The sequence below is a fragment of the Mytilus galloprovincialis genome, chromosome 7, assembly GCF_965363235.1.
Source record: "Mytilus galloprovincialis chromosome 7, xbMytGall1.hap1.1, whole genome shotgun sequence".
Taxonomy (NCBI): domain Eukaryota; kingdom Metazoa; phylum Mollusca; class Bivalvia; order Mytilida; family Mytilidae; genus Mytilus; species Mytilus galloprovincialis.
Genome location: NC_134844.1, coordinates 20,210,438 through 20,344,848, shown reverse-complemented (window position 1 = coordinate 20,344,848; position 134,411 = coordinate 20,210,438). Strand labels below are relative to the sequence as shown.

Sequence of the window (134,411 nt, the reverse complement as noted above, 5' to 3'; positions counted from 1 at the left end):
TAGAATAGAATGATGCAATTGCTGTTTGTGTTGATAAATGTTTTTTTTCTAAATCAAAGGTTGATAGAAAACTGTTTAAACGATCCGAAAATATAAGACAAGATAACTTTTCAGCAGTATATCAAATGTTATTTCATATGGAAATTCAAGAATAATCCTTTCTGTCTTTTTATGAAGTTTTTCTATTCTACTCGCGTTTTGATCACGGGTATTGCCAAAAATTGTACAAAAAAAATTTAAAACACAATTTCCCTGCTTCAAGTGAGATGATTTTTGATTTTAGACAGAAGATACAACGCAACCACATGTATACTGCTGCATCTAATTAAGCGATTTAAGCTGTCATTCCATACTAACCCGTTACTGTCAATTGCTGTGTAGCAAAACAGATGACTTCCTATTTGATCCTCCGTGGGTATCCATGTCACTATAACGTACCATTCCCTTCCAGTGTCACCATATACCCTTAAATCGGATTTTACAACCCCAATAGGAGAAACAGTTGTGATTTCAATAATCCTAAAACAAAAGACGAAAGTGTAAACTTGCTGGAAATAGCATTATCAAAGTCTTTAAAGTACAATGCATGTAGCTGAATTGTAACGAATTTTTCAGTTAGTTAGTTGCAGTCAAACAAACTTAAATAACATATTCTACCATGCCGTCCTTTAAAAATGCTTTGAGTACACACCGTGGTAGGAAACGAATACTGTGGATTCATTTATTTTCGTGTGTATCAATTTTCGTGGATTAAGGAAACCTTACATGTTACATGCCTATAGTAAATCTGTCATTCGTTGACCATATAATTTCGTTGTTCACCTTTTCCTATGAAATCACCGAACATTGGTATTCCACGAATTTTAATGAATCCACAGTATATTGTATTTTAGCTGATCGGCAACTTCATGATTTGTTTGAGCTGATATTAATCGTACATTGTACTCCCACGTCAATGGTTTTCATGAATGTATAATCCGAGGTGAATCGGTGTAAATGACGTCACTGAACAATAACAAAAGAACGTAAGCATTCTACGGGGAAAAACACGAATGACAGAAAATTGACAAAACTTGAATATTAAACAAACGATGATAATATTTTGTTGAATGCCCATGTTCGTAAATAAAAAAGTACAATTAGCATTTAACCTCATCCAATTATGCTTAATTGTGTTATGGTCAAACTTTTAATCATGTGACTCATCAAACTGTCTATCTCCATATAGATAGTGTGTTTAATTACCGGAACAGCACATATATGCTTTTACTTAACGTGTTTCGATCCGAAAGAATCGCTGTTGATCTGATACAGAATTAACCTCAGGTAAACTCTTTATGACAAAATTTTACCCATAGCTTTTGCTCGAGGTAATGTATTTAGCACAAAGAGTCAATCTGTGGAAATTCAAGCCCGTATGAATAATGTCTATAAGTGTAGATAGTAATTGTTTAAATTGTGTATGACAGTGTTACACCGATATTTCTATTGAGTTTATGTATTGGTTGTGCCCCAATTAGATATTTTCTTAGCTATTTGTATGTCTTTCGTATAGGGTTCTATATTCTACTGCATTTATGGCTAAGATAAAAGAGCTAAAATTGGTATTGCGCAGGATAATTCTGCCAAAAAATAATTCAATGCAACAAGAAAATGCGTGTAGCATTGATAAAATCATCAACCTATTTAGCATGTAAAAGTAAGTGTATACATTTTTCTCCCAAAACTAAAAATTGATAAAAATCGTTATGACAATAATTCTAATGACGTCTTTCGATATGTTGAGTAATTTAAAAGATTGTTATCTTTGATGAGTTTCTTTTGAACTAATAGGTCGATCACAGTGCCTTTGAATGTTTCATCCAACATGGTAACTATAACCAGCAATGTAGTTGGATCTTTTATGTTTTCGCATGAAATATCATTGCTTCATTCGTTTTCTGTAAATTTCATGATGAGAAAATCATTATTAACTGTTAGCTCGACTAACACTACGCATTGTTGGCTTTTACCATGCTTGGCATTACTTTTCTATTAGCCGTGTGCACATAATCACAACACCTATAATTCTATGACTATAAAACGGGAATGGATATTCACTTAAGCAAGAAAACATTTCTGAATCGTTATGTTATTTTATCTAAAATTACGTACACAGATGTATTTGATAAACTCCTTGCTATGATTGTTTCGTTTAAAGTTGAATACAAGCTGATATAAAATTCTGAACCATCAATAAAATTTGATACTACAAGTACCGGTCTGTCTTTACAATAACCACTTGACGTAAATACTTGGACAAGAAACTGTAAAGACACACTGCTTAACGGCACCGTATCGTTGGATACAGCAAAGTCTTCTATTTGCACTGCTATTCCAAACCATCCCGTGTTTAAGGTAGCGTTGTAATGTAAAATACAGGATACCTAAAATATGTCAAACATGAATTCTTCAATTGGACTATTAAACTAAACAATTTAAAGATCTAACCAACGAAGTTGAGGGGAGTAAGGATTGGCAGTACACTCAAGAATATTTAATTTCTGTACCCCCCCCCCCCCCCCCCCAAAAAAAAAAGAATAAGTAAAAAGAAACGAAAAGACAGATTTCAAGCAGATAATTCACAATGAGATCAAGAGAATGATTTTTTATGAAAAAAGAATGTGACATACCTACATGCTAACAATATTGGTTTGTTTAAAATCAAATTATTTGTTTAAATAACTGCTTTATCCCCAATATTAAGTCACAGGCTCTTCAACTTTTTATATATTATTTCGGACTTGTTTTGAGCACCAATACACTTTACATATTTGTATATATAGTATCTATATTTCAATTTTGTATATTTATTGATTGTTGTTTCTCTAAAACATCCTTTATTTTAGATTCATTATGATGACTATTCTTTCACCATATATTTTTTAGACCTACCTCATCTAGCACAGAACCTGGAAATGTTTGACAGACACCTCCACATTCATCGTTCCCAATGTTGGTAGACCATCTACATTTTACAATGTCGCCGTCATCGTCTTGTACTGTTAAATTGTTCAATTTAGAATTATCGCATATTTTCTTACTATAAAGTAACATTGCTATGAAATGGGTGAAATATGACTGAGAATTACCCATTTATACGTATTCATTTATCTATTTAATTTTTATATCAGTCAGTTAGTCAAGTTCAATGAATATAAGCAAGATTTGAAAAACCCATAGGGTTTCAAAAATGAGACAACTCGTTTATTTTAGAAAACAACACAAGTAAAAGACAACGAATGCTGAACAATATCTTTTACTAAATACAAGATACTTCATTCAAAATGTTAAGACGGGAATTTTCGCATTACATTTTACAAACTAAACAATTACTTTTCTCTTGGAAAATAACCAAAACTCCGCTATGCAATATATGTTATGTCATCGAAGATCATGAACATTATTTTTTGACATGCAAATGTCTGAAATCAAATTGTGATCAAATAAAATACTATTAGTTGATAAACTTAAAATAGGACATCATATACCATGAATTATTTCACTTTTGTATCGATACAAAATATACGATAAAAGTTTAAATGATTTATTAACAATTACACTTTTTACTGTATACAAAGGATAGTATATATACGTGCAAAAAACAAAACAAGTTAATGTTTTCGATATTTTTAAAAAGGCATTTCCTCAATATCATGAAATATTGATAAATAAACAATGCAAATATGAAAACTTCTATAATCTGGCTGCAGAGAAAATTGAATTGTCTTCTTAAACTAGAATTTACAATATATTATGTTATCTTATTTTTACTCAGTTGCATAAATGTCATTAGCTAAAATATCATAACATAAATTGTGAACTAACAAGTATTAACCTTACCGCTGATGTGCTATACACTAACGTTAACGAAGCCGGATTAAGGTACCGGTACTTTATGTATCTCTAACAAATTGAAAACTCAAATAAAATAATATAATATGGAAAAAAATTGAGATACTGTATTGTTTTCATTCATAACCTTTTGTACTCTTATAAACATATTATTCACATCTAGGATTTCAATTTTGCTCGAAAACATAGAATAATTTGTTCATACAAAAACATAAAACTGCCGAAAAATAGTTCAAACCATAATACCTCTGATCTGATATTTTGTATCCAAATAGTATATATTTTGCTGATCTCTGGTTTTGAAAATAATTTTTGCGAGGAGAAAATATATTTTCTAAAAAATTAACATGAAATAAAGAAATGCAAGTAATCTTCTTCTTCTGTTTCCCAAAAAAGACATTTATCATTCTCGGATAGTTTCCATTTTAATAGTAACTGCTTTGTATGAATATTATACTGAAGCAGTTTCAATCTAAAAATTTCTTTAGGGGTGATAGGCTTTTATCATCTTGAACTCAAATAAAACTTGCGGATAATTTTTTCTCACAATCCAATATGTCATTTTTTATTGTTGCGATATGTACTATATTTATTTCCCAAAATGATCTGCTTTCTAATATCCGAAAAGATTTTTTTTCTAAATTGATGTTCTGTTTTAAAGATAAAATGCTAGCTTAGATGCATATAACCATTCAAATTGTGTCATTTGTGAAGCTCGGCTACTGAACAGTTGCATTCATACTCTATTATATTAGAATGCCCAGAATATGCAGATTTGCCAATGATATTTTTTAACAGTGTGTGTAATATATAAAGTAGTTTAGCAATTTGAGTAATGAGAAAAGTTTTTATTTATGTTTCAGAGTTTGTTATTTCAAAGCCAGAATCTGCCATGAAGTACTTTATAAGTATTTTATTCTCGTAATAAGTGTATATAATTTTGTTTATTTTTTTTGTATAGTTGTTTTAATATTATGGTAATAGTATGGTGTTTTATGCTAAAAAGTAAAATCACAAAAATACTGAACTTAGGGGAAAATCAGTTCGGGAAGTCCATAATCACATGGCAAAATCAGGTAACAAAACGCATCAAAAACGAATGGACAAGAACTGTCATATTCCTGACTTGGTTCAGGCATTTTCAAATATAGATATATTGACATATATGTTGTAGATGTAATATAAAAGTATTTTCATGTGTGGTTAAAAGTCTCTCATAACTCTTTTTAGAGTGGCTCTTTTATAAATTGATCTGTTAATATCATATTGTGTTTTATATCAAATGTTTTAAAGAGATGATAATCTAATAAATTATTTGTTTGTCTGTTTGTTTGTTTATTTGTCAGAACTTATTAAATATTGTTTTGTATTAAATTTTAGAAATTAAATATATCAAAATGAAAAATGATAGTTGAATAAATAAAAAAAAATCAAATGACATTTATTCTAATGTTTAGTTTCATGATTTTACTTGATAAATTGTAAAAATAATAAACATTTTGTCTCTCTAACTTATATTTATTTCATTTTCTTGTTAGAAAATATTAAACGTAAAATATTTTTGCACATTTGTCTTGATAAAATAGCAGAATATAGTATACTTTATCAAATTTTACAGGTAAAAGAGGGACGAAAGATACCAAAGGGACAGTCAAACTCATAAATCTAAAACAAACTGATAACGCCATGGCTAAAAATGAAAAATACAAACAAACAACAGCACACATGACACAATATAAAAAACTAAAGAATAAACAACACGAACCCCACCAAAAAACTAGGGGTGATATCAGGTGCTCCGGAATGGTAAGCAGATTCTGCTCCACATGTGGCACCCGTCGTGTTGCTTATGTGATAACAAATCCGGTAAATAGTCTAATTCGGTAGATCACATTCATGAAAGGTAAAATAGAATGTAAAAAATATCCCTATAATTCAGAAACAAATCATTTGTTAAAACAACAATTCACCCTATTTTTACATATGCATGTAATTAAAAGTGGGCAAACCAAGGTAACACCATATAAATAGTAAAATAGTCAGCTAAGATCTCAAAGTTATTGAAAAGTAAAAAAGTCATAAATTAAATCTTACTTTCTTTATAGAAAGAGTCGCTCAATGAGGAGAGGCGTTACTCGACTATCGAAAGCTAAATTATTTTTTATATAGCTTAGTTGACCAAGTTGTCTAGTACTAAACTTTAATTAATTGTTATTGCATTAAGATTGTGTCATTGATCAAACTTATTCGGTCAGTGTATTTTTAGATCGAGTTAAGCAATTGCAATTTATATTAATGATGTGTCATCTAATGCTGTGATGTTACACTAATGTTTCATGTTAGTATTAAGTATAGAAAAGAAGATGTGGTATGATTTCCAATGAGACAACTCTCCACAAACGACAAAAGGACTAGTGCCTGGTAAAATATCTTAAACCCGCTATATTTGTTTGCAGCAAGCCTAATTCAGGAGCCTGTTGTTGTCGTTTGTTGTTGTGATTGGTATGTGTTTCTCGTTTTTGTTTTTTTTAATAAAAATTAGACCCTTAATTTTCCTGTGAATTCTTTTCACTTGTCATGTTTACCCTTAGCTTGCCGTTCGGTGAAACAAAAGGTTCCAACGTGTCGAAGGCCGTACATATAATTGTTTTTTTTTCTATACACTGTGATTTGGATCGATAATTGTCTCATCTAATCTCAAGCCTGGTCTTCTTATCTATTTGACATATTTTCATTGAAGCAGAGTTCAAAATACCCACCATTGTTGAGCTTGATTTTTGACAAAGAGAAAAAAAAGAATATGTATTTGCAGAAAAAAAAACGTTTACCAGTGTGTGTTCGTGTGTGTGTGTGTGTGTGTGTGTGTGTGTGTGTGTGTGTGTGTGTGCGTTTACTGTAAAAAAAAAAATAGGATGATGTCAAAGTTAGTTTTCAATTAAAATGAAAAATATTAAACAGTACCCGGTATCTGTAATGAATACTGACAGCCATATTTCATTCGTACAATAGGCTTCATTGCAGATATTGGAGATGAATTAATCTGTCCTGTATCACTTCGAACTGTTAGGTTTGCTGTTGTTCTCATAATCCAACTGCCACCGCCAACCACCAACGTTATCCAACAACAACTTTGATACCTTAAATACGAGGTAAAGAGCAAAGTATAAACATATTGATTTTGCCGTTTGATTAGGGACTTTTCCTCGGAGATCAGTATTTGTGTGATTTTACTTTTTGATAACAGCTCCACATCTTTTTACAAACAATTTCGATGCAGCGAAAAACATCTTATCTTGTGTAAAACATATATTCAGTACACTTTTTATCGGTAATAATATTTACCAAAGTAATATTAGGATTGGACCAAAGTATCTTAATACTTGTAGTTGCAGGAAATTATCCCTTCATTCATTACAGAAATTTTCAAAACATATATCTTTGGTGCTAAGCACATTTCTTTTGATATTTGAGGTTTAAATAAAAAAAACAAAAACTTAAGGTTACCTTGTGTTTATAGCTTATAAACAGGGGAAAATACATAAAATTTGGTTTATCTACTTTCGGTGAAGGTCATTTTCTTGGATTCAATAAAATGTTGTATGAAATTTTCACTGTTTTACAGGACAGAATGAAATTTTATTCGCGCCAATTATTTTTTTATTTGAAACAAAGATCTTTTGAGCACATTTGTTTTAAATTGGCCAATCTTAAAGACTGGCCTCGTTGATTTTCACATCAGATTTTGATTCAGAAGACTTTTAATGTCAATATAAACTTATTACTGAACTTTTACTATTTTGTATTATGTATCCTGGCCTGTATTGAATCATTGCATTGAAAGGTATAATACAGCTGTTATGATAGAAGATAGACTGTTTCTTGTTCCCGCTTTGTACACACGTGTGGTGCCATTTTGCAATCTATAAAATTCGGACTTCAGAATGTGTGCCAATGAATGATAAAAAACCAAAATTACTGAAAATATTAAATAGAAATTACCCAAATTGGTATATATTGGAAGTTGAAACAGGAAACGTGTAGACAACCGTACGTTCGCCAGTTGTCCAATCCTCATCCACGCTGTAGTCTGTACAATAATAAGACATCGAAGAAATACTACCGGAACATCCAGACAAGCATGATAACGACCCTTCTCCTGCAAGCAAGGATCGGTCAGATATGGTTGCTGCATTACAATAATGGCTTCCACTATATGATCTCCGGAAGGCTACTCGATAAGTTATTTCAACCTATAATTATGGATGTGTAAAAGGTAGTTTCCAAGATTTATATAAGTACTTAAAACTAAATAAGAATTTTTGTATTTTAGAATTTAAGGTATTAATATAATATTTATATTACGTTGAGGAGACAAACAAATATTGCATGATACGGGTTATGTTCTTTTCATTTAATTTAATTATGGTATAATACTAAACCCATAACAGGAGGGATTGCGCTTGAAATCATATGATGAAGATATAATCTTCCAATCAGTTTGTTTGATGTCTGTAGCTGGAGTAACTGCTAGTAGTCCTTTGTTAATTTATGTATCATTGTCATTTTGTTTAGTTACTTTTGTTGCCTAGTCTGACTTTGGATTCGGACTTCTTTTGAACTGAGTTTTACTGTGCGTATTGTTGTGTTTTTTTTCTACATTAGCTAGATGTATAGGTAAAGGGTTGAGATCTCACAAAACATGTGTAACTCCGACGCAATGTCAAGTCAGGAGCCTCTGGACTTTGTTAGTCTTGCATTTGTTTTATATTGCAGTTCATTTATATGTTTTTGAGTTTAGAGTGACGCCCATTGTCGCTGTACTAGTACACAATTTTATTTAGGGACCAGCTGAAAACCGCCTCCGGGTACAGGATTTTCATTCTGCGTTGACGACCCATTGGTGAGCTTCTGTTGTTGCCTGTTCTTTGGTCGGGTTGTTGTCCCTTTGACATATTCCCCAAATTGTTCTCAATCTTAGTCATTACAACAGAATATTACTGTTAAAGTTTATATTTTTTTTTTAACAAATTTCAAATGTTCAGTTTATGTTTCCACCACAAAAGACTTGTCATTAATGATACATAATCACTGCGACCAATCTTTTATATGATATTTATCTATGCTATGTTCATAATGGACAGTATTAGTTTTTAAATATCTTCATATTTTAAAAAGTTCAGCACTAAAAATCAAGAACAAAAGTCATATAACCTTTCAAGAAATAACTTAAAAAAAGAAAAGAAGTAACTGAAAAATATGTCTACCCTACCAATAGGATATATGTCGAAAACTGGATTAAAAGAACAGATATTTAGTTTGAGTAATGCGATTAATTCATTAAAAATTAGAACCAATCATTTGAAATAGTTTTGGCTACTCGGTGAAGTGAACACTCAGCTAAGTATTAATAAGACTTGAACAATTATCGTTAATGTATATCGTTTTACATATCACAAAATTCAGAGCAAATAAGTTGCAGGGGTGTTAGAGATCACGAATATATTTAACTTTTTATCATTGGCCTAGCAAAAACACTGCAACCAGGTACAAAACGAGACTCGTTCTGGTTTGCAGTGTATATGAATAGGATAAACAACATCACGTGAAAATAGAATAACTAAAAATTTCTGGAAATTATTTTTCCCAAATGTTTCAAAGAAACAATATCCCCCTAAGTTTTGAGCATTTTACATGTGTAATAGGACGCGAGACAAGTACAAAAGAAACATTATGATAACCACCATAAGATGTAGTTATGTGTTGCATCAAATGAAAATAACATTTAATAAATTGCTTACGTTCTGGATGTATCTTTACCAGAAACGCTCCAACCCAAACGTTTGAAAGCCAACGAAGTTAACATACTTGAATACGTTTAGAGCAATATGACTCTAAGGAACAAGTAAAAATTAGCAAATTTTTTTGAAAGTCTATTTTGCCTGAGGGATATGGTTTCCTTAGTCATGAATAATTTATAAAATGTATCAATAAATACTTCCGGTTTTGGGGTCGATGTGCCAATTGAGATAACTCCGGAATTACAGCAAAATCAATGGGTTTATATCTTAGCATTATAAGATAATAATTGATAGATATTGTCTAACATCATAAAAAACAGTTGGATCGGACTAAATCTTACAAATATCGTCCCATTGAGAGAATAAATTAAATGAATTAGATCATCCGCAATTAGCAAATCCTGTAATAAAACATTGAAACCGTCCTTCTGAAGTACCAATGATTACCTTTTATTTTTTACAAAACTTGGCTGGTTGCTCAATCTTAAGATTTCTATGTAGTTTTTTGTGTAATGTTTTTTGAATATTCGATTTTTTAAATTTTTTGGTGTGTTTCTAATCGACTATCATGTTACTTAAGTTTCTTGGTATTATTTGCATCTTTTTCACTTTGTGTAGATTTAATGTCACCAATGACGCGGAAGTTTACCATTTTTCTATATCGAATGAACTGAAATAGTTTGGTACATCAATCTAACTATGCTTTCTTTAAAGTAGAATGAGAATATACATCTAAATAAACTTTCTTGTTTATTGCTTGCTTTAGACTTAAATACTTTTTAAATGTATGTTTACTTTTCCTATGATTGTACTTTAAAAGCGACACAAAATACAAATCTAGCATGCAGCAGACAATTTGAATGTAATGTCGTATGAGGCTGTTACTATTAATATACTGAAACATTCAGCAAGATAGGTGTCTTTTGTGTTTAAATAGGAATTTAATGTATATACGTACGATAGTATTACATATATGAATTAATGATGAGGGTATAATGTCAACTTATATGTGTTTCGCTAAACAAAAATTCCCGTCTAAACTTTGTTGTAAACAAACACATAATATTTGCACTTGTTTGAACAAATACATATATGGTTTTGAAAAATTAATTCTGTTTTGTCTTTATGTTTGTGTATGTGTTGCTTTGTTTGAATATAATATATTGTACCTTGTTTTGTGTCAAGGCTGTGGATTTTCTATAAAAATCTTGATTTATTTGCCACAAAGTCCTCTTTTTCTATCAAATGCAATGAAACAGTAAAAAATAATGCTTTGCATCAAGTTTCCCCTTGGCACATGTACTAAATGGCCTATCTCTATTATTTATTATATCTTTAGTTTTGATTCAATTGAGGTTTGAAAAATTCGTACAAAAATGGCTACAGAAGGGTACATAAACCTTAAAACTATCGGTTGTCAGGTGGAATTTGTGAAAATTTATAAACATTTAAAAACAATTCTAATTAAATATTTCGTGGAAGGGCAGACTAAAAAAATCAGTGTTTGAAGACTATAAACCCTAATTATCACACACAAAAATGCATTTTTAAGATCCAACTTAAACGACTGTCGTCAAGTACTTTCAGTAAAAATTTGCTATTCGAACACACCTTCTCTGTTTTTGTGATTCATTAAAAAGATATTTCAATTGACCCATATATTTCATCTTTGAGTACTATGACATTTTTGATGTTATAAAGTCAATCTGTAGCCTTGATATATAAAAATGATAGAATCTGAAGCGAGATGATGTATCAAATACTCTTGCTTTATACGTTTTCAAGACAAAATATTCGACTAAAACACGCCCTAAAAGGTGCACTCGATGTTCTCTTTTAAATACAATTGGTACCCATTTTGGGGAATTTTTCCTAGAGTCACATACTGGAAGGGCAGAAACGAACATAACTGAACTAAGTGATATGTTCTCCGTCCATGGTAAAAAAATAAATAAATCGGAGGTTATGCATTTTCTTCATCCAACTTGATAGATACCCATGTCGTCGACTTGATATCTAATTGTTCTGCTTAACTATCTCATAGATAAATTGAACTTATGCAAATGGTGTTTTTAAAATATAATACTTCGTTATAGAGCAGAAAATTGTCATTTTATTTGTTTCTATTAACTTTTAAAAATTGTATTACTATAGTAAACATTACAGAAAACATTTATCGCCTCTAACAAAGAGCTTCAATTCTTTTGTTCTATTTCAACCGGGTTTCCGCCTGATAACTAACCGGCTTCTAACTTTCCATTCATCATCACACTCTAATGATAATAAAGTTACCTGGTTGCCTAATTGATATTTTGATAAATATTTCTCTTAAACTCAAAACTAAAAAAAAATAAAGAGGAGACAACGAATAATTTGTAACATGTCTACAAATTAAATGAACATTTTCTATGTTATGATGATACATTTTTGTTTCAGGTTAGGGTGAATGTTATTGGCTGTTGAAACGTGTAAACCTGCTGCAATTGTTTGCATCCGTCTTATTCCAGGAAACTAAGGTTCAGTGGTTGTCGTTTGTAAATGCAGTTCATAAGCGTTTCTCGTTTTTATATACATTAAACCGCTACTTTTCCTGTTTGAATGGTTTAACACTAATAATTTTTGGGGACCTTTATTGCATGCTTTCTTTGTAAGCCAAGGCTCTGTTCTGAAGGCCGTTCTTTGACCTATGCCGGTTCACATTTACCAAGTGTGCCTTGGAAAATGTATCATTGACACTCATGCCAAATCTTCTTTAATCAATATAAAGTGACGCGGCAACTAATGACAAAATATTTACAGACGTTTGACTTGATAGAATACTCAATGTGTCCACCCTCCATGAACTCATAATTTGGGCCTTATATGTGTAAAAATAAAATCACTGTAATAAAGTAGTGAAAATTTGTTTAAAACATACCAATTATTTCAGATAAAAGATGATTTTATCAAATTGCGTCTTTTAGTGAAGTATTTGTGACATCACCAATTAGTAGAACCCGATTATATGAATGGATGAATATAGTTATCAAAGGTACCAGTATTATAATTTAATACGTAAGACGCGCGTTTCGTCTACAAAAGACTCATCATTGACGCTCAAAGTACGAAGGCGAACAGCATTGAGGACCCAAAATTCCAAAAAGTTGTGCCAAATACGGCTAACGAAATCTATTCCTGGGATAAGAAATTCCTTAGTTTTTCGAAAAATTCAAAGTTTTGTAAACAGTACATTTATAAAAATGACCATATAATTGAAACAAGGACGCAGTTAAAGATCCGTCAAACCGCAATAAACATTTTCACCAACAAAACAGTATAAAATCACAATTCATTCAATAAGTTCTTTCAACCCCTGAATCACAATCAAGATACAGTTAAGTCGGCCTCATATCTTGACTTACATCTAGAAATTGACAATGAGGGTCGGTTGAAAACAAAACTTTACGACAAAAGAGATGATTTCAGCTTTCCAATTGTGAACTTTCCATTTCTAAGTAGGAACATTCCAGCAGCACCTACATACGGAGTATATATCTCCCAATTGATACGATATTCCCGTGCTTGCATTTCATATCATGATTGTTTTGATAGAGGAATGCTATACACAAGGAAGTTATTAAACCAAAAGCTCCAAATTTTGAAGTTGGAATCATCCCTTCGTAAATTTTACGGACGCCATCGCGAGTTGGTTGACTGTTATGGAATAACCGTGTCACAAATGATATCGGATATGTTCCTTACGTCGTAACTACAACCCTTCTCTTTCATGAATGTGTCCTTCCGAAGTAGACTATTTATCGGATTCATATAACATAAGCAACACGACGGGTGCTACATGTGGAGCAGGATTTGCTTACCATTCCGGATTGTGTCATGCGTTCTATTGTTTGTCTGTTTGTTTTTTTATTTTTAGCTATGACGTTGTCCATTTATTTTCGATTTATGAGTTTTACTCTGTTCCTCTGGTATCTTTTTTCCCTCTTTAACAATAAGCAAATCCTATACCGAATATCCAGCTGTAAAAGTCTCGAAAATAACAAATGTAAAACATTCAAATCGAAAAAACGAAAAGCTTAATCTATGTTCAATATAATGAATCAAAACAAAATTTGTAACACAGCAACAAACAATAAGCACTGAATAAAAGGCTCCTGATGTATTTCAAAATTTTGAACTATTTGACATTTGGTACGTTTTATATAAATAATTAAAAAGACTTCACAGGTTTTCATGTAGTAAACAATATTTAAGTGATATTGATATGAGTTCAAACGGTTATTCAATACGACAAAAGTCTATTTGTTCTTCCGGGTTACAGTAAATGTCATTATTTATACTTTTTAAAAAGTAGCTTGAACTGCAGAAATAAATAACTGCAGTTTTTTACAATAAAAATTGTGGACAGCAGTTCAGTGTTTCTGTTGTTCCGTTGTTTTCCTCTTGTAGCTGTAGTGTTTCCTTCGGGGTTTGTTTAATTTTTTCTCGCTCGGTTTTGATTACACACTATACTTGTGTTACTAGGGAAATTTTATTTACCTCTGTCTGATTCTTAGACATGTTGCATTAATATTTGAGGTTAACATTGTAATGCCGAAGAGCGTGTCGATTATTCTAAAATAACATAAAATCCACTTGGGTAACATTTTTGTACTACATTGTGATCAATTATATGTGATACGTATCGTTTAAATTGATAAAAGATAGATTACAGGTTTTCATGCTCCAAAAAATAATGTACAATTTAAATTAAATTTGCAAATCATTAACTCATATCAAAATATGTTCAATATGTCATTCAATACTACAACTATCTATATCACATGTATTATGTATCTGTTCTTCCTGATTATAAAAAGAAGTTTAAACTGCTAATCTTAGTGGCATGTTTCCTCTAAAATAATTTATAAAAAGTGCGATGGATACAAGATTCATAGGATCGAAAACAACATGGCTTAAGAAGAAAAAGACAAATGATTGTACACAAGACACCATATAGAAAAATAAAGACTAAGCAACATAAAGGGGGGCCCACTGACTGCCTAAGAGGGGGGCCTCTCCAGTCATGCTTTAGTGATTCCCTATAGAATCAACCAGAAAAGGGGGTCGGACCCCTTGGCCCCCTCTAAATCCACCTCTGTCATTACAATGTTCCCACCAAACACTAAGTTATACTTTACTTATCATGCTTTGTCGTTATGAAGTTGTGTTTTTTTTTTTGGCATTCCCTCATTTGTGCATCAACTACTCATTCTTCCTAGTCCTGTTTTTAATTTGATTATTTACAAGTTAACATTTTCTATAAATATGATGCCTGAGTAATAATATTTTTTAAATTTTTTTCTTACATTGACTGATTGGCGTTGAACACAACTTTAAAAAATCTTGTGATTTCCTGCAGTTGTCATGTTTTTTTGTGAGAGTTATAAAAGAGAGGACCACGGACCTTCAGTAGGAAAACTGCCAATGTCAGTCAATTCTAAAAGAAGTCGCGTGTAAACGGCACAGCTCTAAGTGTTCACAAGCTATGTATAGAGTAAATCGTATTCTTAGACCACTCGGCTAACGAAGATTCTTTTTTCCTTTGGTTATTTAGATATATAATTCCTTTCTATGATTTTCTGACTTTGGTATCATTATGATGGCAATTGAGTTATTAATTGATTCGAATTGTTATCAAAGGTCCAGGATTACGATTTAGTACGCCAGACGCGAGTTTCGTCTACATAAGACTCATCAGTGACGCTCATATCAAAATATTTATAAAGCCAAACAAGTATAAAGTTGAAGAGCATTGAGGATCCAAAATTCCAAAATGTTGTGCCAAATACGGCTAAGGTAATCTATGCCTGGGATAAGAAAATCCTTAGTTTTTCGAAAAATTCAAAGTTTTGTAAACAGGAAATTTATAAAAATGACCACATTATTGATAATCATGTCAACACTGCTGACTACTGGGCTGGTGATACCCTCGGGGACGAAACGATTATAGGCACCCGATATCACCTCCTGTTTTTTGTGGGGTTCTTGTTGAGATCGATTTGGAACGAATTTTCAATGTGCTGGTAAGCTGTTTCCTATAGACTCTTAAAAACATATATTGGTTTTAAATTTGAATTTAAGATCATCTGTAAAAGTCAATGAACGTAATCTTTATGAATCATAATGATGACACTGTTTGTCTTATTTGATTAAAGATATTATCAAATTAAAAAATTGATATGTGGAAAATTTGAAAAAACCAATGACTTAGAATACCTTAAATTGCCCAATTAATACAATCCCATGCTTCTTGGAATTGGTCGTCAATACAGTTCAAATACAAATAAAATAATTTTACTCGCAGTCTTGGTACAAGATAAACTACTGGGTTATTGTTCAAAAAGGTGTTAGAAAATGGATGATGTGCATTACGCGAAATATCATATTTCAACAAGTTTGATGTTAGAGTTATTGCTACTTTTCATATGTTATACTATCTTTTTCTTTGGGAACATACAATTATGAACTGTAGGCATGTGAATGTTAAGAATTGTAACCCATAAAATATTATATCTCTGAGTGTTCATTCCATAATACATATTGAAGTATTTATTGCACATTTTTAACTATAGTAATAATTAATATGCCTTACACATACATCAAATGAAGACTCTTTATATATAATATCGGTGGTCATGAAAAGTGCCGTTTGTGAAAGCAATGATCCTCAACACTAGTTCACGGACTTTTAATCTAGCCTTTGCTATTTTGTTTACATACGTTGGCGAAGTAATTTCGATGTGAGATCAAATGACTATTTACCGATGAATTAAAAGGTAATTCATTGCATATTATCAATCTTGGGGATATTTGACTTTCATTTTATAAAAAGGGTAATTGATCCATGTTTTTTGTACGCATCAAACACCTCGAGCCAATACAGTTAATGACCGCCAACGTATGAACTCAATACAAGATTAAAATGACCAATACTATTAAAGTAATAATACCAAAAAGCCGTTTGTATTTGATCTACTTCTCTTTTTTCTCGTATATACTGTATTGACTTTGGGTAACAGATTATTCTTTTTTTTTTCAAATTTTGACAAATAAAATCTGAATATGTAACCAAATGGTCAGTTGAATATTAGATATTAAATAACAAATAACGAGCTGGCGGCTAATTTCACATCATCATCATATCAACTATATTTGTAATAAGATTACCTGAGTGTCAAGAGGTTTCCAAGTTATAATGCCACCCCTAAAATGTGAACAATCTACAGTTTTGATAGCACACAAAGCTAGTGTAATCAGTGAAAATTTATAAACCTCCATTAGATACATATAGGTGTTGCACTAATATGCCAGTTTTAAACTGTTATGGTATGGTTCGAGTTGAGATCATTTCAAAGATCAAATGGGTAACAATTTTTCGCAATTATTTATATCATTGTTTTTGATTGGTGTCGTTTAAATAAATAAAATATACAGCCTGTTTGATAATTATGTATCATTGTAAAATCATTGCATAATATCTATTAAAGGTCAACCACATTTAATAAGACAAAGACTAATTAATCTTCCTGATTGCAGTGACCCTCACCATTTGAAGCTTTTTAACAGGTTTTTAACTCCCAATCCCTTTGCAGCCTTTCTGACACCAATAGCATTCTGCTATGTTTCTTTACCTCTGATATAAATCTCACAGTAAGCCCCAAATAAGCAATGTACTCGTATCTTATCTAAAATACTCTATAACTAATAAAAAAAACATATTTCCGAGATTTTTGAAGTTGGGGTCTATATTTGCCGACTCTACGGTTCAGGTTTTCCTCATTGTTCTCATAATAAATGACACCCACGTCCACTTCATTTGCATTTTGGTTGAAAGTTATTTATCAATTATAACGCATCTCCTTATTTTTATCTTATCTAGATTCGATATTTGTTTGGTATTAATGATGTCATCAACAACTTCTTTCCTGTTTCGACTGTATAGTTTCTTTTATTAACTCAGGAGAAAAGTAGACTGAATGTAGACTTACTTGTATGAGTTACAATCTTTATTTAACTTCAAGTTCCGTTAAAAACTATTTTTAACAAATTACTTTTTCCAGAGTTCGTCATAAATTGTGTTTTAATAATCCGCATAGTTTTTGTTAACACTTTACTGCTATTGATTTTTTGTCTTCCGACTGTGGTTCTCTAGTTCAAAGAAATCTGTTTCTTATGTTATGAACTTAACCACAATAAGACGATTTTAACGGTCAAAGAATTGCAGTTTATAGTAAGCAACATTTCTACAGCATCCGCAAAGACATGTATGAGATGATGGAGTGTAATCCTCATGTGTAAACCGTGCTTTGTCTGATAAAATTTACTAATCATACAGACGTTTTCTACATTTCAAAACTCTACAGTTCCATTTTTGTCGTATCGTTTGTTGTCCAAATAATTATAAAATTGCCGGTCAATACTATCATTGTCAATCACCCGAATATGACTGTTATCCTGTTTGGGAATTTGCATTGCTGTTCGGCGTGTCTCGATGCTTGTACATTCAGCATTCGTGTATTTATTTTTGATGTTTCTGTTATTGTTTCGTTTGGATACTCTGTTATGTCTTATCGTTTGTGTCTAAATAATTATAAAATTGCCTTTCCATAACATTATTGTCACGAAAATTGTTTCATACATGTCCAAGACCAAACAAGATGTCGACAAACGAATACACCGTGACAAAACACACTGTCGATATCGACAATTTCTGTACGATAAACGATATCGACGAATGAAGATAGCATGAAAATACCTATTGACAATAACATCACGATATCGAATCGATATCAAAAATTTTGAATTAAAAAATGTATGAACAAACAAGACGTCAATATCGTAGATATCGACAACAGCGATACGATATCGATTCGATATCGACATAGAAAATTTTAAACCTCTCCCCGATGATACATGGTATATGGATATACATTAAAGGAGAAAAAAACACAATCTTAAAAGAAGTGTTGACAACCCAGGACTATCTAAAAAGAAGGGCACACAGAGGACAAAAGTTTGTTGATATCGATTCGATATCGTCGATATCGACAACCAAGACGGAGGTTTAAGGCCGTTGATCCAGTTATGGAATGTTTGTCGATGTCGACAACCAAGACAGAGGTTTCGGGCCGTTGTTTAAGTTGTGGGATGTTTGTCGATATCGATTCAATATCGTCGATATAGACAACCAAGACACATGTTTCAGGCTGTTGTTCAAGTTATGGGATGTTTGTCGATATCGATTCGGTCGATATCAACAAAAAAGACAGAGATTTAGAAATATGGAATGCTTGTCGATATCGATTTGATATCAACATTCAAGACAGGGGATTCAGACTATGTGGACATAACAACATACATACGAAAAGTGGTGTATTGATATAGAATCGATATTATCGATATCATCGATTTGGACAAACCTCAATAATATTCAGGACGAATATTGGAAAAAAATAATTGTATAAAATTCGAGAATGCATGTTAGTTACATAAACGCGTCACTGCTGTTGATATCCTGTGAATTTGTCCTTGATGGAATATGTTCGTTGTTGATCTGTGGTTTGCATGTTTTGTCGACTTTTTTTTTTTTCGAATTGACTTAATTTTTTTCAAAAAACTTAATGCATAATCATGATAATATACAAAGGTATATAAATTATTCTTTACAGTGCAGATAATACAATTTCAGATAATTATAATTAAGTTAATTTTAACAGTATGTGAGTTTCTTTCTTACGAATATCCTTGCGTGAGTTTGCGTTGTACTTCTGACACGTAGTGTTTTAGCAATATTTTTTGTTTAACATTTTCATAAAGAAGTAGGTTTGGCTAGCCATTAAACCAGATTCTACCCACCATTTATTCTTAAAAAGTCCTTTACCAAGTCAGGAATATGGCAGTTGTTATTAAAAGTTGATATGTGTGTTGACGGTTTATGTTTTTTGGTTGTACTTCGGTGTTCCTGTTGTCCCTTTGTTTTCCTCTTATAGTTGATTAGTTTTTTTTCGGTTTTGGTTTGTAACTCGGATTTGTTTTCTCTCAATTGATTTACTGAACAATAGAATACTATTCTTGCCTTTATTTGCCCCTCATGGAAAGTTTCGATACAAAACCAAAAGGCGACATTTAGTTCATTTTTATTTAGAAACAATAGACAGTTGTGTTCTGCCGATATGATTATACTGGAGTCAATCATCGTTCAGTTCTGGATATCAACTCATCTGAAAATGAATAAGATTTTTTTAAGTCTGAGAATAAATAAACAAGCATACAATATTGCAATCCACTTAAATGTACATAAACTTTAATTCAACTAAATACAAAACAAAAGCGTGAACAATAAACATGATAATAACTGACCGACTAATGTCTGATGAACATTTGAAGGACACTTTCCTGTACCAAGTCAGGAATTTAACAGTTGTTATCCATTCGTTTAATGTGTTTGAGATTTTGATTTTGACATTTGATAAAGAACTTTCCGTTTTAAATTTTCTTTAGAGATCGATACTTTTGTTATTCTACTTTTTAAAAGATTAATATTTTTCGAGCTCAAATAAAATGAATCTGTTACACTTTCTCTTTGACAAGAAAAATATAAAAATAATCATAAAATTAGGTTTAACCCACCATTTTTTCTTTCTTAAAATGTCCTGTACCAAGTCAGGAATAATGCATTTTATCAAATACATCGTTTCTATTGTGTTGGGGTTTGTTTTTGTTGCACTTCAGTGTTCCTGATTCCTCTTATATATTATTTATAACCCGGATTTGTTTTCTTAATAGATTTAAAATGACTTTTGAACACCAGTTTACTACTGCTGCCTTTATTTATCTACCACGTATTGACTTACATTACGTATGAGTGGGACAGTTATGTGATGTGACTTCTACATGTTGTTGTAAGTCTTTGAAGAGATGGAACTCACAAGTGATGGCCTGAAATTGTCATATAGTTTTTAAAATCAAATACAAATGTATTGCCTTTGGTGAAATGTTTTGTCTTTAGCGTTTAATAAATGCTTATTACAAAGAGATCAAATGTTATGTTTGTAGCGACCAATCATAAAATAAACTACATTGAATAACCAATATAGGTTTTTTAGTAGCTTTGTAGTGTTTACACATAACAGGTATATTACTACCTCAATATTGTTAGCTAACACTATGATATTATGATTAACTCGTTTGTCGTAGATCCTGTTAAATGAAATCTTAAGATGAAAAACGACAACAGAAAGACGTTATGCTTGCATCGTATTTTATCTAGGTTTCCAGTATTTTTAACCATGTTCTAATATGGAATTACTTATATATACGGTGCATAAAAAGTTTCACTTACAAACAGTAAACTGGCGAAGTGTTAAAAAATTCAACGTTGTCTTTTAGCTGATCCATAGCTTCGTTCACAGCTGTATCATCAGTCATACTAATAATTCTTTAAAAAAAACATCACTTCTAAATCAAAAGTTAGGTTTCTGTATTATTTTTTTGCAGTTTCTTAAAGATTGAATACAAAAACAATCTTACCTTGTGATTAACCTGTTCTACTGTTGCATTAAATCTGTAATTGTACCCTGCAACAACCTGGAAGAAAAATACTTCTTAAATATTTTAATTATTATATACATTACTACTATAGCAAAGTCCAAAGTGAAAAGAAATGTGCTTGAATCCATGCAATTATGATAATACTTTTAAATTTTATCTATAGGACATGTCCCTCATTTCACTTTATCTTAGACTTTTCTTCTAGCCAGATGTTGTGCAAAATTTCAGGTTTCGTATAGATTATACACATGTAAATACTAACTTTGTGTGATAGAAGGAAAACTAAACGATAGAATATAAATATCAAGTATGGGAAGATAGCTCTTTATATTCTTATTTCAGAATGTAAAACGATGGGGGTCACATGACTTGTTTACTTGCTACAAACAAATTTATTTACATAACTTCCGTTTATGAAAGTTAGGTCTTTTGAGTTATTTCTCTTAGTTAAGCTTTATTGAGTTTAGATTTAAAATTTACCACACTCCTCTCTCCAAGTTTTACCTGATTTACCTTAAGCTCCGACGCGTTTAATGTTTCTGTCGTTCAAAAATTTGTCGTCACACGTATCTGATCATGAAGAAGACTACTAGTATTCAAGTAACACGCGTCAACAAAAATGTAAATGTAGCAAACGCTTGTGGTCATGTACATAATTTTGACTTCGTACTTTATTTGACCTTTTTAACGTTATTTCATTTGAACGTCACTGGTGAGTCTTCTGTAGACGAAACGCCAGTCTGACGCAAATACAAAATTTCAATCCTTGTATCTATGATGAGTTTATTTGAATTTTTTGAAACAACGTATAGAAAATATGACATATAAAATCAAATGAATAAAAGACTATATGTTTTATTATTGACATCTTGTATTGAAAGGCGTATTCACAAATATGACAAAGAACCAAAGGGAAGTAATTAAAATGTTGTATTTAGAAAGAAAAAAAATATAAATATACTGTACCTGTTCGAGAATGGGGTCCATTGGTATAACATTATGCACTGCAAAATTTTCAGATTCTAGTTTACTTTTGCATGCTAGGAGGATATCAACCCCTAAATGACCTCGAAATGTGTGCCATCCGCCCGGCAGTGAGGGTTGGCAAACGACCATTCCTAAAACACCCAATAAGATAATTTTGAACATCTTAAATTCAACAGTAGTGAACGTTCTAATGAATTTTCAAAACTTTAATAGTATGCTAAACTAGTGATTTGTCGCGATTTATATATATAAAGATAAGGACTATCAATGACGTTAAGCCCTTTGTCTTAAATCTCTGTACAAGTATGAATAAACAAATAATGTCTTATCTCAAATCATCGTTCAATGTCGTTAGAAGTAGTGTCATTGTGCAATATCTATGGAAGTACAAACATCATGTTTGTTTAATAACAAAATTGAATTCCTATTCTAAATGCCACTAGTGCTCAATTGCCGTGTCAATACAGTTGACTGCTTAATTACTTACACTAAATTTCTACACTACGTGTATGAATTCACAGCTGTCTTTTATCCTGGTATCTTTGATTAGTGTATTTAAGCCATGGTTATTTCTAAATTTCTGATTGCAAAATATGTAAAGAATGGAAATATTTTTTTCTATAACGAAAAAGATAAATATAAAAGATGAATAAAGGCAACAGTAGTATATCGCTGTTTATAGTCATAGGTCGATTAATGTGACGTTCACACAGTGCCGATTATTGGCTCCCCTGTAAGATCAGACAGCGCTAAAACACGAAAAGAGGAAAATATCGGATGACTATCCTCAATGATCTGGAATGTTCGATCATTGCCTGAACGCTGTAGAATACTTTCGTAACAGATTCTTACGGATCGGAGAGGTCGGCCAACCATCCCTGACAGTGAGTCCCGTAACATTCGGGGAAACTCAGCCGATGTTGTCTAGTAGTGCTATATCTGATCAAAATCGTAACTGTTCTGTGTTTTCTGGACGGTGTCCTGTGAAACGGACATGATCTGGATACATTTGCAAGTGCTTTTTTGCCGATTGAGTTCAGATTGCTTCCTGAATGCAAACCGTTTTTGCAGAAAACGTTCCGGAACATTTCCGTAAGTGATATGAAATTCGGTAATAATACTCACTTCACAGTCCCGATAATTACAGAACTTTTGAATTTCCTGCCAAGATTCACAGAATCTTGATCTGAATTTTAACAAATTTTAATCGGGAATGGTACTATGAAGGATGGAATGGAAACTCGTAAATGTGTGACCCAAGCGTATTCAAAAACAAATCCTGATATCTCTTAAACCGAGGGAAACGCATTAACTATACCAGGAAAACAACGAAACAACCGAAACACAGATGTACAACAGAATCAAACGCCAACATACATAAAAACAGACTGCAGACAACAACTGTCATATTCCTGACTTGTTACAAGTCATTTTAAGAAAAATTAGTAGGTCGAGAAGAACAATCTCTTAAAATTAATTTTGTCATACATGTAGCAAATAACAACTCTGATGTTACTTAGATGGTTGTTCCCTTCAGTAACAACTATGATGTTACTTAGATGGTTGTTCCCTTCAGTAACAACTCTGATGTTACTTAGATGGTTGTTCCCTTCAGTAACAACTCTGATGTTACTTAGATGGTTGTTCCCTTCAGTAACAACTCTGATGTTACTTAGATGGTTGTTCCCTTCAGTAACAACTCTGATGTTACTTAGATGGTTGTTCCCTTCAATAACAACTCTGATGTTACTTAGATGGTTGTTCCCTTCAATAACAACTCTGATGTTACTTAGATGGTTGTTCCCTTCAAACAATGTTTTCTCTCCGTAAAAGAGTGACAAAGATGCAAAAGGGATGTTCAAACTTAAAAAGTCGAAGACAAATTGACTTGGATGGACCTCATTGGCACTCATACCACATCTTCGTATTTATATAATAGATTAATGTGACAATAATTAGGATCGAGCAGTTAAAACTTTGTAAAATATGGACGAAAGATACCAGAGGGACAGTCAAACTCATAAATCGAAAACAAACTGACAACGCCATGGCTAAAAAAGAAGAAGACAAACAGACAAACAATATTACACATGACACAACATAGAAAACTAAAGAATAAGAATCACGAACTATGTATCACAGACATACAACACTCCTGACTCATAAATTCAAACAAACATAAAATTAAATATAACGTAGACGCCAACTAAAAAAGTGTTGTAGTTGATAATAAATTGGCAAAGACGTCAACAAATTAAGTGAAATATAAATACAAGGGTAAACACCTCGAATATATAACTCAAGACGATCTTGTACTATTTCTGAAGTAGACACTGATTATTTGTCTACTAGTCCTTGGTACTATTTGTCTACTAGGCCTTGGTACTATTTGTCTACTAGGCCTTGGTACTATTTGTCTACCAGGCCTTGGTACTTAAGAAAGTAAGTATTATGACGATGAATTTTCACATCTGTTTTCATACTATAACCAACAAATTTATTTACGTTTTATATAATATTTTTGTATTCAAGAAAAACAAAATTAGTATATTGTTAATTGTCTTTTTGACATTGTTTTACATCTCCATTTTATTAATCAATACTGTATTTTATTTTTATTGTGTGATATATCAACATTTATTGGTGCAGTGTATGTTTACTATAGTCCTTATTTTTGCTTATGTGTCTTTTTGTTTGAGTTAAGCCATTACAATTGATATTGTTTTTAAAGTGTGTCTATCTATGTTGTATTGTTTCAGATTAGGGTGAAGGTTGGCGCCTGTTAAAACGTTTATACCCGCTGTATGTATTTGTAACTGTCCGAAGTCATAAACCTATTGTTCAGTGGTTGTCGTTTGTTGATGTGGTTCATAACCGTTTCTCGATTCTAGTTTTTTTTTATATAGATTAGACCGTTGGATTTCCGGTTTTAATTGTTTTACACTAGTCATTTTGGAACCCTCTAAAGCTTGCTGTTATGTGTGATCAAAGCGTCTGTGTTGAAGGATGTACTTTGACCAATAACTGTTTACGTTTTACACATTTTAACTTGGATGGAGAGTTGTCTCATTGGCAAGTATAACATATCTTTTTATTTCTAATTAGTAGTGGCTGCAAGCTTTTGAATATCGTATGAATTAAGAGATGTATACTTCATATACGGGTGAAGTTGGTATTTTGCTACTAAGGAGCGAATGTTATAAATTCAAAACTTAAATCGTAATGTTTGTCATAGATTTGATTCTGAGATTACCGCTATTGTCAAATTTGTTGTAAATGCATAGCTGTGGTTTCTTTATTTTCTAGTTCAGAAATTTTCAGCGCCAATTGCCGACGAAACGCCCGTCTGGCGAACCATATTATGAAACTAGTACCCCGGTATTATTGGTGATATTTTATCACCACTGTGTCGATGGTGAGATTTTACCACCACTGTGTCGATGCACTACCAAATTATAAGCCTGGTTTCTTTTTGATAAGCTGTTTTCGTTAATTGTATTTTGAACGAAACTGGAGATCAAATTTGACATTTTGTTGGTGTTTGCCCAGACGTTGGTCGCTAGGAAATTCTATAGAATAATTTTCAAAGTAAGTCCTCATATATTTGTACACTTTTTTAATTGTGAAATGTTTGGGTTTCAAGAACGGTTGAACTTCATTGAATTCTTGATGCTGTCTTTCTATGTAAACATGTCTAACAGCGACGCATTGAAAGATAAAAAGTTATAAATATCTATATCAAAATCGACATAGTGCTTTCATGCCATGCTCTATGGTCATTTCAACTTTAGGTAGGCGTCATATTTGTCGATGTCGACAATATAATGTGTAATCATGGTAACATATGCATAGAGCTGGTCACGAAATAATTATTTCTTGAATGTATTTTACTCTTAGTAAGTCCTTATTGTCATTTATCATCATGAAAGTTGTGATTGTGCTAGTAACGATATAACTAGATCCAATTTCAATTTATAGTTGGTTTTCTTCTACAGTGGTGTTACACTTAGGTCTTTTGGTTCCTTTACATCAAGCTCGTGCAAGTTAGATGAACCAGAATGTCGGCAAAAAGTTCATTAATTCGATATATGATCAAAACGTTCGAAGATAATTTGGTCAATATTTAAACTAATCGTTCAAAATTATCAATACTCAGTGATTTATATCGTTACTATCCCACCTGTTTTGACTTGCGCGCCAGTTTTCTTATCCTTGTGTTGCCAAAACTCCCGTACTCGTTGATAACTTTTTTTTTAACCGCTAGGTCGATGTCACTGCTGTATGACGTTTCGGAACCGAGTGTACCGCCAGCTTAGTAGTCAGCCTTTTTGTATTGAAATTAAATACTTTTGTTTATTCATGTTCATTTCTATAAATTTGTAGTTTACAGGCAGTTGAATTATTGAAACACTTAGGTTTCTGTTCCCATGCATAGATATTTATGGTAAGATGAACTCGTTATTTTGAAACTTTTAATATTTTTAAAGGTAAAAAAGAATAAAGTATGAAGTAAAGATATGACTTAAATGGTATATAAAAGTACTCTATCCTTTCCAACATTTCATGTGATTCGATTGATTGGCTAATTAGTCATATTTAAAACCGCCAGCAAGTATTGCATCTATATTCAAAAAGATAACATTTGAATTTTACATAGCTACACGTTTACTAAGAGTTTTAATATGGTATAACTCACAACAGCGAGGTGTCAACAGTCTGGAGGAAGAGCAGTTAACATCCTTAGACACATTATATTGACTGTATCGGCAAGTCTTTGTTCCGGCCGTTTAAGGGAAAGTAAAATATCAAAAATGCCGAACTCCAATGAAAGTTCAATACGATAAGTCCGTTGTCAAATGGTAAATTCAAAATCTCAAACACATCAAAAATGCCATATTCCTGATTAGGTACAGGCATTTCCTTTTGTATTATCTACAAATTGCGAAATTGCTTAGATAGAGCTCGATGCGGAAGATACAAAAGGGATCTTCAAACTTATAAGTTGCATACAATTGGACAAAACAATTGCACAAAAACAGCGAATAGACCAACAACAGTCTACAAAACACAGCATAGAAAGCTAAGACTACGTCCGAAAATCACTTAACAAATACTATAAAAATCACAGGAAAGGACTTCATCAAAACGATACAAAGCACAAAAACACTTAAGACACATACAGCGCTAAGGGTACTCGCAGTTAATGAAATCTAGTGCAAAACCAATAACATCTAATAGAAAATCATGTGCAAAAGATGGAGAAAACAACTTGGTTCGTTTTTGTAAGTTTTGTTGATGTTTTCTATTTTCAACCTGCGATGGTATGCACGTTATTGTGTTCGGTATTTGCTAGTCCCTTTGTGGTCATATTGGGCTAAAACAAACAAGTAACTTAAAGCACATGCACATTATGTAGAAATTTTAAAAAAACAAAAATATCGAACTCCCAGGAAAATTTAAAACGGTAAGTCCTTAATCAAATGGCAATATAAAAAGTTCAGACACATCAAACGAATGGATAACAACTGGCCTATTTCTGACTTGGTACATGAATTTTGTTGTATAGAAAATGTTGGATTAAACCTGGCTGTATAGCTAGATAAACCTCTCACTTGTATGAAAGTCGCATAAAATTCCATTATGTTGACAACGATGTGTAAACAAAACAAACAGACTTAATAGATAAAAATGTCAAAAAAAGGGGAATTTTCCCAATCTATGTCAAGTATGGATTCTGACACAGATTTTCCGATTCGCTGATAATAGAAATACGATAGTTTGGGTATGATGATTTCCTATGAATAAATATGCTTGTTTTTTATGTGTGTGTGTTATTGATAAAGCAAAAGCAAAGAATAATCTAAAAAAAGACCTTTCACTCCTAAATTGAGATGAGACCAATGTACATGTATATACTACGAAAACTTAGTGTCGCAAATACCAGTGGTTAGTTGGGATAGGCCCAGTGTCGCTTCTTGTGCATTTTCATACGATATCTTGTTGAGATCAAACCTTGGGTTTATCAAATTATAGTGTGCCACGGTAATATTCATCATATTAACTTGTTTTGTCGTGAACAACGGCTGGTGACGACGACACTACTTCAATATGAACGTATCAAATTATTGTTTAAGCATTTTATTTCTGTTTAACCAATACTTGATTTTGACAAATATAGTCACCAATCCTTAACCTATAGCGGTTACCATGTAATATTCAAACACATTGCTGTCTACGTTGTATATAAATTACTCAAAATAGTAATAAAAACTGTTAATGTATTTGGTGTAGATATGGTTAAGACGATTAATTATATTTATACTGCACTCGTTCTATTTGAGCAGTCAAAATGCGTTGACTGTATATTTCTATGTCATATACAGTCACTGACCTGATATCACTTTTTCTCATGAATATTTAAATAGAAATTGCCGAAATTATAATTAATTATTCATACGACCTATTCAACCTATTCTTGTTTCCAATGTATTCAACGACATAAACTTATTTCTTTTTCAATTTTTAGAAGAAAAAAAACATATTTCACTTGTTAATATTTTTGGTTTGCAAACTATATATCATTATGTTTTATTTTAGTTTAAACATATTTTATTTACTCAAAGTAAAATGGATTGGACACAAGTAAGCCATACTTATGAAGTCCGCTCCGAATGACAATAATTTACAATACAATATTAATATGAGCATGCAATATCAAAATAAAAATAAACAATATTTTACGAGTCTATCATTGAGAAAAACAAATGAAACAGAAGTAGATGTAAACATTGAAAACGATGATGATGATGATGATGATGATGATGATGATGATGATGATGATGATGATGATGATGATGATGATGATGATGATGATGATGATGATGATGATGATGATGATGATGATGATGATGATGATGATGATGATGATGATGATGATGATGATGATGATGATGATGATGATGATGATGACGTGAATTTACCGTAAATACATTTTCTACATAACAAGAAATCTCTCAGACCTTTTGATAAATTCGAATACGTGTTTGAATATATTCACATTTTGTTCATACGAGAGATTCGGATTACCAGATGTAAGTAGCTTAACATTTAAAATAAGGTCATCAGGAAGCCATCTTAGATTATTCATCAGAATTTCTCTCTGGTGTATATATAAAGAGCAGTCGAAAAGGAAATGGTGTACAGTCTCAATGTTACATCCACAAAAGCAAGATGGATCAGCAATTATATTGACTCTAAACAAGTCATAGTTCAAGAAAGATGAGTAGCATCTAAATTGTGTTAAAATCATATTTAGTTTCCTCGGTCCATATAGAAAGTGCTTTGGTACATCTTTATTTGGGGTTTTAACCTTTTTAATTGGATTTTAAACTTTGCTATAGAGTCTGATTTTCGAAGGGACAAATCGGTATGATTCCATAGGTTAATAGTTGATGGTATAAAAGATTCTTTAGTAAGAGATAATCTACAAAAAGGAACAATGATGTCATTGCCATTTCTCAAGGGATATGTAGTTGTGCTCTGTACACTAGGTGGAACAAGTTTGCATAGATAATCCGGAGCTTGGTTATGTTGAATGCTATAAAACATTTGTAATTTTCGTCTTTTTCTCCTGTCAGCTAAAGTTTCCCACCCAATTTCCTCATACAGAATTTCAGATTTTGTAAATATAGGCAAACCAGTAACTATTCTAGCAGCTTCTAGCTGCAAACTTTCAAGTTTATTAACATATCCTATCCCGCAATTATCCCAAACTTCAGCTGCATATTCAAAAATTGGTCTTATAAATACTAAATAGAGTTTTTCTAAATTTTTCCTACAAAGCTGATACTTGAGTTTTCTCAGGATATTTAAATGTTTCGTAACACTGATAATCAGATTGTCTATATGACTGTTCCACCGAGCATCAGAGCAAAACGTTACCCCAAGGTGTTTGTGAAATTTTGTTATAGGGATTTCTTTATCATTTAAGCAGAATTTTAAAACGGGTGCATCTTTATTTGAAAAAATCATTATTTCTGTTTTGTCTGGATTAAAAGACATTAGCCACCTCCGTGACCACTCGTTTAGCTCTTCGAGGTCACGATCAATAACAGTTTTTATTTGCTCTTGGTCGTTCCCCGAGTAATTAAACGAAGTGTCATCCGCATAGAGTCTAGTTAGAGATGTGAGTTTCTCTGCAATGTCATTTATATATATTATGAATAATAAGGGACCAAGTACTGAGCCTTGGGGTACTCCAGCTGAAAGACTGCAAAATGGGGATGATGATGTATTAATCACGACTTTTTGTTGCCTATCACAAAGATAACTCTCAAACCAGTTAAGTAGATTACCATGTATTCCGTAAGCTTTCATTTTATGCAAGAGTCCTCTATGCCAAACCTTGTCAAAAGCTCTCGAAAAATCACAAAAGACAAAACAATTTATTTCCTTCTTTTCTAGTGAGTTAAGAATACAATTATACATTTCTAATAGCTGATGTACAGTTGAATTTTTTGGCAAAAATCCAGACTGATATTCATAAATTAATTTATTCATATGTAAATGATTATATACATGTTTAAAGACAATTCGTTCCATGATTTTACCTACACAGCTTATTAACGAAATTGGTCTATAGTTTGAAGGTAATGACGAATCACCTTTTTTAAAAATAGCAATAACATTTGCAATCTTCCAGCTAGAAGGATACTTACATTGTTGGAGGGATTTATTTAATATTATTTGTAAAGGAACCGCCACTTTCTTAGGGCAAATTTTCAGCATTCTGTGACTAATCAAATCTGGTCCTGATGCCTTATTCGGATCAATAGTTTTGATAATATCAATTATTTCATTTTGATTTATGTATATATTTTGAATATAAGTATTAGTTTTTTCTTTAAACTCTGGAATAGGAACATTTTCTTCCTCGAGTTTAGATATCAAACCAAAGTATTTGTTCAATAAGTCACACTTCTCGCTATCCTCATAAACTATGTCACTGAACTCCTCATCTTTTATTATGTTTTGTAGAGGAGGAATATTATTTGAACTCTTATTCGACTTTATCAGCATTTTCATTATTTTCCAATAGTTTTTTGAATTTGGGGCATTACTCAATATAAGGTTATCTAAATTAGTTTCAAATCTTTCCTTAGCAAGTTTTTTTAAATTGTTAACTCTGTTTCTCTGTTTCTTGTACTTCGCAATATCCGATTCTCTTTTAAATTTCAGGGCATATTTTGTAAAACGGTCTCGTTTTCGAATTTCTCGTTTTAATTCACCATTAAACCATGGTTTATCAGAACTACGTATAGTAACTAATTTAGTGGGAATGCACTCCCTCGCGATATTTAAGAATGTTTCAGTAAATATTCCAGATAGTTCGTCCACGTCTTTATTATCAGGAAGCAGTGCATTCCAGTCTACGTCGTCCATTTTTTCTGAGAATTTAACTTTGTCAACTTTTTCATATATCCAAATTTCTCTTTTATACGAACGTGTAATAGTTGTCGGACACTCGAGAAAAATTATTGGCGCATCGTGGTCACTTATATTAGAAGGCGTTGGTAAAACATCTGAGATAAAGTACGACAAAGTGTCACTTAAAATAATTGGATCAAGTAGTGTGCTACTGTGATTTGTCACTCGAGTTGGTTTATCAATAACATTTCGCAAATTAAATATATTTAAGATTTCAATTAATTTGTTGTTTTGCGCCTTGAATAAATCACTGTTCAAATCACCCGTAATTACAATATTTTCATTGAATTGATAAGCCAATCCTATTGCATGATTTAAGCGTGTCCAATAATGACCGTCGTTCGATTCGGGAGGTCGATAGGTATTGCAGAGTAAGAATGTTTGACCTTTCGCACGGATTTCAACCCAGATAGTTTCATCTGATTGATTTTCAAGATCATTTCTACGGAGAATACCAATATCGTCTTTAACATAAATGAGAAGGCCGCCGCCAAAATTGTTACGATCTTTTCTGATGATTTTGTTTGAAAATGAATTAAGTTTTTTTTTTTTTATTTTTTTTTTATTTTTTTTTTTTTTTTTTTTTTTTTTTTTTTTTTTTTTTTTTTTTTTTTTTTAGTATTAGTAGGACTGGTGATTTATTCAAAAGCGATTTTTATATTTAACATGGAAAATCATAAACTTTATGCTTTATAGAAGTTTTTGAGAAATAAACCATGATTGGTTATAGATATATAAAATTAAAGAAAAAAGCTGTCCTGGAGAGATACTGACACTGACTGTTTAAAACATTTTTGAACGCTTTAACATTAATTGTTTTATAATCAAATAGCATTATGCCGATTGGTTATACAAACAATTGGATGATATTGATTTGTTTTGCAATATTTAGCACATATATTGAGTTACTGTATTAAGACTGAAACCACAGATTCACAAACAAATAGGACATAAAAAGTTGTAGCAAATCTGCACATAGTCTCGACATTGTCAGAGAAAGTAAATATGAACTTATGGTCTTTGACCAGGTATAGGTTCACTAGCTTGTGCCTCAGTTTGATCATCATGGTCTCTCATTGGACGACGAAGAGCATGAATGTCCTCCCATTATGTTTTATGCTTATTGTTGATATTTTTAGTTCATTCTCAAACAAACTCAAACAAACTTGTTCATCATCGATTGGAGGTAGATGTACATTTCATTGTGCTGTTCATTTCTCCGCCTGCATGATATGAGGCCTTTTTATAAAAGGGGGAAGTTTTCCCAATATTTAAATCAAATAGTAACATACACACTAAACACCAATTGAAAATGTACTATTTCAGATTGCAGTATAAAGACAATAATAGTGCATTGACTTGACATATCAACGATGTAAGGATTCGGCCCGAGCCTCGCATTTCCCCATTTCTAAGCCTCATCCTTATATCGTTGATATGGCAAGTCAATGCACTAGTATTGTCTATGTATGTTTCATTATTTATAGATTATCGTTGATCATCTCAACGAGATTGATTTTCTCGCTTGAGCTGGTACAGCGAAAGTGAGAAAAGCAATCGAGTTGAGATGACCAATGATAATCTGTTTATCGTTATTTTACCTATGACGACCTTGTCAATTTCATGTCAATTTCGTTAGCAACGCCACGTGTCCTTAGTTTCTAGCGATAATTTTTCCATCTCAAGCGAAAAGCATGATATGAAAATTATCACAAAAAAATATCAAAAGAAAAATGCACAAAATAGCGATAAAATACGTTATTCGTATTGGCTACACTGCAATCTCGTGTTATTCCTTAATCAACTTCATTACACAATAAAATGTATCATTCATGTTGACACGAGGTCCTACAATAAAGTGCACAGGTAAATTAAATAAAAACTTGATAAAAATCGTGTTTTCATTATCCTAGCTAAAATATGTACCTTTAAGTATTTAAGGCTTCTTTTTGTAACTTCATAGGGTTGTAAAAGCGTTGACCGTACACACGTTTTTTAAATCAAGCGCGGAATATACTTCGGTCAACGCTTTTACATCCCAATGAAGTTACAAAAAGAAGCATTCAATTAAGATTTCTTAATTGAATGCTTCTTTTTGTAACTTAATTGAAAGCTTCTTTTTGTAACTTCATTGGGGTGTAAAAGCGTTGACCGAAGTACATTTTGTTTCCGCGCTTCATACTAAAAATGTGCGCACGGTCAACGCTTTTACAACCCTATGAAGTTACAAAAAGAAGCATTCAATACTTATAATTACATTTTTTTAGCAATTATCATGAAAACACGAATTTTATTATTGTTTTATTTAACTCACCTGTGCACTTTATTGTGGGACCACGTGTTATCATGAATGAAAAGTTTTATTGAGCAATACAATTGCTTACGGAATAACACGTGATGTGCAGTTAGCCAATCGGAATAAAGTATCATAATGAAACATACAAACATACTAATGTAATTATTTCTTGAATAAAAATTGGGAACAATTTAGAGAAATGAGAAAAATTCCTTTCAAGAACAATAACAAATTAGAGTGTGCCACGGTAATATTCAGTTAAACTTGTTTTGTCGTGATCAACGGCTGGTGACGACGACACTACTTCAATATGAACGTATCAAATTATTGTTTAAGCGTTTTATTTCTGTTTAACCAATACTTGGTAGTTATCCACCCCATGAAGTCTTCACCTTCTATACATGTATTTTATACTGCAATATATCTTTCTACTTGATTTTGACAAATATAGTCATCAATCCTTAACCTCTAGCGGTTACCATGTAATATGCAAACATTGCTGTCTACGTTGTTTATAAATTACTCAGTATAGTAATAAAAACTGTTAATGTATTTGGTGTAGATATGGTTAAGAAGACGCTTAATTATATGGAGTTTCATCATAATACGTTATTCGTATTGGCTACACTGCAATCTCGCGTTATTCCTTAATCGACTTCATTACACAATAAAATGTATCATTCATGTTGACACGAGGTCCTACAATAAAGTGCACAGAAAAATTAAATAAAAACTTGATAAAAATCGTGTTTTCATTATCCTATCTAAAATATGTAATTATAAGTATTGAATGCTTCTTTTTGTAACTTCATAGGGTTGTAAAAGCGTTGACCGTGCGCACAATTTTTGAATGAAGCGCGGAATCTACTTTGGTCAACGCTTTTACATCCCAATGAAGTTACAAAAAGAAGCATTCAATTCTTGAATAAAAATTGGGAACAATTTAGAGAAACGAGAAAAAATCCTTTCAAGAACAATAACATAAATTTATTTATTTGTTTTTTCTTTCACATATTAAGACTGGTGTACTTAATAATGTATAATACTTGATCGTAAAGTCAGAATATAAAACAATGGTAAATGTTTATTCCATGAATTGGAGTCTTCTTCCATTTGTTCTCTGAAACGAAAAGGATAACTCGAGATAAATTATTGTTACAATATTAGTTTACAGAATTTTTAATTTAGTCCAGCTTACTTAAACGGAAAATCATTATTATTTAACTTTCCAGTACAGCATGTTTCTCATTTCAATGAACATTAAAAATGCCATCAAATTATGAGTAGTCAAATTTACTCTTCCACTTCAAATCATTTAAAGAAAGTATATCGTAAAGATATAAACAATACAATCAATCTGTTGATATACAAGAAGATTACAATTCCCCGGACAAACTCTATTCTGTAGCCGTTAAGCAGTAAACATGTATATTCAAAACTCCTTAGTCGAGACGCTTCCTTGTCATCAATTTCACAGTTTCAAAATTGATCGATTGCTTGTTTGGTGTTTGAAGCAACCTTCGACACTATTGTGCTATTTCGTGGCGGACAATTTTTATTGACTGACTGACGGCGAAGAAACCTGAGACACTTCGTCAATTTAGATTGGAGTCGAGTGCACCTGCCACGTACGAGATTCGAACTCAGAACAACATTAGTCGAACCACAAGATATGTACTGTGTTGTATTTATTTTAATTTCAGTGTTTGCGTAGAATATTATCTTTTAAAACATTGTTGTAATTATTATAAATTCTTGAACGATGTACCTTCTAAATTAAAACGTACGTATGAAAGTTCACATTTCAGTTATACCTATGTACTTAGTTATCTCATGGATGTACTTACTTATTTCATGGTACATGTTGTGGTATATCTGGGTGTTTCCCAGGCAACATCGACAACTGAACAATGGAAATGCATCTGCAAAAGGAAACAAATGTAATTTGTATAAAAGAGGTTAGATCTTATTTTCTGAGTTTGAATATCTGGTCCAATCTCGATGGAAATAAATAAAAACGATGTTTTGAATATCTACAATGAGGTCGAATTTCGATGATGATAGAGGCGATTCGCGTTCATGTATACATACATCTTTATCATTCTTATCGCCATTTTAAATATTATCAATTTTAACGAATACCATTATTTAATTTCTATTATTTTATTAACATGGTTATATATCTTTATTTGTAAGAGTTTTGTAGATTATTTGCTGCTAATTTATCATGCTGAAAATTAACTGTAATAAATGTAAATACGTAGTAGTTTGAAAGTTTCTAAGGAAATATCAGTATACATCAGCTTGTCTGAAAAACAGCTGATATATCGTATAAACTGTATATATTTCACTTGCTAAGTTGGTTCTTTTTTCTTCCTAAAACCGAATTAAAAAGGTGCTTACTTTTAATAAATAAAAGTTGAAAGATTTACAAATTGTCAATGGTGGTTAAAGAACATGAATTCACGGATAGTACTCACTGTTTGTGCACCGTCAGCTACTGGGCATTCTGTTAGTGTTGCGTGATAATGCTCTTTTGTGTTTTTACATGTGCTTGCTTCTTTGAATGAGACATCGAATGTATATCTCAATCCTCTAATAACCTATAAAAGGATCAACTTCACACTATATTGATATTGAGTTAAGATCACAACAAAATAACGATGAGAAAATGTTGAATTTATTATAAAAGAAAATACAGTCCGTAGCTGTGTTCACGTATTTGTATAAAAAATGATATTTGGTATGACTGTCAATAAAACTAATATCAATCCGAGGCCAGAGTGACGTGGATGTAAGCAACTATTGTTCATCGTACGGCCTTCAATAATGAGCATAACCCACACCGTATACTGTCAAATATTTTAAGACCTCTACCTGACGATGCATTGTTGCCATGTAGAGATTTGTCTTTCGTTTTTTGACTAGTAAACCGATCGTATAACTACGCGGACATTATCGAGTGCATATCAACATTCCTTATTGCTTGATATAGATTCATTTCTTCAATGAATACTCATTAAAATATATTTTTAGAACATAAATTAATTATTTGAAAATGTTTTGTTGTTAGAAATATTTATAAGTAAAACATCATTAATATATATGCACACGTACAGAAAAATTGTGTAAACCATGCGGAAGAATATCTCAAGAACATTTTGCGGGAAAATATGAATGCCTACTCAGTCTACTCAAATCCAATCTATTAGAAAAATCGAATTATTACAGAGGAGTGTCAACCATACACTTGCACTTCACTATTAGTAGAATAGTAGGATAGAATGATATACAAATGGATGAAAATTATATACTAGTATAAATGTAAGTGTTATATACAAATATATATATTATATATAACAGAAAACCAAAGTATACTGATTTGTATCACTTCAATATAATAGTGATTACGGTGAGATTGAATTTCCTGTTATTTATTCATCATCCACGCACGAACTTGTTTCAGAAAAAAATATATCTCTGTACAATAGCCTCACTTTATATAGAGATATGATTAATTTTTTTCTGAGACAAGTGTTTGTGACAATCCAAAAGAACTTGCGGTCATCCGATGACCAGTACTTCAGTACTTTGATTTAACCTTGACTTTTAATTAGAATAAGCTGATAGAATTTGTCTAATACTTAAAGTTTTACCTGTTTAGTTGCATGAGTGACCTGGAATGTGGTCAGATGCATCATATTGTTTGACATCATATTAACACTTTTACTGGCGTCCTGGACAGCTGCCATGAGTCCTGCATCGTTGGAATCAACATGCCCTAAACCTCCTGGGAGGATACTTCCCACATTAAATCCATAAATGGACCCAACTAGAGCTAAAACTATGATCACCTGCATCCTTAGTATCTTAAATTCCTTCTGTAGTAAATGGCCTGTACATAAGTCCTTTCTATGTTATATAGCCACTAAATTAAAGCGCCGCCTATGTGATTTAATGATAAAATTCCAGCTGTGACAAGAACGATGTCACAGGAAAACCACTTCTTATCAGAGTTTCGAAATACATTTAGTCAGATTTGTCCGAAATCTATTACAAACTACTGGTCAATGACATTAATTTAGGACACGCTTTCATCTCCCTCTCAATAAAAGCTCCTATAATAATTTATCAAAATGTCTTATCAAGCTGACTTTAATTGACATGTGATCACATGTTTTGGCAAAGCTGGACACATTATATTTGCAGAATCCGCGTATGTCCAGTTCATTAAGGAAGTTCGCTGCTCAGTTTCAAAATAAATAGCTTTCCATAACACTAGTATATATTGATAGGGAATTAATTGAGAAATCGAAAAAGCAAAAAAAATATAGGAGTCAATGTGCTTGTTTTCGAGATATTACCCATTGGAATTTTGGCGGGAAAATGTTCTCTCTTGATTTTTCATAGCTTTATCATTGACCAGTTAAAGTACTCAAAAACTATTAAAAAACAAATAAGATTTTATAAGACTTTTACAAATGGCTTATAATTATACATGTTAAAGATTTATATAAAGAAAAAAGGGGGTCCATGGGTAAAAAAATTTTTAGGCATTCAAACAGATAAAACGAGAGGATTTCGAAAATCTGACAAAAATTCCAAAACATGACAAGCAAACATCCTTAATTAATTGTTATTACAACATGTCACCATAATATGGCCTATATGTAAACATGTTCTTGTAGTTACAAGTAAATTAATTAACTGTAAATTAAAACAACCTTTCTCAGGGTTATTTGTATAATTTTCTTGATATATATTTCCCTGTTATATTTTATTATTTTCAAATTGGTCTGAACCAGTGACAACTCTACGACAGATTTTATCCATGGGATCACCAGTGATGCAAGGCTTTGCCACGATATCCCAGTAGCACGAGTTCGAATCCCGACCAGGGTAGAAAAAAATTTTGCTATCACAAATTTACAGATTGTTGACGTTGTTGGGCTGTTCTTTAGACGAATGATATAAATATATATGTAAACAATAAAGTTAAGCCGATCATATTGTCACAACCCCCAATTCAGTGATCAGTGACACCGAACAATGTTATGACTTGCGAACAACGGTATACTAATGTTGCCTTTATTTAAATAGCTGAGAAAAAAATCAAAATGTAAATATAAAAAAAATGAAAAAAATGTGTGAAAATTCACTCAAAAGACAAAACAAGCTCCTTATTACTACTTAATCTGTTTGTTATTATTAATTCCTTCTCATTTTTATCATACCATGCAGATTTCCAGAAGGAAATTTAAATTGAATCTAAATTTACCACCAAAGAAAGCTTCTTAAGATAATAAATGAGTTGAATAATGCATACTTTATCACTTAAGAAGCAATATGATAATATAAGTTTGCATCTCACTCTAGTATCTTTCGTCCCTCTTTTAATCCCTAATTGCAATTTGCAATTTTTAAATGCAGATACCACGCCTTTTTGGGGAGGATATATATTATCATAGATATTTTGTTGTGTTTACCTGCCGGTGTTATATACCCATTCCCCTTGCCATGTTTACCCCGGGGCGAATTAACGTTTAAACTCTTAGAAGTTCGAGGCATAAAAATGTTGAAAATATGCAGCATGCTCCAATAGTTTGACCTTTGAAAAAATAAAAGTACATATGAACTTTCCATTCAAGGATATATAACGCCTGAGACTTCATAGTAAAAGTGGCACAATTTTATCCGTAAAAGGAGCTCTTATGGGAAATTGCATTGTCTTTATTTACAGAAGTGCAAGCTTTAATATCCCAGCAATCTGGGAAGCCATATAAATAACGTTTCTACTTCTACCTGTTTAATAGGTTTCTAAAAGTGTGGTGACCACTTATAGGACAAATCACAAATGTTTGTGAGATCCCTCTTTCCAAATCAGCTATATATGACAACAATTTGTAAGGCATACAATTAGCAACAAAAAAGGACACAATTGTGAGCAAGGAACGGTTCGACAACGCAACACATCATCTCTATATCCCCCATCCTTGATTTTTATTCTGTGGTAGACCCTGCCATTTTCTATTCTTAAAAATATAATATAAAGGGATTACATCGAGTTGAATACCTTCGAAAGTTGAAATAACACACACTAGGAGTTAGACATGCGAAAACAGACGTCCCTACAAACACAATTGGATAGTTCGGCTAGTGGTTTTAGTGAGACGTTCTTCTGAGTAATCAAAATCTAATAAGGAGTGTATCTATCTGTGGAGAACGGGATATAAATTTTTACTAGCTGTAGTGTCCCCAACCCCCAACCCCCCAACCCCCGCATCTTCAAAAAAAGAAAATAAGACAGGAAGACGGATTAATATAAGGGAAACCTTGTTTCCGAATCCCTTAGTATTATTGTATCACTGTACTGATATGTGTATGTCATGAACATGATTTTTTTGAAGTGAAATATGTTTTAAGTAAAAAACGAAAATAAAAATAGATAGACAAAGAATATATCAATGACAAAGTATATGCTTTGGTAAGAAGGAAAATTCATAAAAATGATTCAGACAATAACAGTGAAAAAACAAAATATAAAGAGATTTCAAGGAAAATGTAAAATGTCAACTTTTGTCTCTTTTGTAGATTTTAAGAAGGCAAATTGACAGGTCACTATTGTTTAACAAATTAACAGATTTAGATATAAAAACAAAGTTAATGTGTGCTTTGCAAGCCATTTATTCAAATATAGAATGCTGTGTTCGTGTGCACGGAAATACTACTGATTGGTTCAGTGTAAATACTGGTTTGAAACAAGTATGTGTTTTATCCACAGTCATGTTTAATATTTTCATTAATAACTTAATTGATGATATAAACGCATTAAATATTTGTATATAGACATTGACGGCGAAAGACTATTTTATTATATGCAGATGATCTTGTTTTATTGTCTGAAAATACAGAAGATATGCAGAAATTGATTTATGTATTAGGTGTATGGTGTAATGATAATTGTTTAAAAGTTAATTTAAATAAATCAAAAATTATGCATTTTAGAAATCCCTCTGTGATAAGATCAGATTTTGTTTTTAAAGAAATGATGAAGTCATTGATTATGTTTCTAGCTATCAATATTTAAGATAAGTATTAAATGAATTTTTAGTTTATAAAGTTATGGCAAAGTCAGTTGCAAAGTCAGCAAGTAGGGCATTAGGCCTTCTTATAGTAAAATGTAAAGCACATGGTGGCTTCCAACACAATATTTTCACCAAATTGTTTGACACTTTAGTTTGGTCAGTCATCAATTACGGCTCAGCTATTTGGGGAACAAGTGAATTCTCCTATATCTCAGCAGTCCAGAACCGAGCCATGAGATTTTATATCGGAGTGGGAAAGTATACCCCCAATGATGCTGTTTCAGGTGATATGGGTTGGAAGCCTCCATATGTTAAATAGTGGTATAAATTTTTAGACACTGGGCAAGATGTACTAAAATGGATAAAGACAGGATAAATTATAAAGTATTTATATGGTCAATTAGAAAAAAGTAGTTATAAAATAAAAAATTGGAGTTATAAAGTGATAGACATGTTGAAACTTTACAATATGGACAGATTTTGTAATGTAGATGATTATATACTGGATAAAAATATAATTCATCAGTTAGAAGTTAATATTTTTGATAATTATAAAACTGAATAGAGTGCAAGGCTTGATTCTAATGGTCAAGGAAATAAGTTAAGAACTTATAAATTGTTTAAATTTTCATACTCTACTGAACAATATGTGTTGCAAAATATACCTTTCGATGTCGCAGTGCATATGCAAAATTTAGATGTGGAGTAGCACCTTTAAAAATTGAAACGGGTCGTTACGAAAGATTATATAGATTTAGATAAAAGATTATGTTTCAATTGTGATGATATAGAAGATGAAAAACATGTATTGTTAACATGTCTATTATATGAAGATTTAAGGCAGTCTTTATTTATTGATATAATTCAACAAAATGGTATGTTTTTAACTTTGTCAGATGATGAAAAATTTATATTTTTGTTCAAAAATGAAAACGTTTGTAGTTCTGTTGCCAAAACCTGCCATAATATTTTATTACGACGAAATAGTATCTTATACTGTTAAAAATCAGTTATTTTTATTATGTACACGTATCAGGTTTTATCATTGATCGATGTGCATGGTGATACTGCAGTTTTATGTTTTGTGTAAACAATAAAACTATGTTTTAATTCTGTTGTTTTATAATTGTATATAACAGTCTCTCATAGTTCTTTTAAGAATGGCACATGCTACGGGGCGCCGAATGGGACTCTTGTGATTTTGTACTCGAAATTCAATTTTTTGACGGACAAAAGTGAGTTTTGTTCAACAAAAATGAGTTCAGTTTAACAAAATTTGTAGCATACTACAAATTTATAATTTTGTAATAATTACAAAATTATCTTTCAGTGGACAAAGCTTTTGTCATGACAAAATTCATTTTTGTAACACAGACTTTACTTTTGTTACCTAATTTGAAAATTGGTCGACAAAAGTTAATTTTGTATGGAAATTAGTTTAGTTTGGATTCTGTGAACTAATTTGCATACAAATTCGACTTTTGTGAGACAAAATTGACTTTTGTGAGTCAAAATTGACTTTTGTGAGAAAAAATTGTCAAAATTGAATTTTGTCTCTCAAAAGTCAATTTTGTGTTCACATGTGAGACAAAATTGACAAAATCGAATTTTGTCTCACTTAAGTTAATTTTGTCTCACAAAATTGAATCTTGTCTCACACAATTGACTTTTGTGTTTTAATTTCCATATCAGGTAACAAAAGTAAATTTTGTATGCAAATAAGTTTATATTTGCATACCTTTTTGACAAAATTGACTTTTGTCATGACAAAAATGGATTTTGTCTATAAATTTGAATTTTGTCATACAATATTGAAGTTCTCATAAAACAAGTCTGTATCACATAGTTTTGTAAGACAAAAATGATTTTGTAATGACAGAATTGAATTTTGTACAAAACCACAAGAGTCCCATTCGGCGCCCCGTACATGCATTCTAAATTTTATATTGTGTACTTGATATATTGTGTTTATACTTGTGTGTATGTGGTGAGACTTTAATAAATGGTTTTCATATGACGATGAAATAATCTTTTAAATCAATTTAATTGAGGTCTGGAGCTGGCATGTCAGTAACTGCTAATATAGTCCTTTGTTAATTTATGCATCTTTTTTATTTTGTATAGTTTATTCTGTTAACTATTCTGAAATCGGACTCAGACCTCTTTTTAACTGAGTTTAAATTTTTACTGTTCGCATATTGCTGTGTGTTTGTTTATTCTGCATTGGTTCGAGATATAGGGGAAGGTTGAGATCTCACTAATCATGTTTGACCCCGCTACATGTTTGTGCCTGTCCCCGAAGTCAGGAGCATATAGCCTTTGTTTGTCTTTATGACTCTTGTGCTTTTTTGAATTCTAAAATTAGTAAAGGAAATGGGAAATGTGTCAAAGCGACAACAACCCGACCATAGAGCAGACAACAGCCGAAGGCCACCAATGTGTATTCAATGTAGTGAGAAACTCTAGTTCATTTATATGTTTCGGAGTTTAGTGTGAAGTCCATTTTCATTGAACTAGTACATATTTGTGTTAGCGGCCAACTGAAGTCCGCCTTCGGATGCGTTTTTTTCCGATCTGTTGAAGGCCTTACGCAAGCTGTTTTCTGTTAGTTTGGTCTCATTGACACGCTCCATATTTCCATTATCAATTGTATTGTACTGAAAAAGTGTTGTACTGTTATTCAACTTGCCGACTTGAAATAAAAGTTATTTGAATTTGATTTGAAGTAACAATATTCTATTCCAAGGTATAATGAAATGAAGTGTTACATACTCTGTACAACTCATTTCAACATCTTACTATTAAAAATCTCTGAAATAGGTGATGAGTAGATGGGTATATATTGATTAAATATAGAATGATAAATGGATGTATACCAGCGGTGGATGGATGATTAATCCCTTTTCTTTGGTTCCTTGTCATGACTAATTACTACTACCTTTCTTCTTTTTCAAATAATAAAATTATTAAACTAGAGGGTCCAAGGACCCTGTGTCGCTCACCTGATATTTTTATTTACAATTGATGCATGATAAATGCAACTGTTGTACTGTCGTTTAGTTTCAGAGATATAGTACTAAAAAGTGCATTTGAAACCTGTTTTATTTCAGCCATGTGGGCAGGCAGGGTCATCATACACAGTGGTCCCTGGATATCCTAGTGGTGATTTAAACCAAGTTTGTTTAAATTTGACAGATGTTTCAAGGGAGAATTTTGTAAAATTTATCTAACGAGAAATGCAAAGTAATGAGAAATTTATGAAGTTGTTTTGTTGTTGCGCAACCCCCTGCTCCCCCTTTGCCAAAAAAACAAAACAAAAAGGTAATAAAAAATTATCATATAAGGGCAATCTATCCTGTTAATGATTTCTTCAAAATTCAGTTGATTGTGCAAGGGTTGTATAGCCAGCTGAGGTCGTTAAAAACTCTCTTTTGTTGTTGCAGATAGATCTTGACCTGATAAACAATTTTACCCCCATGTCAGATTTGCTCTAAATGCTTTGGTTTTTGAGTGATAAGCCAAAAACTGCATTTTACCCCTATGTTCTATTTTTAGCCATGGCAGCCATCTTGGTTGGTTGTGCGGGTCATCGGACACAATTTTTAAACTAGATACCCGAATGATGATTGTGGCCAAGTTTGGTTTAATTTGGCCCATTAGTTTCAGAGGAGAAGATTTTTGTAAAAGATAACTAAGATTTACAACAAATGGTTAAAAATTGACTATAAAGGGCAATAACTCCTAAAGGGGTCAACAGACCATTTTGGTCATCTGACTTATTTGTAGATCTTACTTTGCTGAACATTTTTGCTGTTTACAATTTATCTCTATCTATATCAATATTCAAGATAATAACCAAAAACAGCAAAATTTCCTTAAAATTACCAATTCAGGGGCAGCAACCTATCAACGGGTTGTCCGATTCATCTCAAAATTTCAGGGCAGATAGATCTTGACCTGATAAACAATTTTACCCCCATGTCAGATTTGCTCTAAATGCTTTGGTTTTTGAGTGATAAGCCAAAAACTGCATTTTACCCCTATGTTCTATTTTTAGCCATGGCAGCCATCTTGGTTAGTTGGCCAGGTCATCGGACACAATTTTTAAACTAGATACCCGAATGATGATTGTGGCCAAGTTTGGTTTAATTTGGTCCAGTGGTTTCAGAGGAGAAGATTTTTGTAAAAGATAACTAAGATTTACGAAAAATGGTTAAATATTGACTATAAAGGGCAATAACTCCTAAAGGGGTCAACAGACCATTTTGGTCATCTTGACTACTTATTTGTAGATCTTACTTTGCTGAACATTTTTGCTGTTACAGTTTATCTCTATCTATAATAATATTCAAGATAATAACCAAAAACAGCAAAATTTCCTTAAAATTACCAATTCAGGGGCAGCAACCTATCAACGGGTTGTCCGATTCATCTCAAAATTTCAGGGCAGATAGATCTTGACCTGATTATCAATTTTGCTCGTGTCAGATTTGCTCTAAATGCTTTGGTTTTTGAGTTATAAGCCAAAAACTGCATTTTACCCCTATGTTCTATTTTTAGCCATGGCGGCCATCTTGGTTGGTTGGCCGGGTCACCGACACAATTTTTAAACTAGATACCCGAATGATGATTGTGGCCAAGTTTGGTTTAATTTGGTCCAGTGGTTTCAGAGAAGAAGATTTTTGTAAAAGATAACTAAGATTTACGAAAAATGGTTAAATATTGACTATAAAGGGCAATAACTCCTAAAGGGGTCAACAGACCATTTTGGTCATTTGACTTATTTGTAGATTTTACTTTGCTGAACATTTTTGCTGTTACAGTTTATCTCTATCTATAATAATATTCAAGATAATAACCAAAAACAGCAAAATTTCCTTAAAATTACCAATTCAGGGGCAGCAACCTATCAACGGGTTGTCCGATTCATCTCAAAATTTCAGGGCAGATAGATCTTGACCTGATTAACAATTTTACATCGTGTCAGATTTGCTCTAAATGCTTTGGTTTTTGAGTTATAAGCCAAAAACTGCATTTTACCCCTATGTTTTATTTTTAGCCATGGCGGCCATCTTGGTTGGTTGGCCGGGTCAGCGGACACAATTTTTAAACTAGATACCCCAATGATGATTGTGGCCAAGTTTGGTAAAAATTGGCCCAGTAGTTTCAGAGGAGAAGATTTTTGTAAAAGCTAACGACGGACGACGACGACGACGGACGACGGACGACGGACGACGGACGACGGACGCCAAGTGATGAGAAAAGCTCACTTGGCCCTTCGGGCTAGGTGAGCTAAAAAATATTGCAAAATTTGGCGACCTACGTTTGTACGGGGTGCCGAATGGGACTCTTGTGGTTTTGTACAAAATTCAATTCTGTCATAACAAAATCATTTTTGTCTTACAAAACTATGTGCTACAGACTTGTTTTGTGAGAACTTAAATTTTGTGATGACAAAATTCATTCGTGTAGACAAAATTCATTTTTGTCATGACAAAATTCATTTTTGTAGACAAAATTCATATTTGTCATGACAAAAGTCAATTTTGTCTAAAAGGTATGCAAATATTAATATATTTGCATACAAAATTGACTTTTGTTACCTGATATGGAAATTAAATCACAAAAGTCAATTGTGTGAGGTAAGATTCAATTTTGTGAGACAAAATTGACTTTTGTGAGACAAAATTAACTTTTGTGAGACAAAATTGACTTTTGTGAGACAAAATTCAATTTTGTCAATTTTGTTGAGACAAAAGTCAATTTTGTTAATTTTGTTGAGACAAAAGTCAATTCTGTCAATTTTGTTGAGACAAAAATCAATTTTGTTGAGACAAAAGTCAATTTTGTTAATTTTGTTGAGACAAAAGTCAATTTTGTCAATTTTGTTGAGACAAAAGTCAATTTTATGACGACAAAATTCATTTTTGTGACGACAAAATTCAATTTTGTAACAACAAAATTGACTTTTATGAGACAAAATTGACTTTCGTGAGACAAAATTGACTTTCGTGAGACAAAATTGACTTTCGTGAGACAAAAATCAATTTTGTTGAGACAAAATTCAATTTTGTCAATTTTGTTGAGACAAAATTCGTTTTTGTTGAGACAAAATTCAATTTTGTCAATTTTGTTGAGACAAAATTCAATTTTGTCAATTTTGTTGAGACAAAAGTCAATTTTGTTGAGACAAAAGTCAATTTTGTTGAGACAAAAGTCAATTTTGTCTCACTAAAGTCAATTTTGTCAATTTTGTTGAGACAAAAGTCAATTTTGTCAATTTTGTTGAGACAAAATTCAATTTTGTCAATTTTGTTGAGACAAAAGTCAATTTTGTCAATTTTGTTTAGACAAAATTCATTTTTGTCAATTTTGTGTAACAAAAGTCGATTTTGTATGCAAATTAGTTCACAGAAACCAAACTAAACTAATTTGAATACAAAATTGACTTTTGTCGCCCAATTTTCAAATTAGGTAACAAAATTCAAGTCTGTGTAACAAAAATGAATTTTGTCATGACAAAAGTGACTTTTGTCCGCTGATAGATAATTTTGTATGACAAAATTTTAAATTTGTAGTATGATACAAATTTTGTTAAACTGAACTTATTTTTGTTGAACAAAAGTCACTTTTGTCCATACAAAATTGAATTTTGAGTACAAAACCACAAGAGTCCCATTCGGCGCCCCGTAGTTTGCGCTGATTTAGATTTGACTGGTATTATGTATGCGCAAACGCAACGCACCGTCGGAATTATCCTTTAGACAGTATACAACAATCATTTGGAAAGTTTTAGAATGCTTTTTTTTTTAGAGTGTCATTATCAGCAATTTAAATTATGAATAAATATACCATAACAACCGTATGTTTTGTTTGTTTTTATTTTTTAAACTAATCTATACCCATCCAGAGACATAATTATAGTGTCTCTGTTCTATCTAAAAATAATGCATGCTTAGACAATGTTGGTTTTTGAAAGAATCTTTTATCAATAACTTTACTTTTATAAAATTGATAAATGTTAATTACATGATATAAGCAGGCTCTACTATTTCAATGTTTATTACTTAATAAATTATTTAAACAAAAAATATTACAAAAAAATAAATTTATTGAACAAACAATTTTCTACTTAGATGCATGGATTAAAAGGTACTTATCAAAGGATTTTACAACGAACTACACTTTAAATTTTAATAATCTTTTCTTTTAAAATTTTCCAACATTTTATTTTTTATTTTTCGAAACGAAAAGGGGGTGTACTATACATAACTGCATACTATACACGACCAGTTCATGGTAGTCACAGATTGAGACAAATAAAACGATGATTGCATTATTTTTAGTTTATAAGTTGAGGCAAGGATTTGTATAGTCTGACTATACAAATCGTGGTTTAGGTTTAAAAAAATAAGAATGAACAATAAAAAAGGAGGGTAACTTTTTTCGACTTTAACGGTCATTTGGTTCTCTAATCGGAACTGTGTACAGGGTTATAGATATCTATTTCTGTCCACTATTCTAAATATGGCGGGAAATGTAAATGGTACAAATTGAAAATGAATCAGAATGAGAATCAAGAAACGGAAGAAAATGCAAATTTAAACGTATTTGTAGAATACAAAGGTACCATATCTACATAAGTGTGATTTGTCCCATCGATTGAACACCCACAAAAGATCGAGTTGTATTGTGTATAGTTTGATTTGTCTTTTTCATCAGGGAACACTCTCATGTCATTATTACAATACAATACAATATAATACAATATTTTATTGGCACAAACGCATTTACAATAAATGGTAATGACGGAATGGATAAACAATTTGCTATACATGGTAGTAAAATACAAACAATTATATATATATGTAAATAAACGATTAAAGGTATAATGAAAATCTATTACAATAGATTACTTCTTGCATTAAAACAATTTGTTACGAAAGAGGAAGATAATTTTAGTGCCTTATAAGATGTATTATTAAGTATAAGATTTATTATATTTTTATCACACAATGTGGTTACACTTTTTCCTGTAATATTAAACATTTTTAATGTCCGACTTTGCTCTGACTTCTACTACTTCCTCCATCAATAAATTAATTATTTTGCCATGTATTTTGGATGCGCATGCAAATGTTTTAGATAAAATATGTAAAATTTTTTGTGCTATAAATAATTTCTATACTATTTCTATCTAGGAGTATTACAGGGCTGTCAAGTTTTCATGATATTTCTCCACTCCAGACAGTTACATTTTTATATTTAAAGCACAAGGCTTGCCGAGCTCTTTAAATAATTAAAATTTAACTGTTGAGAGTGGAGAAATATCTTAATACACGAGTTACAGGGATGGAATCTGTTTCTCTTATGGTTTTTATCCTTCCTTTTCAAAGATTTGAGGAAAGTTGTGTACTTTTGATGTGATGTCATCAGGCATTGTCGCCTTTTTTCATGACATCACAATGAGAAAATTCAGAAGAAAACAAGAAAATTTAACATCACACTTAAAATTCAACCAATTATTAGCCGAAAACAGATTTTTCACTAGTGAGGAGAAATATTTTTCTCACAACGGTCAGGAAATGTGAAAATAGCACAAAAAATAGAGAAACGTAAGTTCCTTTTGTTGTAAAGTCATATTTAATGGTGATAGTTTGGATTTACCTATTTTTATTTTCACTTTTTAAACCAGGAAATCGGGATGAAACTTGCTCTCTAAAAACGAGATACTGTGAAAGTACTTTTATTCGTGGGAAACCAATTTTCGTGGTATTCGGGGATGACTTTATCCACGAATTTAAGTGTCCAGCGAAATAAAACAACCGTTATCCAAATCAAGCCATGGAAAGATCAGCATGTAGTTTGACCTACTGATATGATCTACAGAATATATTGAATATCGCCAAATCTGAGAATACTATAATAGAAGTCACAGGGCAAAAGCACTATGAACAACAACTGCATGCAGGATTATACCCATTTAAAATCTTTGATAACCTTAAATGTACAACTTTTCATGTTTTAATTCTCATGACAAAACCCTATTTTGTTTAGGTGACATGTTTAAGAGCTCAGACATGAATAAGTCTGAATCTGCTTTTGACTCATAGAGGTCTAAATTTGTTAGTTTTAGGATTTGTCTCCCTTTAATATGCAAGACAAAATACGACTTTAATAAGTCAAATATTGTTAAGCAAGAAATAATTGACCAGAATAAAAAAGTTGCAAATACCGACTCTTACAAGTCGATAAGTGATCAAAATTGGTTAACTTCAAGACCCACGCATATTTATAAAGAGGTCATGCATCTAAATCAAATAATGACAACATTGAAAGACAATGCTTTGTCTTCTAAAGAAAAATATGAATGAGAGTCTAAAAAATTGGAGATAATGTTAATTAACCTTACAATGCAACCACCTGGAACCACACTTAATGAGGTAAAACATTTGTGTTTAGTAAGGATGTTCAATTAGATCATTAAATATAGATGCTCAAGTCCTTGTGAACTCTCAGACAGGTTTTTACTGTCATAGGTGGTGTACTTTGGCCACCAAGTAAAATTAAGTTTATTCATCAACATAAATAGACCTAAACAAGTCTGTCATTTTTTGACTTAGATAAGTCTAAAATTGAAAACACATTTTTATAATAAATACATGTTTTGACTTCTTTAAGTCGAAAACAAAAATCGACTTGTTTATGTCTGAGCTCTGACTGAATTAACACCTTAAATGGTCTTTAATCTGTTGAACACTCTATCTCGGGTTAATTAGCGTAGTCACTACGTTTTACACAGGTCAATGTTTACTTTGCAATTTCCTTCAATCCAGACAATTTGTAACCTTCTAATGGCTTTGATTTTTCAATTTTTTTTTAGAAAACTAAAATCCACTAATTTAAAAACCCACGAACATGTAAATGTTGCCCAAACCACAAAAATTGATAACCACAGATTAAAGTACTTTCACAGTATATAAACTGCACATTCATCATTGTTCTAAAGTTGGAACTTTGATAAGTTAATATTCAAAGTACAACCTAAAAGGAATGTTCCTGTCAAAATGTAATATCTTCTGTTTAAAATATTTTATTTACAAGTGAAATTTGTACCTTTTTTCAGCCATCCTACAGAGATATGTATTAGAACATCATACATCACACTTGGTGGATATTTTACTGAATGAGGATAATGAAGATCACTTCTCCGTTACTGTCAAGTAAATATGTAAAACTAGAACTATTTATTGCTGTATTTATGTAAAACTAGAATTAGTTATCACTGTAGTTATGTATATCATAACATGGTGGTTTGCTTAATTGCAAAAGAAATTATTAAGTGGTCCCAAAGACTGGGCATACAAATCAGTAGACTTTTAAAATCATTATTGCTTAAAAGAGGGGGGAAAGATACCAGAGTGACATTCAAACTCATAAATTGAAATTAACTGACAATGCCATTGCAAAAAAGAAAAAGACAAACAGACAAATAATAGTACACAAGACACAACATAGAAAAACTAAAGACTAAGTAACACAAGCCCCACCAAAAACTGGGGGGATCTCAGATGAGAGCAGATCCTGCTCCACATGTGGCACCTGTTGTGTTGCTTTTAAGTTGAACGAAATATTGTTTGTTCAATACAAAGCCATATTGTATATATAGTAAATTAATCCACTCTGCCACTTGTCACAACTATGAATTGTCAATCTGTGAAGTGTTATTTTCAGTGCCCTGTCATTATTTGAACACAACATGTCAATTTGTGAAGTGCTGTTATCCAATCCTGATAAGTTGTTTCCTGTGTTTGATGCAGCAATGGTGGAAAGTCAGAGTGTCTTGATGGTAAATCATCGACAGAAAAATGTAATGGTAAGCTAATTTAAAGACGTGAAGACCGGTTTTACATTTTATGTTGTTTTTTGTGGACAACCCTGCATACACTAGGTATCCACTTTATATAATATGATGGAGATTAAGCAAGCATTTGCCCACAGTCATATGTAAATTGAGATTTGGTTGATAATTTTGTTTTTATAGATAATCAATTTTACTATGTTGAAGGTACAAATGATTATGTTTCTATCATATGAAAAACAATAGTAAAAGAACTAATTTGAATCAGCTAAGTATTTAAGACATCAAATAGTTCAAGAAAAAGGAACTTTTTTGCTACTTCCAATTCTTAAGTCAGCAATCATACTTAAAATTCAGTATTGGTATATGGAGGTAAAACTTATGGAAAAAATTGAGTTTAAATAGTTGAATCAGTGTAGATGTACCAATGATTAGAATCACAGCTATTTACAGTAAAATATTCCTTTGATCTATGGGGAAAATTTGAGATCATTTGGTTCCATTTACAACATTTACAACTTGGTTCAAAGTCAGTAGTGAAGGGAAAATCCTAATTTTGGTTTTATTTATATAACTTTTTAAAGTACAAATTCTTCTTCCATTAACTGCTCCACCATTGAAATGGTATTATAATTGTTTTTATATACAAGCAATGATATTATTACTTTTTGTCCTTCCCTATCCAAATATCATCCTGCTCAGTTGCTCCTCCGTAATTCTCTTATCAAGGCTTTGAGATGACAGCAGGAATTTATCAGCAACGTCACAAAAAGTAATCAGTGATTCTTATGAATATATATTTTTTTCAGAATGTAAAGAAACATATCCATGCTAGAATTATGTCTTTGCCTGTTTGTCCTGAGCTGACCAGAACTACACTACCTAGAACTGCTGATGTAGACAGCTTCTTGTCAATAACAGGTAGACATCACTTGTTATTTGACTGAAAGTTGGCAATCCTACCACACCTTCATATTTCTATGCAAAAACAGTTTCTTATCTAAAACAGGTATAAAGCAGTGCCACTTGATAGCTTTTTTTGGGTCTAAAACAGGTATTAAAGCCTTTCTATGGCATATTTTTGTCAAAAACTGTTTCTCTTGACAAAGTTTTGCCTTAAAAAGGTGTTTAACTGTTCCACTAAACTGTTTTCTCTAATTGTTTTTCCTGCTGCTAAAAATGTTGATATTGCCTGTTGACTGTAAATAGTAGAAACACACTAAGTAATGCATGTATATAATTTGTTCAGTAACCATACAGCTTGCATTGGACCAGGATGTATATAGGGAAGCTTTTCCCAACTACCCTAATGAGTTTCCTTAATATTGCATTTTTGGTGATATTTCTTTGCATTAAATATAGTTTTTGAAAACATTCATCATCATTGTTATATATATATTTTATAGGAACCGTGATAAGAACCACTGTTATGAAGATGTTAGAGTATGAAAAAGATTATATCTGTGCTAAATGTAGAAGTATATTTACAGTAGAGGTACTGACATTTAATTAGCATAAAACTAAGGAATTCTCTTTGCATTGATTTATATTATGTGAATTTGCATTAAAAAAAAAAAAAATGATATTTTTATAATGTGTTTTTATCTTCTTGGAAATTAGATTACAGTGACTTGACTGTTAGTGTTGCTTTTCACCAATTGCAACTCATTCAAAATTTTGACCCAATTGCAATTTGTTTTATTAAACCAAATTGTTCAACTGGTCAAAAATTTGAACAAACTGTTCAGCCAAAATGTGAAAGTGCAAAGTGATAAAATAAATCATACTTACTGTACGAATCACATAAAGTTTAACTTAGGGCGAAGAGATGAGTATGCGAGTTAACCATGTATCTATCTTTTATTCTTTTATAAAAATCATATGGTCGCTAACAATCGATTCTTTTGATCTGTCTAATAAAATAATGTGCATCCGTATGTTATCAAATAAAGTCTAGACGACGAAGCGCACGTCAAAGGCGTAACGTCATAAAACAGAAACGGGAAAATGTGTTGTTCAAAAGAGCGCAACGTTACATTAGCGCTTTCATAAATAAATAGTAAAAACTGTGTTTCTTATTCTTACAAGAATAAATGAATATGTTAGTTAAACATTTAATAAATAATAAACTTATATTTAAAATTTGAATATTTCAAATCTTACACTCCCCACAATGAAATTACCAAATAATTTCTTAATACAGTTAGAAAAATATAATACAATTTTGTCACCAATAAAAAACCAGTTCTATTTAGAACACTCGAGTACGCATAGTTTATTTATAGGTCTTAAAATTTGTGACTGACTAGTTTTGACCACGCAGCTACGGATATGACCATGACGGCTCCTTGTGATCTCGACTATATTCTACCCGTTATCCTCTCTGTATATCATCAGCAACTAAAACAATATCGTCTATTTCAATATCTTGTTGTTCCCTCTGCCATTTGCTTCTTTGCTGCGGCTTTCTTTCCCCTGGACCTCCTTTTGTTTCCTCCTTTCTTGCTTTTTTGGATGGAGACCTTGCCCTTTTCTTTCCCCTTCTTGGGTTCTTGGAACGAGCACGTTTTGCTGCCTTTCCCGGGGAGGCGAATGCTGACCTGCTCCTGCTCCTTCTGTTGCTGTTGGACATGGACTTGGATGAACGATGAGTTGGGCTTGGCATCCGTCTTGCTGGGTGATACAAGACTGACTCCTTCATTTTCATAGCCTCTGTATCATCTGTAGACAAGCAATTCTTGTCTTCTCGTGCTCTATCATCATTTATAACATTTGACGCATGCATATCTTCAATAGGACCACGAATAGCCCATCCGAGGCGTGAGCGAATTGCATATGGTTGGTTTTCGTTACCGGACCTTACTTCTAGCGGAATGTGAGCGTTAGGTGAATCTGTACCTATTAACAACATGACCTCGGTTAAATCAGTAGAGGGTATCTGTATATCGGCTAAATACGGCAATTTTCTTATATCTACATTTTCTGCGGCAGATCGAGCTGAAATTGGAAGCTTCTTTACTGACCAGACCTTTTTTAACGACACCTTATCATTTCCGTCAATAGCTTTTACTTGTAAGTCAACTTCTTGACCGTGAATTGTACAACCAGAAGAGTTAACAGTAGACATCTCGAAAGTGACCGGCTTGCTGACTATATTTAATTTCTGAAGTAATCGTTCATCACATAAAGTTTTATCTGCTCCGTCATCTAGCAAGGCAAATGTTTTGCAAGAGTTACCGTTCTGACCCTTAACGAGGACAGGAACAATTCCTAAACAGTTCTTAATCATAGAACCTTTAGTAGCTGCGCAATTTACTGACGGCTGAGTAGCTGCATGATCAAAACCGGGCTGAGACCAACTATGCAATAAAATATTATGCTTAACATTACAGTCAGATACAGTGCATGCTTTTGATTTTCTACAATTGTTAGCAAAATGCTTCCCTTTTAAACAATTATAACACAATTTTAACATGCGTACTAATTTATACCTATCATCTAAACTCATTGACTTGAATTTGCTACAAGATGTCAAATCTACACATGTACCTGTACAACATTTACATGTTTGCTCATAATTAGCTGTGTTATCTAAACTTTGAGTACTTAACGTAGTAATCTTACTATTAACTGTATCATTATTATGATGTTTACTTGTAAAAACCCTATTATCAGTCTTGTTCTGATTGTTTTCTCTACAAAGATCGTACCCATACATAGAACTAGCAATGCGTGATTTTTCGTCTACAAATTTAGCTAAGTCAGAAAAACGGGGTTCTCTACCAGACTCACTAATTGAATGAGCAATGTCGACCCATCTTGTTCTCATATGCATTGGAAAGCGTTTAACAATACACCTTAAATTTTCAGAATTATCAATATCTGAATTAAAACCTAACTGAGACAATGTGATTTCACATTTTTGCATTTCTAATGCCAATTTAGATAAACCTTCAATATCTGACGCTTTAATCTGAGCGCCGTACACTAATTTTTCAATAAATGATCTAGCAATTACATGTGGCCTACCGTATCGGGAGTACAATATTGCCCTAGCACGTTTGTAACCCTCATCAGAATCTAATAATACACAATCTTCTATACAACACTTGGCTTCACCTCTACAGTACTGAATTAAATAACTCAGTCTCAAACTATTATCACTTATTCTACCTTCAATGTTTGTCTCAAAGTTCCTTATAAACTTACTATAGTCTAACGGAGTTCCATTAAAAGTTAATAATTCTGGTTTTGGCAAATTAAACCCTTCGTGAAGTGTAGATGCTAGGCGTTGAAAAGCTGAATCTATGCTGGAAACACTTACATCCGAAAATCCAGACTGAGCACTGATTCCCTGTGTACTGTTATTAATGTTCATCTTTGGTTTATCAGTTGCTGCAGTTTGTCCGGAAAGAGAGTTCATATTAATACACTTTTCACTCGCAGGAACAGAGCTCTGTAATGTTTGCGAGACTGTTTGCGAAATGTTCCGAATGTTCACGATTCCACTGGTATTATCTGTGTCTTCTTCCACTGCTTCTTGCCACACTGATTCTTCGATATTGGCCTCTTCCATCTCGGATAGTTGATTAAATACCTGTTGTCTAAATTTAATTTCTATTTGTGCACGCTCTAGTTCATGCTGTTCTGATAATTTCCTGAGTTTAAGTTCTGCGATTAGCCGCTTAGCTTTGGCACTGCGAAATCTAGATTGTGATGAAACTGAAGATCGTGAACTCAAACTGCTATCAATTGAAACTGTATCACTTTCTTCGGGTATTTCCTCTTCATGCGATTTTTCACTCGCGATATACTGAGAAAATCTATCCCGGAATTCTACAAAGTTCTCATGACAACGTTCATAGTTCACTTCCAAATTTTCTATAACTTCTGATTGTGTACACAAATCTAAACACTGTAAGTGTGCTAACTTAAATTGTTCAAACCTTTCACATAACTTTGAATATAATTGTTTTGCATGTTCCACGTTCTCATATGAAATTAAATTCTTCTCCAATTCTTTGTACAATTTAGTAAGCTGCGCTAAATTCGTACTACGAGTCCGTTTTACATCACTGAAGTCCAGACAGTCTTCTTTCCGTCTATCGGTAGCCATTTTCTTTTTAACAAATAGTCAAAATTCGGCACAATTTTAGAATTTCCTCCTCTCCAAAGTTGAGAATTGTACGAATCACATAAAGTTTAACTTAGGGCGAAGAGATGAGTATGCGAGTTAACCATGTATCTATCTTTTATTCTTTTATAAAAATCATATGGTCGCTAACAATCGATTCTTTTGATCTGTCTAATAAAATAATGTGCATCCGTATGTTATCAAATAAAGTCTAGACGACGAAGCGCACGTCAAAGGCGTAACGTCATAAAACAGAAACGGGAAAATGTGTTGTTCAAAAGAGCGCAACGTTACATTAGCGCTTTCATAAATAAATAGTAAAAACTGTGTTTCTTATTCTTACAAGAATAAATGAATATGTTAGTTAAACATTTAATAAATAATAAACTTATATTTAAAATTTGAATATTTCAAATCTTACACTTACAATCCTATATGTCTGTCACTCCACTGTATTGATGTAATTCCTAAATCAGTCTATCAATCTGTATAGTTATATTACAGCCATTACCATACTAAAGGTGAACTGTTTTATTTTGAATTGCTATAAAAATGTCAAAACTAAGCTTTTATAGAGTTTTTCTTTCGAAAAGTATTCTATATTTATAAGAATCACACATTATGTGAATAAAAACATTTCATATTCAGTAAAATATTTGAAATTGCAATATGTTTGTAGGAAGGGGAGATAATCGCTTTTTGGTTTCAAAAAGTCTTTATTCAAAAGAATAGTATTTTAGGTTATCTCCCCAAGGAAGCATATTGTTATTTCATACATATTTTACTGAATATGAAATGTTTTTATTCACATAATGTGTGATTCGTATAAATATAGAATACTTTTCGAAAGAAAAACTCCCCTTCCCCTTTATTTCTATCATGAAATTAACACATTGTAACATGATTGAATTATAAAAGTGTAATGTATATGTTCACCAAAAAATGAAATTCTGTATTTCAGGCAGACATAGAACAGTTTTATTCAGTAGGGAAACCAAGCAAGTGTACTAATGAAGCATGTAACTCCACAAACTTTACACTTGTCAATGACACAGGTAAGACTACAGACTTCACACTAATCAATGATACAGGTAAGTCTAGACTTTACACTTGTCAATGACACAGGTAAGACTACAGACTTCACACTAATCAATGATACAGGTAAGTCTAGACTTCACACTTGTCAATGACACAGGTAAGACTACAGACTTCACACTTAACGATTATACAGGTAAGTCTAGACTTCACACTAGTAACTCTAAATACTTCACACATGTCATTGATACAATTTAAGTTTACTTCACACATACTTATCCATGTTAACTAGACAATGATACAAGTAAACAGGAAAACCATGCTAACTAGACAATGATACAAGTAAACAGGAAAGTCTAAAAATTTCACACAAGTCAATGATACAAGTAAGTCACCAAATTTTGTGAACTTGTACACAACGGGGAGAAACACCTAGGGAAATTGCAACACTTATACAGTGGCATTCTTATTCTCAGACACATTCTTCTTTGATTTTTTATAAAATTGTAAATGTGAATGTTCAAACATTAAAAATTTGTATTGAAAATTACTTCCAGGAGGTCAACCTGTAAACTGTAGAAATTATCAGGAAATAAAGGTCCAAGAACAAGTACAGAAACTAGCTGTAGGGACAATACCCCGATCCATGTGGGTTATACTAGAGGAGGATCTTGTGGACACTTGTAAGGCAGGGGATGATGTCACTATATGGTAACTACCCTTTAGTGGTTCACCAGCAAAAGATGTTGTTATATGATCAATATATTAAGTATGGATTCCATATTCATAAACTGAAAATTGTAATACAGACAAATATTATCATTTGAACCATGCCAGTAGTGAGGCACCAGCTATTGGAGGATTAACTTTTAAAGGTTGACACTACATTAGCAGCAGATACATCTACCAAGTTGTAGTAATATAAACATATAATACACTTATTTGTTCACGAGATTACCAAGATTGTATGAAAATAGTTTATTTGAATGGACATTGATATGCTTGATCAACCCTCCAGAATCCTTTAAACAATCTTTTTGAACATCTCGGCTGAACTTACACATATAAAATCAAAACTCAAGCATTTAAAAATGACGAAATCAGTATCAGTTGGGAAAAAATATGAATCATTGTACAAGATCTTTATATATATATATATATATATATATATATATATATATATATGTAACTTTATAAAAAAAAAAAAAATTGTTGAACATGTAGTAGTGATGAAGAATAAAAATTAGGTTATTGTGACTTACATTTTATGTATAATTGTTCATTTTGTTTGAATTTTTATTTATACTTGTTTCCACTATTGTTATAGTAGTCATTTAGCAGGAGAATAAATCTTTATAATAAGGAGTCATATCTACAGTACAGTACAAAAAACACAAAATAGATAGAAAGAGTAAATTTTAAGTTATAAACCTTGAAAATTTGTTTTCATTAGAAAGTCTTTTATGGTATTTTATTACAGTGGAACAGTTAAAAGAAGATGGCGGCCATCATCAGTAGACAGTCGATGTGAAATTGAAGTTGTAATGAAAGCTAACCATGTTCTAGTGACCAATGAACAGCGTAACTCAGTTCTCGTCAATCAAGATCTGGTATTTCACTTATTAGAATACACACTTCTCTTTTTGAAACTGACAGTAGTTTTATGAGAATGTAAATCAATTTGAGGAAATATCCTATTGATCATTTATTAACTGATGATTATAGTAAAAATGGACAATCTTTTGATAATGACAGTTAAACTTGTTGAAATGAGACTGATTTTTGTAGAATATTATATTGACTAATATGAAAGTTTTGTTGAACTATTCATGGGACACCAATTTTCATAGATTTAATGGTAAAAAGCAACCACAAAGTTAAAAAAAAAAAAAAAGGTACACATTTTCTATAGGCTTGTATACAGACTTCTGAAATCAAATATGCACACTAAATACAATATTTCCTTTATCAACTAAATTTGATACCTACGAAACAAAATGAATCCACAGTATGTCAGCTTATTATAATTCTACTCTTTTTAGATATGAGTGTGTGTAATATTTTTCAGAAAAAGGAAATCCTATCATTTTGGGAGAGTCATAATCATCAACCACTGACAGGAAGAAACCAGATCTTGACCAGTTTTTGTCCACAAGTCTATGGATTATATGTGGTCAAACTTGCAGTTGCTATGGCTTTAGCTGGTGGGGTTCAGGTAAGTGCATATATACTGTGAATTCATTTATTTTCTTGTGTACTAATTTTCTTGGATTGAGGAAAACTTGCATGTTCATGGATATTTGATTTCGTTGTTTTTCCAAAATCAGCAGAATAACTTATAGAAAATTTGTATTTTGTTGAATACTTAATTTCATGGTTGACCACATACAACTCTAATCTTGTGAATATAATAGCCTGACCCTGTTTGTAAGCTATTCAAAGGTACATCTCAGGAATATCAATCTTGTCTACAACTCTTAAACCTTATGAAATTGACATAAATTTTCTCTTTGTCATGTAACCAGACACTTCTTAAACATATGTAGTCTTTCAACTATGTAGTCATATTAAAGTTATGCTATATAATTGAGGGGGGTAAAGTGGTAATTTTGAGCTTTTCCCCAGAATGTGAGGATATTGCATGACCCTTACAACTTTGTTTACATTTAGATAACTATCACATGTATCATAATTAGATTCATAAACTGTCCTGGATTTTTACCAAACTTGAACATACGCTTCTTAACAATCAAAAGATAGTGTCGAGAGGAATATTTTTAAAAAGTGATTGGCCAGAATGTTTTAAAAAGTACTGAATTTAGAATTTTATAGATAAGGATATTTGAAGATGTGACCATAGATTGTCTTTTTTAAAATTACTATCAGTTCGAAAACCTTACATACAAGATATTAAACTAAGACTAGGTGAAATCAAATCAAATTTTTAACTTGGCTTTTGTTTATTAATTGTATATTTATTTAAAGGAGATAAATGTGGTATAAACTGTATGTTTATGATCTTGTAGAGAGTGGATGAAACTGGAACCAGGGTGAGAGGAGAAATACACATGCTATTAGTTGGGGATCCAGGTAAAGTAGTAATTGCAGTATAAATGTAGAAATTAGATTTAAAAAGAATTGTATTCATACCTTTTCTCTGAAGAAGAGGTCATCAACAAGCTGTTTACAGAATAGCTATAATAAGGATATCATAAGTCAACAAAAGTTCACACTACATCTTATAATACACTGATGATATTTGTACCTTAATAAACTAACTGATCACTAAATCTAGATATGTTTGGATGACAAGTGACCCTATCTGCCACCAAATACAAGGGCCGTGAGAAAAAGGTTATTAACATAATTCCTGCTATATTTTCAGGAACAGGAAAATCTCAGTTTCTGAAGTATGCTACAAAGATAACTCCTCGATCAGTTTTGACAACAGGGATAGGTAGTACAAGTGCAGGACTTACTGTTACAGCTGTCAAGGTGGGTTTTTACAAATGACTAATTAATCATGTGTTGCCATTGCAATATTATTGCACCTGCATCAGAAGGATAAAAATAGATATATTGTAATGAAATGTATCTACTTAGCAATATATCTTCAATTATGAATTGCAAATGTTACCCATTTGATACTTTCTGATTATCTTATATTATATGTACTATTATTTGTCTGTTTGTTTTTTTATTTTTTAGCCATGGCGTTGTCAGTTTTTTTTTCGATTTATGAGTTTGACTGTCCCTCTGGTATCTTTCGCCCCTCTTTAATATATCTATTGAAGAAGAGCTTTATAGAAATAAGAAGATATGTGTTATAATTACCAATGAGACAACTCTTTACCAGACACCAAATGATGTAGAAGGTTATGAATTATAGGATACTGTACATTCTTCAACAATGACAACAAAAATTTTGTGAAAAGTGTAGAGTAAATATCAGTTAAACAAATATATTGGCTATTGTAATAGTATTTCAAAACACAGAACCATTCCCTATATACTTAAGCTGTTAAAGTTACATCATCTATTCTGATATTAGAATATATCAGCCAATTGGATAACAATATTCATGGAAAACGCATGAAAATTTTTACAATCGAATATTTTTGTACTTTGCTGCTGGAAATGATTAAGGTAAGAACTACTATGTTAATAACAATTTTTCATTATAGGATGGTGGTGAGTGGCAATTAGAGGCAGGTGCTTTAGTCCTAGCTGATGGTGGTCTCTGTTGTATTGATGAATTCAATAGTATCAAAGAACATGATAAAGCCAGTATACATGAAGCTATGGAACAACAAACAATCAGTGTTGCCAAGGTGATGGGATGAAATATTTAAACAAAAATGTTCATGCATTTCCATTTTTCATCCATAAATATGATTTCAAATTAACTCCCTTTAGTGACATAATTGTTTTTGTTCTAACTGTTATATCTATACTATATAATGAGAAAATTAGCGAAGAGAATGTATAAATTTTATAACTCTTTAATGCTATTTTTGGTCTTGTTTCTGCTGATTTAAATAACTAAGTTATTTCTGTAAGTAGTTTTATTTGACAGTTACAAAATCTAAATGAACCATTGCTCAATGAAATAATAAAGTGTTGCTATATTTTATTAAGGCTGGTATGGTTTGTAAACTTGACACAAAGACAAGTATCCTGGCTGCTACCAATCCTAAAGGTCAATATGATCCAAATGAGGTATGAATAGATATACAAAATTTATTAGATATACCTTTAAAAGTTCAAGTTCAAAACGCAATAAATTAAAACCAAAACATAAACTAGAATATAATATAAATCCTATCTGTACCAAGCAGAATATTGAGACTTGGAAAAAACAAATAAAGACATCTTTGATCATGTTGATATCAACAAATCTATTAATTTAATCAGATCACTTAAAGTTCCAATCCCATATATCCGTTATAATGATTTATATTGACTATATTTACAGTCATTGAGTGTAAATGTTGCTTTAGCCAGTCCATTGTTGAGTAGATTTGACTTAGTATTAGTACTGTTAGACTCACAGAATAAAGACTGGGATAGAGTTGTATCATCATTCATACTGGAGAATAAAGATCCATTAGGTAAGATAGGGTGTCAATCATATACACATACCAACTTTTTTTTTGTAACTAGTATATTTTGGAAAATATTTCATTTAAGATGCTTCAAAAAATTTCCTTGAAAAGTGTCAAATAAATGTTATTTAGTATAATACCATACTAACCTTGTCTCAGCAGTAAACTTTACTTATGAATGTTAGTTCCTGTATCAGATTAACTCTTGTAGGCGATGTTGATCCAAGATCTCTGTGGAGTATGGAGAAGATGCAGGCTTACATATCACTGATTAAAACCATTAATCCAGAACTTACTGAAGATGCTAGCAGGTATTTCTATTTAAAGTTACACTATATACTCATATTTTAGAGCCTTCATTATACTGTATTTACTCATATTTTAGAGCCTTCATTATACTGTATTTAGATTGTTGGGTGATGTGAACAGACCAAGTTTGGTGATGTTATGTCAATGAGACAGCCGCCAATCAATATCCTATTATCACACAGTCACTTTCATAAGTGTTCTATTACAGTAAGCAATTAAACTTGTGCTAATAAATAGAGAAGTCTTTATATTGAAGAATTACTGCTTTCCGACAGAAAAACAATCATACACTTGAATAATAGAATATAAAGGAAAAAATATTTACTATAGATAACATTTAAAGCAGACTGATCAATTAAAATTATGATTCAATATATTGAACAACTTTACAGGGTTTTAAGAGAGTATTACAAAGCACAAAGAGGAGCTGATGATAGAAATGCTGCAAGAACTACCATGAGGTTGCTTCAAAGCATGATAAGATTGTCTCAAGGTAAGAAATGCTTCAATAATCCAAAACATGCAGAGAAATTGCTTCTGGATCATAAGCTGTCACATAGTGATACATGAGACTTGATTGGGTTACTCTAAATCATGATTAGGTTATCACAAGATGCTGCTAGAACTGTAACAATCAGATTGCCCCAGAGTATGAAAAGTGTCATCGTTAGATTGCTGTAAGAACAATGATAAGGTTGTCTTTGGGTAAGAAATACTGCTATGATTTAGAATATGTTAAGGTTGTCATCTTATCCTATCACAAGTTGAAATGCTGATAATCCAGTTGAATTACAATTTATTTTCTGTAGCATACCAAGTTAAGAAATCTTTAAAAAAAAAAAAGGAAATGAAGTTACTGCAGCACATAAGATGTATGTCACTATGCTGATACAATAAACATAAGTCATAGAGACACTGACAATGACAGGATAATTAATTAAAGTGATGAAAAAACAAAACAACAATATACAAAACACTATAAAGAAAACTAAATACTAATCAACACTAGCCCCACAAATAAACAGGGGTTTTATCATCTCCATGCTCCAGAAGGATAAACAGATCCTGCTCCACAAGTGGCAGCTAGTAAATAAAAATTCTGTGATTAATCGAACTTGAACATGCCACAATTGAGGAAAAAAGAAAGGGATTTTGTTTACACATTTGTGACATGACATAGCTATTTTATAAACAGTGAACCAACTTGTGATGGCATCTTTAAAACTTTTAAAGAGATGACTTCAACTCTGCCACTTTTAAACATTGTTTTATAAGCTTCCAAAGGATGTCACGATAGAAAACGAAAGATTATAGAAAATTGGAAATGCTCTTTAAACTCCTCTTATGTAATCTGGAATCAAGGTGAAGTGATTGAGCTTGGACAAGCATATATTTATCATGTTATGATTTTATTTCAGAAGTTTTCTATTTCAGTTCTTTCCTTATTTAAGGATATATTTTTTATTTCAGCTCATGCCAGACTTATGTTCAGAAACACAGTAACAGTACAGGATGCAGTTGTTGCTGTCACATTGATGGAATCAACCATGCAGGTCTATACTGCTCTCTTATGATTTCATTTTAACATAATTCAAATTTGAAGTGTTTTGTTATTATTTATAAGCAATTATAAAAATAAGATTGATAGACATATTTTTTTTTATCTCTAATATAAGGTTTTTCATATAATTTTGTAAAATAATAAATTTAATGAAAAAGGTGATCACAAAGTTATTTTATTTTGAGGAAGGATATTTTATACAGTTCTTGTCCATTCGTTTTTGATGCGTTTTGTTATTTGATTTTGCCATGTGATTATGGACTTTCCGAATTGATTTTCCTCTGAGTTCAGTATTTTTGTGATTTTACTTTTTATAGTCACTCGCGCTAAAAAAAAGTTATTTAAGAAATAATTCTTGGGAGCCATAGATTGTTGAAAATTTACACATGGCCTGGGCAGTGATATTCGAATTTTATCCTGAGTGTTAGCGAGGGATAAAATTAACAAATATCACAGCCAATGATATACGGTCATTAAAAAACTGAAACTAGAGTGGGTATGCTGTGTGTGTGGCTGTTCTTTTTTACTCCCCGTTAGATAAAGCTCAAGCATTCTAATAAATCTATACCGGTAGATTGAATGGATTATTTCGGGAATTACTGCTAGAAAAAAATCTGTTTAATTCTTTTAATTCTCCAACCCAACATTTGCCATTATTAATTTACATGTTTCTCTCATAAGCTACCGTCAAATCCAAAGTTGACATTTCGTAACTAAGGAGCCACCATGTTGACTTGCTGAAAACAGTAATATGCGAATAATGCAATACAATAGGAAATTAAATAAAATCTACCTCAAAAATCAATTTAAATACAATATTATATGAATTTGGATGTCTCACGTAAAAGAAAACTTTCAACTCTAGCGTTTTCATGGGTATGATGTCATTTTTTTTAAATGACTGAAATGCGCAAAAATCAGTAATAAACTTTTGCAGAAGTTTAATTAATTTTTTATTTTGTAGATTTCTTTTAGCTCTTGTGCATTAATTTTTTTTATTATGCATCTGAATAAGAATACAACTTATTTTTCTTTTTTTAATTGCAATTTAAAAAAAAATAAAATTGGCAAAGGGTTTATAAATAGGTTCCAATACATGTGGATGTACATGGGAAGCATATTGTAACAGCCGTTATTATGTATATCTCTGAGTATGTGCTAATTATAGATATATCAAGAATTTTATCACGGTGTTGTTTACAATGCGAAAGAAGCACGTCATATTAGAAATACTTTTAATAAATTCTTTTATTATTGTTCAGGGAGCAGCATTATTAGGAGGAGTCAATGCTTTACACACAGCCTTTCCAGATAGTGCAGAGGAAGAATATAAATTACAAGGTGTGTACGCTGATTAGTTGCATACAGTTTTTTCTTGATTACATAAGGAAATAGGCCTTGTGGTCATAAACATACTCAGACTCCAAATTCAACCAATTCAAATCAAAGATTATTTATTGTGTTTTGAGCACTATAATTGTGTACAGGACAGAGACATGTAGAACACCTATCATTTCATTCATTTCATTTCATTCAAGGATTAATTTAATTGTAGATAATTTTAAATCTCAAAATAAAAGCATTTGTATGTAAAAGATGTGCAGAACACACCACTGATTTTAAATATATATCATGAAATCACCCAATGTGCTTAAAATAATTTTGTATGGAAACAACAGTAAAAAGTTATAAATTAACATTAAACTGCAAGTGATTTTAAAATTGCTTATGTTACAGATTTGTTATCTCAGACTCATATATTTAAGATTGAAATTATATAGCTATAAGAAGATATGGTATGAGTGACTATGAGATACTCTCCATCCAAGTCACAATTTATAAAAGTTAACCATTATAGGTCAAAGTACGATACCGGTATATACCTTGTTTGTATAGAAATAAACTATCAAAAAGTATCAATGTAATATGTTTTAAGTTTTCACAAAGTTAGCATACTGTTAATTAAGAAATTATTGCGAAAATGCGGCAGAGTTGTAAACGCAATAATTTAAACTCGCATTTTAAAATATTTTATATGAATTAAACACGATTTTTTCACAAAATCTTAAAATTAAATTAGCATTTAAGTCTTAAATGATAAAATCCCAATAATAAATGCACACAATAATTTCTGAATTTACAGTAATACAAAGGTTGAAATTTTTAATGAAAGCTGTGACTATAAAGGAAATCCTCTTTTTCAGCTGAACTGGTTCTAAATAGATTGAGTTTAACTGATATTTTGGAAGATGAGATGAAAATACTGGAGAACTACAAAAACCTAATTGTAAATGAGACGGTGGATGTCAGCCAACGGAGTAATACACAGAATAGTAATACAACTCACACTGAAGTTATCTCAGAAACTATGGGCACAATAACACAGAACTCTGTTGATTCACAAACAAGTAGTATTAATCCATCACAGAACTCTGTAGATTTACAAAATAGTAGTATTAACCAATCACAGAGCTCTGCAGTTTTACAAAACAGTAGTATTTCGCAATCACAGACAACAAGGGACGTTACCCAGTTGTCTAATCATCAAAGAGAAGTATCTCCTGAAGTAGGTGAAACTTCAACAGATGTCACAAAGCAGAGAACAATTATTGAAAATATAATAAACAATTCTGTATCTAGTGAATTACCTGTACCTAATAATTCAACACACAATGGATCATCAAATGCTGAGAAATCTTTTCGATTAAAAAGTAGAACAGAAATCAATCAGAATTCTTACAAACAGTTCCCTTGTCAGGAAATTGATAAAAATTACAAAAGTAACAAAACAGAATCAAATTTACAACCTAGATCAAGAGAAAATAGTTCTGATAGCTCTGCTAATCATGTAGATGTGTCATTAGATTTACTGAATTGTAGTGGAACTGAATCCTTCTCTCTCTCTCATCCTGTGGTTTGTCCAACTGTTGGACTAACTCCAGGTGAATCAAATGATGTTCCTTTCACTTCAACACAACTGGCAAGGGTATCCCCTGAAGGTCGTAATGATGGAATACAGACTTTGGACATCTCGTCTGTTCTTGATGACAAGCAGGCAGTAACACCTGTTTTTAAAAATCATGTCGCTGGTGTTATCAAAAATAGGAATGAAAGAACTCATAAACATCTAAATAACAAAACAAATGAAGCACTAGATGAGAATATAGATTTCATAGATGAAATTGATGTTGAGTTGAAAAGCAAAGGTAAACTCATTTATGTGAAAGATAAAGGTGAAACAAATATCAAAAACTTTAAAGGGAAGAAACTTGTTGCTAAACTTAAATCTAAAATGGGCAATAAAGAACCAGAAGGAAAAACTGATGATTTTGAAGAAACTGATACCCAGGAAAAATATTTAAAGAATGGACACAAGAAAGAAGCTCATTCAAATACTACTATTAAAGAAAAGGTCCATGAAATGAAGGAAAAGATTCCATCAAGTACTATTTCAAAGTTAAAACAGTTTGCTTTTGATAAAGCTAATTCATCTATTGCAAGAAGACAAGAGCAGTCATGTGATGAAACTAATAGGTCTGTGGATGATGTTAGTCTAAATCAGGGTCAGAAGAGTGAAAGGAAAGTAAGTGGAGAAGATAGCGGGCTATCTGAAAGTATGATGTCAGGACATCTGTGGACAGACAGTATACCATCACAAAATGTTACGATGACTAATGTAGGTTCAAAATCTCAGATGAGAGACACAATTGATAGTTCAGCAAAAATTAAACGGGCATGTGATTTATTGAATCTTGTACGCAACACAACTTATAGTCACTCTAAAGAATCAACACCGTCAAGTTCACAGTCACCAAACTTAGCAGTCAATTTTCAGTCATCAAACAATAATTCAAGTGAGATTGTTCCACAGTGTTCACAAAGTCCTTCATGGCTAACGACTTTGAATTCTAGGAAATTATCTACTCCTGTGTTCAGTGTAACTAATGATGACGATGATTTAGACGATCTTGACCTTGAATTGGATGTCCGTTCAAATCCATCAAAAAGGCAAAAAGTTTCATGAGAAATAAATAAATTTTAACATTTGCTAGCATTTTCATGTTTCATTGATCAGCGAAAAGTTTTCCACAAAGAGGATTTTTTTCAGTTAACTGTTACATCATAGATGATCTATATTGGGTATACATGGTTATTGTATGATGTGTGGTTCTGTCTGAAGTAAAGTTCATGTGACTTAACCTCATGTTCATGGTTCATTGATTCACATTAAGTTAATGATAATGAGAATTTATTAGAAGCTGATTGTTAAATTCAACTCAATATCTAAAGTTGAAACACATATAGGAAATATAGGGTATATGTCAATAAGAAAACAATTTAACAGCACATTTAAAACAGTAACAGCAGTTTATGTCAACTAGGTCTCAACTCTTTTTAAAATAGAAACACATCTTTTACCATATATCAAAAAGTAAAATCACAAAAATACAGAACGCTGAGGAAAATTCAAACTTGAAAATCTCTAATCAAATGGCAATTCAAAAGCCCAATCACATCAAAGGTATGTCCATCTCAAATTGTAACAATATCAATTAAAAGGAATATCAGAAACATCAACACAATTATTAAAAATCAAAAGAGAAACGTCCAGAAGTCAAACTATTTTCTTTAGCAATTGACAAATATCAGCACAAATTTAGTACACCAAACACTGAAATGTCCAGAGTATAGACAGAGTGAAGTAACACAGGTTATCAAAGATGTGCCATCTGACAAGACCAAATTCTTCCAAAGGCAATAAAAACTACTAAGACAGAAACAAACTTAGAAACAGATAAAGTTTCTTGTAATTGGAAATGCACATTTACATGTGATGGATTATACTTAATTTATCCCAGAAAACCAAACAGATGTTAATCTGGCAGTGGTAATGGTGTAAACTATTTGTACAAAGATTTATGAACTCAAGTTTCCATCTGGCATATATCCATTTCTTTGACCTCATTTTCATGATTTAGTGACTCTTTCAAGAAACTTTTTATTTATTTCTCACGTATTATGGTAACAGTTAAACTACATTTGGTATTCTTATTCATGGCAAGGTCTACATATCCATTAGAATAGGTTCAGACTAACCTCGCCCTCGTTTTATGGATAAGTAATCAATGTTAAGTTTTTGTGGTTCTGTGTGATACAGATACTATAAGCCATATTTTAACTGTATTTCGTGTGTAGAAAGACTAAAATATGCATGTCCCTGTGGTAGGGGTCATCTAACATTGAACCATTTTCCTGGTTCATTGGTTAAAATTTCTGGTTTTAGGGTTACAGGTAGGTCCAATTTAGATACTGTAAATTCTTGGCAAAATTTCTGAATTATAACTTTAAGCAAAAGGTAAACAATAGTTAAGTGTATAGAAATATTGTAAGGTGTACATATCAGTCTGGCAGGATAACATATATGATATTGTCCCTTCTGATGTCTAAAATGATGTAATGTGATACCTGTAGTAAAACAGTTTAATCTTTAAAGACTTAAAACAAAGAAAGAAAGGTAATTATGATCAGTAAAAAATACTAGAGGGACATTCAAACTCATAAGTAAAAAATAAACTGACAGTGCCACAGCTGGAAAAGACAAAAAAACCAACAGACAAACAATAGTACACTACAGAAAAAACAACATAAAAAACTAAAACAGCAACTCAAACTCAACCAAAAACAGAGTAATCTCAGGTGCCTAGAAGAGTAAGCAGATCCTGCTCCGTGTGTGGCACCCAGCTTGTTGCTCTTGTTAGTATAAACTGTTAATAAGTCTTATTTGGTTGGTCACAAACAGGAAAAGGGGACAGGATTGTAGTACAGCAGCAATGCAGGTGAAACATTTTAGCATGTGCACCTTTGTTTTAAGAACTCGACCCTTCCCCTTTTTATTAGCTCACCTGGCCTAAAAGGCCATGTGAGCTTTTCTCATCACTTGGCGTCCGTCGTCGTCGTCGTCGACGTCGTCGTCGTCGTCGTCGTCTGTCGTCGTTAACAATTTTTCAAACATCTTCTCCTCTGAAACTACTGAATGGATTTGAATGAAACTTGACATGATTGTTCCTTAGTATATCCTGCACAAAATGTGCGCTTCGATTTTTGATCCGTCAAAAAACATGGCCGCCGTTACTTAAAATAGAACATAGGGGTCAAATGCAGTTTTTGGCTTATATCTCAAAAACGAAAGCATTTAGAGCAAATCTGACATGGGGGTAAAAATGTTCATTAGGTCAAGATCTGTCAGCCCTGAAATTTTCAGATGAATCAAACAAACCATTGTTGGGTTGCTGCCACTTAATTGGTAATTTTAAGGAAATTTTGCAGTTTTTGGTCATTATCTTGAATATTATTATAGATAAAGATAAACTGTAAACAGCAAAAAAGATCAGCAAAGTAAGATCTACAAATAAGTTAATATGACCAAAATTGTCAATTGACCCCTTAAGGGGTTATTGTCCTTTAATGACAATTTTTCACAATTTGTTCATCATATTTGCTAACTTTAAAAAATCTTCTCCTCTGAAACTACTTAATGGATTTGGTTAAAACTTAGCATGATTGTTCCTTAGATTATCCTGCACAAAGTGTGTGCTTTGATTTTTGATCCTTCAAAAAACATGGCCGCCGTTACTTAAAATAGAACATAGGGGTCAAATGCAGTTTTTGGCTTATATCTCAAAAACGAAAGCATTTAGAGCAAATCTGACATGGAGTAAAAATGTTCATTAGGTCAAGATCTATCAGCCCTGAAATTTTCAGATGAATCAAACAAACCATTGTTGGGTTGCTGCCACTTAATTGGTAATTTTAAGGAAATTTTGCAGTTTTTGGTCATTATCTTGAATATTATTATAGATAAAGATAAACTGTAAACAGCAAAAAAGATCAGCAAAGTAAGATCTACAAATAAGTTAATATGACCAAAATTTTCAATTGACCCCTCAAGGGGTTATTGTCCTTTAATGACAATTTTTCACAATTTGTTCATCATATTTGCTAACTTTAAAAAATCTTCTCCTCTGAAACTACTAAATGGATTTGGTTAAAACTTAGCATGGTTGTTCCTTAGATTATCCTGCACAAAGTGTGTGCTTTGATTTTTGATCCGTCAAAAAACATGGCCGCCGTTACTTAAAATAGAACATAGGGGTCAAATGCAGTTTTTGGCTTATATCTCAAAAACGAAAGCATTAAGAGCAAATCTGACATGGAGTAAAAATGTTCATTAGGTCAATATCTATCAGCCCTGAAATTTTCAGATGAATCAAACATCCAATTGTTGGGTTGCTGCCACTTAATTGGTAATTTTAAGGAAATTTTGCAGTTTTTGGTCATTATCTTGAATATTATTATAGATAAAGATAAACTGTAAACAGCAAATATGATCAGCAAAGTAAGATCTACAAATAAGTCAATTTGACCAAAATTGTCAATTGACCTCTTTAGGAGTTATTGCCCTTTAAAGACTTTTTTCACAATTTGTTCATCATGTTGACTTACTTTAAAAAATCTTCTCTTATGAAACTGCTGTATCAATTTCAGCCAAACTTAGGCTAAATGAGTTTCAGAGTTTCAGAGTATCTAGTATAAATTTTATATTTCATTTCCTTGTATGTCAAGAAACATAGCTCCTATGGCTAAAATAGAACATAGGAGAAAATGATTTTTTTTTTGCTTTTGAAGAAAATAGGACGATTCAAAGAACATTTAAATAAATTGGAAAGCCAAAATAATCATTGATGAGAGATTAAACCAAAAAAATTCAGGTGAGCGATTCAGGCTCTTGAGAGCCTCTTGTTTTGGTCATTTAGACTTCATGGAGAGTTGACAACAGAGAAGATCGGAGGTTTCAAATGTATGTCAATCAAATTGAAACTTGTATGTTCAGTTAAATGTGGTCATCCAGAACATTCATGAAATATTTGCCACTGGTTTGTGAAGGCATATTTAGCAACCAACAATCAATCAATCGTCAGTTCCATTCAAAATGTCAGCACAATACATGAATGACAGCTTACTGGGCAGTGGCGGATCCAGAACTTTTTGTAAGAGGGGGCCGCTCCAGTCACTCTTCAGTGATTCCCTATAAAATCAACCTAATTTTTCAAGCGAAAGGGGTGGCACAGCCCCCCCCCCCCCCCTTGAATCCGTCTGCAGGGGGTAGGGATCTAGGGGTCTGACCATCCTTTTTTGTTGATGTTGAATGCATTTGAAAGGGAACATATATTTGAACCCCCCCCCCCCTTTTTTTCTTCTGGGTTTGAGGCTGGACCCCTCATTTTAAAAAACTGCTGGAGTTGCCCCTGGATTGAACATTATCTTATATGTTATGTACTTCCACAAAAACCACTATTTCTGCAATATCCAATTAATAAAATACTTAGTTCTGACTAAGACTACTACCGTGGCATAAAATGCATGTGTTATAGTAGTCTCAGGTTCTGATGGTTCAGTTTCAACTAAATATTTTTGTTTCATGATTACTTCAAGAACATATGGAAGAATTATCTAAATCAAAGAAAAATAAACATTTTGTTTATCTGTATTCTGTATTCTTTTATCAAAAACCTTTGTAATTGTAATGTGCAATGAGATAAGATATATTTTTTTTTATCACCAATTAATAATATGATAATATACCCTGTAGAATAAGAAAATAATTGTCGTCCGTCGCGTTCCCTTGACATATCTTTTATTTTTGGTTATCAGATAAAATTTTGATAACAAATATGGCAGCCTCCATGGTTTGACAAAAACAAAATTTGTTTTTCCTTATATTTTTTCCTAGAACTTCAAATTGATAGATTATCAGAACCATTGATAAGTTAAAGACGAAATAAGTAAGATGTTATAGTTAAAATGTCTTAGCTATTTTGTATGGTATAAATTTAAGCATGAAATAAAGACGAGAAACGAAGGTATCCTCCCCCACTGCCAAGGCTGAAACAATCAAGCAGGAGACAGATTTTCGGGGGACCAGGAACTAATAGACATATTTACACTTAAGGTTCATGTGGACCCTATGGCTAAAATGGCCGTATTTTCACCTCAAAATTTTCTCTGAGTATAGGCAAACCTGTGCATCTGGACAAGTTTTAAGGCATAGCATGCCCTAGATAAATAGAATTCAAATGCATTGTATGATTTAGAAAATTCATAACTTAACTGGATTTTGCCGTACACTTTTTTTCGTCTCTGCAGAAGATGATGAAATTAACAAACAGTTGAGTTTACTTTGATATGGTCCACTCAGGTACACAGTTTAAATAACCAATTATTGTCAGGTATCTATTGTCCATCTAAATGTCCATGTCAATTAAAAATGCTCACTTTAATTTTTACCTGTGGGGAAGTTCTCAAACCTATTTCCCAACTTAGTTTATTTTGGCACCTTCTGGAGGAATGAAAAAAAGTGCACAGCAAAATCCTGGTAAGTTTTTATTTTTCTAAAACATAAAACATACTTGAAAGTCATTTATCTCTAGAGGGCATGCTATGCCTGAATTTTTTTACAGATGCGCAGGTTTGTCTGTACTCAGAGTAAATTTTGAGGTGAAAATACTGCCATTTTAGCCATAGGGTCCACATGAACCTTAAGTGAAATTCAGTCTATAGTTACCTAAATCTCTTGCTGCTGCTAATTACATATTGTTGCATTTTGTGTGCCTAAAAATATGACAGCTGTCACGATATTTTTTTATGGTATCCGGTCGTTCCGGCCCCAAACCGATCCGGCCCCAAGTCAATCCGGCCCCATAATAAAATAAGAAATAACTATATTGATCTTTGAGGAATTTGTGACACAGTATAAATGAAATTTGCAAAAAGTGTCCGATGATGGATGACAACAGGTAAGTGAAGTATTGGAGTACCAGTTAAAGAACTATTTTAAATCGATACGAAAATGATTGTTATTGTGTCGTTGGTTGTATAGCAGCTTCAACATATTTTAAAATATGAAGTTATTTTCCATGATAACTTTAACTTTAACTCATGGCGATTTCATTTTCTTTTTGTTCATACACAGAATATCTAAATAAATATTTACAGTCCACTGGAACCTATTAAATTTAACTCCTCATAATGACTTGATTAATCAAATCATTAGTCTTTCGTATATTTTTTTTTATTGAAGAATTTATTAGACTGTCATTTCAATAATTGCTTACTTCCATGTTCTTCATTTACTTCAGTTGGCCGGATCGACTTTACATTTGGGCCGGATCGACGTGGGACGGATCGACTTGGGCCGGATCGACGTGGGGCCGGATCGACGCGAAAGCTTTTTTTATGCATTAAAAGTGTTTTACCCTTGTTCGACTGTAAGTAAGTACGTCCCTACATCATATATAAGGGGGTCTCATTTGGGGGTTCTGTACCTGATCCCACTTACTGTTTTGTCAGATTCCTGTATCCCCCTTAAGACTATGTACGTAAGCAGTTCTCATTTTTTGTAATTTCCAGTCTTCACGGCACAATAATTTGACTTTCACGCTTACAAGAAAATCGGCAATCCCACGTCACGCTTAGACCTTAATGAGACCCACTTCCAAAATTAGTTACTGTTCTCTAACTTTAGTTTGCCTGAACCAGATGTTATGAGGTACAATGCGTATTAATACCACAAGAAAACAATTTAATAAAGTTTGATTTTTGGTGGCGTCTCTTTTACCGTTCTAAAGTTGCTAAATTTTTCGTTTCCATTCTCAACTTAAAGTTTGCCTCAACCAAATGTTATGAAACCTATATATACACAATGCTTATTACCACAACACTAAGATCAAGTTCAAATTTTGGAAGCGTCTCTCTTCCTGCTCTTTCGTTTATAACGTTATATACATGTACAAGCATCTGTGTCCCGTGGACACATTCCGCTTGCAGTGTAAAATTGTTATGTATTTATTTATATTCAACCTTTGCTGTTGTTCTTAAAATAACAAATTTTTATGAGCTTCATGTCAATTAAGATTACCGGTAAGTGATGTCACTTGTTAAAAATAATGTTTAAATTTTGTCTGGAAAGATTTGTGACGAATCAACTTGGGTTTGGATCCAGTTGCGGCTGGATTGACATGAAAGCTTTATAAAATCTACACATACTGCCAGTAAATGGGCGTATGACATTTGCGCTGATTTTTAAAATTTTCATTCTTTCATTTGCGCCGATTTCATTTTTTCATTTGCGCCGATTTTTTATTTGCTCCTAATTGGATTTACAGGTAAGTTAATACTTGTACATGTACTATACCGTGCAGGTGTATTGGTAAAATCTGTTTATAACCATAGGTTTTAGTTAATTTTGAATCATATTGTTCTGAACTTTGCTGTAATTGATGGACATATTGCACACTGCAACGAGCCGAGGAGTCAATTTTTTTAACCATCGGCGGCCACACACATAAGTACGTTAGCAAGACAAAGAAAAGATGGATTACGTTATTGACAATTACAACAAATATAGAAGAGACGAAATCACATGAAAGGAACATATTATATATGTTGCCTATAAATACTCAGCAAGAACAGATTTATGATTTTAATGTCTTCCGTTTTTATGGATTTGAATGCTGTAAATAGATTTTAAAATTTTTTATCTAAGGGTTTTACTTCTTGATTTTAAAGTATGTAAATATAGTGTACAACTGGATGACGGAAGAGGTCTATAATGATAAATATAACAAAAAACATGACTTGGATGGAGAGTTGTCTCATTTGCACTCATACCACATCTTCTTATATCTATTCACCTGTAATTAACCTGTAATTTACCTGTAAAAAAATCGGCGCAAATGAAAACAAAAATCGGCGCAAATGAAAGAAAAAATCGGCACAAATGAAATGCAGATCGGCGCAAATGCAAAACGCCGCAGTAAATAAATGAGTTAATATAAGTGTCTACAGTTAACAATAAGTCTGAACATGTCTAGATTTGTTCTCAATTTTACAAAACTTGAACAGAAGATTTTTAGTAATCAAGAATATAAACATACTTGAAAATTGATATAAATTGTCATCTTTTAAAATTATTATGTATTTAGCTGATCAATTTCACTATTATGTACTTTTTTTTTTGGAAGTCAGTGTTACAATATCACACTAATAGCAGCATTCAATTTCAAGACACAGTGTCTAACAAAACCCTAAATATGAATATTTTAATAGAAATACTTTTCAACATACAAATTTATATATAAAAAATCATATGAAATGAATTTATTTTGCCACTGCCAAATGACTGCATTGAGACTGGTGACATGCAATGACTACTGTCAGAATAGATAGTATTTCATAGATACACACATGAAGCTGTATATTTATATTAATGTAGTTACTTTTGATTAATGTCAGTGACTAAACGTTTTTCCTATGAAATTCTGACTCTATTGCAGCAGTTTGAACCATGGCCTCCATTTTGGACCAGTATGAAGAGGAATCTGCTAGAGCTGCCTCAGTCAGAGTAGCACCAGTACAGGAACCAGTAAGTCACTATGCAAATGGTTTATTTAAACTCTTTATAACTATTGTAAAAGTAAGTTAATTTTAAATTTTACATGAATCATGCAACAAAGCTTTGAATTGTGTACTGATCAAAATCTATATATAAATGGTTATTCCTACATGTTAGTCTTGTATTATTTTAATTTTAGTTTCTTGTGTACAATCTGGAAATTAGTATGGCGTTCATTATCACTGAACTAGTATATATTTGTTTAGGGGCCAGCTGAAGGACGCCTCGGGGTGCGGGAATTTCTTGCTACATTGAAGACCTGTTGGTGACCTTCTGCTGTTGTTTTTTTCTATGGTCAGGTTGTTGTCTCTTTGGCACATTCCCCATTTCCATTCTTAATTTTATGTTCATTAGATACCAAAGAGAAATATATTTTCTAAGTTACAGCTTTTACATTAATGCTAGCAAGACAAATCTTTGTTTGGCTTGCTTGCTTTGCTTGTATCAATGTTTGCTCAAGCATGGCAATTAAGATAGGCGGGGCTTCAGCTTGTTTACATCATACTTAAATTTTATTGGCCCTTATGTTTGAGGTTAAGGACACTAAATTTTAAAACATCACAGGATGACAAATATAAAGCGCAATCGCAGAAATGGAAGCCAAAAATTTGTATTTTTTTTTCTCGATGATATGCATTTTTATCATCCAACTTAAAAGGCTGTCGTCAAGTACTTTTTGTAAAACAAAATAGCTATTCGAACACACCTTCTCTGATTTTGTGATTCATAACATAGGTATTTTATTTGGCCCATATATTTCATCTTTTAGTACTGTGATTTGTTTATGTTATAAAGTCAACCTGTAGCTTTGCTATATAAAAATGATAGAATCTGAAGCGAGATGATGTATCAAATGTTCTTGCTTTGTACGTTTTCAAGACAAAATATTCATATCAAACACACCCTAACATAAGAAGGTGCACTAATTTTTCTCTTTTTGATACAATTGTTACCAATTTTTTTTTTTAAATTTCATGAGTCACATAATGGAAGGACAGACACGGAAATAACCGAACTTATAGATTGACATGTTCTCCGTCCGTGGTAATTTAAAAAAAATCGAGGTTATGCATTTTCTTCATCCAACTTGATAGATAACCATGTCGTCGACTTGATATCTAAGAAGAAAATTGTTATTTTATTTGTTTCTATTAACTTTTAAAAATTTTGTTACTATAGTAAACACTGATTACAGAAAGCATTTATCGCCTTCTCTATAAACAAAGAATAATCAGTTTGAAGGTTTACAAGCAAACATTAATCCAAAGTGCTCAATATTCAATAACAATAGACATAATAAATAAAATGGATGAATTAAGTCGTTCTTCTCCCCTACTTAATTTATCCCTTTTATTAAAAAATCGAGTGCACCTTCTTATGTTGGGGTGTGTTTGAGATGAATATTTTGTCTTGAAAACGTACAAAGCAATATTTGATACATCATCTCGCTTCAGATTCTATCATTTTTATATAGCAAAGCTACAGGTTGACTTTATAACATAAACAAATCACAGTACTAAAAGATGAAATATATGGGCCAAATAAAATACCTATGTTATGAATCACAAAATCAGAGTAGGTGTGTTCGAATAGCTATGTTGTTTTACTAAAAGTACTTGACGCCAGTCTTTTAAGTTGGATGATGAAAATGCATATCTTCGAGAAAAAAAACAATTTTTTGGCTTCCATTTCTACGATTGTGCTTTATATTTTTCATCCTGTAATGTGACAAAATTTAGTGTCCTTAACCTCAAACATAACGGCCAATAAAATTTAAGTATGATGTATACAGCTGAAGCCCCGCCTATCTTAATTGTCATGCTTGAGCAAACATTGATACAAGCAAAGCAAGCAAGCCAAACAAAGATTTGTCTTGCTAGCATTAATGTAAAAGCTGTAAACATAAAGTTTTTATGACTCAATGCTTTTGCGTGTAATATTTAATACAATATTTTTAATAATGTCATAGCAAAACAACACAATATGGTAACAGGCTAATTTCATTTCATTTTGCCAGAATGTAAATTTATTTCAGTGCTAACAGTTTTAGAAAGTTTTGATTGGGCATTTTTATGTTCAGAATTATATCTTTCTAAGATCTAGTGGTCACAATGACAAGTTTAAAATCTATTCAGAAATTTGTGCATGTTGCCCTCCAACATCACAATGAAGGGGACCAACTCTTAATTCATTAATACTTTTCTTTGATAGATTGGTCCAGGTTTTATAGATGCCAGATTAGAATCGGATATACCTATATTTAGCAAAAAGAAGGTGAATTTTAAGTAAGTATGATACAATTTTAAACCACCTTAACCTAAAGATATAGCTCTGTAGTAACCCTGTCTCAATTCTTCAGAAAATGTTTATACCCCCGCTTTAAAAAAGGGGGGGTATACTGTTTTACCTCTGTCTGTCCGTCCGTCCGTCAGTCCGTCCGTCAGTCAGTCCGTCCCATGAAACTTTCGTCACATTTTTCTCAGGAACTATACATCCACCCTTTCTGTAATTTGGTATCAACATTTATATATGTCAGCCATACCGTGTGATGCGTTTTCAGATTCATCATTGGACAACTTCCTGTTTACCGAACACTTGTCTGATTTTACACATGATACCCAAGTTGAAAATTTTCGTCACATTTTTCTCAGGAACTACAATACAAGGATTTCTGAAATTTGGTTTCAGGATTTATATAAGTCAGCTATACCGTGTGATGCGTTTTCAGATTCATCACTCGACAACTTCCTGTTTACCGAACACTTGTATGATTTTACACATGATAGCCAAGTTGAAAATTTTCGTCACATTTTTCTCAGGAACTACAATACAAGTATTTCTGAAATTTGGTTTCAGGATTTATATAAGTCAGCTATACCGTGTGATGCGTTTTCAGATTCATTACTCGACTACTTCCTGTTTACCGAACACTTGTATGATTTTACACATGATAACCAAGTTAAAAATTTTCGTCACATTTTTCTCAGGAACTACGATACAAGGATTTCTGAAATTTGGTTTCAGGATTTTAATAAGTAAGCTATACCGTGTGATGCGTTTTCAGATTCATCACTCGACAACTTCCTGTTTACCGAACACTTGCATATTTTTACACTATTAATATTATCCACTTGCGGCGGGGGTATCATCAGTGAGCAGTAGCTCGCAGTTTCACTTGTTTTGCCTACAAGAGGAACATAAATGTTTTTTGAGGTGGTATGCACTTCCAACACACATATAAGCTAAGGATTGTAGGCTCTGTCACTTATTGCAGAAAATTTGGTCATTTTATGATTTATTTATTATGTACTAACTGTATACTTTCTCAACTGCTACTTGATAGTGATTGAGTGATTGCTTAATAGATTTTTAAACACCACCTTACATATCATGGTAAGCATATTGAGGCGAGAAAATATGTACCAGAATCTACTATAGTTCACACTGAGTTGCACAAACATTGATGAACATTAATGTCAGTAAAAAGTTTTAAGGGTATATTTAATTGTTAATAAATATAACAGAAATAATTCATGCATAAAATTGAAAAGGGATTAACAACATGAACAATAATTTACATTTGTGCAACCTATTTTCGATTGTAATTAAATAATTAAAATTACATGTATAATATGTTTTTGATATACTACATATTCCTGTGTGTAATTTACCATAATCATTTCAGACCACCAAACCCAATAACTCACCTTGTTGTATGTAATAATTTCTTGGTGATGGCAATGAACAGTAATATATTACTACGCCTTGACCTTGAACATCCAGAACAACCAGATGGTAAGGTCAACGACAAGTATATAATATTTTACAGAAAACATTCATAATGGATTTATTTGATAACTGTATAAAAAATAAGAAGATGTGAATTGATTGTCAATTAGACAACTCTCCACCAGAGACCAAATGACATAAAAATTGATTTAAATTAAATATAGCAATATAATTACTGTTTTTAAATTGCTGAAATGAAATTACAACATCTTTAAATAAGAATTTTTACCATTCTAGTATCTGCATTATAATAATGATTATCAAACACTATGATGTTTGAGTATAACAAAAATGACGCCGGAGTCACAGACTTTCAGTAGGCAAAATATTTCAAGTAAGATTGGAGTGTCGCACACCTTAAGCTCACTATATAGCTATGGGCAAGGTTCAAATTCACAACCGAAGATCACCATAGGAAAAGTACTTAGACCACCTGGCCTTTGAGAAGGCTACATGCTATGAAACTGTACCAATGAAGCTGTACCAGTACCATTGATTGGATGTAATCAACTGTTCTTTTATTTAATCTCTGTCTGTCTAGATAATTGGTAGATAAGTGAAAAATAAGTAATTGAAATGAACTATTTTTGGTGTACACAGATTTGTCCTGTCTATTAGTTATAATTTTACAGAGGTAGAAATACCAAGAGCTGTGGAGGACAAAGTTCATCAAATATTCCTCGATCCTACGGGCCGTCATTTCATCATTAGTATGGAATCCACAGAAAATTATTACCTGTCCAGAAATTCAAAGAGACCAAAACCTATTGGAAAAATCAAGGTATGACAACTATAGATTATATTAATGATGCTTCAATAAAGCTTTTCTATAATTATCAGAATCCCTAATCAGGAGGAAAGCAAGCAAGAAGTCAGTTTTAATGTATTAGTATTATTTTTTCTAAGTTTGATAAAATTGCAGAGTTGTTGTCATACAAACGTATTCTAATATTTGTATTTACCGTAAAAAAAACCATAAAGTGTTCTCTATAGTTTGTTCTAAATTTTCTAAACTTTTGAAATCAAAAGAAACAAACTCTTGACAAGTGTTTAAAATTAAGATTGATGACCCTTTCTTCCATCAAGTAATAAGATATAGCGTTGGTTATCTCAGTCTGTATTTATTTGCAGGGTCATCATATAGATTCTGTGGGATGGAACTGGCAGAATGCCAATGAATCAACAACTGGTGCTATTTTATTAGGAACCAGTAAAGGTATTTATAAAACATTTTATTCATATTGTATACAGTTTGAATGAACTTATTTCAAGGAATTCAAATTATTTTTTTTTTCTTTGTTGAAATTGATCTCATAATATGATTATAATGAATGCCACATGAGTACAATAAAATCCATTTCCTGTACAGATTATTTAGAGTCAGTGAAGAATAACATGTTTGCTAAATTAGGGAATTTGATGTCCAAGGTCAAGGTCACAACTGTAACTGATAGACTTAATTTGGGGGAAGATGTTTGTTTCCATGTGGTATCTTTGGAACAGTATGGCCAACCTTTACTAAAAATGTACCTTGAAATGCCTTAAATCAGATGATTGATTTAGGGGCTAAAATTGAAACGACCATAACATAAAACACACTGAAATAGTTATTTGATATAAATAAACAAAAGCCTAATATTTTTACCTATTGTTAAAAAAGTTATGTGATGCATATGTTAAAAGAAAACAAAGTAAAGGTGCAGACATAAGTAAATGTGTTTACTTTATTACAGGTTTGATATTTGAGACAGAACTTACAGACAACGAGAATAGTCGTTTTTTCCAGGGAAGTCTAGACCAGTACCTCAAACAGGTAACAATTTGTACAATGATGTTTAATACATCTGTTTATATAGACTTGAAAATGAACTTATTGGTATAAAATTTAAAGAGTAATATTGAAGTTGTAATGTAAAACAGTCACTGCTTCCTCATTTAAAACTGAATGTTATATGATTGTCAATTGGGATTAATGTGAATTTCATGTGAGCAAAATTAGGCTGTACATGTGTAGACTATAACGAAACACTGAAAATGTGAAAAGAGACTAGAAATTGAATATCTATACAGATACATGTATGGCTTCACAAAGGGTAAATGACTCCTTATTTCCATATCAGCTGTAAAAGGCCCTTTAAGTATACCAAATAATTGTAGAAACAAATGAAATATAACATGACAAAGCAACGCAATGAATAAACATCCAAGAAAAATGAATATTTTCAGTTTGTATATCAATTTCTAGTTTAAGCTGCTTTCTAAATCAGAGGAGGTATTTTTCAGTGTTCTTAGCTTCAGTGTGTTTTTATTATTTATTTAATTTCAAAACATTAAATGAGAAACTTTTCTGATGTGTGCATGAGCCTGCAATATTATTTACATGTGCATTATTTATATCTATACCTGTTTGAGATATTTTGTGACATTGGCTATGAATTGACTTATTTATATGTACTAGGAAGCTGTGCAAATTAGCTGTGAACTGTATTGATCTTAAGCAGGCATACTTTCAACTTATCAATTTTACTAGTCTTTTATCTTTTTTGTAGACTTTGAATGTTCATATCAAATTTATTATAACAAAGAAAAATATATTGGTCTGAAGGAAGTCAAACCAAGTTCTTTATTGCCCTAGTCATTCTAGTTTGGAATTGTATGCAGAAAAATTATTCAATTATTGAGACAAATACAATTAGATCTTAAACAATCAGTTTATTTGGATTTTTTACAATTTGCCAAAGGTTTAGAATGTTGTAAAATAAAATGCATTATTATGAAATTGCACTGTTTTTCTAGACCAATATCAACAGCTGACAATTTTACATAATGCAATACATGTTTTTTTTATCAGTTGCAAGAATTTGTTTTGTGATATGCTGTTTTTTGCATTCAGATTTTATATTTGCTATAGTTGTTGTAAAGGATTTGAGTTTCAATATTTGAGATACATTATTGAAACTTATAATGGTAAAGGCTGTATAAGAAATGTCAGTTTATAGATAGATATCTTGTTCTCTGTATCATGGTAAAGGCTGTATAAGAAATGTCAGTTTATAGATAGATATCTTGTTCTCTGTATCATGGTAAAGGCTGTATAAGAAATGTCAGTTTATAGATAGATATCTTGTTCTCTGTATCATGGTAAAGGCTGTATAAGAAATGTCAGTTTATAGATAGATATCTTGTTCTCTGTATCTACCATTATGGTTTTCGTCTCACTTGACGGAGTGGCGACGACTATGGCAGCGGCGTCAACAATGTATTAGTTTGTGAATAGGTCTTGTTTATGGTGAACTACTAGTGGGAAGTCAAATATATTTGGTATGCAGTTATATTATTATTGGCACATCTCATTACTATGGAGATAATTTAGCCCTGCCCCCTCATCTATGGTCTATTGACTTTAAAACTTTTGCTTAGTTTTCATGTATTAGTTTGTGATTAGGTCAGTTTATGGGGAACCACTAGTGGTAGGTAAATTATGATTGGTATGCGGAACTAAACACATTTATTCAAAAACCAGTTGTTGGCATGACACAGGTTATGTTCTTCTCATATATGTTATGATGGTATGATACTAAACCCCTAACGGGAAGGATTGTTCCTGATGTTCATATGATGAAATCATAATCTTTCAGTCAGTTTAATTGAAGTCTGGAGCTGGCATGTCAGTTAACTGCTAGTAGTCTGTTGTTATTTATGTATTATTGTCATTTTGTTTATTTTCTTTGGTTACATCTTCTGACATCAGACTCGGACTTCTCTTGAACTGAATTTTAATGTGCGTATTGTTATACGTTTACTTTTCTACATTGGCTAGAGGTATAGGGGGAGTGTTGAGATCTCACAAACATGTTTAACCCCACAGCATTTTTGCGCCTGTCCCAAGTCAGGAGCCTCTGGCCTTTGTTATTCTTGTATTATTTTAATTTTAGTTTCTTGTGTACAATTTGGAAATTAGTATGGCGTTCATTATCACTGAACTAATATATATTTGTTTAGGGGCCAGTTGAAGGACGCCTCCGGGTGCGGGAATTTCTTGCTACATTGAAGACCTGTTGGTGACCTTCTGCTGTTGTTTTTTTCTATGGTCGGGTTGTTGTCTCTTTGGCACATTCCCCATTTCCATTCTCAATTTTAGTTTTGTTAGAATTGGCACATCTCATTTCCATGGAGATTGTTTAGCCATGTACCTTCAGTCATTGTTCATTGACTGAATATTTTCAAATCTTACACGTTAAAGTGTTGCTATTTTAATTTCAACATTTGCATTATTGAAATTCCCAAAAAGCCAGACATATCTCTGTGATAACAGTTTATTTCTCACTGTGGGATTGCCAAAATTTTTAATGATAGGTGTCATGATTAAGGTCACTGAATACAAAAAAGCTGTTGTTGAAATGTGAATGATATAATAGCAGTACATTACTAAATATTTGAATAAAATAAAGGTTATTCCTTTAAGAGAAAGTATATATGCATATGTTGTTAAAGTTAATGTTAGCCATTCATGCTTATAAAACATGGTTATCTTTTGTTAAATTTGCAGGATCATCGTACTTTGAATGTTGGGAAAATGAACAGAAACAATGATATTTTATGATTACCAGCCAAAAACATTTGAATGTGACTTATAAATCGGATAAACAGTCTTTCATATTTCTTTTTAAACTTATATAGCTTGTTAGGCCCCATCCAGGGCAAATTTAACTAGCCTTGACATATTTTCCGGCCTGGCTTTGAAGGCTTGTTGTTAATTGTAAATTTATAATCAGAATTACATACATAACTTATTTTTCAGTTATTTAACTTGGGAAGTGAGAATGCAGTACCAGTGACTGGTTTAGAGTTTGATAGAATGCCATGTGAATCAATGACAGAGTATAAATATTTCATACTAGCTACAACTCCTGGGTAAGAATATGAATATAACTTCACTTGGTTTAGTCTACTGTTAAAGGATTTTTTCAAAAGTTTTATATGCACTTTTTAAAGTAACAAAAATGCCACTGTTAATAAATCAACACTTTTATATTCTCTTACACTTAATGTACATTGAATTCAGAATTTATTAAACAGTATCATAAAAAGTTACTGGTGCCAGTAATGTGCATGTTATAGAATAATTGATTGACAAATTAATTCTCCCATTTTCATTAGATTGTGTCATAGAATTTTACATGTCATATACACATTAAAGGATTTAAACAACACACAAATGAAAAAAAGAAAAAGTTTATTTAGCCAAAGATAAGCTGCTGGGTTTTGCAATATCTGAAAGGGAGTTAAATACAATGTTATGTAGGGTCAGAAAGAATATAAGAAATCTTGAAGGTACATAGTTTCAATTGCAAGGTTGAATGTTTATCTTATTCATGAAATCTTGCAGTAGTAAAACTCTCCACCAAAACCTTCATAGGAGGTATATGAAACAATGTATATTTGAGATGGTAAACATTTTAATGAACAACATGGATTATAATTTGGTTAATCACTTTATTTCAGACGTTTATATCAGTTTCTAGGCAGTGTATCAAAGTCTGCAGAGCCTCCAATGTTTCAACAGTTCTTTGCAGACTATGAAAAACAAAAAGGTACAACCATTTATGATGGAAATGAAAGGTCCTGTTCTTCTATTTTTGCTCCCAAGTGCCTCACAACATAGGAACATAATAATTGTATGCCTTTATGTATTTGTATGATGAATTATGCAATTGAAAATAGAAGGGTATTTGAAAGGTCATGTTGTTTAATTGATGATTTTACCTAAAATTGTTTGAAGAAGTTATGGTCTTTTTACAAATGGGATGCCTATTCATATAAGCTGATTAATACTGTGTCTGTTTGGACGTTAAGTCAGCATTTATGTAGGATTTACTATATTATTCTAACGGGAAATAGGATCATTCAGTTCTTTATTTTCTATATTTTAACCAGATAAACCATTTTTCAAAAAGGTAATGGTAATATCATGTTTTAAAATGTAACCCTTTTTCTAAACAAATATAGAGAATTTCCATTCTATTTTTAGCTCCCTTCTTAGAGTTGCCAGGAAACATGGGCTACAGTGAATTAAAACTTTATTTCCCAAAGTTTAGAGGATCTGCAAGGACATTTGCCTGGATGACAGGTATGCAGATTGTAGTTTAGTTAGAGTAGAATGTAAAATTTTGATAATGAATAACAAATAAAAAAACATCACAAAAAATATTTATGATAGTTTATCAGAACTTAGTGAATACTGTATTTTAATAATATTTTGTACTGTTAAACTTGGGAGTCTTTTGCCTAATTTACTGAAATAATGAAATAGTATAGACTAGAAAGTATATGCAAATGTTTGGAAAGTCATAATGATGGATTATGTAGGTCAACTTGATTTTGAACATAGCTCTATCATTCAAATATGATCTTACTTACAATACACTTGGTTATATTTCTGTATAGATAGTTTATAAGGGCTTTGATCATTATAATTCTACTTCCGCCTAAAAACTAAAAAGTTAATGAACAGCCATTGCTATAGACCAACAGTCATTAGAAGTCTTATTATTGATTCGTTATAAATAGTATTTAAATTGTGAACATATGACTTAGTTTAGAATTTATGCATGCATTGGTTCAAAAGTTCTTGAACATTATAATTACCAGAATCTCGTTTCATATTACTTTAAGGCTGATGTTAAATAAATTATATTCTAGACAAACATAGAAATGATAGTAATTACATCGTTATTCTTTTTTCAGGACCTGGTGTTTACTTTGGAAATTTGGATTTCACAGGTGAAGCAGGACCAAAATCTGTGACAACTCAAACAAAACTTATACCGTATCCTAATAAATAAGAACGAGAAACTAAATGAATTGGTTACATAGTTTATAAAATATTGCTTGACTCATGAAATGTTTTCAGAAAATTCACATCTAAACTAGAATTTACACTTGTCTTGTTTTTAGTGTGTTTTGGAGAAAAGATTGCATGAAATGCAATCAAAACCCTATGTTACTGACTTGATGTCTAAATCTTCTAATTATGCTTATCATTATCTTTTTGATACACAAAATATAGTGCTTGATCATAACATTCTTTACATCCTATCCATCAACATTTACAGAAATTTATCAATGTAAATATAAGCTCAGATATTCAAGTCACAAAAGGATGTTACACTTGTCAAAAAAATTACATTACTTTTGTAAGGTGCAGGAATCTAATATCTGTTCTAAAAATATAAATGATGTCATTGTTAAAATCATCTTTAAAAATTGAAGTTATTTCCCATTGTTCAGAATTGTAGTTGAATGAACTACAACCAATGCTTTTTAGTGGAAGAAGACGTCAAGTCTTCTGAAGACTTAAGGGGCCGACCATTGGCTTTGAGTCTCCGTATGCCGCATTCATTTCGTGTATTACAATTTCAAAACAACTTAGATTCCTGACACCGATTTTTACACATGATTGGGCATCTGAATCATTTAATTTGTAAATTATGGTTGTAAAACAATCACTATCGTAAATATGACCCTTTTATTTATGTAAATTATTAGATTTCATCTCATCCACATGAACGTAATTTGTTTACTTGTAACAGGATGTTTTAACTGTAGATATTTGTATTACGCATGCATGAATTTGGTATCGGTACAACTCGCCCTGTTTACAAGTTTGCCCTTGAAGTTACGAATTTGCAATCCTGCAGACAAGAAGATTTTATTTTTATATAAATAAAAAGGATACATAAAGTGTTATCTTTATTCATGGGTTTCCTTTGTCATGTGAATTAGATGCCCTTTGTAACATACATGTGAACCTCCCGTTTAGGAGAAAAAACTCCCGTGTATGAAATTTTTCAGACGCCATATCAGTTGATCATTTCTTACTACTGTACGGGTGTAATTGACACCTGTGTTAAATTTTACCTGAACATCAAAGAAGATGTATAATTATATGGCTTCACTTGACAGGTTGGGTGTCAAACATACTGGTAATCAACGATGTTTACCCCCGGCTAACTGCCGTTGTGTTATCAAAACGATGTGTATTGGGAATATTGAAATACTTTTTTGTTACTTCCCTTTGTTTTATCCTGTTTTCAGTTATTTTGCTTTTAAAAATGTAAATGGTAAAAAGACTATAAATGATTAATATTTTAATCAAATAATCATAAATAGATGTTGCTTAAATGAATTTAAATGATTTTGGACAAATAAAAAAATTAAAATTTATAAATTATTTTATTAATTTAGACCTCCTTTCAAGGATTAAATTGAAGTTTATATATTAAATTTGTTTATAACCATACAATATGTGCAACTAGGCTAATAGTCTAGCTTCTGCTAGCTTCATGTATAATTTTTCTACCGATTTAATATATGACTAGAATTATGCAAACAGACTTAAGGAAAAGGCATGTAAGTCATGTAAGTTCATACAAATATGACACTTTTTCTAGACAATCCAGATCTTGCAAAATACATCGCTAAAAATTGTAACCTTTAATTTTGTTGTTGTGCAGTAAAAACCCATATGGGAACTTTCAAAAGTTGGCAGGTATGTAACAAGTCTTACTATTTTTATGCTCCATTTATGGGCAATATGTTTTCTAGTCTGTCCGTCCGTCCTGCTTCTGGTTATAAAGTTTATGGTCGAGGTAGTTTTTGATGAAGTTGAAATCCAATCAACTTGAAACTTAGTACACATGTGTTCCTCTTGATATGATCTTCTTAATTACTGCCAAATTAAAGATTTTACCTAATTTTCATAGTCAACTGAACATAGAAAATGATTGTACGGATGGGAAATCCATGTACTTATGACCTTTTCTTGTTTGAAGAAAAAAAATACATTTTAACGATAATGGAACAAAGCAGCCTGGGTAAGTGGGGCTGCTTTTATGGTAATTCAAGTTACCTTTTATTCACCTTCTTCCACTTCAGAGCTATCAGCTCTTTGATTTTGCTTCCCACTAATGAATAAATGCAATATTTACCCCTCAGTACTCACAAGCACATTGATTAAACATTTTCTTGAAATCCAGTAAGAATAAGATTGCCTTAACAGTTATATCAGATACCCTAAAGACAGTGATGGGGAGAAGACGCATCCTATTTCTATGGTTCTGACAGAATTTCATGTCTTATTACTATATCAAGACAGGTAGGGTTATTTATTTTAACATGCTATTTTAATGGTTCTTTTAATCTAGATCTGGACTATGGACTTTTTTCGCCTTTCAAGTACTTGTATTAAATCCAGAAAGTTACTATCAATTTCTGTCTTCAGGATAAACGTTTCAATCGGCAAGCCTTAAGCTGAATTTTAGGAATATTTTAGTTGGTTCCTGTTTGTTGGCTTGTAGAAAAGAATTTAACAGGCCCAAAAGCAATTTTAAAAGCCTCCACTAATTGGACTGTTGTTTAGTGTGAGGACTGCTTTATTTTCTATTTGTTTTGTCATTCAATATATCATGGGTTTCCAAAATTGTCCCTATAGTTTGAAAACATTTGATCTATTGTAAAAGTGCATTTTTTTGTCCTTGTATTTTTTCACTTTTTCCCTCATCAAATAAAATTTTATGAAAATATCTCTCTTTTGAATACTTTTAAAATTTGTACAGATCAACATCATTGATGTAAAATTTTCTTTTTTACAATTCAACCCTTAAGTGAAAAGATTATGCATTGCGGTCGTGAAAATATCCACATAAACAATATTCATTGTTTTTTGCAGAATAAAAGTAGTATGTGTATTGAATGATCAACTGATATATGATGACGTGTATGCAGATGTAAGTTTGTTTTAGTCAATAATTCTCAATGGGAATAGGTTCTTGGGTTCAAAAGGTTTATTTACACATGTATCTATAGTATACAGATTACAACTACTTCATATAGTAATCATTTTTAAGAAAAAGAAATCAAGAGTTGGCACTTCAAACTTTGTGGCTATGTTTTTCTGAAGGATGGGCCAGTTTAATAATGTTGAAAAATACATGAAATGGCAAATGATGAGGGGTAAAGTAAAAAATAATGTTGGATAATACAACAGACCAAAAGAACACATAGAAAGCCTTTGAAAAAATGATGCACAAATATATAGCAACAATTAAGGCATAGTGCTTGATACAGGCTCAAAAGTAGTGTTTTTAAACTAGATTTACCTTTGCTTAAAATTTATATGAACCAAAAAAATGAAATTTCCAAATGTCAATATGCAATTGGTAAATGTGCAAATATTGCAGAATTTGATAAATATTTATTGATACTTTAAGATAGATATTCATCATGAACTGGTAATACTTAACTCTAAAACAAGTTATTTCAATGAATATAGGGTTCAAAACTTTTATTTTGATTTTTGTTAAGCAGAAATTCATTCTTTGCAAATAAAACAAATTTATGTTAGGAAATTGATGATTTTCTCTGAGGACATTATTTAGATCAGTGGTTTTCTTGATAAAAAAGAAAGAAAGAAAATGGGTAAACTTGGATAATTTTATAGCTATTAAACTGGATATTGTAAGATTTAATTGATTTGCAGCAATATCCCAGTGTGAATATCTCACCTTTCATTGAACATTTATTTTAACAGATTATCTCTCATGGCTTAATACAGATTATTCAATTTTATGACCTTGTCAATATTTTGAATGCTTTTTCTGCATCTTTACAAAACAGATGAGTTATTTACATGATTACAAGCAAAGGCATTCCTAGAAATAGATAAAATGTTCTTGAATTTGTTCCTACCTACTTATATAATTATAACACAGGCAACAGATACATAATGACTGCTAACCATAGTAAGTTGGATGACATACTTTGGCCAAAAGTAAGATTTAAATTGTTTGATTTTTCCTACCTTTCCACCTAAAAAAAGCAGCCGACCTGAAAAGTTTAAGGAAGTTCGCTACTCAGTTTCAAAATAACAAGCTTTTCATAACACTAGTATACATTGATTGGGTTAAATAAATAAACCAAAATAGCCCAAAAATATATCAAGATATTAGCCATTGAAATTGTGGCAGGAAAATGTTTTCTCTTGATTTTCCATAGCTTTATCATTGACAAGTTTTAAAAAGTTCTCAATTTAAAAACTATTTAAAGAATAACAAGATTTTATAAGACTTTTACAGATGGCATATCATTATACATATAAAAGATTTATAAAAAGAAAAATGGGGGACAATGGGCATTTTTTTTTAAGGCATTCAAATGGATAAAAACAGAGGATTCTGAAAATCTGACAAAAATCCCAAAACATGACATGCGAACATCCTTAAAAACACAAATCATATCAAAAGTTTTTTTAAAAGTTTTTTTCTAGCTTTATTGTCCTTTTCTCATCTAAAGCATGTAGCTTATGTTGTTTGCCAAAAAATATTAATCCTTAGCTACCAACTCAAACCTACAAGGCATTGATGGGTAGGCAACATCAATCAAAGAATTCAAAAGGGTGACCTTAACATTGTCCAGGGATTGTTTAGGAAATGAAAATCTAATTTTATTAAGATATTTATGATTCAGTGGATTGTATCAGATGATAACCAGAATTATTAATTTAAACTTTTGAAATGTTTACTGTAGTATATTTTACTGAATCATTTGTTTGCCTGTAAAAAGATGAAAAATTTATGAAAATCTGTGTATCTTACAGAGACTAGGCAAACTAATGGGATTATACAAAGATCCACTGAAGATGAGTATCTGGACTTATACCTCACAGAATGTCTTCAAATATAAGGTTACCAGAGAAGCAAGGTAAGGGGACCTCGACTTATAAAATGTCTTCAAATATAAAGTGACAAGAGAGGCAAGGTAAGGGGATCTGAATAGGCAATAGTGATTGAATTCAACTATGAAATTACATGAGAAGCAAAGTTAATTGGTAAAAATATGCAAGACTAATTGTATTTAATTATAAGGTCAAAAGAGAGGAAGGAAGTGAATTCAGATAGGCAACATTATTCTACTATAAGGTCACCAGACAGGCAAGGTTAGGGAAACCAAATGGACACCACTGTATGTAATTATATGCAAACCATAACATGAGTTGCTTGTTTATAGGAAATCATTGGACTTCTTATAAGTTAATTTTGAACTGCTATTTGAAATATTTCCATATTCCAATCTAAATTTTGTAATAAAGCATTACAAATGTGTTATGTTCTTATTTTTAGAGATGTGTGGCAGATGTATTTAGACACGGAGGAGTTTGAAAATGCCAGAGAATATTGCAGTGATAATCCAGCTCAGGTCGATCGAGTATTAACAAAACAAGCAGAACATTTATTTTCCAAGAAGAGGTAAGGCCTAATATATGCCAAGTAACGATTGTGGTTTCATAGTTCACTGAAAATTAAACTGTGATAGTGCTCGAGAGCATCATGTCCTATGGATACACTTTCTTGTTATCTTACGATTTATCTGAATTAATCATTCAGAAATATTGAAGTCCCCAAAGATGATTCATGATTTAGATTGTTTAATTTTCAATTTGATTCACTTTTGGAATTGCAAGGCCAAATATTTGAAAAACTTTTAAAAAAAGTACTTGTTACAAAGATTCCTCATTTAACGTTGAGGTTAAAACAGCAAATATTCAGTATATATGAGACTTCAATCTATGGTGGGTTCTAGATGTATGTCAGATTTCAATATATGTGGAAAAAATATGATTTCACAAATACTTTACACACCCTAAAGACTTTGAAATGAAGAAGACATAACAGCAGGATATCAATTCAACTATCAACACTTTTTAAAATTTTTAGATATGAAGAAAGTGCTGTATTATATGCACAGACCAGGAACTCATTTGAAGAGGTTGCTTTAAAATTTATCAGACTGGACAGAAAGGATGCTTTACGATCGTTTATAATGAAGAAATTATCATCTCTTGGCCCTCAGGTACTTAGTAATAACTTGTATAACATTATATATTTTGTATGTCTTTTATTATATAGTTTCTGTGGATTAATTATTTTTTGTTGTATACCATTCTTGTGGATTTTATGGATAAAGGTGAACCACAAATTAAAATTTTCACATAAGTCAATATTTTCTATAAGTGTATAGGCAGACTTTGCCAAAACAACTAAAACAAATATCAATGAAATACATTTTTTCCTCATTCCACAAAAATTGGTAACCATAAATATTTATGAATTTACATGTGTACAGTAGTATAGCTATCGGCAGATTGCTTGTTTCTTCTTATAAGGAAGTAAACAAAAGTGATATAGTCAAGTTGCACATGGGAAAACATCAAATATAATACTTTAAAAAAAGCCCAAAGTAAAAAAAGTTTTCTAAAAATGTTCCTAAGCATTCAAGATCTTCAAGAAAGGAAAATAATTAAAGTTATGAAACAAGTTTCTTGTAATTTAAATGATATTTATATTATTAAACCAATGCATGCATGTATACTAAAATTAGTCCTGTATGCACATTTTTAACCAGTTTTTTTTACGACAATGTCGTTTATTGATTAGGGGATGTACGGTGGTTGGTCGGTCGGGTGGAAATTCAGGCGGTGGCAGCCAAATGTTGTCCATGCATTTACTCATGAATCATTCAAATTTTAATATGTTGTTATTGACAACAAAATGGAGGTCAAGTTCAACAATGATGATTTTGACTTTCCTGTTCAGGAGTTATGGTTCTTGAAAGATTGAAAAATGGTGTTTCCAGTCGTGCTCCTGGTTATTACTCATGAACCACTCAACCAAAGGTTTTTAAATTTAAATATGTTGTTACTGATGACAAATGGAGGTCAAGTACAATAATGGCTTTTTTCTCTTTTCCTGTTAAGGAGTTACCGTTCTTGAAAGATTAATAAATTGTGTTTCCAATCATGTGGTTGCATTTACTCATGAACCATTCAACCAAAGCTTTTTCAAATTTTAATATGTTGTTACTGATGTCAAAATGGAGGTCAATTTTGATATTGGCAATTTTCACTTTCACCGTTCAGGAGATATGGTTCTTGTGATATTGAAAAATGCCAGGACACAAACAAATGTTAATAAATCCAGTTTGCTGTCGCTCTGACAGCCTCTTGTTGTAATTTTGAACAATAAATAGACAGATCGAGAAAAAAAACTATGTTGAATTTTACACCCTTTCTCTTTTACTTTTTTTCAAATACCTGCCCCATAGACCTCTATTTAATTCAGAAATTTTGACAGCAGCATGAGAAACCTAATATTAATTTTGTATGGCTATATAAACAAACCTCCTTCAAACATTTCCAATAGATTTGATGTTTGGATGTTAATACAATGATTATATGTTTTTCTACAGGACAAAACACAAATGACCATGTTAGTGACTTGGTTGATTGAAATATTCCTAAACCAGTTAGGTGAACTAAAGGAAAATATGGAAGAACAACCAGAAAAATATGAAAAAATCCAAGAAGAATTCAGACGTTTTCTAAAGGAACCAAAAATAAAGGTAATTTATTTTATACCTTGATGAAATACTTTCTCTATTTTATGGATGCTGGATTAGTATTCTCCTTCGCCTGTCTTAAATTTGTTGCTTAACACTTTACATACTGCATTTTAATGTTAGATCTAAGAGGAATGTTTTGTTCAGAATACTATGTATCTTTGTATTTTTTTAATCTGATCATATAATGTTTAAAGAACCAAAATGTTTGTAAGAGCTGATATAAAACACATTATTTTATTACAGGAATGTGTGAGTAATAACAGAGGAGTAGTGTATGATCTCATTGCCAGCCATGGAAATGTAGAAGATATGGTTTTCTTTGCTGTTCTTATGCAAGGTAAAAGGTCAAATCAGTGATTACTTAATTTTGTTTTCTTTACTTGTTTATTTCTTCAGGAGCAGTGCAGGTGAGGACAAAGATATGCCTGGCTTTATTTTTGCTTTGTAAGTCTGCTCCTGCATTCACTTATTGTTAGACTTAAAATATATTTTGAAATGTTTTTAACCCCAATATCTTAAAAAGTTCTAAAATTGTCATGTTGAAAAGGGTTATGATGGTCTAATGTGTTTTCAAGTACATTATGCAAAAATTTGTAGCGTTATTTTCACCTTCTTTTCTGAACAGATATCAGTGAAAAATATTTGAAAGGTTGATTTTGGCATTGTTTGGAAGTTTGGATAAGATATAAACAATGGAGATGTAGATTCTGCAACTCAATCTATTGGTTTGATTTTTGATATTTGATATTGTTGATAAAGAAAAAAAAAAGCATTGGTTAAAAATTATTTTTACATAAGAAAAATGTTTTACTGTATTTTAGATTTTGAGAAAGTGATATCACATTACCTCCAGCAGGATGATTACAACGGGGCATTATTAATATTGAGGAAACAAAGTGACGTGGAACTGTATTACAAGTTCTCTCCCTTGCTAATGCAGTATATACCAAAGGAAACTGTCACAGCATGGATCGCTAAGTCAGCAGAATTAGAACCAATGAAGTTGATACCAGCTCTAGTTCAGTATGATCATGATAAATATAGGGAACAGGTATTTACCATTATTTCTTTAATTCTTACACAAGTTTTAATTTTCCCCAACTTGTTCATTAATTTTATTATGTCAGACACAAAGTTTTCCTGCTCTCTGTTGAATATCTACTTTGATGTCATAAAAAAATGTGAAACTGTCACAGAGAATACCTCTTTTGCAAATGATTGACATATCTTTTATAAATTTGAGGAGAAACAGATTCCATCACCCAATTTCATGCAAAATGATATTTCTCAACTCTCAACAGTTAAGTTACAATTATTTAGAGAAACAGACCACCAAAACGCATGCAATATGAAATGCCTTCACTCTCAACAGCTAAGTTTCACATATTTTAAATGCTTGGCAAGCCTCACTTTTTATAGGAAAATATAATGGTCTCCAGTAGAGAAATTTAATATTACTTGCACCAATGATAGAATCTATATATATGCATCTACACAAAAGATAGATTCCCTCATTTTACCGTTAGTTTACAATATCATATACAAAGAAATTGTGTTTTCCTGTAGATTCAAATTGATAAAGCATTATACATTAGAAATTGCGTTTTTCTTGCTGATTAGATGATCATCTTTCAACTTATTTATATCAAACTATAAGAAAATAAAAAACAAGTTGTTGACTATTATTTTTAAACAATTTTCTTAATTGTGTATTTAATTTAATATTTTAGGGGAATGAAGCAATAACATACCTAGAGTTCTGTGTAGAAAAACTGACGAACAAAGAGATGGCCATACATAACTACCTTCTGTCTCTTTATGCTATCCTTAGACCTGACCGACTCATGCAGTATTTAGACATACAAGGAACTGTAAGTTATATTTTGTCATTTAGGTATAGAAATTTATTGAGGAAAAAACAAAGTTCGAATACAGTTAAAACCTTCTGTTATTGGGGACATGAAATTATTTGGAAAAAGCAATGCTTATAGTAAATACAACGAAACCTGTCTGACCTGAATTAATTTTGTTTCTAGGATCCAGATGAAATTTGTTATGATTTGAAGTATGCATTAAGACTGTGTATGGAACATGATCGTAAGAAGGCATGTGTACATATTTATTCTTTAATGGGACTGTATGAAGAAGCTGTAGATTTGGCATTAGATGTGAGTATATTTTGATTATATTTATAATCTGATTATATAGAGAATGTTTAGTTTAAACATATTTATTTATAGTGGATTGGGAAACAAGTTATTGCAATTTATGTTAATCCCTTTCCATGTTGCGGGTGCGAGTGCTGCCTTGTAGCTGCATTAGCCTGCTCTCTTTTTTTCGAAATCTACAAGGGTGTCTTTTACGTGCAAGAGATATGTCTCTCTCTTAACGCATGTCAGCCATTTATCCCCCCTTCTGACAGACTATTATCCTTTCTCAAGACCATACTTGCAAATGGTGTCAAGAGAGAGCCGAAAAATTCAGTTCCTGACATTTTCTCCCTGGTGCGGGAATCGAACTAGGAACCTTTGTGTCAATTGTCCTATGCGCTAACCAGTACTCCACGGCTCTATAGAGAATGTTAACATAACAACATTCAATAGAACAGGAATTATAACTGGTCAATTACTTCTACCACTAAGTGACCACTGTCATTAAGTTGACTATCTTGTCACTGTTTGGTGTGTGCTTGCATACATAACAAGTCCAAAATAATTTATAACTTGAAGAAAAAAATTAATATGTGCTGTACGGTATGTTAAACATTGTTCAAATAAAACCATTGGAGTTTAAATTTAATGAGCATGCAGTAGTCTCTTAAATGAGTCAAGACTTTCTCAATGGGAAATGGAGGGATAATAGGTCATACTGAACTAAACATGACAGAAAAATGTGATTTAAATAAAAGCATTTATTTTACACCAGAAGTAAGGACAATGAAACATATGGAAACAAAATTTTGTATGGACTATATTATTTATTTAGGTTGATGTGGAGTTAGCTAAGACCCAAGCCGAAAAACCTGAAGATACAGATGATGAGTTAAAAAAGAAACTTTGGCTTAGAATTGGTAAGTTGAATGAATGATGATAGTTTGAAGAAAAAGGGGTTCTTAAGATCCTGTATCCCTTTACCTTACTTCATTCTTATATACTATTTACTTGAATTAAACATGCCAATTACAAAGGCAGCATGTAACTGATGGCTACTGGTTTTTAATTTGCATGATAATTTTGTATTTCACAAAGATTCTGTCTTTCTTTAATGTTTAGTTTTAAAGATGTTAGCAAGTCTTCATCAATTTTCTGTCTGGACCATAATTGAGAGAGTCGGATTATTATTAAAATGGACTCTGAAAAGTTTTAAGCAATGACAGTATATCTTGTTTCTTCCCTTTATCCTCATTTTGTAGACTTATTTTGTTACATTATTTTGCAGCAAGACATGTTGTAGAAAAAGAGAAAGATGTCAAGAGAGCCATGGAATTCCTCCATGAATGTGATTTACTTAAGATTGAAGATATCCTTCCATTTTTTCCTGATTTTGTTACCATTGACCATTTTAAGGTATTTAATAGCAGCTATGATACCCTCCATAAATGGAGTACACAGTTTAGCAATTTCATGTTCTCACTTTTAAATTTCTTTTAATGAAAATAAAAAATGCTTATATTTTATTTACTTCTGTCAAAGAGTTTAAAGCTTAATGTATTATTGACTTGATTTCCTTGCAACCTTGTTACCTGATGTCCACACACATTTAACATTACATCCTTAGAAAAAAATTAAAGTAGCCATATGGAAAACCACTAAACCAGATCAAATCAATAATTTATTACAATACAAAAATTGTCTGACAATAGACCATTCAAATTATGTAATTATAAATCTCATAACTTTGACATGTTGTCATATTCTTTTACATGTAAAGAATATCAAAATTTTTACAAATATATGAGCAATTTGTTTTTACAATCAATAAGGCATCACAAATATTGTTAAAATTATTGCTTTCCATTCAATAGTCGTAATTTTTCAAATTTACTCATTGAATGTTCCACTGTATTAACATTTATGCCATAAAAAAACACTGGAGATGAATCTGATTTCTTGTTTGATTGTTCCAGGATGCCATCATCACATCATTGCAAGAATACAACAGTCATATAGAAACATTGAAAGAAGAGATGGATGAAGCGACAGGAAGTGCAGAAGAAATTAGAAAAGAAATACAAAGTTTTAGGAATAAGTATGTTTCATGTTTTCTTAGTTGAGTTTTGATGACAAATCAAAGTATAGGTTTATTTTTTCTTATCAAATTACTAACATTATAATATAACATAACGAAGAATTTAGTATTTTTTAAGTTTTAGGCATTGCCATGAAAGTTAATTGAGTAAAAGGTCCATGATTTGACCTGAAAGTTATGAACACTAAAAAACATATTTAAAGAGTTACATTGCCTTGCCCCAATGATTAATAAAACACAAGTAAGATCTAATAGTTGCCTTTGTTATGTGTTTATTATATATATATACAGTAGAGTCTAGGAATAGATGTTATGTTATTAATTTATATTACAGATATTCAACAGTGAAGGCCAATGATAAATGTGCAGCTTGTAATTATCCATTGATGACCAGAGGATTCTACTTATTCCCATGCCAACATAAATTCCATTCAGATTGTTTGATAGAAGAAGTAGGTTATTTATTTAATTTGTACATTTAAAGAACAGTCTGCACTATATTTAAAATAAAGATGAAAAATAGGTTGAGTGGAAGCTATGCAGTTTGTTGTATTGGGCAATATACTATAATGAGAGAACAAGTGAAAATATGATTTAGGGGGGGGGGGAGAACAAACTCTGAATCAAAAGACAATTGTGAAAGTTTTGATTAAATATATTTAAAAGATTTGTGATTTAGATTTTAAAAGATATGTGATTTGAATGATAAAAGTATAGTATGGTTAACTTGTTTGAGATTTTCAAGAAAGAAATGAGAATAAAAATGATATGTGGTGTATGCCATTGTACTCAGTTATGCTTATCATGGTTAGAAACTCTTCAAACAAAATTTAATATTTGTGAGACAATGTCAGTTCTAACAGGGTTCCAGTCACTAGTTAGCAGTAGATCCAGGATTTTCAACAAAAAAGGGGGCATAAAAACATAAGGGATGGCAGAAGAAAAAAAAGGTTAAAATAAACAAATGTTAACCCCCGTTAGAAATCCCATATTTGCAAACAAACACTGTAATTCAATATAAAATGTATCATCAGGTCATATGTTTTCATACACCATATGAATTAGCACTATGCATGCTTTTTCAATGGAAATTGTAACGTCACAATGCATTCTTAATAGTATGAAAACAAAAGAGATGAGGATAATGATATTCGGTTACTTTTTTCAGGTGATACCAAATTTAACAACTACAAAGAAAAACCGTGTGGTTGATTTACAAAGGAAACTAGCAGAACATGAAAGCAGTAAATTACAACAACAACAATCAAATGATTTATCATCACTAAACATTCCTAAACATTTAGATATAAAGGTAAGAATGCTACCTCACAGATGGTGCTGTTATAAATGGGATCTTAATACATGTATGTTATTTTTATGCCCCACTTAGGTGCATTTTGTTTTTTGGTCTATGCATCCATTCATCTGTCCCTCTTCAGGTTAATGTATTTGGTCAAGGTAGTATTTGATGAAGTTAAAGTCTAATCAACTTGAAACTTAAGTACACATGTTCCCTATGATATGATCTTTCTTATTGTAATGCCAACCTAGAGTTTGGATCTCAATTTCACAGTCCACTGAACATTAAAAATGATAGTGTGAGTGGGGTATCCGTGTACTATGGACAAATTTTTGTTAACCTATCAAATAGAGCCATGTAGAAATCATGTGGTTATAACCATTCAATCCAAGTATCTGTCATAAATCATGTAAGGCCTAGAAAAGATGGTAGAATACTTCAGTTGTTTCTGGTGTGAAGTTTTGGAATCCATGAGCAATGCCAGTAATATGGTTACACTATGGTGTGATACTTCTAAGTTGTCTAAACCACAAAGTGTAACATATTCATGCTTTTCATGTCAAGGTCAGAGGACAATGTCATAAATTTAGTTCATATATTTATCAAAAGATCAAAGGGTCAATGTTCTGTCTGTTGTTTTTATTTTTAACTCCTTGGATGATATATTTGAGATATATTGATATGTTGTTTCACCACCAATGGACATACCTACCAACTGTCACTATTTGTTGGGGATTTCCTCCATGGAGGCTCCCAATTGGAAATTTTGAAAGTGCAATTTTGTCACCAATTTCAAACAAAACAATATTATGATCAAAGAGCTTGACTTTGGCTTTTAACAGGAACTAAACATGGAATATTTTGTACATTGACTACACCTATTGGGGTGATTAACAACATTGACTACTATTTAGGTAAAGCTTTGCAATACTCATTTGATAGTAAGGTATGAATCATGTGTTTGAAATTTGTATATTTTTTACTTTCAGGCAGAATTAGATGATCTTGTAGCATCAGAATGTCTTTATTGTGGTGATTTTATGATAAGGTAAACATTAGTATATTGTATAGCAATCTCCAATGCACATGATTTTTTCCCCCTCATTTTAATGTTCAGCCACACTATAAATAAGAATATATTCCCTGGTGAAATATAACTTGCCACTTCAAGCCTATACAATGTAATATTTCAACCAATGACATTATACAAGCATCCTTAATTTCCAATATAATTCAGAATTTGAGTTAGGTGACAAGTCTTTTTAAGAGAAAAAAAGAAAAGAATAGATATGTTAGATAAAGTAACAGGTAGATAATGGTAAAACATAATTTAAGATTAAGTTTTGGGAGTTCGAAACATTACCAAGTCATCTCCAATTTCTAGTTCAATAGAACCAATTAAATGGCTGTGTTTTGCTGTGTCATTTGACAGAATTTTGTATACTTTGCTGAAATTTTTAATAAAAAAACAGACACTGCTCTCAGATTAGTCTGTACAGTAAAACTTTGAATACATAGGTATAGGAGTACTGTAAATTCAGAAATTATTGCTCTGTATTGGACACATATAGGTGTCTGTATGCAGATTTTTCTGAAATCACAATAAAAATCTAACATTTTTGTCCTTTCTGTGAAAAATGCAATATAGAACTTGATTAATTCAGTTATTTTTTTTATGTCTGTACAAAGATTCTCATTTTGGTGTTGTCCATTTGATGCTTTCACATGACATGCCCTCTTATTAACTGTTACCTTGTGACACAGCATTTTAAAAACTTTAACAAAGAAGGGTTCATTTTCACAGAATATAGATTTGTTCTAATACTGGTGTCAATTCAAGTTTCTGGACATGGTCCCAGTGTTAAACATAAATTCATCCAAACTTATTACAAATTAAAAAAAATACTTATCTGTCATATTGTAAATCGAATTTTAAATACGCTTTTAACCATTAGGAACACAAAAACTCCATCAGCAAACTGTAGTCATTTATATGTCTATTGTGACTGCTAGATTTGAATTTTTAAAAGGAAGTCAAACAAGAACACTGATATTGATTATGAATATATTTGTACATTTCTTTTTGAAACATAAATTAATTTTAAGACATTTATGGAAACAATTCTATTACTGTGGATTCATTTAATTTCATGGATAAAGGAAAAGCTGTACTTTAGTGGATATTTTTATTTAATGGTTTTGTGTAAGTTTACATATAAGCCTGTAGAAAATTTGCCTTTTGTTAACCATTCAAAATCGTGGTTCACCTATACTTTAAAGTCTCACAAATAATGGTAAATCAAGTACAATGATGATTCAAAAGTAAACATTCACAAAAAAATTATTGATATTTCTTATCCTGGCAATTTTTATTTCCTTTCAGATGTGTAGATAAACCATTTATTGATGAAGAGGAGGAAGATCAGTCTCATTCTAGCTGGAATTAAAACAGTATAACCATCATTTTTCCTGCTGGAAATAATTTAAAACAGTATAACCATCATTTTTCCTGCTGGAAATAATTTAAAACAGTATAACCATCATTTTTCCTGCTGGAAATAATTTAAAACAGTATAACCATACTCTTTCTAACTGGAATTGAATTCAAACGAGATAACCATCCTATCTCTAGCTAGAAATAAATTAAAACAGTATAAACTTCCTCTCTCTAGCTGGAAATAGGTAAAACATTCACAAATGATTGAAAAAAAACCAGTGGATAAACAATTCAATTATATTTTAAGTAATTTGTACCTTTTCAGACAGCTTTATTAATGTACTGCTAAACTGAGTTTGGTTTCAATGTTTTCAGCCATTTATTATTTCAAATTTTGTTGAAGTGATCTACAAATTTCTATGGTTTTGTCTGATTATTGTAATTTGGACATCCTAAAAAAGTGACTTCACCTGCTGACAACATTTAGGAGTACCTATTAATTGATTCTAAAAAAGAGATGACAATGATTAATTAGATATCATGTAAAAAACATTAGAGAAAAAAATTCTAACAAAGCATCATGGTGTATACAATATTGCTCAACTCTCAGAATTTTCATTTTTAAATATCAATGATGATGTTTGAAAATAAAGGCTCAAAAAGTTTATTACACTTTTATAAGTAATTGAGGGAAGACTGGCATAGGAGGTCTATAAATGAAATAGCTTCAGTGGAGCTTCAGTTAGTTGTAGCCATATCAATAAAGTAAATCAGTGGTAAAAGTTCATTACTTTAGCATTACCTTATTTTTATTGTCCTATTAATACACTATTTCTTCATTAATTCAAATATATATTAAGCCCCAGTCCCACTAGACCACGATCGCACCACGCTTACCGCGATCTAAAATAAATTCAGATCGTGGTGAGGTCGCGGTATGAGCGGCATGAAAATGTAAATTTCTGTTGCTTTCACGTTGCTACTACGTCCTCATTACGCTTCTACAACGATCCAGCTACGATTATATCACGTTCTCGCCGCGTTTATTCTGCGACCTCACTACGCTTATCCAGATCTTTCTACGCTCATCACGTTCTCACTACGACCATACCACGAGTTATCCGATTGCAACACGATCTTACCACGCTTCTACTGCGACTATAGCACGTTCTTACCACGATTACACTACATTCAAACCGCGATCTTACTACGCTCTCAGCAATAACGTCAACTTCGTGTTCCATATCAATACAGTATCATTCCTTCAGTTCTATTTCTGATTAATACGTAGATTTCTCGAAAAAAAAATACAGTCATGCCACCAAAATCTACTATAACACGTGGGCGTGGTGTTAGGGTTGATGTGGAGGCAGATGGAGCTCTGATAGTAACGAATCTTGATCAAGTAGAGATGTCGGACCGACCAATCCGACCTAAATTACAACCTATTGCTGGTCCATAAAGCTGAAATGACGATATTTTAGTGAACGATAGCAGATATGAAACAGATGTGTCAATAGATATAGGAAGATGTGGTATGAGTGCCAATGAGACAACTCTCAATCCAAGTAACAATTTTAAAAGTAACAATTATAGGCCAAGATACGGTCTTCAACACGGAGCCTTGGCTTACACCGAACAGCAAGATATAAAAGGCCCCAAAAATTACTAGTGTAAAACCATTTAAACGGGAAAACCAACGGTATAATCTATATGAAAACAAGAAGCATGGTTGAGCCGTTAGAGAAAATGGACGTCCCAATTACATACAGACAAACAAAACCTGGAGAGAATTAATATATTTTAAGGGAAAATGACAATGAGAATAATGGTCGTAGTATGAACATAGTTAGGTCGTAAGAAGAGCGTGATGAGGACGGCAAGGCCGTGCTAGAATCGTGCTATGGTCGTGAACAGCGTGGTATAGTCGTAGTGGAAGCGTAGTTTGGTCGCGGTGAGAACGTGATGGTCGTAGTGAGGTCGTAATAACGTCGCAATGAGATCGTAGCGCAGTTTTTCCGAATAGAATCACGCATTCGCTACGCTCTCACTACGATTGTACAGCGACCTTTGCGATCTTACTACAATCTTAGTGCGCTCTCACTACGCTTCTACTACGACCTGATTTCACCACGACCGCACCACGATTGTTTTGAACATGTTTAAAGTTTGCCACGCTCATCACGATCTTGAAGACCTCAGCACGACCGTGATACGACCTTACTGCGATCTTCACGATCGTACTACGATCATCAAAATTTGCATTTTTTTCACAGATCGTAGTGCGATCGTGGCCTAGTGGGACTGGGGTATTACAAAACAAAATTTGAGTCACATTGCATTCAGTTGTGAAATATAAAAAAAATCAACCATCATTTTTGTATAGATGAAGGATTCACTGACTTGAAGAAGAATTGATTACTTTCTATAGCCATAGGCGGAGTCAAATATAATGTCTAATGTTTGTATTAATACTGTAATGTTTGTTATGATTGTTTTGTTATAATTTATTATGTTATGTGCAATATTAATATTTTTATGATAATAAAAATTTGAATTTTTTTAAATGATTTATGATTTATAATGAGAATGAAATAAAAAAATTAGTAACCAACCAATCAACATGTTCAACTGTACATTTGGAAAGACTATTAATTTTTTGGAGTATTACTTGCATAAGAGTAGCATAGCATTTTCTACATTTTGAATGCTAGCAAGTTTTCACTTTGCTGGCTGTTTGTAAATATATTGAAGGTTTGCATGTGATCAGGGTTTTGATTTTTATTAATATTTGCTCTTTTGGGAGATAGTTGAACTTGGTCATTTTTGGTGTACTCATTTGTATAAGAGATATTCCTACAGTGAACCAGAAACCTATGTGCTCCCATACTCAATTTTGTGTATTTTAAAATAAAACTTTGGATCTGCTGGGGCATCATTTGTGTCTGCCAGACACAATAATATCTCAAAGAAAGTCTCACATTGACTTTGTTATAATACAGTTACTTTAGAGTGGAGTGGTTTGGGGTGGGGGGCATCACTTTGTCTTTTTGTTATTTGTAACAAAGATAAATTCTGCACAATTTTTTGAAAAGTGCAAATCTAACAAAGACTAATATGGGAAAAACATGGTGATATTATACCTTTTATGTAAGCAAGCAAAGCTTTTGTCTTTTTATACCATATATACATGTCATATAATTCTGCAGAGTCCCAACTTCAAGCAGGGTGAACTCATTTGTACAAGGAATTAAAAAATGACCTACGATTTGAAAACAGGAATATGGAATTTGTTTTTCTCTTGTTCCCTTGATTGGCACCATTTGATTTTATCATTTTTCAAAGACTTCCCTTTGTTTAGCTCACCGGGGACCATAGAGCCCCCTGTTAGCTTATGCCATCACTTGACGTCCATCGTCGTCTGTCGTCGTACACTATTTAAAAAATCTTCTTGAAACTTCTTGACCAAATACCTTCAAACTTTAACTGAATGTTCCTTAGGGTATCTTGTTTATAACTTGTATCCGAAGTTTTGATCCATCAACAAACATGGCCGCAATGGCTTAAAATAGAACATAGGGATCAAATGCAGTTTTTTGGCTTATATCTCAAAAACTAAAACTTTTAGAGCAAATCTGACATTGCGTAAAATTGTTCAATTGGTCTGATCTTTCAGCCCTCAAATTTCCAGACGAATTGAACATTCCATCGTTGGGATGCTGCCACTAAATTGGTAATTTTAAGGAAATTTTTCAGTTTTTTGTTATAATCTTGAATATTATAATAGATAGAGATATACTGTAACGAGCAATATTGTTCAACAAAGTAAGATCTACAAAAGAGTTTATCTGATCAAAATTGTCAATTGACCCCTATTAGGAGTTATTGTCCTTTACAGACACTTTTACACAATTTGTTCTACATGGTTGCTTACATTTAAAAGCGTATCCTCTGAAACTTCTGTGCCTAATACTTCTAAACTTTAAATGAATATTCCTTTAGGAATTTAGTTTATGATGTATCTGATCTTTTTTCCCAGCAACAAACATGGCCAAAAATGGAACATAGGGGTCAAATGCAGTTTTTGGCTTATATCTAAAAAAACATAGCATTTAGAGTAATTCTGACACCGATAAAAATGTTTATCAGGTCAAGATCTATCTGCCTTAAAAAAAGGAACATTTGAATGACATTTTAAAGCCACTCATTAATGTATATTGAAAAGCAAAAATAATCATTGATGAAAGATTGAAGCAAAAAATAACAGGTGAGCGATTTAGGTTATTTAGAGCCTCTTCTTTTATTTGCATTCGAGTTCAGTATTTCTGTCATATTATTTTCACAAGGAAATTATTTGGCAATACAAGATTATCTGTTTCATACATGTATTTTATACCAATTGGTTATTTCCGAATATATCAAAATATTTTGACGAGAAAACAATTTGAAATATTAAATTTGAAAATTATACCGCTTTCCAAGAATAATATAAATCTATTGTTTTAAGTGTCTTATATGTAATGAAACTTTTCATTTCCTCGAAAGTACTAAGGTATTAAAGTCTATCGAAATAACCACGACCACTTCTACTGACTTTGAATAATTAAAGAAAGACAATTGTCAGTGGCGATTGCATTGCAAATTTATATATTTAGATAAATCTAAACGAAAACAAGTTTTGTTATCAAGTCATATTTTGTTGAATGGATGAATCATATTTTTTCGGGTTTAAAATAGAACTTGTTATACAAGCAACTAAGTCTACGACTGCCAAAACTGGAATATAATAACGCTCTCCGCTCTTTTCAATCCGAAAGAAGTAACATATTATAACTGAACCTTTCCCCAGGATTCCAACAACACCTCCGATGATTATCAGAATGGTACTGCTTGGAGCGAGATCGGAGTATTTCAGCTCCCAGAGAACCTGAACATAATCGGTGTTATTCGCCATACTATTATGTATGCCTATATGTCAGAATACAAGTGTGAATAGATAAACGAATATATATTTCTTTTCTATATGACTTTACTTCCTTTCCCAGAAAACCTTTAAGTTATGTTTTCCGTATGCCCTTTAATTATTTTACACCGGCAGAAGATTTGATTAAATATACATACATGTTTTTGTAAGTTGGTATAAGTAGGTGACTGTTCTGTTTATTTTTTCAAATCTCGCGTATTTTTCCACAGGTATTATCCAAAGATAATCGTTGGGACATTTATGCAAATATGTGTTATTTTGTTGGAAATTTAATTAGAAATTCATTTTAATATTATCTTATTTGGAAGCAAGTTTGTGAAGATAAAATTGAACTGTTCTGGCAAAATCATACTTCGTAAAAAGATTGTTCCTGATTATACGAATTCACTTATTCTATCATGCGAAGAAAGATCGAAAATATGATAAAATTGAGAATGGAAATGGGGAATGTGTCAAAGAGACAACAACCCGACCAAATAAAAAACAACAGCAGAGGGTCACCAACAGGTCTTCAATGTAGCGAGAAATTCCCGCACCCGGAGGCGTCCTTCAGCTGGCCCCTAAACAAATATATACTAGTCCAGTGATAATGAACGCCATACTAATTTCCAAATTGTACACAAGAAACTAAAATTAAAATAATACAAGACTAACATAGGCCAGAGGCTCCTGACTTGGGACAGGCGCAAAAATGCGGCGGGGTTAAACATGTTTGTGAGATCTCAACCCTCCCCCTATACCTCTAACCAATGTAGAAAAGTAAACGCATAACAATACGCACATTAAAATTCAGTTCAAGAGAAGTCCGAGTCTGATGTCAGAAGATGTAACCAAAGAAAATAAACAAAATGACAATAATACATAAATAACAACAGACTACTAGCAGTTAACTGACATGCCAGCTCCAGACTTCAATTAAACTGACTGAAAGATTATGATTTTATCATATGAACATCAGGCACAATCCTTCCCGTTAGGGGTTTAGTATCATACCATCATAACATATATGAGAAGAACATAACCCGGGGCATGCCAACAACTGTTTTTATAATAAATGTGTTTAGTTCCGATGCAAAGACCTTATCAGTGACTCAATATTAACGCCAAAATATGCAATCTTTAATAACTTGACAACAGTATCGTAATTATATCCCTTCTTAATAAGTCTATTCAAAGGTTTTGTAAGTTTCTGAGGTGAATACTGACACCTTTGTGCTCTATAAAGAATATTTCCATAAAAAATTGGATGTGAAATACCTGAACGTATTAGAAGTCTGCATGTTGAGCTATATTTACGAATGATGTCTTTATACCGATGATAAAATTTAGTAAATGTTTTGACTAGTTTGTGATATCGAAAACCCTGGTGTAATAATTTTTCAGTAATACATAAATTTCTCTCGTTAAAATCTAAAACATTGTTACATACACGAGCGAATCGTACAAGTTGAGATATATAAACACCGTAAGATGGTGACAAGGGAACGTCACCATCTAAAAACGGATAATTAACGATAGGAAATGAAAAATCATCCCTTTTATCATAAATTTTAGTATTCAGCTTTCCATTAGTGATATAGATATCAAGATCGAGAAAAGGGCAGTGGTCATTGTTAGTATTAGCTTTATTTAAAGTAAGTTCAACAGGATACATTTCATTAATATACATACTGAAGTCGTCATTATTGAGAGCCAAAATATCATCCAAATATCTAAAAGTATTATTAAATTTGTTTATCAGATGTTGTTTCGATGGGTCTTTGCTTATTTTTGTCATAAATTGTAACTCATAACAATACAAAAACAGGTCCGCGATAAGTGGTGCACAGTTAGTCCCCACTGGAATTCCGATAATCTGACGATATACGGAATCCCCAAAGCGAACAAAAATGTTATCTAGTAAAAATTCAAGGGCATATATAGTATCAAAGCATGTCCAATTAACATAGTTTTTTTTGTTTATTGCTACTAAAAAATGACCTAAAAGAGTTTGAACATATATATTCACATTCTGATTTTTTGAATGCCCATTTAATTAGGTGTGTGAATTTTTTCTTAATGAGAATGTGAGGCAATGTGGTATACAGGGTAGAAAAATCAAAACTTTGAACAGATTCAAAATCACCAATATAAGCATGCAATTTATCAAGTACTTCCAACGAGTTCTTGACACTCCAAAAGTAATTTATTCTATTATTTTCGAAGGCCTTATTTGAACAATTTATTATCAGGTTTTTAATTGTACCAAGTGTACTGGTAAGAAGAATAGACAATTTAGTAGTTGAACAATGGCTTGAGGACGAAATAAATCTATATTTGTAAGAAGTTTTGTGTAGCTTCGGAAGCCAATACATAGTTGGGACTTTCATTGTATTTGGCTCTGCTTGTAAAGCGGTGGCTAAAAGTTTATGTTTGTTACAGATTTCGTTTTCTGAAAATGGAGTCAGTTGGAATGTTGGTGAATTGGTGATTTCCTTTTTCAGAACCCCAATGTAAAATTTACGTCAAACAATAATAATATTATTAGCAGCTTTATCGGCAGGGACAAAAACAAATTCCTTGGCTAGTTCTTTTAGTTTATGTTTGATACGAGAAATAGGTTTATTGTGGTTATTCTTAATAGTAAAATGTTCTTTAAAATGTTGAATACGTATATCAACTATCTTCATTACTGAATTAAAAAACAGAGTCCAAAGATTTTTTGTCAGCTTTTTCCCGTTTTATCCATTTCATACAGTAAGTATGAAGTGAGTCGTGGATGATATTACGACACTCATCCCAATTAATAATAGACGGGGGACGATATTTAGGTCCTTTACTGAGGAATGATTTTAACTCTCGGTCTTGAACGATGTTAAGATCTCCTGTTATAACATGGAAAATGGGTCCATAAATATATTCGGAATTACTGCAATTACATGAAGTAGGTGTATTTTCACTGATATTAACATCTTTACACAATTGACTATAATTAAACACAAATTTCCGGGTAGATTTGTTGTAAATATAACAAATAAGAGGTAGCTCAGTATTGTCAAAATATCCAGGAATTTGTTCTTTAACAGAATGGTCGTTGAATATACCGGCAATATTTACAAAATCAAAGCCTTTATTGACATACCGGTACTTAATTTTAATAAAATGTTTTTTATGATCTTCAGGGCGATCAATTTTGGGAAATAATTTAGAATAACAATATGCCATAATAATTTGAACAATTTTATACTTAGGACTGCTATATGAAATTGTGTTGCAATCCTTCAAAATTTTATTTAACTTATTAACCGGTAACGAACAGAGTTTTGTTAACAGATAATGTCTGCAGTTGTTTTTTGAAATAGAAATTAGGTCCGAAATATTAGTATGATTGGCCCGAAATTTTCTTTGATTGCGATTTGTTCTACGACCGTGAGAACGTTTTTTACGAACAGTTTTAGAAACTATATCCAAAATGTTAACGGAATTGGTTCTAGATATATTACCAATTCCCATGATATTATCATTTAGACCGAGAAGGTGTTTGCTTTCCGTCTAATAGCGAATATCTCATACATCTTCAGGACGAGAACAAATTTTTAATAAACAGAAAAAAAAGTAAAAAGAGCATAGTACTACCTCTACTCAAGGCATTGAAATTAATTTCCCTATTCTGACCAGACGTTTATGCAATTTTGTACATCACGTGCAGCCAAACGGAGGCCCTACTTTGGCAAGGGTTTCATTGTCGGTCGGCAGAAAACCATTAGGTGATAAATCTAAACGTATGCAAGTTTTGTTATCAAGTCATATTTTGTTGAATGGATGAATCATACTTTTTCGGCTTATTTTGAGAAATTTAGCCATACTATCTTCAAGGTGTTGTCGAGTAAGACGCTGAAAGGTCGGGTTTTTTTTATGTCAGAATCTATAATCTATACTTAGATAACTGGTGATACCCCTCGGAGACGAAACATCCACCAGCAGTGGCATAGACCCAGTGGTGTGAGTACTTATCAAAGGTACCAGGCTTATAAAGCAGACTACAATGAAGTAAAATTGGAACAGCCCAAAAAAACATAATGATAATGATCAGCTGACATATCCAATATATTCATATTTTACCACTAAAAGCGTTCGAGAAACTTCATATTATAATTCTTATTTATTAATTTGCATTATATGAATGCTCGTCTTAATAATAATGTAATATGTTGACATTATTTTTTTACCGGTTAAGTATAAATACAGGCTTAAGGGAAAAAATAAGCTTAAAAAGAAATTTTATTTAAGAATGATTTCAATGTAATATATACATAATAATTGCCACATTACAATACAATATATACATTTATATATATATATATGATAGTTATGCACAGCACCGCTGAAGGTGAAATATTCCATTTACCACTGCAATTGATCATTTACGATTATTTTGCATCCTTTAGATTGATTGATTGTTGCTTTAAAGTCCAGTGGCATAGTTCGTGCATCATTAGGACCAACCAGAGTGAACAAATTAAAAATAGCTAGGTTATGCAAGGTAGAATGGGGTTCGACGCGAAGTTAAGGCTACCAATGGAAATGTGGGTGTAATGAATAGGGATGGATTTCATCCCCTGCAACAGTATAACCAGTATAAATAAGTATAAACACGCTTAAGACATGTGCAGTACCTAGACACTCAACAGCATAGAAAATTATTGTTGACCTTGAATATTGACATAAATGACCCCACCTGAAAGGTTATGGTTATGGAATTTAGAACTGTTTCCTTTTGGCTTCAAATTTTGTTGAATTTTGTGAATTTTTATGAATTGAATATATGTATATTTTCTAAATAAATATATTAAAACTTTTCATGCAATTATGTGCATGTTGAAAATAAATTACATATAACTTTATTGATTATCGCATTTGATACGATTCACTCTTATAACCCACACTCACCTAATGGTTTTCATTAAAGTTGTGAGTAACTCCTCTAAATACATATGAAAACGTCAAGTATGTACCCACAGACAATAGAGCTACTAGATAATCTTTATATTTTTCTAGCTGTGTTGAAGACCCATTGGTAGCGTGGACTGTTTTCTGCTCTTTGACACATTTCTCAATTCCATTCTGTATTTTAAACTTTTCACAAAAAAAAAAATTTCTTTCGTTTTTTATGTTTTAAAAAGAAACTTCAATATCAAAGTATACAATGGAATCCAATGTAATGATTGATTTTTTTTCACTAAATGTAATCGATTACATTGAAGTTCAGGAGTAATTTAGGAGATACCTGTATTGTATTTTAAGCTTGGCTTTCTTAAAACGTAGATTTTACTGTCGCAAATTGAGTTTACCTAGCGACGAGGAGCGGAGATAGGTCAACGGATATTTGCGACAGTAAAATCAAGTTTTACGAAGGCCAAGCTTAAAATACAATACAGTTATCTCCATTCAAATGCAACACATTAGAATTAATGTAATTTAATATTTTTTTTGGGCTTAAAAATGGCATAAATGAAAAAGTCCGCGAAACTGTTACATCGTCTTTAGCATCTAAACAATGTGACGTCATATGTATACTCTGGATGTCAAACATGAACACGTATTTTTACTTTTAGTACGCTTCAAAATGGTTTAAATATAGACAAAAAGAAGATTTTGAGACTCAAAATGTGACTATCTTGTTTATTTTTTGAGAAATTACATAACCCAAAAAATTGCAATTCCAAATGGTGCCTTTCTTAGTTACGGCCGGGCTGGTAGAACGTGAAATCTAACTCCTAAAAATATTTGTCAACGTCCAAAATAAAATAAAAAATATCGTTACAAACTAATTGCATTAGAATGGTATGTTATTGAATTTCATTAAATTATCAAAGTGATCGTAATTTAATCATTGTTTTTAAGTGACAAACCATATGACTGATGAGTACTCACTCTGAAGACTTAAACTCGCTTGCACATTCCGTACTCGTATACTCAAATAAAATGTTTTTAAAACACCACTCTCAGCAATATCTGCATCTACATTTTTATTATTTGAAAGGTTCCCTTGATAGCAATATGAGGAGAGTTCAGCGTTTGCGTTGACAGTAAGAAGGTTAATATATTAAAACCAGTCAAAATGGCCGTACCAAATTAGGCAGTGCAATTGAATCTCTTCAAATCTAGGTAACGTTATTTTGATTGAATAAGTAAACTAAGTTCTAAATCCAAATGTGTCTTCACACTTTATTGATCATTTTGTACGATCGAGTATCTATTTACCTTTGTAAAAATAGCTTTCTCAATTCTGTTCTAAACTTCTCATCGAAGTAACTGTATATAAAGGGATTGACAATGTGGTTTAGAAAGACGAAACGCGCAAGGTAGGTACAAACAAATGCTTCCTCTCTGGATATAGAAATAAAATTATTGAGATCACCAACAGCATATACTAAAATTAATATGATTAACGAAGGAATATACGATAAAACATAAGCAACAACGATGACAAAAAACATAATTGTTATTTTTCTTGTTTTCTTTTCCTTTTTCATTCTTTCTCTGTCCTTGGTATTGACTTGTTGAGCAATATCCAGATCACCTCTCAAAGTAGAAGATATATTTATGCTTGGATTGGAGCCAGTTTTTTTCTGGATCTGAATTTCAGGTTTTTTTCCTATATATTTTGCCAGTTGTATATCTTTTGTTGATACTGAATTTGTAGTAGGTGGTGAATTTCGATGTTTATTTGCCTTACGCCAACCTCTAAATTTCCTAAGTAAGGAGAGTTTTGTCGTCTTCAAAACTGGTATCAACAAACTTATGGTTACCAGAATACTGATAATCGGTAACAGAAGAAGAAAACCGAAGTACACTGTATTCTCAACTGAAGTTTCTGCTGTGGAAAATTTACAGACTGTAATTTGAATTGTATGATTCTGAAAAGTTTCATATGATGTTTTAATTCCAGATATCGCAAGAACCGGTGCAGAGTAAGACAAGGTAAACAAGCATGCAACACCAATGGCAATCCTTTTCCAACGTAATGTCATCTTTGGTCCATGAGGCTTGCAAACTAACAGATATCTTTGAACACTAATTATCAGTAATAAACTAGCCGAAATACCTGGCACAAGCAGTTGCAAAAATGTCAGAATACGACACATTAAATCATTTGGATAATTGAAGAAAAATGTATTATCCATAACGTAGAAAATAGAACTTGTTATACAAGCAACTAAGTCTACGACTGCCAAAACTGGAATAAAATAACGCTCTCCGCTCTTTTCAATCCGAAAGAAGTAACATATTATAACTGAACCATTCCAAAGGATTCCAACAACACCTCTGATGATTATCAGAATGGTACTGCTTAGAGCGAGATCGGTGTATTTCAGCTCCCAGAGAACCTGAACATAATCGGTGTTATTCGCCATACTATTATGTATGCCTATATGTCAGAATAAAAGTGTGAATAGATAAACGAATATATATTTCTTTTCTATATGACTTCACTTCCTTTCCCAGAAAACCTTTAAGTTATGTTTTCCGTATGCCCTTTAATTATTATACATCGGCAGATGTCACGGGTGGAAGATTTGATTAAATATACATACATTTTTTGTAAGTTGGTATAAGTAGGTGATTGTTCTGTTTATTTTTGAAAATCTCGTGTATTTTTCCACAGGTATCATCCAAAGATAATCGTTGGGACATTTATGTAAATATGTGTTATTTTGTTGGAAATTTAATTAGAAATTCATTTTAATATTATCTTATTTGGAGGCAAGTTTGTGAAGATAAAATTGTACTGTTCTGGCAAAATCATACTTCGTAAATAAAGGCAACAGTAGTATACCGATGTTCAAAACTCATAAATCCATGGACAAAGAAACGAAATCGGGGTAACAAACTAAAACTGAGAGAAACGCATTAAATATAAGAGGAGAACAACGACACAACATTAAAATGTAACACACACAGAAACGGACTAAGCATTAGACAAAAAAATGTCTCCTGATTATACGAATTCACTTATTCTATCATGCGAAGAAAGATCGAAAATATGATGTTTGCTTTCCGTCTAATAGCGAATACCTCATACATCTTCAGGACGAGAACAAATTTATAATAAACACGATAGGTTTGCTCTGCTATAGGGAGTCTATCGATATGATTGGAGGGGCATATGGAATACCACTAGGAAAGAAAGTATATAAGATCGGGATAGAAATTTAGCCTTGAAACTGGCAACCTACAAACCCCCAAAGAATTTGTTGCAATGTTTCTTAGCGTAAAAAGAGCAGAGTAATACCTCTACTCGAGGCATTGAAATTAATGTCCCTATTCTGACCAGACGTTTATGCAATTTTGTACATCACGTGCAGCCAAACGGAGGCCCAACTTTGGCAATGGTTTCATTGTCGGTCGACAGAAAACCATTAGGTGATCATGCATACTTCAGTCAACCTCTATGGTCTAATGATTCAAAAAAGTCCAGCTACAGGTTGATAATTTCAATCAAAGAAATAAAATTTGGAATTTAATCTGAAAACTGGTGTCAAAATGTGTTTGTTGCTTAAGAGAGTTGACAATATAGCAGAAGCTGTTTGTTGAAAACATCTGGTCAATAAAGTGTTCATATTGTTAACAGTAACAATACTACACAGATAATTGAAAACTACAAAAAAAATAGAGATGTCACCTCCTCCAATTGCAACTAATCGGAAGCCATTTTGAACATTTTAATGTCGAAATATACCTGTTAATTGACATTGTGGTGAAGATTTATGAAGTTTGAAGCATTTTTATATTTTTGAATTTTTGGTGTTTTCATGGTGACGGTTGACCTATTGAATTGTTGTTAAACTTTTCCCAAATATTTACATTACAATTAATGAGTTTGACTGGCCTTCTGGTATATTTCGCCCCTATCTCTTGCAGATAACAACAATTTGTTTATATTTGATTCAATTGTCATTAAGAATTCTACTTTTTCTATTTTACCGTTCGTTTCTACGGTTGAACATATTCCGGAAAGTTTCGAGGATACTAAAAATCACAAAAAACCTAGTATATAGTAGACACCATATTGTATAAAAAATTTATGATTGATAGTTCAGGTTTACCCAAATTATGCATAAAACACCAAGATGTTATTATTTACATGTTTGTACTTTCCGTGGTAACAATGGCCATTTAAAATTCAAAGATCTAACTACACATCAACATATGATATCTCTCGTTGTGATTAACAATGTATTTTTAAGAAGATTGGTCAAATAGAACCTAAGAAATTGCAAGGACAAAGATCATTGAAAGAAGATCAATAACAAAAATACGGATGAAAACAATATGTCATGCGTTTGGAGTAACATAATGCAATGGTACATACTGCTAGTAAAACGGAATATATTTCATCTTACATGCAAGTTTCTTTATTGTGAATGATCACATATAAGTATGTGATGTTACCTAGATTGATGTGTTGCTCAAGTTTAATGATGTTTTTATATATAGATCAAATTCCTAAAGTCTTGAAATTACTTTTTGGGATACGATTGCTTTTAAGCAATCTGTAGACTTATACTTACTTAATGATACTTAATGATGTTTTCCGGTACAGGATCCTCACGGTTCCTCTTCACCAGACTCATATAATTGAATATTGTCTCCATTATTTCTGATGCTGCTTCCGGTTAATTCAGCTCGATAATCAGAATAATAGATTTCTTCGTACTCCTAGTACCTATCTAGTCTATTTTTGAATGAGTTTATAGATGGCGCTTTAGTTACTTTATCTGGTAACTTGTTCCATAATTTGGCTATTCTTACAGAAAAACTGTTTTTCCTCAGACTTGTTTTGAATCGTTGGTGAATGATTTTATTACTGTTTACTCTTGTGCTATGTCTATTTTCAGTGCTTGAAATTAATTTAAGGAATGAACTCGTTTCTGGATCGTAATTACCATTTAGTATCTTATATGTCTCAATCATGTCCCCTCGGACCATTCTATATGACAATGTTGGCAGCTTAAGTTTTTTCAGTCTTTCCGGGTAGCTCAGTTTATTGAATCCTGGTATCTGTCGTGTTGCCCTTTTTTGTACATTTTCGATTTTGTCAATGGATTTCTTTTTAAAAGGTGACCATACAGAGCTAGCATAGTCTAAGTGTGTTCGCACTAATGTTTTGTATAGAGGTATGAAGATTTTTTCGTTTAAGTTTTTAAATGTCCTTCTAATTGCGGCAAAAGTTGAATTAGCTTTGTTCACTTTTTCGCATATGTGTCTTTCAAAGGTTAGATCTTCATCAATTACTACTCCAATATCTTTCTCTTCTTGACATTTACTTATATCATGACCTAATAGTTTGTAACTTGTCTTTTCTTCTCTTACCCCTCTACTTATATTTTGGTGTTTGCATTTTTCTGGATGGAACTTCAACAGCCATGTATCACTCCATTTCTCGAGATTTTTTAGATCATCTTGCAATATTGTTTGATCTGTTTTGCTTTCAATAATTCTAAAGATTTTTGTGTCATCCGCAAATAAGTAGGCACCTGATGTCACGCAATCTGGCAAATCATTTATGTATAGAACAAATAACAGGGGACCTAATACTGAGCCTTGTGGAATTCCTGATGTTACATCTTTCCACTCTGATGTTTCCCCATTAACTGAAACTCGTTGTTTTCTTTACGATAGAAAATCTGTAATCCACTCTAGGAATGGATTAGTTATCCCAAAATTTTCGATTTTCTTAACGAGTCGTCTGTGGGGTACTGTATCAAAGGCTTTCATGAAGTCTGTATATATGCAGTCAATCTCATAGCCATTGTCTATAGCTTCTGTCCATTTATCTATTACCTCTAATAGTTGTAGTGATGTCGATCTCCCAGAGATAAATCCGTATTGTTTGTTTGAAAATAGTTTATTTTCTTTCATGTAATTAATTATATGTTCTCTTATTATTTTCTCCATTATTTTACAGACGACTGATGTGAGACTTACTGGTCTATAATTTTTAGCTTGTGATTTATTCCCTTTTTTGAATATTGCACTCACTAGGGCGCTTTTCCAATCCTTTGGAACTACTTTTTGTGTTAAAGATTGGCTAAAAATGATGCCAAGTGGTTCAGCTATACCTTCTTTGACTTCAAACAACAGTCTTGGGTGTAAATTATCAGGGCCGGGTGATTTATCCGTTTTTATTTTCTGTAGGTGTTTCAAAACCAAATCAGTGCCAATATTTAATTCCTCTATTTTTTTATCTAATGGAATATGCTTAGGCTCTGGAATATTGCCTTGTGGTTCATAAGTGAATACGCTTGTAAAATATTCTGATAGTATCTCAGCCTTTTGTTTATTGTCATCTGTTTTTTCGGATTTTACATCTTCTGTATCTACATGTAGGTCCCCTATACCTTCCCTGGTCTTTGATTTGGATTTTATGTAGCTCCATATAGCCTTTGGGTTTCTTTTGGCATTTTCAGATAATCCTTTTTCGAATAATTTCTTTTGTTTATTGACTGATGTTTTGGCCTGGTTTCTGACTTTATTGTATTCAGCTCTTGTTTCTGGATCTTGTTTAGTTATAATTTTTTTGGATAGAATAGTTTTCCTTCTAATTAACTCTCTCGTCTTTTTATCTATTGGAAATATATTTCTCTTTTTTCCTATTTGTGTCATAGTTTTTGTTGGTACAAATCTGCTCTCTAATTCTTTTAAAATGGTTAAAAAATAATTCCAATTTTTATCAATGGAATTTTCCGCATTTAGCTTATTATGCCAGTCTATTTTATTCAGCTCTTGAATAAATTCTTTGTAATTTCCATGATTGTACAGATTAGCTATTTTCGGTGCTCTTTTTATATTTACATAACAGTTAAAATCAAAGGATAGGACGCAGTGGTAACTTTTTCCAAGCGGGCTCATATATTCTAGGTTTGAAATCATCTCTTCTTCATTTGTGATTAGTAAATCAAGTGTATGGGGTGTGTCAGCTCCTCTCCATCGTGTTGGTTTTGTTGTGTGTTGGTACAGAAAATTATCTTGTAGTGCTTCCAGAAATTTATTTTCAGTGCTGTTTGGTCTATCCCCCTTTGTGTTCCATGTTTCCCAGTTTATTTCAGGATAATTAAAATCTCCCATAATGAGTATGTGTGAGTACCCCATATCTGTTGCCTCTGACATTAGGTTTACTAGCTTATCATTGTATTCCTTGGAACTGTTGGATGGGGTTCTATATATCAGACCCACAAGGAGTTTGTCATTTTGATTAAGTTTTACTTTTATAAATAAATTTTCCTGAAACTCTGTCTTCATTGTAATTTCTGTAGCTTCTAGGTTGGAGTCTACATACATTAAAAGGCCTCTTCCTTCATCTGACTTTATGTTTTTCTCAAACATTTTGTAATTTCCTACCTCTGGTATTGAATATTCCGCTGTTGATGGTTTATATCTATTAGCTTTCGGTTTTACTTCTGTTATACCAATGATATTTGGTTTGTTGTCTCTTGTACGAACGATCAATTCTGACATTTTGTTGAATAGCTGATCTGCATTAGTATAAAAACAGTTCAATTTCGGTAGAACTGTAAAGTTATTTACATTGCCGTTAAAAACCTTTCCCTTCTTTTGTACATTTATATTTACATTTTTTGTCTCTCTTTTCACCTTTTTATTTTTACTACTTTCCTCGTCCATGGCGGTCCCCGCAATTTGAACAGGAAGTCCCCCGAGTTGTTTTCTTGAAGTTTTTTTTGCCTCAGCCCACAGTCTCTTTTCTTCTTCTCTCTCACTTTGTGTAAGGTCATTGCTTACATTTACTTTTTGGTATTTGGGATATGATCTGATATAATGCATGTTTCTAAATAGGGTTAGTTTTGAGTCTATGCAAATGGACTAATAGAGGTCTGTTTGTTTTTTCTTTATCATATTTCCCTAGTCTTTGTGTTTTTCTGATGTTTTCAATATCCAATGTTATCTTGGCATCTTTAAAGAGTTGGACTATATTCTCTACATCATGTTCTATTCTTTCTTGTTTATTTTCCGACTCATTTTATGTTATCCCAAATATGATCAGATTATTTTCCCTAGTTTTTCTCTCATTTATTTCCTCTAGTACTGTGGTTACTGTTCCTTGATTTGGTAGCACTCCACCTTCAATATCCTCGGATACAACATTAGCTACTGCCCCTCCATTTAATGCTTCTTCTTTAGCTATTTCTCTTACTCTTTCCTCGTCACATTTGTGTTTTATAATCTCCTGGCTTACTATATCTCTTACTTCTTCTTTATCACATTTCTTTTCTACGGCGATTTCTATATCATTTATTCTTTGCTCATAGTTGTCCATGATCTCTCGGCATCTCTCTTCGATTTTCAGATCAGTAACTATGTGTTCTTCAACTACTTGTCTACATGGGGCGCAGAACCACATTGTGTCTGAGTTGCTTAATATTTCATATTCAGTTTTTGATTTATTTAAGCATTTTATGCAAAAATGTTCTTTACATCTTTGACATTCAAGGAGTTTAGCGTCTTCATTTTTATATATCTTTTGGCATATTTTGCATTCCCATGGGTCTTCCTTTTTTGATCGCTTTTTGCATTTGAAGTAGATAATATACCATTGACTCAGGGCCATGTCCTCACGTCAACCGTTTTATTCTAAACATCAAAGAACATCTCAGATTCTTGAGATTGTCTTGCTTTAAATGGTATAAAAAACAAAAGGATTGAATTTAAACAACTGTCCTTTAATGTTCTTCTCATAATCTTCATGTTTCGATATTTCCCTTGACTTGGATGCGTGTTTTTAACAACACGGAAAATCAAAATTAAGCAGTATTTATATGTAGTGTTTTTATAAATTTAGAAACACGTCAGAGGGAATTCCCCAGTTTGATAACATGCGAGAATTCTCTGAATTCAGATCGATAAATCTATTTCTGTCATAAGAACTGAATTGGAGTTTTCTTATATGTCACCGTTATGAAGCTGATATTTGATACTGTACTTCCATAAAGAAATTGAGGTCGTTTAATTAACATTTAATATACGTCCTTGCTACAAATCCCAAGTCTAGGGTTTGTTTACGTAAGTATGCGCATGCGTATAGTTTTCTTATTTGAAGGGGTATCAGATTGAATGGTTGCTCTGGATTCCATACTCCATTGATTAATTTGAAACTCACGAGATCTTTTCTATGTCTGTCTGCTATTGAGGGTTATTGTTGTTGCATAATTTAAAAATTGCGGATTTTTTTTGTGTTATTAAAATTTGCTGTTACAAAATGATAGAAATTATTATAAATTAAGGAATGTATCTCCCTCATGCAAAGCTCTGATTCCTTTCACGGATTTGGCTATACTTTTTGGACCTTTTGGGTTATAGCTCTTCATCTTTTATATAAGTTTTGGATTTCAAATATTTTGGCCACGAGCATCACTGAAGAGACATGTATTGTCGAAATGCGCATCTGGTGCAAGAAAATTGATACCGTTAATATTATTACTATCACTGGGTCGATGCCTCTGCTGGTGGACTATTAGTCCCCGAGGGTATCACCAGCCCAGTAGCCAGTACTTCGGTACTGGCATGAAAATACGGATTTTTTTTGTGTTATTAAAATTTGCTGTTACAAAATGATAGAAATTATTATAAATTAAGGAATGTATCTCCCTCATGCAAAGCTCTGATTCCTTTCACGGATTTGGCTATACTTTTTGGACCTTTTGGGTTATAGCTCTTCATCTTTTATATAAGTTTTGGATTTCAAATATTTTGGCCACGAGCATCACTGAAGAGACATGTATTGTCGAAATGCGCATCTGGTGCAAGAAAATTGATACCGTTAATATTATTAAAATCATATGCATCATTTAAATTAAAATAAATGTAGTCTACAACGTAAAGGTGTAACTAGAACACCCCTTCAGCCAAAGAGGAGTCTTCCTTATTATCGCTTCGAGTTTTCTCCCTTCCGTAAGTAACTTTCGTCCAACGACGATACGTCGAGAAAAATTAACTCGTTCTGTCGATAGACGTCGTATTATATTAAAACCGATCGCAATTAATAACAGAGGAATGTGTACGGAAAGGAGTCATGCCCACTGACCCAAAGGAAATTAAATATTCTAAGAGTTAGGAATGGGGTTCCACCACGTAATAGGTGATAAGGTACGAAGTGAAACACCTTCTCTCACTCTCAGTGACTGCTGTTAAAGTTGAATAAAATTGAGAAAGGAAATGGTGAATATGTCAAAGCGACAACCACCCGACCATAGAGCAAACAACAGCCGAAGGCAACCAATGGGTCTTCAATGTAGCGAGAATTCCCGCACCCGTAGGTGTCCTTCAGCTGGCCCCTAAAATATGCATAATAGTACAGTGATAATGGACGTCATACTAAACTCCGAATTATACACAAGAAACTAAAATTTAAAATCATACAAGACTAACAAAGGCCAGAGGCTCCTGACTTGGGACAGGCGCAAAATTGCGGCGGGGTTAAACATGTTTATGAGATCTCAACCCTCCCCCTATACATATTTAGATTACGTAAATAACATTTTACGAGCATTTTACACGTGCAGTTGAATTATTTTTGAAAATAATACTAATACATGTATCAATGAAAACAATGGCAATCGTATCCCTCAGAGCAATCTGCTCTTTGATTATATATGTTAGCAATAAGTGAAATTATGCATTAAGCTTAAATCCTAAGCAGTAAGCTAACGCCTAGGCATTAAGTTATTAGCTGAAAATTCCAGACATTAACCTTATTTCCTGAAATCTGATGATGATTATTCAACTTATTGCCGAACATGATTTAAGGAAATAAGTGAATTCTGGAATTTATACATATTCGGTGATTTATTCTTAATATTGAGTATTTTCTTAATTGTAAACCTAATATTTATATAGATTCATTTGATAGATCTTCAAATTTTAGTATTTTTCGTATTGGATAAATATATTTTCTTGTTAAAAATTTGTTACATTCCCCGAATCCATAATGTCTTATTTACTTCTTTATCTGGATTTATAGCATTAAATGGGTACATGTCTATTGAGAACAAATTTCATAAATCTTTTCAGTCTAAATTCAGGGAATAAAAGGAACATATACCCTAGAGAAATGTACCATGATCTTTTGGCAAAGATTAAACTTTTGGAATCATCAGAAAAGAATGCAACAAACGATTACAACAATTAAAAAAAATATGACATTTTTTACCATTGGAGGTTTTGAGAGGTTGATAACTTAAGTCAACGAAAATGATGAGGAAAATTTAAAAATCTATGTCTGCCTAGAGAAACTGTATGATAAAGGAACATAAAGAAACCGCACGCTTAAACACTGAATAATGGATATGCTAATATTTCCCATGACGCTAATGAACTATTTCTTTTACTTTGTGAAAACTGTAATACGAAAAAAAATATATATAGGGAAGGGGGTAGTAGTGTGGTCTATTTTATCTAACGACTTTAACAGTAAAGGACAAATTTGTTTGATGGATTTTTAATCAAACCTAGATGGAAACTACCAACTTCTTATGGTGTTCTAAGATCATCTTCAAAATTTTGTAAAATGAAAGTTCTTACGACAAAATGTGACTCAAAGGTGGCTTTTAGTCTAATTGGTATTTTCACAATATTTCATGCGCCCCATATACTGCAAATTAACAATGGTCGGGGTTTCACAGCTTAGGTCTTATCCGAGTTATAATTATTGTGGCCAGAACGTGTTACCATTCATGGGAAGCTGAAACATCACCAATCACAGGGTAGAATTGAGAGATCAAATGGAGATATTTTATTTCCGTTGGATGATATTTTAAATTTCAGCTTTCATAATTATTATGTAATAAATTTATTTTTATTTACTCATACTAGTATTTATATTTTAGGCATTAAGCTTAATGCCTGCACACATTATTCATGATTTTGGACTAATTTCTAACACTACTTAGACGATAGACTTACTCTCTATGCGAATGACTAATTTCACTTATTGCCGACGACATATACACCCTTTTGAATCCAATTTTTCAGTTTTTTTCAAGAACAAGCCATGTACTAATCTTTTCTCTCAACCAAAAAGACAACAAAAGTTAATTTGATAAAAAAAAACCACCCCAAAGATATGATATGTAATGATTGCCAATGAGACAACTATCGATGGTCATTTAATGATTAGGGGCAACAACACCAGCATGTTTTCTCAAAAGACGTCGAACTTACAGGTCTCAACTTTTCGAATGCAAAGCAAATAAGAGACAATGCTGAAATAATGTAGGAATTTATAGGACTTAGTGTAGATAATTCAGAACAGTGGAAAGATATTATAAAACATTCCTAACTTTAAAAAAAAACCTGACTGCTAAAAACAAAATCTTAAATCATCTCGAGGATTAGGTAATGAAATTTGTAGTATCAGTAGCTGGTCCTTAATTAGTATACCGTTTTCCACTTAATTCCCCATTTATTGTCATAATGAAAGGCAAGACTTGTAGGCACATTTCAAGAGATAAATGAAATTCCTTGAATTAGAGCCTTGTCCGCACCTATCTTTACCATTAATACCTCAATATATTTTTGTTCACATACAACAAATTTTTCCCAATTTTGATTGAATGAAATAAAAAAAGGAAACCCAAATTGGATCTTCTGATTGGTCCCTCATGTAAAGGAAATCCCAAATCTGTGTATGCAATTACTTCTTTAAGTAGTACAATAGCCTAAGATTAGAATTCGTTCGTCTTTTCAGTCCACATGGTGCAGTTGTATACTTCACTACTGAAAAAAGAGGGACGAAATATACCATAGGGACAGTCAAACTTATAAATCGAAAATAAACTGACAACGCCATGGCTAAAAATGAAAAAAAGACAAACAGACAAACAATAGTACATATGACACAACATAGAAAACTAAAGAATAAGCAACACGAACCCCATAAAGAAACTAGGGGTGATCTCAGGTGCTCCGGAAGGGTAAGCAGATCCTGCTTCACATGTGGCACCCATCGTGTTGCTTATGTGATAACAAATCCGGTAAATAGTATAATTCGGGAGGTCACATTCATGAAAGGGAAGGGGATTGTAGTTACAACGAAAGGAACGTATCCGATATCGTTTGTGAAACGGTTATTCTATAACGGTCAACCAACTCGTGATGGCGTCCGTAAAATTTACGAAGGAATTATTTCAACTTCACCATTTGGAACTTTTGGTTAAATAGCTTCATTGTGAGCAGCAACCCTCTATCAAGAAAATCACAATAGGTAATGCAAGCACGGGAATATCGTATCAATTAGGAGATATATATCCCGTATGCAGGTGCTGCTGGAATGTTGCTACTTAGAAAGTTCACAATTAAAAAGCTGAAATCATCTTTTTTGTCGTAAAGTTTTGTTTTCAACCGACCCTCATAATAAAGAAACAAGTCGGCAAGAAGAGGGCACAATTTGTACACATTGGAATGCCGACAGTCTGTTGACTAAATTTGAACTATGACTAAATTTCTGCGTTAACACATGTTCTGGTAAACTACTTATTGAAAATAATATATTTCCATTTTTTAGTCTGATTGAGTTTTGCGATCACTTACCATTTCATATACATGCAGTGCATCTGGTAACATCATAAAAAAATCATACATAGACTTTATAAGACAAACTTTATTAAAGCAATATGTTTCTCATTTGTTTTGAACATATAAAAAAACTAAAATGATTGTGTTAAAATTCAACAAATTCTATTGTTTAAATTTCCTGGTAAAGTGAAGAGCCGTAAAAGTACTGTAGTTAATTGTTATATACGTGATATAAAACCCATTACAACTGATAATTTTTCCATTTTCGAATTATTGAAAAGGCTCAAATCTTGTAGCTATCATTGTTCTGTCAATTGCAGTGCTTAAAACTCTTATATAGTGCGTAATATAAAACCACCTACTAAAATACTCTAGTTTATTGTTGTATACGTGATATGAAACCCCTTAAAACTGATCGTGGGAAATATTTTTTCATTGACTGAATTATTGAATAGGCTAAAATCTTGTGGCAATCATTACTCTGTCGACTGCAGGGCTTAAAATAGCTTAGATTAATGAATAAATTTATTTCGTTGGGATTACTTTGTAGATCCATGATACACTAAACTAAGTGTACATTTTTTTGCCATCAATCTCACCTCTTCTGAACAAACAATACAAACCAGTAAAATTATGAAATGGCCTATATATGTACTCTACTATATTGATTCGTATTCAATCATTCTGAATTGGACTGAATTTTAATCGGTATTACTCGATTCCAATCTTAACCATACTGGACTTTACTGTACTGATTTGTACTTTACCCTATCTTTGGCATTGAGAAAAGTCTGTTCTTTTACTGAACAAGTCTGGAACAGTCTAAGCCCATCCTTGACCTGTACTCGACCGGTTCTTAACATATTTTTGTTTCAGTCTGAACCATACTCGACCAAATGTATGAATTAGACTTGATGTATTTTATTAGTTAATTTTACTGAATATTATCCCTCGGAATTCAAGTGGTAATTTAACAGGGAAACTTCATGAAATGCTGTACACCAAGTGTAATTGTTAAACAGCAATATGTGCAATAAAGAATCAATTGAGTGAGAAAAAAAAGAATTAGATTTGACCAAAATCTGACACATACTCGAGCAGTCTAAACCAGCCTTGACCAAATAATCTCTACTTTTTCAATTTTAACTTTTTATATAACTATCTTTTTACTGACATGATAACACCTGCAATAAAGTAAAGATATATTTACAGATTTTGACATATTGACATAATTATCTAATTTTAGAGTCAGAAAATTGGGGAAAAAAAGAAATTTTCTTTTATCTGAAAAATACACCTGTACTGAAAAATAAAACTTTAATAATTTGATTCTTGTTTGCCATGGTTTTTTTTTTAACAAAGCTAAATGAACCAAAATTCTTAAAGAAAACTGCATAGGTTTCATGCTAAGATACAATAGTTATATAAATATCTTTTGAACTGACATAACACCAGCCAACAAAATTACTGAAGTTGTTTAACCTTATACCAGAAATAAATATATTCGCATTATAATTTGGCTTATTTATATATTAGTAAATGTATATCTGAAAGGGATAAAAACAAATGTACAGAAATAATTGAAAATATATCAGGGGTAAACAAAAAATTATACCTCCTGCTTGAGGCACAATCAATTAAAAAGAGCACACCGTGTCAGAGGGTAATAAATTGTATATCATCCTTTAGAAATTAAACAATACCCTGTAAAGTGCCTTTTGAATTTACTACAAAAACAATAAACAAGTTTAAAGAAAAATAGTATTTTCGTTTTTCCTATAAAACACACCTTTGCTGAGGTGATATACATTGAAAATTTATATACTGTATGGTTATATTTGATCAAGCAATTACATTTTGAATCCCAAAAGAATAGAACCCAGCGATTTAAAGTGACATTACTCAATAATTTTAGAGTTGACAAAGGTTAAGAAAAAACAACAGACACAGCGTAGTAATATGTGATATAACCCAAATGAAAAGCACTGCGCTAATGAGGATTGCACCTTTTCATTTATCTCATTTGGAGCCAAAGTTTTCAATTACCTCCCAAGACAAAACAGTGTTGTGGTCATGGTAATGGTCAGTCGATTACGATCTGCCTTAGTGTGGCCAGGGAATCTCACATGTCGACTGAGAAGAAGGTCTAGCTTCCAATCATAGTCGCTACAATGGTCGTTTATTCGTTTGTGAAATGGATGTTCTGGCTTGTCAACACACTGTTTACCACATTTGCACTGTAAAAGATACACAACATTTTATGTTGTAGATTTGCAATTAACATTGCATAATATGGTGTTTTCCGTGATATTACTTCATTTCTATTTTTATTAGAAGCAATCTATCCAGTCTCTGCTGTATAACCTATGTCATATTTTAAATTTTAGAAACGTACAAGCGTTTTTGTGTTCGGTTTTAAATGTATAAAACTCAAGATTGGTACAGTTGCAGGAATAGATTGATATGATTCATTTAACATCAGAATCATACTGATGAATGATATCTGTTATTCGGAATATTTAAATCTTCAACACATACCCAACGAAACAAACTCAATATTCAAAAATGTCCACGCACTTTTATCTGAACTATACAATTTTTTTATAATGAAGATGAAAGTGATCGGGAAACTGAAAATAAGTGAATGGCAATAGTGGTTTCCTTCCTTGTTTCATTCATATCAGCTATTTTTTTAGAAGTTTATAACCTTCAGAAAACAGTACTTAAAAGATCAATACGTTTATGTGTTTCATATCTTTGTTTCAGAAAATTATGATGGATACAAAGGCCCATTTAGTTTATACAATTCTTAGCGTATAAAACTAATTTAATATCAGATCAGCGTCATAGTCCTACAACAAATCACCTCGGAGGCATCATTTTCTATTTCTGTATATTTTCTTTTACTTCTTTTTCTGTTTTTTTCTTATTATTTTTTAACTTGGCATGTGCCCAATTCCAAGAGTAAAATAAATAAATCAGTATAAAAAATGTTAAAAAATTAATAAAAATGTGAAGTTTTAAAATTGGTGTCATTGATAACGTTGTTGAATTATTGGAATTTCAAACATTTAATTTTGAAATGAATTTAAAAAAAATTATTGGAATTTCAAACATTTAATTTTGAAATGAATTTAAAAAAAAAATTACTAGTATTGCACAAACTTTGAGTTTGCATTCGTATAGGAATAACGGGACTGAGAAAAGTTGAAATCTTCAATTTTGGCTTGGGTAGTCTTCAATATCGTTTACTGGATCCGCTAAAATCTCAAATCTCAAACTGATCATGCCTACTCTATTGAAATATAGCACTTGAATAGGAGTACACTGAAACGTGTATGTTTGTGTATTGGGTTGGGTGTAGGGGTGGTGATATAACAAACACTACTGTAAATCAAACAAATATAAAGTCCAAGAAAGGCAACAGTAGTATACCGATGTTCAAAACTCATAAATCGATAGAAAAAAACAAATCCGGGTCACAAACCAAAACCGAGGGAAACGCATTACATATAAGAGGATAATGACGACACAACATTAAAATGTAGCACACACAGAAACGAACTAAGCATTAGACAAAATCCGATGAGAATAACAAATATAACATGAAAACTAAATACATGAATTTGGGATAGAAAAGTACCGTGACACGTCTTATAATAATGTGAATTCACACTCAAATATAAGAGGAAACAAACGACACAAAAGAAAACACAACGTTAAAATGTAACACACACAGAAACGATCTATTATATAACAATGACCATATTCCTGACTTGTACAGGACATTTTTAAAGAAAAAAATGGTGGGTTGAACCTGGTTTTGTGGCATGCCAAATCTCCCGCTTTAATGTCCATGTCAAATATAACATTACAATGACAACACAACATAACAGGACTACAATAAAAATAAATAGGAGATCATATTTGACAAAGAAACACACGAATGATAGCTAACAAAAGGCACCAGGTTTAAAATTTAACACGCAAAAAGTGCGTTTCGTCCAAACAAGACCTACGAGTGACGCCCAGGTACAAAAGTTTGAAAGCCAAAACAAGGACAAAGTTGAACAGCATCGAGGACCAAAAGTTAAAAAAAGTTGTGCCAAAAACGGCCAAGGTTTTCTGTTTGGGACCGGAACATCCCTATTATTTAGAAAAAAATATACTTTTGCAAACAGTAAATTTTATAAAATGACTATATAAAAGATATACATGATAAAACTGAAGTATTAACTATTTACAGAAAGCAACCGGATACATTACATAAACCGACAAAATCCAACACAAAAAATAGAAACACTCGAATTAGTCCAGGCCTCAACGCAAAGTGACGTCACATTTGAAATTGTAAAAAAGGACAAAAGTATAGAAGTTAGTCAGTATCCTCTTTCCTCCCATGTTCATTTTTAAAAAATTTTGCTAATTAACTATTCAATAACAAAAATTTTGTCCTCCTTTTTTGCTCCTGACGGCTACGATCCTACGTAGTGGTGTTAGTCTGTATACCGTATATTCATATGTCGTGTCTAATCATACAATAAATTCTGCTAACGAGTCTCGAAATAACACGTTTTCGCTATATTTGTTATATATTTTTAGACATTTTGATAAACGTTTGCGAGAAACACTTGTTCATGTATGATTATTAGATGGACATAGACATAAATGCAATTCAGAAAAGACACTTACTTACTTCTATCACAATTGAAAATAATATCATTAACATGGATACTAGAAAAACTACTTTGAACAGAGTTCCCAAAATGATACCCTTATATATATAAAGGCAACAGTAGTATACCGCTGTTCAAAACTCGTAAATCAAAGGACAAAAAACAAAATCTGGGTAACAAACTAAAACTGAGGGAAACGCATTAAATATAAGAGGAGAACAACGACACAACATTAAAATGTAACACACACAGAAACGGACTATATATGTTTTTTTCAATATCCAATCATTTATAATTTTTTTTCATACAATCATGTACATGGTGAATACAGAATAGAAAGCTATTGGATCATTAGATAGTCACTCAATTCATTTGAATCAAACAATACAGATATTACAATGCTTCTAATCTAAGTTCTTAATAACATATACTGTATTCATATATTAAAGATATTCTAGACACAATTTTTCACCAAAAAATGTTTCTTCGCCTTTGCTTATGTTTAAGAAAACCTCACCTACCACAATATACATTGTCATCGATGGAATAATGATTACTTTTGTAAAAATCTATCAGATGAAAAAGATTACATTTGAATTAAGAAGTAATTGTTATGTTATTGGCTACAATAAATTAGAAAAGTAATCGTAATTTGATCATTTGCTTTTAATAAACATTCCTTACGAGTATTCGCTCTGAAGACCGGACACTTGATTGCAAATTGCATATATGGATAATCGAATAAAACGTTTTAGTTTCATCTCTCTAGTCAATATCTCAATCTAAGTTTTTATTGTGTGTAAGGCTCCTTTTATAGCCAAATAAACAAAGCTTACTTTTAACACTGACAGTAAGGTTATTGTATTATAACCAATCAAAAATAGGCAGTTAAATTGAGTTTTTGAAACCCAGTTAACGTGTTTTATATTAAATATATTTGCTCATTTTCTCAATCCAACTATGGCTTAACTTTTTATTTATCATTCTGTACCATCCAGTATTTATTTGCCTGCGTAAGTAACTTTCTCAATTCTGTTCTGAACAACGGATCGAAGTAACTGTATATAAAGGGATTGACAATATGGTTAAGAAACACAAAACGCGCAAGATAAGTACTAACAAACGCTGCATCTTTGGATACAGAAATAAAATTTTGGAGATCATCAACAGCATATACTAGAATTAAAATAATTAACGAAGGAATATAAGATGAAACATAAGCAACAATGATGACAAAAAACATTACTGTTATTTTTCTTGTTGCCTTTTCCTTTCTTGTTCGTTCACTGTCCTCGGTTGTGAACGTATTTACTGGTTTATTGATATACATATCACCTTTCATAGTAGAAGATGTATTTATACTTTGATTGGAACTAGATTTGTCCTGGATCTGAAGTTCAGTAGTTTGTCCTTCGTATTTCTGCTCTTTGTCTTTTGTTAAAACTGAATCAGTAGCATGTGGTGCATTTCGATGTTTACTTGCCTTACGCCCACTTCTAAATTTCCCAAGAAAGGTGAGTTTTATCTTCTTCAAAACTGGTATGAACAAACTAATGGTTACCAAAATACTGACAATCGTTAACAAAAGAAGAAAACCAAAGTACACTGTATTCTGAACTGAAGTTTCTGCTGTGGAAAATTTACAGACTGTAATTTGAATTGTATGATTCTGATATGTTTCATTTGATGTTTTAATTCCAGATATCGCAAGAACTGGCGCGGAGCAAGTAAAAGTGAACAAACATGCTACACCAATGGCAATCCTTTTCCAACGTAATGTCATATTTGATCCGAGAGGCTTGCAAACTAACAGATATCTCTGAACACTAATTATGATTAATAAACTAGCCGAAGTCCCTGGCACAAGCAGCTGTAAAAATGTCAGAATACGACACATCGAATCATAAGGATAATTGAAGAAAAATGTATTATCCATAACGTAGAAAATAGAACTTGTTATACAAGCAACTAAGTCAACGGCTGCCAACACCGGAATGAAATAACGCTCTCCACATTTCCCAATTCGAAAGTAACATATTATAACTGAACAATTCCCTAGGATTCCTACAAGACCTCCAATGATTATGAGAATAGTACTGCTTAGAGCGAGATCGGAGTATTTCACTTTCCAAAGAACCTGAAGATAATCAGTGTTATTCGCCATACTGATATTTACGTCTTTGGTCAAAATAAAAGTATAGGGAAATATACAATTTTGACTGTTTTATATATTACATTGCTTCCCTTCCTAGAACATTTTTTAAGTTCCGTTTTCCGTGATTCTTCCCCTGATTATACA

At 32.0% G+C, this 134,411-nt stretch overlaps 2 protein-coding genes and 2 long non-coding RNA genes across 5 annotated transcripts; 2 read left to right on the top strand and 2 right to left on the bottom strand.

The window, feature by feature from the left end:
- Nucleotides 1-19,855: 19,855 nt before the first annotated feature.
- Nucleotides 19,856-22,484, bottom strand: LOC143084453 (uncharacterized). Its single transcript, XR_012981083.1, has 4 exons — nucleotides 22,248-22,484; nucleotides 21,261-21,317; nucleotides 20,585-20,669; nucleotides 19,856-19,951 (listed from the first exon to the last, which is right to left on the bottom strand). It is a non-coding gene; the product is annotated as an uncharacterized LOC143084453 (long non-coding RNA).
- A 12,531-nt stretch (nucleotides 22,485-35,015) lies between these two features.
- On the bottom strand, nucleotides 35,016-37,953 carry LOC143082500 (uncharacterized). The gene is made up of 4 exons (XR_012980410.1): nucleotides 37,707-37,953; nucleotides 36,531-36,653; nucleotides 35,898-35,972; nucleotides 35,016-35,170 (listed from the first exon to the last, which is right to left on the bottom strand). It is a non-coding gene; the product is annotated as an uncharacterized LOC143082500 (long non-coding RNA).
- Nucleotides 37,954-48,670: 10,717 nt separating this feature from the next.
- LOC143082499 (uncharacterized) lies at nucleotides 48,671-69,186 on the top strand. Of its 2 annotated transcripts, XM_076258194.1 has the most exons (19): nucleotides 48,671-48,761; nucleotides 51,262-51,358; nucleotides 51,870-52,011; nucleotides 52,806-52,917; nucleotides 53,403-53,491; nucleotides 58,092-58,185; nucleotides 58,723-58,876; nucleotides 59,646-59,775; nucleotides 60,234-60,380; nucleotides 61,192-61,255; nucleotides 61,551-61,660; nucleotides 62,350-62,496; nucleotides 62,804-62,884; nucleotides 63,141-63,276; nucleotides 63,482-63,581; nucleotides 63,972-64,072; nucleotides 65,050-65,132; nucleotides 66,403-66,481; nucleotides 67,345-69,186. In XM_076258194.1, exons 1-19 carry the CDS (start codon nucleotides 48,695-48,697, stop codon nucleotides 69,162-69,164), a joined length of 3,753 nt encoding a protein of 1,250 aa, XP_076114309.1. In that variant the 5' UTR covers nucleotides 48,671-48,694; the 3' UTR covers nucleotides 69,165-69,186. The 2 variants fall into 2 exon arrangements, with proteins under 2 accessions (XP_076114309.1, XP_076114310.1); XM_076258195.1 differs by lacking the exons at nucleotides 48,671-48,761; nucleotides 51,262-51,358; nucleotides 51,870-52,011; ... (1 more) ...; nucleotides 53,403-53,491; nucleotides 58,092-58,185 and adding an exon at nucleotides 58,239-58,325.
- A 4,680-nt stretch (nucleotides 69,187-73,866) lies between these two features.
- On the top strand, nucleotides 73,867-106,449 carry LOC143082498 (vacuolar protein sorting-associated protein 18 homolog). Its single transcript, XM_076258193.1, has 28 exons — nucleotides 73,867-73,983; nucleotides 77,533-77,621; nucleotides 79,863-79,936; nucleotides 81,337-81,446; nucleotides 82,073-82,221; nucleotides 82,572-82,656; nucleotides 83,174-83,253; nucleotides 86,242-86,354; nucleotides 86,946-87,034; nucleotides 87,472-87,570; nucleotides 88,188-88,269; nucleotides 90,511-90,597; nucleotides 91,171-91,228; nucleotides 93,097-93,200; nucleotides 93,620-93,745; nucleotides 94,214-94,349; nucleotides 95,745-95,897; nucleotides 96,141-96,234; nucleotides 96,719-96,948; nucleotides 97,628-97,768; nucleotides 97,934-98,065; nucleotides 98,883-98,967; nucleotides 99,336-99,463; nucleotides 100,024-100,145; nucleotides 100,480-100,597; nucleotides 101,314-101,457; nucleotides 102,435-102,493; nucleotides 103,829-106,449. The coding sequence occupies exons 2-28, from the start codon at nucleotides 77,544-77,546 to the stop codon at nucleotides 103,890-103,892; spliced, it is 2,940 nt and encodes a 979-aa protein (XP_076114308.1). The 5' UTR covers nucleotides 73,867-73,983; nucleotides 77,533-77,543; the 3' UTR covers nucleotides 103,893-106,449.
- The last annotated feature ends 27,962 nt before the right edge of the window (nucleotides 106,450-134,411 follow it).

What these genes read in the sequence shown, in the direction of transcription:
- LOC143082498 (XM_076258193.1), top strand. Translation starts at nt 77,544, where the DNA reads ATGGCCTCCATTTTGGACCAGTATGAAGAGGAATCTGCTAGAGCTGCC. An exon ending in AGACTATGAAAAACAAAAAG is followed by an intron (nt 87,035 to 87,471) that starts GTACAACCATTT and finishes TTCTATTTTTAG; the next exon opens with CTCCCTTCTTAGAGTTGCCA. An exon ending in ATTTAGACATACAAGGAACT is followed by an intron (nt 97,769 to 97,933) that starts GTAAGTTATATT and finishes TTTTGTTTCTAG; the next exon opens with GATCCAGATGAAATTTGTTA.
- LOC143082499 (XM_076258194.1), top strand. Translation starts at nt 48,695, where the DNA reads ATGAATCAGAATGAGAATCAAGAAACGGAAGAAAATGCAAATTTAAAC. An exon ending in CACTTCTCCGTTACTGTCAA is followed by an intron (nt 51,359 to 51,869) that starts GTAAATATGTAA and finishes TGTTATTTTCAG; the next exon opens with TGCCCTGTCATTATTTGAAC. An exon ending in TTCTCGTCAATCAAGATCTG is followed by an intron (nt 59,776 to 60,233) that starts GTATTTCACTTA and finishes AATATTTTTCAG; the next exon opens with AAAAAGGAAATCCTATCATT.